At 41.8% G+C, this 134,779-nt stretch overlaps 7 protein-coding genes across 8 annotated transcripts in view; 4 read left to right on the top strand and 3 right to left on the bottom strand.

Moving 5' to 3' along the window:
- Window positions 1-3,624: 3,624 nt before the first annotated feature.
- si:dkey-13p1.4 (transmembrane protein 151B) lies at window positions 3,625-11,320 on the top strand. The gene is made up of 2 exons (XM_060933027.1): window positions 3,625-3,729; window positions 9,764-11,320. The coding sequence occupies exons 1-2, from the start codon at window positions 3,625-3,627 to the stop codon at window positions 11,318-11,320; spliced, it is 1,662 nt and encodes a 553-aa protein (XP_060789010.1).
- A 10,688-nt stretch (window positions 11,321-22,008) lies between these two features.
- Window positions 22,009-49,912, top strand: heatr4 (HEAT repeat containing 4). Its single transcript, XM_060932804.1, has 15 exons — window positions 22,009-22,751; window positions 23,605-23,792; window positions 24,036-24,194; window positions 24,344-24,550; window positions 26,114-26,263; window positions 27,220-27,396; window positions 34,756-34,925; window positions 36,274-36,378; window positions 36,482-36,600; window positions 36,709-36,889; window positions 37,042-37,111; window positions 45,936-46,125; window positions 46,360-46,438; window positions 46,569-46,716; window positions 49,887-49,912. Exons 1-15 carry the CDS (start codon window positions 22,009-22,011, stop codon window positions 49,910-49,912), a joined length of 2,712 nt encoding a protein of 903 aa, XP_060788787.1.
- Window positions 49,913-50,264: 352 nt separating this feature from the next.
- haus2 (HAUS augmin like complex subunit 2) lies at window positions 50,265-57,413 on the bottom strand. Its single transcript, XM_060933026.1, has 7 exons — window positions 57,201-57,413; window positions 56,992-57,109; window positions 56,282-56,377; window positions 56,107-56,176; window positions 54,247-54,379; window positions 54,006-54,114; window positions 50,265-50,458 (listed from the first exon to the last, which is right to left on the bottom strand). The coding sequence occupies exons 2-7, from the start codon at window positions 57,076-57,078 to the stop codon at window positions 50,354-50,356; spliced, it is 600 nt and encodes a 199-aa protein (XP_060789009.1). The 5' UTR covers window positions 57,079-57,109; window positions 57,201-57,413; the 3' UTR covers window positions 50,265-50,353.
- A 2,921-nt stretch (window positions 57,414-60,334) lies between these two features.
- Window positions 60,335-80,093, top strand: adprs (ADP-ribosylserine hydrolase). The gene is made up of 6 exons (XM_060934045.1): window positions 60,335-60,672; window positions 73,542-73,638; window positions 73,744-73,951; window positions 78,921-79,108; window positions 79,249-79,349; window positions 79,506-80,093. Exons 1-6 carry the CDS (start codon window positions 60,486-60,488, stop codon window positions 79,871-79,873), a joined length of 1,149 nt encoding a protein of 382 aa, XP_060790028.1. The 5' UTR covers window positions 60,335-60,485; the 3' UTR covers window positions 79,874-80,093.
- Window positions 80,094-90,487: 10,394 nt separating this feature from the next.
- On the top strand, window positions 90,488-94,559 carry cinp (cyclin dependent kinase 2 interacting protein). Of its 2 annotated transcripts, none has more exons than XM_060933025.1 (5): window positions 90,488-90,609; window positions 92,319-92,478; window positions 92,562-92,694; window positions 93,097-93,226; window positions 93,754-94,559. In XM_060933025.1, the coding sequence occupies exons 1-5, from the start codon at window positions 90,603-90,605 to the stop codon at window positions 93,954-93,956; spliced, it is 633 nt and encodes a 210-aa protein (XP_060789008.1). In that variant the 5' UTR covers window positions 90,488-90,602; the 3' UTR covers window positions 93,957-94,559. The 2 variants fall into 2 exon arrangements, with proteins under 2 accessions (XP_060789008.1, XP_060789007.1); XM_060933024.1 differs by having other exon boundaries at window positions 92,559-92,694.
- A 4,895-nt stretch (window positions 94,560-99,454) lies between these two features.
- znf839 (zinc finger protein 839) lies at window positions 99,455-119,858 on the bottom strand. Its single transcript, XM_060934044.1, has 7 exons — window positions 118,761-119,858; window positions 113,161-114,078; window positions 112,809-112,997; window positions 111,216-111,308; window positions 110,686-110,832; window positions 108,770-108,886; window positions 99,455-100,890 (listed from the first exon to the last, which is right to left on the bottom strand). The coding sequence occupies exons 1-7, from the start codon at window positions 119,634-119,636 to the stop codon at window positions 100,216-100,218; spliced, it is 3,015 nt and encodes a 1,004-aa protein (XP_060790027.1). The 5' UTR covers window positions 119,637-119,858; the 3' UTR covers window positions 99,455-100,215.
- Window positions 119,859-128,946: 9,088 nt separating this feature from the next.
- Window positions 128,947-134,779, bottom strand: part of vsx2 (visual system homeobox 2) — an 11,093-nt gene continuing 5,260 nt past the window's right edge. Inside the window, exons 4-5 of the mRNA XM_060933023.1 lie at window positions 133,674-133,854; window positions 128,947-129,414 (exon numbers count right to left, since the gene is read on the bottom strand). Of these exons, the coding sequence (XP_060789006.1) occupies window positions 129,107-129,414; window positions 133,674-133,854 (489 nt within the window). The 3' untranslated portion in view covers window positions 128,947-129,106. The remainder of the gene's footprint in view (window positions 129,415-133,673; window positions 133,855-134,779) is intronic.

Below are 134,779 nucleotides of genomic sequence, written 5' to 3'. Positions count from 1 at the left end.
ATCACCGCAACTCTGACCAGGATAAAGCAGTTACCTAAGATGAATGAATGAATGAATGAATGAATGAATGAATGTTAAAACTTTTTACTGCTAATGCATTTATCTCATATTATGTTTTGCAAGCATAAATAATTAGCTACCACATGTTACCTTAATGATTGGTGGAAGGAGGTTAATTTGTGCAGATGAATATGAATTTGTGTATGTTTGTCTTGATGACTGAATGACTTAATTTTAGAAATAGCACATACTTTTATGCTTTGTAACTTCAGTCATGTAAAACATAGACGATATAATTATTTTAGCAGATAATATATCACTAATAATAATTATCATCATTAAAATATTATGAGTAGTAATTAAACATAATATTACTGTTATATAACATATCTGGGAAATGCTAAATACTATCAGGTCCATTTGAATGTTCTTTGATATTTTTAATTATAACGATATTATCAAAAATTGATTATAACCATAATATACCACATACAGTGCCCTCCATGATCACTGGCACCCCTTGTAAAGATTAGGAAAAAGGGTTCGAAAAAAATCCACCTTTTGTTGAAGTAGCTTCATCTTACACTGAAATAATGTGAAAAATCCAACCTTAGTACCCTTCGTACCCCCAAGAAATTTAGAATTTGTCATTTTTAATGTGTGTATACTATAATTTATAATTTGAAAATTAAATAAATACATTAAAAAAACAAACCGATTATTTTAGACAATAAAACAACAACAACCATCATAACACCAACACAGGTGAACTGATTCAGCCAATGGGTGCAGCACAGATTCAACTTTTGACTTTTCATTCACATCCTCTTAGCCAGATCAACACACATTGTTACCTCTGCCAACTTTGTTGAAGGAGGTTATATTTTCGTCTCCATTTGTTTGTTTGCTTGTTCCTAACATAACTCAAAAAGTGGTGAACGGATTTTGATGAAATTTTAGAGAAAGGTGAGCCATGGGCCAAGGAACAATTAATTAGATTTTGACGCAAATCTGGATATGTATGTGGATGCAGAATTTTTCTGTCTGTTCCCAACATAACTCAAAAAGTAGTGAATGAATTTTGATGTAATTTGGTGTACAGCTTTAGTATTACTGTATCCTAGGTTCAAGTGATTTGATTTTGATGTTGATAATATGTGGCTTGGCAGAGGTATGCACTCTATCAAGTGTTCTTCTTGTTTTGTTATAAAGATATCCAATGGTAAGTTCATGATTTTTTTCCCTTTATTGCCAATTATAACTTTAATGCATTTGGCAGTTGAGGCACAAATTCTGACTCCATATAGTTATCTCTATGCAATGCTCATTCATATAACATTAGGTCTATGTGACAGATACTGTAGATTCATTAGCCGAGGTGTTGGTAACTGGCAGCATGAGTCTGATCTCAGAATCTGAGTCTGAAATGTGTACAAACTTGTGTGTCTGTTGGTTGTTGCTTGTGTGAAAGCCCTGGCCATGGCTTAATTGTGTGAAATTTTATATTCAGAGGTGTGTTTATATAGGCTGGCTTGTGAACCTTACATCTACATCCTGTGAGTCGAATATCTCACCTTGTGTTTACTGTGTGCATGTCTGTACATGTGTCGGTGGTGTTTCAATAGAAATTAGAAGGGCATTCTGAGAGCGCAGACCTTCAACAAGGCCAAATGCTGCAAAGTTAACGAAAATGAAGCTAAATTCATCGAGCCACTCTGTGAATTGGATCCGCTCCAAAACTGAAGGGATGCTTCCTTGGCCCATGCTACACCTTTCCACCAAGTTTCAGGAAAATTGGGCTGGTCATTTTTGTGTAATCCTGCTTAGAGTCAGCAAAAAGACGGAAAGCATAACCTCCTTGGTGGAGGTTATTAAACTGTAGAGTCTGTGACATTAATTGGAAACCCTAAATTTCAGAGCACCCTCAATGAAAAGTCAAATAACCCCATAGCGCCGGCAAAGAAAAATCTCTAACGCTGCCTCTCATAATTTATGAGATATAAAGGTATATTTATGAAATACATTGTCATCATTAGGTATCCGGTGGTTTTAGCCCCCTGGTGGTTTGGCCCCCAGTGTATTAGCCCCATCTTCAACTGTTTTAGCACCATCTTCATGTGGTTTAGCCTCATGTTTAAATGCGAATAAAGCTGATCAAACATGTATATGATTGATCATTCTAGATTTAAAGAGAACAGAGTTTTTTTTATAGGAAAGTTTGAACTTGAAGTTTTTGACTGGATTTTTCATTTGACTTATGTAAACTAACGTAACGTAGGTGAAGAAACTCTGACTAGCTAGCTGAATGAAATCAGGGGTTTGCATGTAGCTCAACAGAGCAGTTTCAAAGGACATTCTAAAGATGTGATCGTCATTCTAAGAAATTTTATGGTTCTTCTTCATTCGGCTGCTCCCGTTAGGGTTGCATATTTGATTTGGGATAGGTTTTACACCAGATGCCCTTCCTGACACACCCCTCCCTAACCTATCCGGGCTTGGGACCAGCACTAAGTAGACACTGGCTTGTGCAACCCCAGTGGCTGGGTATTTTACGTAATCTGCTGTCTGTTGTTGCCCAAATGAGGATGGGTTCCCTTTTGAGTCTGGTTCCTCTCGAGGTTTCTTCCTCATGTCATCTGAGGGAGTTTTTCCTTGCCACCGTCACCACAGGCTTGCTCACTGGGGATAGATTAGGGATAAAATTAGCTCATGTTTTAAGTCCTTCAAATTCTGTAAAGCTGCTTTGCGACAATGTTTATTGTTAAAAGCGCTATACAAATAAACTTGACTTGACTTGACTTAATCTGCATATCTTTGGACTGTGGGGGAAACTGGAGCGCCCGGAGGAAACCCACGCAGACACAGGGAGAACATGCAAACTCCACACAGAAAAGCCCCCATCGGCCGCTGGGCTCAAACCCAGAACCTTATGAGGCGACAGTGCTAACCACTGCACCACCGTGCCACCCAACACATTCTGGTTAGCTGGTAATAATTACCACTTGAAGAACGTAAGATGTTCAGCATGTTAGCGGTCATTGTAAAATGGCCACCAATTAATATATGGCTGTGGGCGATATAATTTCTGATCTTTAACTCTAAAAACTGATAAATTACTGTTATGGTGTCTTCAAAGGCAAAAGTATTATCACACTTAGTTCAATTCAATGATGGGGTGAAAACACCTAAAAATGGGGCTAATACACTGGGGCTAAACCATCAGGGGGCTAAACCACCATAAACCCATCATTATTACGACATACTATGGATAGAATTATTATTTTTTTTATTATTGGGGTGATATCAGTTTGTCTCTACTCGTATGTTCAGTTATTTAACATCTGCATTAGGTTTTTTTTGTCTTCGTTTCCATTCAGATGATAAACAGCTGTAAGTGAAAGTGAATGAAATCCTGAAGTGCCTCAGGCAAGAGTGCCCCTCCTCCTCTCCCCCCTCCCGCTCTAACCGAATGGGATCTCCCACAGTGGGATCTCCGCGTGCCTTGGCTCATTTCCCGCCATTCCCGCCCTGTGCTGCTCAGCAGTGCACGCGGAGCCCATTTCCCCTGAGGAAAGCAGGGTCTCAGAGGTCCAGCAAGCGAGCTGACTGAAATGTCAGGTCAGGATGGTGTCAACAGACGTGGAAGCTGATAGGAGTGCGGAGGACACAGCGCTGAACAGGCCCAATGATGATGCGGAAACACCGGCCAGCCTCGATACCATAGAGGAGGTGAGATAAGATGAGCCGCACGCGCCATTCATTCTTTTCAGATTTACTTAATTAACGTGCAGTTCACAGGGTTTGTTTTAATTGTCTTGTTTCTACAGGACGCAGCTTCACAGCAATGTTGAGAACAATTTTAAGTTATTGACTATGACTTGTACTGAAGGCTGTCTTCTCTGTGATAATATATGCCAGCATTATTGATTGTCATTGATGCTGAGACCTATTTTAGTCCTTTGCAGCACTCTGTGTCACATAAGATCTAACTGCAGGCCTTAATTAATAAAGCTCTTAAAATCTCTTAATAAGGAAATTTAAAAAAATGTCCACAAGGTTCACAAAAAAACATTATTTCATATGCATGCTGACAATCCAAGATAACTTACAAGGAAGACAGGATCACTCTGAAAATCTACACTTTAAACCAGGGCTCCTGCACAGATCTGGTAAGTCCATTCACATTTACACATGGTGCATTTGCAGACGCCCTTATCCAGAGCGGCTTGCAGAAGTGATGTGTATTCTTCATGAAAACACATCCTCATGCGAGTACAATAGGCCAGGGTCCAAGAACATCATCAAACTAAATCCTGTTACAGAGAAGCAGCAGGTGAGATTTCTCTTCTTTTCTTTTTTTGTTAAAAGAGTGTATAGTGTAAAATCATGAAAATGAAAAATATTTTGAAATAAGCATGAATATCCTGTTGTCGAAGGAATATAGATCCAAAACACTAAGATTGTAAATCTGTTGTCTTTACTCATTCCTATATTCTCTCCAGTACTGCTGACTCTGTAATGCATATCATATTTCATGTTTTCTCTTTCATTACACAGCTAATGACCTTTACAATCAGCAGGAAACTGAATATATAAAGGACAAACACTTGAAATGGTCTGCAGTTTTTTTTCTTTTTGATAAAGAAAAGGGCCAGAACCCTGTACAGGATCTGACAGTGATACACATGCTCCAGATGTTTACACCAACATTACTGGAACATATAATATACAATGCATGGCCACATTGTATACAATCTCTCACTTCCCTTTTTATATGGCATGCACCAGAAGTGTGTGTACCTGCATTCCAGACTGATTAATTCACAGGGTATCCATCATTGCAAATCTTTTTGAGAATGTTAAAAATGAGATTATTTGGCGGTTTACAAATAGTAACGCTAAATGTGGTAATGCTGGTGTTATTCTGAAAGTTGGATAGGATCACTTCCAAATTGTGGTTTGTTTAGAATTTTCTAAGAAAATCTATCAAAAAGGTTTTTGTTAGGTCAAAATGATTGCTGAATATGGATGTGAGCATTTTAGATTAGACAAATAACTGGAGCATTCGGCTGGACCCATTGCTGTAACACAAGCCTAACCTGATTTATTAGTGATACCTTAATGGAGTTTGTGTTTTTGGATGCATGAAGAAGACAAAGTTATACATTAGATGTTTCATCATACTTACGTACATCTTACACTGAAGTTTTTGTCAAAACTGTATATTTTAGCAGCTATGTGATGATATCATATCTCATAACCACTCAGCCATGGACAAGGGAAGTACAGTGCATTGCAAAAGTATTCACTTCCCTTGGCTTTTTACCTATTTTGGTACATTACAACCTGTAATTTAAATGTTTTTTAATCTGAATTTTATGTAATGAATCTGTACAAAATAGTCTAAGTTGGTGAAGTGAAATGAGAAAAAAATATTTAAAAAAAAATTTTAAATAAAAAACTGAAAATTGGCGTGTGCATATGTATTCACCCCCTTTGCTATGAAGCCCCTAAAAAGCTCTGGTGCAACCAATTACCTTCAGAAGTCACATAATTAGTGAAATAAAGTCCATCTGTGTGCAATCTAAGTGTCACACGATCTGTCAGTATATATACACCTTTTCTGAAAAGCCCCAGAGACTGCAACACCACTAAGCAAGATGCACTACTAAACCAAACAACACACAGCAAAATCCCCCAGTGTTGAATTAACACCCAGAGTGTTGATTTAACACCTCTACTGTGTTTATATATGTCCAATTGGACACAAATTAACTCCGAAAGTGTTAATTCAACACTGAGGAATTTGCTGTGCACCATGAAGACTAAGAAGCTCTCCAAATAAGTCAGGGACAAAGTTGTTGAGAAGTACAAGTCAGGGTTGGGTTATAAAAAAATATCCAAATCTTTGATGATCCCCCCGGAGCACCATCAAATCCATCATCATCAAATGGAAAGAACATGGTACCACAACAAACCTGCCAAGAGAGGGGCTGCCCACCACAACTCATGGACCGGGCAAGGAGGGCATTAATCAGAGAGGCAGCACAGAGACCAAAGGTAACCCTGAAAGAGCTGCAGAGTTCCACAGCAGAGACTGGAATATCTGTTCATAGGACCACAATAAGTTGTATACTCCACAGAGCAGGGCTTTATGGAAGAGTGGCCAGAAAAAAAGTCATTGCTTAAGAAAACATGTTTGGAGTTTGCCCAACAGCATGTGGCAGACTCCCCAAACACATGGAAGAAGATTCTCTGGTCAAATGAGACAAAAATTGAACTTTTTGGCATCATGGGAAATGCCATGTGTGGCGCAAACCCAACACCCTGAGAACACCATTTCTACAGTGAAGCATGGTGGTGGCAGCATCATGCTGTGGGGGTATTTTTCATCTGTAGGGACAGGAAAGCTGGTCAGGACTGAAGGAAATGGATGGCCCTAAATACAGGGCAATTCTGGAGGAAAACCTGTTTGAGTCGGCCAGAGGTTTGAGACTGGGACGAAGGTTCACGTTTCAGCAGGACAATGACCCGAAACATACTGCTAAAGCTACACTGGAGTGGTTTAAAGGGAAACATTTAAATGTGTTGGAATGGCCTAATAAAAGCCCAGACCTCAATCCAATTGAGAATCTGTGGTCAGACTTGAAGATTGCTGTTCACCAGCGGAACCCATACAACTTGAAGGAGCTGGAGCAGTTTTGTCTTGAGGAATAGGCAAAAATCCCAGTGGCTAGATGTGGCAAGCTCATAGAGACTTATCCAAAGCGACTTGCAGCTATAATTGCCATAAAAGCTGGCTCTACAAAGTACTGACATTAGGGGGGTAAATAGTTATGCATGTTGAAGTTTTCTGTTATTTTGTCCTATTTGTTTGCTTCACAATAAAAAAAATCACATCTTCAAAGTTGTAGGCATGTTCTGTAAATGAAATGATGCAAACCCTCAAACAATCCATTTTAATTCCAGGTCGTGAGGCAACAAAACCCGAAAAATGCCGGGGGGGGGGGGGGGGGGGGGGGGGGATACTTTTGCAAGGCACTGTAAAGTACTATTGTCCACACTGACCATGTGACTTGCCTGTTTGCATACATGATAAAGTGTTCTGTTTCATGTAGGATCTTCATTACTGATGGCTCCTTTTCTGCTTCCTTAAAAGCTTGTTAGCTTTTATAAATATGAAAAGATGTGCATGTTTCATGACATTGCTCCACTGCTCAACCTGACAAGAAGATATTGAATTGATCAGTTAGGAGTGACAAGCTTTTCATGTGGTCAGAATTGATTTTTGCACAAAGACAAATATGTAACTGTTACCTTAGCGGCAATATACTTTGTTTAACTTCTTCTGAATATATTTATTAAGCTGTCGTTTTGAAACACTGAATGACCGCTTCTACGTACCAATATTCTTCTAGTCTGTTTCTTAAAAATATTTTACCTCCTGAGACCCAGTGTTAAGGAAATTCCCAGGACCCCCTTATGATCACAACACATATTTAATGTAAAGAACAATATGGGAAATATGTACCAACATATTAATTTATTTAAGCTATTATAGTATTTTATTTGTGAATGTTCCATTCATTCAGATGTAGGTTTGAAACCTTGTTAATCATAGTAACATAATTTCTTGGGTTTGTCAAAACTGCTGTTAAACTGTTTATCCAGGTTTTTAGTTATTGAGTTTCAGATGAACCACTTTAATTTCAAGTGTTCAGGCTTCCAGTTATGACAATTAAATGATAACTATATCGACACTGATACCAGATGGTTAATATCAACTATTAATATCTCCATCAACATCATATGATTTTAGAAAAAAAATCAATACAGTCAGTGGTACCCTGGGTATACCTCATGGGCCCCTGGGAGTCCCCACTTTGAGAACCATGGATCTATCCATCCATCCATTATCCGTAACTGCTTATCCTGTGCAGGGTCGCAGGCAAGCTGGAGCCTATCCCAGCTGACTATGGGCGAAAGGCGGGGTACACCCTGGACAAGTCGCCAGATCATCACAGGGCTGACACATAGAGACAAGCAACCATTCACACTCACATTCACACCTACGGTCAATTTAGAGTCACCAATTAGCCTAACCTGCATGTCTTTGGACTGTGGGGGAAACCAGAGCACCCGGAGGAAACCCACACAGACACAGGGAGAACATGCAAACTCCACACAGAAAGGTCCCCGTTGGCTGCTGGGCTTGAACCCAGAACCTTCTTGCTGTGAGAGGACAGTGCTAACCACTGCACCACCATGGACCTAGAGAATTTCAATAACGTTGACAGATGGCTATACAAATTTTCTCTCCTGTCAAGTCCCCCTTACTCACCAATGCATTTCTTGAGGAAAGTAGATGTTTTATAGGCTGTGCATACTCTGCATTATATTTTGAATCAAACTGCATGTATTGTGGTCACATAACAGCACATATGAGCAGTTAGTGTCCCCTAAAGGCCAATTTATGCTGACAACCCAGTCCTCACAGACGGTGTCGCAGATAGTGTCTGCGTAGCCCCCCCACCATCGCAGACGCTCTGCGCGCACCTCCCAAAAATTGTGACCACCGCAGAAGCCTCGCAGACAGCGTCGCAGACAAGAGGGCTCTGATTGGTCCACTCTACATCCGCTGCACACGCACTTCCGCTTCCCTACTTTCCCGGTTTGTTTTGTTTTCACGACCGGCATTTTTAAAAACACGAGCGAAGATGGCGCACGCCTATACTCCCCGCTCAACAATAAATTACAACTGTCTGCAAAAAGCTATCTGCAAAAGCCTTGTCACAAGAGCATTCAGAGGCTTTAACTATCACTGCTTGACAATAGTATTGCCTGCACGTAGCTTTGGAAAGGTGTAGGTTGGAGCAACGCTGAGAAAGGAGAAGAAGGGAGCATGGCCAAGCATGTCACATCACTACACCAAAAAAAAATACCGGAAGCTGGTTACATGTCATCTGTAGCTGCAAATTGCTAGTTTTAGCATTTCGTTCTTTTTTTTTTGATAACAATGCTTACAATACTGAAGATTAACTGATAACCTAACAAGTTATTAGCTGTAACTAAGCTCTTTATAAAATTTAAATAAAATGTTATGCATACATATGCCCTGTGGTGAACAGCAGTGGAGATACTTATTAAGTTCTTGTATACTGAAGTAGCCCTGATAAACAACACTTTGTTTCACTTTATTAATAAAAGCCCTGGTCATGTTTTGCAAGTGAAGACATTCACAGGTTTTTTTTTATCTGTTTCGCAAGCACAGACAAGGGAATTTAAGATACATCAGAGAACGATGTTTTGTTGGTCTCCTCCAAAGTAAGACAATATAGGCTATAAAGGTTCATGCAGAATTACTAAATAGGTTAAAAGGAAACATAAGAAACAATGAAATTTGTTTTTGTTGATGTTAAAGCTGCAGACACCACATAATCAAACAGACATTTAAATCATCTGAATTAATAGCCATCTCAAATCTGTTGGTGATTCCCAATACTACTGTCATTTGTCCCAAGCCTAGCATTGAGGGGCATGCAAGCCTCATGTCAAACAGAGCCTGGCCTTGTTCATGCTTTTTAGCTCAATGGAGTCAAATCCCTGGAGGGTCTATAATAATCTAGTTCTGCCTTGTGAGTTTCCTAAGAGATCAATTCCATCCTTGTCTTGCAACCTTTTTCAGTTCACAACACTTGAGCCCGATTTAGGTGGCTTAAGGCATCTTTTGTATCCTCTCTCTTTTTATCTTCTGTTTCTGCAGCAAAGGCCAGTGAAACAGTCCCTGAGCGCATCTGTACGTCGTGAGACACACTGGCGCTGTCTCCTCCTCTCCTTGCTAATGTACAGCTGCCTGGGTGCTATGGCCTGGTGCCAGTTCACTCGTGTCACCAAGCTGACCTTTGATTCATCCAGTTCCTCATCCATGACCGCCTCTCTAAACTCACTACGAGGTGGAGGGGGGCACTCCATGATATATCATGATAGCCCCTGTTCTGATGGCTATTTCTACATCCCACTTGCCTTTCTACTAATGCTCTACGCGGTCTACCTGATGGAGTGCTGGCACTGCCGTGCCCGCAGTGAGCTGCAGTACAAGGCAAATGTAGACAGTGTCTATGAAAGGGTGCTACGTATGCGTCAGGCTCGGCCATGTGTGTGGTGGAAAGCCATTGGCTATCATTTTGTACGGAGGACACGGCAAGTCACACGCTATCGGAATGGAGATGCCTACACCACTACACAGGTCTACCATGAACGGGTCAACACACACGTGGTGGAAGGCGAGTTTGACTACAGCCGTTGCGGAATGAAGGACATCTCACGGGACCTACGTGGTCTGGAGAGCCATCCAGCTACAAGGTTGCGCTTCACCAAGTGCTTCAGTTTTGCAGGACCAGGACCCGAGAATGTCTATCTCAACCAACGGTCCAGGTTCTTCTCAGAGATTGAGGGCTTGGATGACTACATTGAAGCACGAGAAGGCATGCAGCTGAAAAATGTTGATTTCAGAGAACACCTTATAGCCTATGTGGATCCTGACCAGCTACCCTGGTACTCTTCTCAGGTTGCCTTTTGGCTGGCTGCCGTCCTCATGCTATCCTGGCCATTGCGGGTTTGGATAGAGTATCGGACAGCCTACGTACACTACCAGGTAGAAAAGCTCTTTGGGCTGGAGTACAACAGCAACAGCCCATCTTCAGATGAGCTTCCATCAACAAGAAATAGTCATTGTGATATCCCAAGAGGGGAAACGATAGACAGTACAGAGCTGGAATGGCACATTCGCTCGAACCACCAGCTTATCCCCAGCTACTCTGAAGCCATGTTGATGAACTTGGGGAACTCTAGGCCAGAACAAGGTGACACCAGGGCATCAAACTGCTTCCTTTTAGATGACTCACTAACCCAGAGCTATGGCACTATGGTACAAGACTGTGATCATTGCTGCCAGCTTGAAGGAACGCGTCAGGCCACCATCAGCTCCAGCTGTTCCTCCATCTTCTCCAGGCACACTTTTCATTCATGTGTGTCTCAGGACACCTCCCGCTTTTCACTGTGCAGAATGTATGGATCTAGGCGCACAGTGGGACTGTGGAGGAGCCGTAGCAGCACACTGACTGAACGCTGCTGCCTGGACGAGCAGTGCTGCAGGTCATACTCTAGCCAACTAACACTTAATAATAGCCCCCCCAACTACCAGGATGCCCGCTTCTTCCCTGTCCTCATTGTGCACAGGTCCGAGGGATGTGGAGATCCTTCTGAAGCGAGGAGATACTATGTCCGTAGAAGTTCCCTCTGTTTGGAGACTTCCCTTTAGAACTGTATGCATTCTGACTTTACTGATCAAATATTGTGAGCTGAAAGAATGACTTTGATGACTTTTTTAATGACTTTCAGAATTATTGCCTTAGTGGGCAATTACTGAAAGTAATAATAATACAAGTCCTTGATGTGAATGAAAAAGACTAAAAGCCTCAAAATCTTTTAAATATACAGTAAGTGTGTCGCAAATAAAGAAATATTTGCATCACAAATCATGTACATTGGAATTGCTTGGAAAAGGACTTCATACTTGTTACTGGTACATCATCTACAGTGGAAAATTATAAAATTTGAAGTTTATAAAATCATCAAAGAATAACTGAATATTTAAAGAAAATGTTATACATTTACCAGATACCTCAAAAGTTCAGTTTTCAAACGCATTTCACTTTCAGGTAAAAGGTTTTAATCTGGCCATCATTTAACTTCCATAAACTTTTTGTGTTTGCTGTGCAGAAAAAAAATAGTCAGTTAATTATTGATGAAAGGAAATATTGGATGGACAGTCAAAAAAGAAAAAAGGCAATTCCATTAGTAAAGCACCAATCTAAAAGGTCCTGGCCTTAACTGAAGCCAAAATGCAGGACATTGTATTGATTATTTTAATTTATATTGTTTTGATTTTAGTGAAATATATGTCCAAGATAAAAATGTAATATCCTGAAATCTCTTGTTTCTTACATTAAATGAATATAATGTTTCATTTTAAAACATCATAAGAAATTAAGTACTTTGAACAAAAACTGTGCGAAAAGTGTACTGACGATAGTCGTCATCTCAAGCTGTGTATACGAGAGTGAGAGAGTGAAATTATATGACCAAGTGCATTGTGCTTTTTGCCAACTGTGTTGTTCAACCTCGACATGTTCTTAACTTTCTTCTCGCTGTGGAAGCAGGTGCAGGTTCATTCACACATTTCTCACAAACACCAGAAAGCATCGTTGATTGGATTTACTTGACACATGATCCACATTTCTACCAATTCAATAGAGTTGCGGGCGGGGCGTAGAGACAGCTTACAGAAGTGTTGGTTGGTTGTACTCGATGAGTCATCCACAACAAACAATCCAATAACACTGTGGCTGGGATACTGGGCCAGACTACAGAATTGTGTGTGGGTTTTTTGTTATCATGGTTGCATGAGATATGTGCATACATAACAAAACAAAACAAAAAAAACTTTTATCAACAAGGAAACAAGTGCTGATTCCAATAATTGGAAAAAATGCTGAATATCGGCTCTGAATATTGGTCGGGTCGATAATTGATTGACCCCTAGCACAGCAAATTTTAATATGAATGTGTAATGTGCAAAATGAAAAAGAAATTACATTTTCATGTGGGTGACAATTAAAAAATATCACTGACAACATTTATTTTCAAAGTAAGGTTCAAAGCAATATTTCAAATAATTCAAACTGCATTGTCTTTAAAAAAACACGTTAGACTTTCTTTAAAATTGTGTATATATCATCATAAAATATACCATCAACATCAGTAATAAAGCAGTATATGCATCTTATAACCAAGTAATCCAAGCACAGGAAAAAAATAATATATCCAATATGTCTTCAAAACCAAAATAACAGATGCATGGAAAAAGTTGCAGTAAGTTACCCATTCGTTGTGGTAAACTAAAAAAATTTGCTCCAAGATATATGTCTTTCTTTGTTATTGTTAACACGTCCAATGTAGTACCATATAGGGCTAAAACCAAGAATGACATTAAATTAAAATGAAGCCATAGCTTGAAAATCTACATTATAACAATGGAACCTATTGATGGAACCTTGAGTGCCCTAGATGTGTTGTGGGTAATAGGTGGCAACTACAACTGATTTATTGTGATCTGATGACTAAAAATATCACAATGCATCCATCCATTCATTATCTGTAGCCATTTATCCTGTTCTACAGGGTCGCAGGCAAGCTGGAGCCTATCCCAGCTGACTATGGGCGAGAGGCGGGGTACACCCTGGACAAGTCGCCAGGTTATTGTAGGGCTGACACATAGACACAGACAACCATTCACACTCACATTCACACCTACGGTCAATTTAGAGCCACCGATTAGCCTAACCTGCATGTCTTTGGACTGTGGGGGAAATCGGAGCACCCGGAGGAAACCCACATAGACACGGGGAGAACATGCAAACTCCACACAGAAAGGCCCTCGCTGGTCACGGGGCTCGAATCCAGGACCTTCTTGCTGTGAGGCGACAGTGCTAACCACTACACCACCGTCCCGCCCCATTACTTATAATATATTAGTTAATTATTTATAATGAAACTCAGGGTTGTGTTGGTTTTTTTTAAACTTTTGTCATCGATGTGTTTGTCTATTTTGACTTTGGTTTATTATTTTCCTCCTACATTTGGCTGTGATGATTGACTGTATATTTTCCTGCTCAACAATCTGTATATTCACTGTTATAGGTTTGACTGGTAGACATCAAATACTTGTATATACAGTGTAAAGGTATATAAAGGTAGGCATTTTGCTGCATTCAGTTCACGGTTGCACCTTGTAATTTCAACCTGCAACCAGAAAAAGCCAAAGAAAACAGTCCCTCGGCTTGAAATTGCAACTTGTCAACTTGGGGTAGTCTTCTCAACCACGAGTTCCTTCCCAGTTTATGGAGTGACGTCAAATCAGTGCGGCCGTGCAAAGCATCAGAAGTAAACAAAGTAGCACTTCTTGCCTTAAAATGTGTTATATATACAATTATTTGCTTTAGATCAACATACAGACATACACAGTTATACAGTTCACTGTTTGAGAATGTAAATATGCATCACTAATCACAGTTAGCTGGCTAGTTTGTTGCTAACAAAAGATGAACATAGAGGTGTCCAAGTTATTTTTCCAATTAGTATGTCAATCGCCCAAAAACTGAAAATAATGTCATGCTATCCTGCGAATTACCCCATATAAGGTAAGTCGATTGCAGATCTACCTGAGCTGAACCTCTGTCGTAACTGCATTATACACTTGCTGGCCACTTTATTAGGAACACCCATCCACCTGCTGTTTTATGCAGTCACCTAATCAGCCAATCCCTTGACAGCAGCACAATGCACAAAATCATGCAGATACAAATCAAAAGCTTGAGTTAATGTTCCCTTCAAACATCAGAATGGGAAAAATCATGATCTCTGTGACTTTCACTGTGGCATAGGTGTTGGTGCCAGATGGACTGGTTTGAGTATTTCAGAAACTGCTGATCTCCTGGGGTTTTCACACACAACAGTCTCTTGAGTTTATACAGAATGGTGTGAAAAACAAAAAACACTGAGTGTGCGACAGTTCTGTGTGTAGAAACGCCTTGTTGATAAGAGAGGACAGAGGAAAATGGCCAGATTGGTTTGAGCTGCCAGGAAGGATATAGTAACTCATAGCAACTCTTTACAACCGTGGTGAGCAGAAAAGCATCTCAGCATGCAACAGCAGAAGACCACATTAGAATCCGCTCCTGCCAGCCAAGAACAGGAAACTTAGAATCAAGAATGAGTTCCTATTAAAGTGGCTGGTGAGTGTATAGCATTGTTTTTTCTAACAGTGAATCCAATCTTTGCTGTCTCCACTACTTCTACATTGAATTTCTCATTAATGTGACATTGAAAATGATGAGTGAGAAAAGATGCTCTTGTTCTTGTTTTTAGGAGCTAACAATAAAATCTGACAATTATACTGTATGAGATCATTGAAATGTTTTTCTCCATTAAATGCCACTGTAGCTGTGCTAGCAAAATCTCCTTGTGACACATCAAAGCAGAAGAAAATGAACTTCTCGTGGGAATAACAAGCATCATCCAGCGACTCAGCACCAGAATCACTTAGGGCATTACAAATATCTCAGTGTAAACAGTGAATACTGAACTGAAACATTTGTTGTGATTCAGGGTAAAGATTTTCTTTAATGGTGGGGAGGGCAATGTTTGTTTACTGCAACTAAAACGATCTGATTCACTGTTAAATCATCAGTAATGAAAACACGGAAACATCAGATTAAAATTATGTATAGGCATAATTTTTGATAGCTCAAAGACATTAAATTAGGAATCACATTGAGTCGCTTAATCACATAGGATCATAAAGTCTGATATTTTAGATTAACGCCGGGTATGGAGCTGTTCAATGAGGCGTTAAGGAATGTTCCAGAAAGCAGCCACAGTATTAGCTGTATTAACTACGTAAGCTTCAGCTTTAAGTCACACATGGGGATATGATCACATTATTGGATCATAAATGTATTGATGGGAAGCATAATACTGTGTCATATGTGGATACAGCGGGGCTTGAAAGTTTGTGAACCCTTTAGAATTTTCTATATTTCTGCATAAAAATGACCTAAAACATCATCAGATTTTCACACAAATCCTAAAAGTAGATAAAGAGAACCCAGTTAAACAAATGAGACAAAAATATTATACTTGGTCATTTATTTATTAAGGAAAACGATCCAATATTACATATCTGTGAGTGGCAAAAGTATGTGAACCTTTGCTTTCAGTATCTGGTGTGACCCCCTTGTGCAGCAATAACTGCAACTAAACGTTTCCGGTAACTGTTGATCAGTCCTGCACACCGGCCTGGAGGAATTTTAGCCCGTTCCTCCGTACAGAGCAGCTTCAACTCTGGGATGTTGGTGGGTTTCCTCACATGAACTGCTCACTTCAGGTCCTTCCACAACATTTTGATTGGATTAAGGTCAGGACTTTGACTTGGCCATTCCAAAACATTAACTTTATTCTTCTTTAACCATTCTTTGGTAGAACGACTTGTGTGCTTAGGGTCGTTGTCTTGCTGCATGACCCACCTTCTCTTGAGATTCAGTTCATGGACAGATGTCCTGACGTTTTCCTTTAGAATTCACTGGTATAATTCCAGAGATGCCTACCCCAAATTTTGAATTTCAGTATTCTTGAAAACATTTTTCAGTATTTTGGAAAGACTTTCAGTAACATTAATTTATGCGCATTTCCATTATAAAGAGGTCTATATACCAATATGTTTAACATTTAAATTATTAAAAAGTACTGTTTTGTGTGAATTGAATAAACAAAACACTAGCAGCCATCTCAATTGAATTTCCACTCAACAAATTTCTAGAGCATACAATATATCACATTTTTCTAAATACAATAGTGTTCCCTGTTTGCAGACATTACGGTTGACTACCAATCATTGGTATTGAATGTAACTCCTCAAAAGTATTATATTATATTGCCTGGCAAAATGTTCTACCTGTTGAGCGTTTCATTTCCACTATTGAGAAGCAGCACCATGTGTGTGTGATGTTGAGTGAAAATAGCGTGAACAAATGTGCGGTATCTGCACATGTCACACACAGCATGTGTGGTTGTCGTAAAAATAAATAGCCGTGAATTGTGCATGGATTGAAAAAGTCGCTTGGACATTTAAAAACAACTCACTGGAATTTTTTAAAACTTTATAATAATTCCGTACAGAATAACACTGTTTGCCGTAACATTGTATTTATGTAACGTTTCCATGCAAAATACGGCCAATCCGTACTAGTAGGCATCTCTGTAATTCAGAATTCATTGTTCCATCAATGATGTCAAGCTGTCCTGGCCCAGATGCAGCAAAATAGGCCCAAACCATGATACTACCACCACCATGTTTCACAGATGGGATAAGGTTCTTATGCTGGAATGCAGTGTTTTCCTTTCTCCAAACATAACGCTTCTCATTTAAACCAAAAAGTTCTATTGTGGTCTCATCCGTCCACAAAACATTTTTCCAATAGCCTTCTGGCTTGTCCATGTGATCTTTAGCAAACTGCAGATGAGCAGCTAGTGTTGCCACCTGTCCCGGTTTTTCCTGATTGTCCCGGATTTTCATGGTCTGTCCCGGAAAAAAAAAAAAAAATCCGGGACACTGAATGTCCCGGTTTTTTGTACATAATGGGCAAAATGTGTATTTCAACTTGCGAGCCAGCTGAGAACCAGTTTGCTTTTCCGAGCTCGCCGTGCTAGGCGGAGCCACGTCATTACGTCGCTGAATACGTCACTTACGTCGCTGTATACGTCAGTTACGGCGCTACGTTTGCATAAACCTTGGCGCGAATATCAAAGCAAAAACACGGAAGAAGCAGCAGCAACAACAACAGTAATAATGATGATGATGGCTGACTTCGCGTTTGTACAGCTGCTGCTTCTCGTCGCTTAAAAATGGCGATCTTTCGCGGTCTTGTTATTGTTGTTGGTCTTAACAACTCCGCCCCCCGCTGACGTAAGTGGTTCTTTCCTCTGGCCCAGCAGAGAGTTGGTGCTAGCCTGGAACTGGTTTTTCTGGCCCCAGAGCCAGTTCTTTGTCAGTGGAAACAGAAAACCCGGTTCCAAACTAAGCACTGGCCCCGAACCAGCCCTGGAACTGATTTGGTGGAAAAGGGGCAATGGAGGATGCTTGGACTGATAAAAGAAACAGACTCTCTGTTGCAATGGTGAAGGCTGAGCTTCAAGTCAGGCTAAACTTTCAAGACTTTCAAGTTCAAGACATTCATTGAAAATCAGCCAGGACTCATAGCAGCAGCAAAGAAAAACACCAAATATAAATGGAAGATTAGGTAAGGTTTTGGTGAATTAAATGAAATCCAAATAGTCTTATCTGCCTAGTCCTGTATGTACTGTATGTGCCCAGTTATATGTCCTCCTATGTATTTGTTTAGCCAAGAGCAGCAGAGGCACAGGCAAGCACAAGCAAAGCACATACCACACTCTAAGCAATCAGGTAAGCTGTTTGACACTACACCTTACATTCAGGTATTCTCAGATACAATGAAAAATTAGATTATTTTTATTCCACATAAGCAAACAAACAATTTAATTATGTATTCCCCTTTTACCTGTGCCCACTACTGCCCCCCAGGTGTCCACAACCAAAAAGTGTTGGAAATAAACCAAAATAATGAAGACCTGCTATATTATGTAAAGCAATTAACTAAACAAATAACTAGCAAAAGCGTCATTTTTACTAATTAGAGCAATACAATTTCAGCGTAGAAGGGCGATTTTTGTCTTGGGTTAGATGTGTGAAGGGCGCCGTTGCTTACAAGCAAAAAGGTCGATTGGATGGTCGAAATGTCCAGGATTTTTGTCAGACACAGGTGGCAACCCTATGAGCAGCAATGTTCTTTTTGGAGAGCAGTAGCTTTCTCCTTGCAGCCCTGTCATGCACACCATTGTTGTTCAGTGTTCTCCTGATGGTGGACTCATGAACATTAACATTAGCCTATGTGAGAGAGGCCTTCAGTTGCTTAGAAGTTACCCTGGGGTCCTTTGTGACCTCGCTGACTATTACACGCCTTGCTCTTGGAGTGATCTTTGTTGGTTATTCACTCCTGGGGAGGGTAACAATGGTCTTGAATTTCCTCCATTTGTACACAAGCTGTCTGACTGTGGATTGGTGGAGTCCAAACTCTTTACAGATGGTTTTGTAACCTTTTCCAGCCTGATGAGCCTCAACAACGCTTTTTCTGAGGTCCTCAGAAATCTCCTTTGTTCGTGCCATGATACACTTCCACAAACATGTGTTGTGAAGATCAGACTTTGATAGATCCCTGTTCTTTAAATAAAACAGGGTGCCCACTCTCACCTGATTGTCATCCCATTGATTGAAAACACCTGACTCTAATTTCACCTTCAAATTAACTGCTAATCCTAGAGGTTCACATACTTTTGCCACTCACAGATATGTAATATTGGATCATTTTCCTCAATAAATAAATGACCAAGTATAATATTTTTGTCTCATTTGTTTAACTGGGTTCTCTTTATCTACTTTTAGGACTTGTGTGAAAATCTGATGATGTTTTAGGTCATATTTATTTATGCAGAAATATAGAAAAATCTAAAGGGTTCACAGACTTTCAAGCACCACTGTATGTGCTTTAGTCAGGCTCCGAGGTCGCGTTCAGACTGGTTCAAACCCAAATACTGTAATATCTGAGCAGTGGTGATGTCCTGGTGCTAAGGACTCGGTTTTAGGCGTGGAACTCTGTGCGTGCGTTTTGTCGCCATGGGAACTATTGTCTGAACAAGTATAAATCAGTGAATGAGCCTGCTTTAGCATGAGCCAACTTTAGCCGTAGGGGAAAATAATAATTATCTACCAGCATGGTAAAGGTGACCCTCTGAACTAGTGAGTAATTATTTTGTTTTATAATGGCCCTGCGACCTTTTTTGTGTTTAACATTAGGCTAATCTGAAGCATGGTCTAGTAGCTTTGAACATACTGCAGCATCCTGACTGAAACTTGAACTACTCTTTACTTCCTGTATACAGGAAATTTGCCTGAGTAAATTTTAAAAAGAGAAAATTCTACTCTACGCCAGATAACATTTGGTCCCCTCTCTGAAAAAAGTAAAAGTTACTCATTTGATTTTGCTGTTTTTCCAGAGTCAATTCTCCTCAATTCAGTGTTAATATTTTACTCTTTGTGTTGGTATTTGACTCTATTCAGTGTGTCTTGACATTAACTCTTGTACTATTTTACTCAGTTCAGAGCCACAATCAACTCTGTTACTGTGTTCCACTCTGTAATTTCGCTCCCACTCAAACTCCAAATTTTACTCTCTAAACTCAAAGTAGAGCAAAATTAACTATTTTTGAGGAAAACACTTGTAACTCTGGAAAATTGCTCGGTCATTTTTTCCTGTGTATAATTAAGTAAACTACTGGCATGAAATATTGACAGGTAGAAGTTATATTTCGTATGGGTTTAATGGTGGGTTTCTTTTTTTTTTTCTTTTTGCAAATTTAGGTATTATTACACAATTCTCAACATTTGCAGGATGAAAATGTCATTAAAAACAAATGCTTGATATTTCTGTGTATTAGTACACTACCGTTCAAAAGTTTGGGGTCACCCAGACAATTTTGTGTTTTCCATGAAAAGTCACACTTTTATTTACCACCATAAGTTGTAAAATGAATAGAAAATATAGTCAAGACATTTTTCTGGCCATTTTGAGCATTTAATCGACCCCACAAATGTGATGCTCCAGAAACTCAATCTGCTCAAAGGAAGGTCAGTTTTATAGCTTCTCTAAAGAGCTCAACTGTTTTCAGCTGTGCTAACATGATTGTACAAGGGTTTTCTAATCATCCATTAGCCTTCTGAGGCAATGAGCAAACACATTGTACCATTAAAACACCGGAGTGAGAGTTGCTGGAAATGGGCCTCTATACACCTATGGAGATATTGCACCAAAAACCAGACATTTGCAGCTAGAATAGTCATTTACCACATTAGCAATGTATAGAGTGGATTTCTGATTGGTTTAAAGTGAGCTTCATTGAAAAGAACAGTGCTTTTCTTTCAAAAATAAGGAAATTTCAAAGTGACCCCAAACTTTTGAACGGTAGTGTATAGGTAATCGTATGGGGCAGAGTAAAATTAAGGATTAATTTCACGAGTGATTTCGAAGTTTTGAAAATTCGCAACTCGGGCAATTTCAGAACTTTTATCATGAGTGAAATTGATCCTTAATTTTACAAGGAACCATATGATTACTTGTTTATAATATCTCATCTCATCTCATTATCTCTAGCCGCTTTATCCTGTTCTACAGGGTCGCAGGCAAGCTGGAGCCTATCCCAGCTGACTACGGGCGAAAGGCGGGGTACACCCTGGACAAGTCGCCAGGTCATCACAGGGCTGACACATAGACACAGACAACCATTCACACTCACATTCACACCTACGGTCAATTTAGAGTCACCAGTTAACCTAACCTGCATGTCTTTGGACTGTGGAGGAAACCGGAGCACCCGGAGGAAACCCACGCGGACACGGGGAGAACATGCAAACTCCACACAGAAAGGCCCTCGCCGGCCACGGGTCTCGAACCCGGACCTTCTTGCTGTGAGGTGACAGCGTTAACCACTACACCACTGTGCCGCCTGTTTATAATATATAGGAGCAAATTCATACTTCGGAAGCCATTCAAGTTCACAACATTTGTCATTCACGTTTTCCGAACCAATCAGTGCACAAGACTATCTTGCACGTTTGAATCAGTTTCTAAAGCGTCTTTCGTCATGACACAGCGACACAACACGAGAACCGCATTTCCACAGAATATCTTCTTCTTGTTTCATCAGGCTTTTGGACTTGTTTGGCTTTTTACCCATTCCAACGAACTAGCCAATAGCATTTCAGAAATACGGCCCCGTGTTAAGAAAAAAAGCCTTCCTTGATTAACCAATCAGAATTGAGTAATTTGGCCCTATGTATTATAAAGGACTAAATTAACTGGCCAAACCTCAATTTCAGTATGTTCTTTGTCCATTTGTTATTGAAATGCCATCGAAATATCTTCTGATTCTTTTCTGACAAAGATACATGATTCTTTGAAACAGGAAAATGAATTTACTTCTTTTGTAGTACTCATCAAATGTAGAAAAAAAACATTTGCCCTTACCGAGACAACTGCAGAACGAGAGGAGTAAAATGTAAAAATGATAAACATAGCAAATCAGTGTCAGGGGCTTAAAGTGTAAAATGTGTAATGTTAGAAGAAGCGGGATAAGGGGAATAAAGGGAATATATATGTAAGCATATCAAAGAAATGTCAGCATCTTCAACTTAGCTTATGTGAGCTTTTTAATCAGTAACTCTTGATTTGTGCTTGGTATCTAGCCTTTGCATCCCCCATGGATTTACAGGAGCCGTTAAAAGGCATGGACCAGTGTCTCTCTCGCAGAAAAGAGCAGTTATACAGGCGGCTCCTGACTAATGCCTCTGAGGGTTTAACTTTCTCTCAAGATGTCATGTGGGAGATGGGACCTGATAACATTCCATACAGCAAAGCTGACTTCAGCTGGCTTTTCTGTGCTACCGGCCCATTGGCACCAAGCACCAGACCTAAGAACAGAAAGCATGGCGGAACGAAAGCATTGCCACACCATGTTCGACTCCAAGGATCTGTGACTCCTCCTTTACCAGCCTTGCCACCACTGCAAACTGTATATCACCATTCACTGACCACTAATGAGTCTTTTATTACAGTGCCTGGCCACCAGGATGGAACACTGGACTTAGTTAAGAGGACAGGGTTGAGAAGAGTCTTAAATGTATATGGTATAATTCCCTACCAGTTCCCTACCATATTAGAGGAGGGCAGGACAAGCAAGGGAGATGAGTCTGTGCTGAAGAAGCTGACCAAGAATACTGCTCAGTGGATTGTTAGTCAGCAGATTCCTAGAGATTATCAGTATAAAGCAAGGCTGCAATCACTGCTGAAAGATCGGTATGGGTCAGCCAGGGCCCCCGATCTCATAACTGATGAGTCCAAGGTTAAGGAGGATTTCTGTAGCTTCTACAGGGTGTCCAAATCCAGCACAGAACTCAGAGCACTGCAGAGCAGCAAACCCGAGACGCCCCTACCTGTTTATAGGCAAGTGTCAACATTGTTGTTGTATTATTTTATGTCAGGAAAAAAAGGAAAAAACATTTTGAAACATACTGTTATAGGAAAATAATCCATGATGGGCTGGAGTGATTATGGCCAAACATGAAGCATTACCGCCCTGAAGTAGATTATTTTCCTGTCACAGCACATCCTGAACTGTTTGAGTCCTCTTATATGATACCAGTTTTTGGTTTACCAACAATTTATAGTTTATTGTCACTTAGTAGATTTAATATTTAAATAAGAAACAGTTTAGCATTATTAAGTAACACTACCAGTCCTTATGAGCCAATATACAGCATGTATTGTACATTATATTGTCAAAAGTATGTGGACAGCTGACCATCACAACCATATGTGGGTCTTCCCCAAACTGTTGATATAAAGTTGGAACCACACAACTGTCTAGAATGCATTTGCATTTGTTTGCTGTATTATTAAGATTTCTGTTCACTGGAACTAAGCAGACTAAACATGTTCCAGCATGACAATGCCCCTGTGCACAGAGCAAGCTCCATAAAGACATAGCTTGCCAAGGTTGGAGTGGAAGAACTTGAGTAGCCTGCACAGAATCCTGAACTCAACTGCACTGAAGTGGCGACACTTGCACTCTCGTCACTAAATGCACATGATTCCACTCAGCCATGCTCCAAGCTCTAATAGAAAACCTGCCCATAAGAGTGGAGGCTATTATAGCAGCAAAACGGGAACAACTCAATATTAATGCCCATGGTTTTGGATTGGGATGGTTAAAGCTCAAGTGTCCACATACTTTTGGCCTTATAGTGTATATCTTGTGTGAAATAGAAAAATTTAATTCATTAAACTCTTCTAACAGGATACAAGGTTATAATGTCTCACCAGTTTGCATAGATGAACAACGAGGGATCAATAGCATGGCAAATGATGTGGCCATAAATCATACGGACACACCAAAGCTGCATTGTCTTCAGGGCAGCCTGAACCCACGTACTGGAAAATATGTTTATCACAGTCAGAACAACTTTGAACTGGAACGTTACACAGGTATTACACAGACATGGCTGCCTAATAAATGTAAATACAAGTCTGTGAATTATAGGTACAGAAAAACTAACATTTTACTCTAGTGGTGACAGTGCACTGAATACTTTACTGTGCTGTGCTGATGGTGTGCAGGACAACAGAGCAGTGGTATAGAAAAACCTTTAGAGTTCATAAACCTTCAGTCTAGGATAAAAGTCAGGGTACAAGTCACATGGAAAGACTGAGTGTTTAATTGACCTTTAGGGATAGCCAAACAAGTGCATCAATCAGGCAGAAAGAATCAAGACCGCATCATCATGGACAACAACTCAGAGTACCAAAAGAACCTCCAGGACATGTTTCCATGTGGCCCAGAAAAGTGGACGGGTTTACCATCAGCTGGATTGCTAAGTGTGACTGAAGGTTGGTGTTTTTGTGTGGGCATTCACAGTACAGTTTTGTTAGCGTTTGTATGAAAAGAACATGAAAAACTAGAAGTATATTATTGTGGATGTAGTGTATGCCTTTAGTAGGCCTTTGCTTACCTGCCTTTTTTTTTTTTTTTGCCTTAGCAGAAATGGGTAGACTAGAGAAAGGAGTACGGCGATGGGTGAGTTTGCCCACCAAAGCTGACTGTGCTACAGAGCTGGGGCTCAGACCTCCTGATTACAACAGACAAGACACAAAAGTGTCCAAACAACCAACACATTACAGCCCCATGCCGGGGCTTTCTTCTCTCCGCTATGCAGTGGAGGGGTGGAGGAATGCCTGGAAGATCAGTGAGTTCCTATACTTGCTTGCATTTATGGTGTTCAGCAAATCAGCACTGTATATTCAGTCATTCCTTACTAAAAGCTCAGCATGGTTCACATTAACATTTGATTAATATATATCCAGTGTGGCATGGAGGTGCAGTGTAGAAGTGACCAAAAAAAAAAAAAATCACATTTCTGAGACATTTCTACAATACACAATGTGTCTAACAATATGTAGTTTTACAAACGATTTCCTATCAGTAAGGAAGTGTTTAAAAATAGATAATGATCATTTATTTAATATACACAATTTTTTTTACTTTAAAGACTCTTTATTTACAAAAACAAATAAATATTTCACACTGAAAAGGAGAAAAATAAATAAAATTGAACATTTTAACATCCAATCAGCTGCTTTCAATCAGTTTGTAATTATGAAAAAATATATAAAAAGATGGGTGGTGTAGTGGTTAGCGCTGTCGCCTCACAGCAAGAAGGTCCTGGGTTCGAGCCCCGGGGCCGGCGAGGGCCTTTCTGTGCGGAGTTTGCATGTTCTCCCCGTGTCCGCGTGGGTTTCCTCCGGGTGCTCCGGTTTCCCCCACAGTCCAAAGACATGCAGGTTAGGTTAACTGGTGACTTTAAATTGACCGTAGGTGTGAATGTGAGTGTGAATGGTTGTCTGTGTCTATGTGTCAGCCCTGTGATGACCTGGCGACTTGTCCAGGGTGTACCCCGCCTTTCGCCCGTAGTCAGCTGGGATAGGCTCCAGCTTGCCTGCGACCCTGTAGAAGGATAAAGCGGCTAGAGATAATGAGACGAGATGAGATATATAAAAAGATATAACAATATCCATCCATTATCTGTAACCGCTTATCCTGTGCAGGGTCGCAGGCAAGCTGGAGCCTATCCCAGCTGACTACGGGCGAGAGGTGGGGTACACCCTGGATAAGTCGCCAGGTCATCACAGAGCTGACACACAGAGACAAACGATTCACACTCACATTCACATGTACGGTCAATTTAGAACCACCGGTTAGCCTAACCTGCATGTCTTTGGACTGTGGGGGAAACTGGAGCACCCGGAGGAAACCCACGCAGACAACATGCAAACTCCACGCAGAAAGGCTCTCGTCGGCTGCTGGGCTCAAACCCAGAACCTTCTTGCTGTGAGGTGACAGCGCTAACCACTACACCACCATGCCGCTCTATAACAATACCCATTTTTCAGAAAAGTGTATTGTGACATAATTTAACACAATATCAATGCTATTATATCATATTGCAATATGATACATATTGAAACATTATAACATTGCTTCTTCACAGCTGTCCTTTCACCTTCTAAAAACATGCCGGTATGTGGATTCACTGGTAGGAATTAAATTATCTCTAGCTGTAAATGAGTATGTGCATATGATTATTTCTGCCTCGTGCTTCTTGTTCTTGGGATAGGCTCCCGATCCACAATGACTAAAAACAAGCGACATGTTTACCTAAGATAAACAATGTCCAGTATTCAGTGTCTTTGCTGAGACATCTGCTGCTGAATCATTTTGGAGTGAAATTTACACACTGTCTTTCTTCCAGAAACTAGCTGGCTGAATGTGACTATTGAAGGTTTGAAGAAGGATCTCACTGACCTGCACTGCCAAGTGAGAATGGCAGCTATTGCTGCTTGTGCATCAGGAGCAGTTAATAGACCAGAAGTGGGTCCAGATGCAGATCAAACAGGACTGGGTAATAAATGTGACCATGGTTGGTCAACTTAACAGACAATACTAAATTACCTCTATCCAAATACCTTTAAAGGGCATATCACGGGTAAATTCAGGAGCAAGCTCAATGTAATTCTCCTATTTTATATTAAACTTTGGTCAAATATCTGTAACATTCTGCATTCTCTGCTATTTTTTTACCTTGCGCAATACCAGAAAAATTCAGTTGAAATCAAGCCATTTGAGGCGAATTGGTCCGCCTCTGAAAAAACTTGGCATTTGGATTTCCCGGGAAACACTGATTTTCATGACATCATCTGCAGGATGCCTCCCTCTGAATCCTACGTCAGCGCTGGTTTGTTTATGAGAAAACGACCTGGTGGTTTTCTGCAAATTTCTTCAACGTTATCACGTAATTATTAAAATGGTTAACAGATGTATCGTAGGAGGGTGTAGCAACACCAATCATGATGGGATTAGTACTCATCGTTTCCCAAAAGACTGGACAGTGAGAGAGAAATGGGAGCGCTTGGTCTACACAGGCTGTGCACTGAAACCGTGCAAAGCTTGCGCAGCCTGCTGGCGCTTCCGCAGGTGACGTCACGAATCTGGCTCCAGACTCCCTTGGGATTTTTCCAGACGCGTTTTGTTATTTTATTTTTTTCTGCTGTAGACAGATGGCCTTATGCAAAATTACCCTTCTGGATGAGTGTGTAAAGAGACATACTTTCATATAAAAAAAAACGAAATTGGTCCAGAATATGCCCTTTAAAATTATTTAGCCTCTGTAGTCATTGGTCAAAATTCATATGAAAGAGTTATTTAAGAAATGTGTGTATATACATTGTGAATATAATACAGCCTATAAATATTTTAGACCTCAATTCAGTTTTCTTAAAAAAATTTTTTAGACAAATTCAACCAGTCAGTTTCTCTGTACACCAAATAACATAGCATCATTATTTGTTCCTCTGTTAGCTGAGTATGGTCAGAGCTATGAGGTAGAAGCAGTGCCTCCAGAACTGCAGCCCCTGCTTCTCATTGCCCTCAATGACCCAGTGAAGAGAGTTCAGCTGGCAGCCGCTGTGTGCCAGTATGCCATTGGTACACCCAATGCCCATGCACGGGATATACTGCGAAAAGCATTACAACATGGTAAGAGGAGCTGGGCCATATGACTAGAATATATAATACTGATAATATTAAATTATGTCTCAAGACAATTTTATGAGATATTCTGAGAATCTGATAGTGTTAATAAATCTTACAGAACATTTAAAAATAAAAATCCCCCTTTTCAGTGTTAAATAATTTATTTAAAAGCATAATTGAACACACTGTTTTGCTGCTAGTTTGTTAACAAACTTGTATATCAAGATGCAGCTCATGGATCATAAAAATGTTTTCAATTATTGTGATTTTTTTTGTCATATCAATCAGATACTCTAAATAACCATGGCACAGTACTACAACCCCGATTCCAAAAAAGTTGGGACAAAGTACAAATTGTAAATAAAAACGGAACGCAATAATTTACAAATCTCAAAAACTGATATTGTATTCACAATAGAACATAGACAACATATCAAATGTCGAAAGTGAGACATTTTTAAATTTCATGCCAAATATTGGCTCATTTGAAATTTCATGACAGCAACACATCTCAAAAAAGTTGGGACAGGGGCAATAAGAGGCTGGAAAAGTTAAAGGTGTTAGGGTTTTGCTGGGATTCGAACCTGGTTCGTTGGTGTGATAATCCAGCAAACCCCCACTAGGCCACCAGGGGGATGACTCAAATGCAGAGGCGTGAGGCGGAAGTAGAAAAATAATCAAAAGGTTTATTTAAACTATATACACTATATACAGGGCAAAACAAAAGACAAAAAAAAACCAAAGAGTATAATCCAAAAGAAAAGCAAAGTGCAAAAATTCAAAAGCTAAGAAGATCAAAAAACACAGTACAAAGGAAACTGGAGATAAACATAACAGCACAAAGACTCCGTGACAAGAGGACTGAACTCAGGGGTATAAATAGACAAACTAATTAAGGACACAGGTGAAGATAATTAGGCAATTAACACAAACTCCAAACACAGGAACAGTGGCGGCCTCTAGAGGCCAAAATGAACACGACATGAAAAGGAAATAACAGCGGCCTCTAGAGGCCAAAACAGTCCTAGTCCTAACAGGACCCCCCCCTCTAGGAGCGTCTCCTGACGTTCCCAGGGCGATCCGGATGGGCCGAATGGAAGTCCCGACATAGTTCTTTATCAAGGACATCCCGAGCAGGAACCCAGCAGCGCTCCTCAGGACCATAGCCCTCCCAGTCCACCAGATATTGCAACCCGCCGCGGACCCAGCGGGAGTCAAGCAGGCGATTCACAGTGAACACAGTCTGCCCCTGGAAGATGCGGGGGGGTGGGGGGTTCCTAGGGGCAGGGGCATACGTAGACGTCAGTACGGGCCGTAACAGGGAAACATGGAAAGTGGGGTTGATCCTCAGAGTCCGGGGCAACTGGAGCCGGTAGGAGACAGGGTTCACCCTGCGCACCACCTTGAAGGGGCCAATGTAGCGAGGAGCAAGCTTGCGGTTCTCCACCCGCAGTGGAAGGTCCTTAGTGGACAGCCAAACACGCTGCCCAGGGCGGAAAGCGTGTGCAGGTCTTCTATGGCGGTTGGCCTGAGTCTGGTTGGTTCTGGAGGTCTGTATGAGGGTCTTCCTGACCTTGCTCCAGGTCTTGCGACACCGTCTCACATATTGGTTGACCGAGGGCACCCCCGCGTCCTCCTCCTGGTCCGGGAACAGAGGTGGCTGGAACCCGAATTGGCACTGGAATGGCGACAGCTTGGTGGCCGATGACTGCAGGGTGTTGTGGGCGTACTCCGCCCATGGCAGCCAGGTGCTCCACGATGTCGGGTTATCCATAGCCAGGCCTCGCAGGGTGGTTTCCAGGTCCTGGTTGAGCCTCTCCGTCTGACCATTGGACTGTGGGTGAAACCCAGAGGAGAGGCTGGCAGTGGCTCCGATGACCTTGCAGAACCCGTGCCACACTCGGGAGGAGAACTGGGGCCCTCGGTCTGAGACGATGTCCTGTGGAAGACCAAAGACTCGGAAGACATGATTAAACAAAAGTTTCGCAGTTTCAAGAGCAGAGGGGAGTTTGCACAGTGGTATGAAGCGGCAGGCCTTGGAGAATCTGTCAACTAAGACCAAAATGACCGTGTTACCTTGTGACTCAGGGAGACCCGTGATAAAGTCGACTGCCACGTGGGACCAGGGACGCCGGGGAATGGTCAGAGGATGCAGGAGACCCTGGGGACGCTGTCGTGGGTTCTTGGTTCTGGTGCAAACCTCACAGGACAGGACAAATGACCTTACTTCCTTCTCCATGTTAGGCCACCAGAAGTGTCTTTTCAGGAAGTCCAGGGTCCTCCGAGCTCCCGGGTGGGCGGTGAGAGGGGAAGAGTGACCCCACTGGAGAACCTTGGCCCGGGCTTGATGTGGGACGTACAAGAGGCCTGGTGGCCCCGTCCCAGGACCGGGGTCCTGGCGTTGGGCTCGTCGGACAGCCTCCTCAATACCCCAGCGGACAGGGGCCACAATCCGGGACACAGGGATAATAGGCCCGACTTCATTCTCCCTGTTAGTGGCAGAGAACAGTCTGGACAGTGCGTCAGGTTTGGTGTTCTTGGAGCCGGGGCGGTATGAGAGGGTGAAGTCAAACCGACTGAAAAACAGGGCCCACCTAGCCTGTCGAGGGTTCAGTCTCTTGGCTTGCTGGAGGTACTCCAGGTTCTTGTGGTCAGTCCAAACCAGGAATGGATGTTGTGCTCCCTCCAGCCAGTGCCTCCACTCCTCAAGGGCCAGTTTGACCGCTAGCAGTTCTCGATCCCCCACATCGTACCGGGACTCAGCAGGACTCAGGCGGTGGGAGAAGTAAGCGCAGGGGTGCAGCTTTCCTTCCGAACGTTGAGAGAGCACCGCGCCGACACCACTGTCCGAGGCGTCCACCTCCACGATGAATGGTTGGGAGGTGTCCGGGAGAACCAGAATGGGTGCCGTGCAGAAGCGGTCCTTGAGGTCTTTGAACGCCTTTTCTGCCTGAGGAGACCAGCCATAAGATCCACCTGTCCCTTTGGTGAGGTCTGACATGGGTGCTGCCACAGAACTGAAGTTCCTGATGAACTTGCGGTAGAAGTTAGCGAATCCTAAGAACCGCTGAACCTCCTTAACGGACTTGGGAGTAGGCCAATCCCGGACGGCCAGGGTCTTGGCAGGGTCCATTTGGAGTTGGCCTGTCCGTACAATAAATCCCAGAAAGGAGACCTCGGGAACATGAAATTCGCATTTCTGGGCCTTGGCGAACAGATTGTTCTGTAGCAGCCTCTGGAGAACCTGGCGGACATGGTGGCGGTGCTCCTGCACAGTCTTGGAAAAGATAAGGATGTCGTCGAGGTAGACAAAAACGTATAGGTTAATCATGTCCCTTAAGACGTCGTTGATTAGGGCCTGAAAAACAGCTGGTGCGTTGGTGAGTCCGAAGGGCATCACCTGGTATTCGTAGTGCCCAGACGGGGTGTTAAAGGCAGTCTTCCACTCGTCTCCCTGTCGGATACGGATGAGGTGGTATGCGTTCCGTAGGTCCAACTTGGTGAAGACGGTGGCGCCTTGGAGCAGGTCGAAAGCTGTGGACATCAGCGGAAGGGGATATCGGTTGCGCACAGTGATCTTATTCAGGCCCCTGTAATCAATACATGGTCGGAGCCCCCCATCCTTCTTGCCGACAAAGAAGAAGCCGGCTCCAGCAGGTGAAGTGGAGGGTCGAATAAACCCAGAGACCAGGGCATCTTTGAGGTATTCCTCCATGGCCTTGCGTTCTGGCTGAGAGAGTGAAAACAGTCTGCCACGAGGAGGGGTAGTCCCAGGGAGCAAGTCGATGGCACAGTCGTAGGCCCGGTGCGGAGGAAGAACGGCGGCCCTGCTCTTGCTGAATACCTCCTTGAGATCCCAGTACTCTGTGGGAACTTGAGATAACTCGGTGAGATCAGGGGGCTCGGCAGGAGACACAGGAGAGCTAGAGAGCAGACAAGAGGCATGGCACACAGGGCCCCATTCCACAACCTGGCTTGTTACCCAGTCTATGCGAGGGTTGTGGCGGGTAAGCCAAGGAAGGCCTAGAATCACTGGGAACTCTGGTGAAGGAATCAGGTGCAGGGATATTTCTTCCTTGTGACCTTGAGACTGGAGGAAAACTGGAGAAGTAACTTGGGTGACTCTTCCATCACCTAACGCTTGGCCATCGAGGGCAGACACAGACAGTGGGACTTCAAGAGGTGCAGTCGGAATATTGATGCTTTGGGCGAAGTGAATATCCATAAAGTTCCCAGCCGCCCCTGAGTCTATCAAAGCTTGACAAGAGTGGACAGACTCACCCCAGGAGATGGAGACCGGGATGTAGATTCCTTGGCCAGGGAGTCCGGGAGAGAGGGTAGGCCCCGTCACAACCCTCCCTCGGCTGGACGGGGCGGTCCTTTTCCCAAGAGTTCGGGACATGATGCTCGGAAGTGACCAGGTTTGCCACAGTAGATGCAGCACTTGTCCCTCCTTCTGCGCTCCCTCTCAGATGCGGAGAGGCGAGTACGACCCACTTGCATGGGTTCTGGACAGTCACTGAAGGAGGTAGACGGTCTCCAGGTAGAGGTAGGGAGGCTGGGGGGGCTCAAGGCTTGGTGGCGTTCTCTCATCCTGTTGTCCAGACGAATAGCATGTGAGATGAGGGTTTCGAGGTCACTTGGGCATCCAATAGAGGCCAGACCGTCCTTGATGGGGTCAGACAGACCATGGTGGAAGGCTGACACCAGGGCAGTCTCGTTCCATCCACTTACTGCTGCGAGTGTTCGGAACGAGATGGCGTAATCTGCGACGCTTCCTCCTTGCCGGATGGACATGAGCTTTCGGGCTGCGTCGGTACTGATGTCTGCCTGATCGAAGACCCGAAGCATCTCTTCAGAAAACAGCTGGAAATCAAAGCACTCAGGTCCCTGTCTTTGCCAGATAGCAGTAGCCCAGGCTCGCGCCTTACCAGCTAATAAGGTGATCACAAAGGCAATCTTGCGGCGATCCGTAGTGTAGGTGGTAGGCTGAAGCTCAAAGGTGAGTTGACACTGGGTAAGGAACTCTCGGCACTCACTGTGCTTGCCGTCATACCTCTGTGGTGCAGGAAGGCTGGGTTCGCGAGGTGAAGAAGGCAGCATTGCAGGAGGCACTGGAGCAGGAGTGGGAGCTGGATCAGGAGCAGGAACTGGATCAGGAGCAGGAGATGCAGGCAGAGATGTCAGCTGTGCCAGGGTTTTCCCAATTTGCTGAAGCAGTTCCTCGTGGCGAGCGAGGGCCTCACGTTGGCTGGTGAGCGTACGTCCATGAGCGTCCATGGTCGCTCCGAAGCGTGTCAAAGCTGCCATAATTCCCTGAAGGTTGGCTGGGTAGACAGTTGAAGCAGCCTCTGCTGAGTCGGTCATGACGGAGTCTTTCTGTTAGGGTTTTGCTGGGATTCGAACCTGGTTCGTTGGTGTGATAATCCAGCAAACCCCCACTAGGCCACCAGGGGGATGACTCAAATGCAGAGGCGTGAGGCGGAAGTAGAAAAATAATCAAAAGGTTTATTTAAACTATATACACTATATACAGGGCAAAACAAAAGACAAAAAAAAACCAAAGAGTATAATCCAAAAGAAAAGCAAAGTGCAAAAATTCAAAAGCTAAGAAGATCAAAAAACACAGTACAAAGGAAACTGGAGATAAACATAACAGCACAAAGACTCCGTGACAAGAGGACTGAACTCAGGGGTATAAATAGACAAACTAATTAAGGACACAGGTGAAGATAATTAGGCAATTAACACAAACTCCAAACACAGGAACAGTGGCGGCCTCTAGAGGCCAAAATGAACACGACATGAAAAGGAAATAACAGCGGCCTCTAGAGGCCAAAACAGTCCTAGTCCTAACAAAAGGTACAAAAAAGGAACAGCTGGAGGACCAAATTGCAACTCATTAGGTCAATTGGCAATAGGTCATTAACATGACTGGGTATAAAAAGAGCATCTTGGCATGGCAGCGGCTCTCAGAAGTAAAGATGGGAAGAGGATCACCAATCCCCCTAATTCTGCGCCGACAAATAGTGGAGCAATATCAGAAAGGAGTTCGACAGTGTAAAATTGCAAAGAGTTTGAACATATCATCATCTACAGTGCATAATATCAAAAGATTCAGAGAATCTGGAAGAATCTCTGTGCGTAAGGGTCAAGGCCGGAAAACCATACTGGGTGCCCGTGATCTTCGGGCCCTTAGACGGCACTGCATCACATACAGGCATGCTTCTGTATTGGAAATCACAAAATGGGCTCAGGAATATTTCCAGAGAACATTATCTGTGAACACAATTCACCGTGCCATCCGCCATTCCCAGCTAAAACTCTATAGTTCAAAGAAGAAGCCGTATCTAAACATGATCCAGAAGCGCAGACGTCTTCTCTGGACCAAGGCTCATTTAAAATGGACTGTGGCAAAGTGGAAAACTGTTCTGTGGTCAGACGAATCAAAATTTGAAGTTCTTTATGGAAATCAGGGACGCCGTGTCATTCGGACTAAAGAGGAGAAGGACGACCCGAGTTGTTATCAGCGCTCAGTTCAGAAGCCTGCATCTCTGATGGTGTGGGGTTGCATTAGTGCGTGTGGCATGGGCAGCTTACACATCTGGAAAGACACTATCAATGCTGAAAGGTATATCCAGGTTCTAGAGCAACATATGCTCCCATCCAGACGACGTCTCTTTCAGGGAAGACCTTGCATTTTCCAACATGACAATGCCAAACCACATACTGCATCAATTGCAGCATCATGGCTGCGTAGAAGAAGGGTCCGGGTACTGAACTGGCCAGCCTGCAGTCCAGATCCAGACCCATAGAAAACATTTGGCGCATCATGAAACAGAAGATACGACAAAAAAGAGCTAAGACAGTTGAGCAACTAGAATCCTACATTAGACAAGAATGGGTTAACATTCCTATCCCTAAACTTGAGCAACTTGTCTCCTCAGTCCCCAGATGTTTACAGACTGTTGTAAAGAGAAAAGGGGATGTCTCACAGTTGGTAAACATGGCCTTGTCCCAACTTTTTTGAGATGTGTTGTTGTCATGAAATTTAAAATCACCTAATTTTTCTCTTTAAATGATACATTTTCTCAGTTTAAACATTTGATATGTCATCTATGTTCTATTCTGAATAAAATATGGAATTTTGAAACTTCCACATCATTGCATTCCGTTTTTATTTACAATTTGTATTTTGTCCCAACTTTTTTGGAATCGGGGTTGTAGTATTGAGAATGGAGTGATTAAAAAAAAAAACACTTTAAATTGACATGCTACAACATATTTACATACAGTATAATATAACAAACCAGACATGTTCCCATGTGTGCCTTTTCAGTTGGGTCCATTTTCTTGTTTCAGATTCTTCAGGAACCGGAGTAGATGGCTGGGTTGCAGCTCAGTGTTTAGCGATAGAAGGGGAGGCCACTCAAACTGTAATAGAAAGATTACTCTCCCAGCTCTTTCTCAGCAATGCTCCATCAGACCGAGAACAAGCTGCCACCCTATTAGTCAGCATTAGTAACAAGACAGTAAGTGATTTTTGTGTGATCTTTTCAGGTATACATTAGATATTAAAAAAAAGTCTATACACCCCTGTTAAAATTGCAGGTTTTTGAGATGCAAAAAAAGAAACCAAGATAAATCCAACTAATATAAATGTCAGATTTTTTCCCACCTTGAATGTGATATAGCAATCAACAAAATTCAAGTGAAACGCAAATAGAAACATTTTAAGGAATGAATAAGAATAGAACTACAATAACCTGGTTGCACAAGTGGGCACATCCCTTATAAAGCAATTTATGTTTGCAATACAGCATTCAGTCTTTTGGGGTAAAAGTCTACCAACTAATCCCATCTTAATTTGGTGAAGTTATTCCACTCTTCCTTGCAAAAGAAAAAAAAAAGAAGTTCTGGGCTCAAAATGAACCATTCCTTTGTTTACTTGGATTTGTGCTCTGTGTTGTTATCATGCTGGAAGATGAAATCTTTCTCCATGTTCAGCTGTATAACAGGCCTGCAGGTTCTGTGCCAATATAAATTGGTATCTGGAGCTATCCATGATAACCTCTATTTTGATTAGAGCCCCAGTCGCAGCTGAAAAGAAGGAGCATGATAGTGTGATGCTGCCACCACCATGCTGCACTATGGATATGGTGTTCCTTGGTTGATAAGCTGTCTTATTTTTACACCATATACATATCTTTTAGAATTATGTTAAAAAGTTCTACCTTGGTGTCATCAGAACATAACACATTTTGAAATGTGGTTTGGAGTGATTTAGGCAGGCTTGTTTTGGTTTTTTCCCCCCTCGAAAATGAGTTTCAGTCTAAACACCCTACGCCATGATAATGTCAAGAAAATCCTACAGAAACACTGATCTTTATTAATCAGAATCACTTCATTAATGACAGGTGTATGATAATTAACATAAATTGGATATAATAGGTTAATTCTAAGCAGTCGCATGCCCCATTATAAAAGTGTGTGCAAACTTGTGCAACCAGATTTTTTTTTTGTTCCTAAAACATTTCTCATTGTTTTTCATGTGAATTTTGTTGATTGCTATATCATATTGAAGGTGTAAAAGAGATCTGAAATGATTTACCCTGATTTCATATTTTTTATATCACAAAATCTTGCAATTTTAACAGGGTTATATATATATATATATATATATATATATATATATATATATTCACTAATGTGTACCTTTTATTTTGTGAATGTATTCTTATTAGCACAGGGTTTTTGTCCATTTTCATTTTTTAATCCCAGTCTTGTTCTGTCTACTTTCTTCCAAATTTACTACATAATTTTTAGATGTCAATTTTACTTGAAATTCTAACCAAAATGACATAAACTGCTTCTTTTCAGATTCTAGTGCGTTCATTGCTGGGAGAGGAGCTGAACTGTGCTGACTGGAGAAATCGAGTTCTGGCCTGCAACACTATCTCAGAGCTTAAATGCCCAATCAACAAAGTATTATCTAACTCACACCAAACGTGCTGAACTTGAATGTTTCATAAATACTGTGCACTAAACTAAGATTTAAAAATTATTTCTGGCTGTTGGTTTTATATAGGATCTGATCAACAAACTGCTGTACTTGATGTGGAATGACTGGAATGGTTTAGTGCGTCAGGCAGCAGCACAGGCTCTGGGCAAACTGGGCTTAGGCAGTGACGTACACAATGAGCTGAGGTACTGGAACTATGTTAAAGATAAGAACATGCACAGCCACAGATTTACTGTATTCCCACCATGCTTGATGTTTCATTTGTTTTAAAATAAAATGTATTCTCTTGGTAGTGTCAAACTACATGAGGGTCCAACACATTGGCGAGTGGAGGCATTGGTACTTATTGGTCAGCTGAAGATAATGACAGCTAAGCTGTTGCCCAGTTTCTTGCACTGCCTGAATGATGAATTTGTTGTTATACGCAAACAGGCCTGTTCAACTGCTGCCTCTCTTTTGATCAAAGACCAGATGGTGAGGCCATGACGCTTGTCATTCCCTACTGGGCAGCATAATATGTCGAGATGGATAGGCACATACTAAAGAAAGCTGGATAAATCAGAGAATATTCTGGGAAAAGTATAAATGTTTTACAATTTAACAGTTTTTTTTTTCTTTTACCTCAGATCCAGAATAAATTGTTTCAGTTAATGCAGAATGACTCATCATGTCATGTGAAGGTGGCAGCAATAAATGGTAAGCTTGATTCAGGCAGCACAGATCTCACTTCACACTGAAGTCTACATGTGATACAGATTGTGATAAGTTATTTTCCTAAGACATTATATATATATACATACATACAGTAGGGCAAAAAAGTATTTAGTCAGTCATCAGTTGTGCAAGTTCTCTCACTTAAAAAGATGAGAGAGGCCTGTAATTTTCATCATAGGTATATGTAGCGCGGACAATGCGTGGGTGGAGCACAGAGGACGGCAGGACAACGTTTGGAGGTAGTAACAATGTATTTTTATTAATAAACTTTTCAGTTTAAGAGAGTTCGCAGCACACAGACACACTCTCAGCCTCCACTCCCGGGTCGCGCTCCCTCTGCTCTCTCTCAGCCTCTTAAAATAGGGCGCGGTTTACTGGGAAAACACACACAAAACACAGGTTAATTACCGTCAGGTGTAGCGAATCTGCCACTCACCTTCCCCGGCTCCACCCTCCTGTCACAGACCGATGCTTGACCACGCCCCCGCTGCCACATACCCCCACCGCCCGACTCAGGCCGGGCGCCCGTCCGGCCCGCAGCCGACTCCCCCCCCCCTTGACGGGAGAGGAAGTCCGCCACGACCATCTGCGCCCCCGGCCTGTGGACCACCTTGAAGTTGAAGGGTTGGAGTGCCAGATACCAACGGGTGATCCGCGCGTTGGCATCCTTCATGCGGTGGAGCCACTGGAGGGGCGCGTGGTCCGAACAGAGGGTGAAAGAGCGCCCCAGCAGGTAGTAACGGAGGGCGAGGACCGCCCACTTGATCGCCAGGCACTCCTTCTCAATGGTGCTGTAGCGCCCCTCACGCACTGACAGCTTGCGGCTGATGTATAGGACTGGGCGGTCCTCCCCCTCCACCTGCTGGGACAAAACGGCCCCCAGCCCTCTGTCCGACGCATCCGTCTGCAACAAAAAAGGGAGAGAGAAGTCAGGGGAGTGTAAGAGTGGCCCCCCACACAGTGCAGCCTTTACCTCAGAGAAGGCCCGCTGGCACTGCTCCGTCCACTGGACCGGATCTGGCGCCCCCTTTTTAGTGAGGTCAGTCAGCGGGCTGGTGACGTCCGAATAATTAGGTACAAACCTACGATAGTAGCCAGCCAGCCCCAGGAACTGTCTCACCCCCTTTTTGGTCTTGGGCCTCGGGCAGGCCGCAATCGCTGCAGTCTTATTAATTTGGGGACGCACCTGCCCGTTGCCCAAGTGGAAGCCCAGATACCGTACTTCCACCCGCCCAATCGCACACTTCTTCGGGTTGGCAGTGAGCCCCGCCCGCCTCAGCGACCTAAGGACGGCCCTCAGGTGTTGCAGGTGCCGCTGCCAGTCATTGCTATAAATGATGATGTCGTCTAGGTACGCGGCCGCATAGGTGGCGTGCGGCCGGAGGACTCGGTCCATCAGCCGCTGAAACGTAGCGGGCGCCCCAAACAGCCCAAACGGAAGTGTGACGAACTGGTGTAAGCCGAACGGTGTGGAAAAGGCCGTTTTCTCTCGGGATAATGGAGTCAAGGGGATCTGCCAATATCCCTTCGTCAAATCCAGTGTCGAGTAAAAGCGAGCCGTGCCTAGTCGATCGAGCAGCTCATCAATACGAGGCATTGGGTATGCGTCGAATTTAGACACCGCGTTGACTTTTCTATAGTCCACACAGAACCGGACCGACCCGTCGGCCTTGGGAACCAAGACCACTGGGCTGCTCCAGTCACTGTGGGACTCCTCGACGATGCCCATTTCGAGCATGGCCTGAAGTTCTTCCCGAACCACCTTTTTTTTGTGTTCGGGTAGTCTATAAGGGCGGCTACGCACTACCACCCCCGGGGGCGTCTCTATGTGGTGTTCTATGAGGTTCGTGCGACCGGGCAGGGGCGAGAACACATCCGAAAACTCGGCCTGCAACTGGGCGACCTCCGCGAGTTGGGTCGGGGAGAGGTGGTCTCCACAGGGGACCGGAGAGGTACGTGATGCCAATGACCCTTTGGGGACCTCCGGCCCCAGCTCCGCCTTCTCCGGAACTACCGACACCAACGCCACGGGGACCTCCTCATTCCAGAGTTTCAGCAGATTGAGGTGGTAGATCTGTAGCGCCCCCTCCCTGTCCGTTCGCCTAACCTCGTAGTCGACGTCCCCGACTCGCCGTGTGACCTCAAAGGGTCCTTGCCACTTGGCGATTAATTTGGAGCTCGACGTGGGCAACAGGACGAGTACCTTCTCTCCCGGAGTGAACTCTCTAAGGCGCGTGCCCTTGTTGTACAGGCGGACTTGCCGTTCCTGGGCCTGCCGCAAATTCTCCTGAGTTAGGTGGGTGAGCGTGTGGAGTTTTGCGCGCAGCTCCATAACGTACTGAATTTCGCTTTTGCTCTGTGAAGGTCCCTCCTCCCAATTTTCCCGCAGTACATCTAAGATGCCGCGCGGCTTACGCCCGTATAATAATTCAAACGGGGAAAACCCCGTGGAGGCTTGGGGGACCTCTCGCACTGCAAACAACAAGGGTTCGAGCCACTTATCCCAGTTACGTGCGTCCTCACTTACGAATTTTTTAATAATATTCTTGAGGGTGCGATTGAACCGTTCAACTAAACCGTCCGTCTGTGGGTGATAAACGCTGGTGCGGATCGGCTTAATCCCTAGTAGCCCATACAGTTCGCTCAGTGTTCGTGACATAAACGAGGTGCCTTGGTCAGTCAGAATCTCTTTCGGGATTCCAACCCGGGAGATGACGTGGAAGAGGGCCTCTGCAATACTGCGTGCTGAGATATTGCGAAGAGGCACCGCTTCCGGGTATCGCGTTGCATAGTCCACCAGGACTAATATAAAGCGGTACCCTCGTGTTGACCGATCTAATGGCCCAACGAGATCCATCCCAATTCTTTCGAACGGGGTCTCGATTAATGGTAGGGGGCGCAAGGGCGCTTTTGGAATGGCCGCTGGATTTACTAACTGGCATTCGCGGCACGCCGTACACCACTTACGGACGTCGCCGCGAATCCCCGGCCAATAGAATCGGGCCATTATCCGGGCGAGTGTCTTATCCTGCCCGAGGTGTCCAGCCATGGGATTAAAGTGGGCCGCCTGGAATACCAATTCCCGGCGGCTCTTTGGAATTAATAACTGGGTGACTCGCTCTTTCGTCTGAGTGTCCTGCGTCACTCGATATAATCTATCCTTCAAAATGGAAAAATAGGGGAAGGACGGGGTGGCGTTCGGCTGGAGCGTTTGACCATCGATTACTCTCACTTGGTCAAACGCGTGTCGCAGAGTCTCGTCTCGCGATTGTTCCAGTGGGAAATCCACGAGGGATTCCCCAATAGAAAGAGGAGGGGCCGGCGGCTCCTCCCCCTGTCGCGGAGATGACGTAGACGGCTCTGCGACCGCCGCTCCAGCCAAAGCGACACCGGGACCCTCCCCCGTCAACCGGCAGGACCCACTCTTTACTAGGTGTGCCATTAAACCCCGAAATCCCGGCCAATCGGTCCCCAAGATCAAAGAGTGGGTAAGGCGAGGATTAACCGCCGCCTTCACTATAGATTTTTCCCCTCTAAAATATATGTGGACTGACACCAACGGGTAGCTGTGAATATCCCCGTGCACACACAACACCTTCACCCCTTGTGCTCCCCCCAATGCCTCGTCTTGCACCAGGCTTTGGCGGATCGAGGTCTGATTGCAGCCCGAATCCACCAACGCCTGATATGTAGCCCCTTGTACACTTACCGGTATGCGATACGCTCCGGCCCGATCGAGGGCAGCCTCTGGCGCGTTGGGGATCCGCACCACCGCCCCCACCTCCATCGCTGCACATTGTTGCTGCAGGTGGCCCGGTTCCCCGCAGCGCCAGCAAACCGGCCCGGGCCTCCCCTCTGCAACTGTGTTCTGGGGCTCACTCACCTGAGGGGGGGGAGAGACAGACACAGAAGGGAGAAACGGGAGGGCACCACGGGTGCGGCGGGCCGGCTGGGGTGGGGCCGGCCCCCGCCTCCGTGGTGGGGGAACGGGGCGAGGACGGGACACGGGAGGAGGGGGGGAAGACAGAGAGGGGGGGGGGGAAGACAGAGAGAGAGAAGAGGAGACAGAAGACGATGTCCTCCGTTGTCCTGCCGCCGGTACAGCCGCCAGATGATCCTCCGCCAGTCCTACGGCCTGATCCAGCGACGCCGGGCGGTGGCACTGGACCCACTCTGCGGTTCCGGCTGGTAAGCGGGCAACGAACTGTTCCAGCGCCACCTGGTCGATGATTCCCTCGGCGTCGCGATCTTCGGCCCTCAGCCACCGCCAGCAGGCGTCCCGGAGCTGCTGGCCAAACGCGAACGGGCTGCCGGCTTCCTCCATCCGCAGCGCGCGGAAGCGCTGGCGCTGCTGCTCCGGCGTGCGCCCTACGCGCTGGAGGACGGCCCGGCGAAGGTCAGCGTAGGCCAGCCGGCGGTCGGCGGGGAGCTGTAATGCGGCCAGCTGCGCCTCTCCAGTCAGGAGGGGGAGGAGGCGCGCCGCGCGCTGCTCCATCGGCCACCCCGAGGCTTCGGCGACCTGCTCGAACAAGGTGATGAACGCCTCGGGGTCGTCCTGCGGGCCCATCTTGGTCACAGTGAGGGGAGACGGGCCCGCGGCCGGGGCGCTGGTGGACCCCGCCGACGCGAGGAGCCGCCGGAACGCCTCTCGATCTTCCTGTTGAGCCAGCACCAGGGCTTCGAAGCGGCGCTCCTGCTCCTTTCGGAGCGTGACGAGTGCCTGGTGCTGGCTCTGCTGAGCCGTGGCGAGGGCGTGGACCAAGTCCGCGAACGGGGAGGATTCCATGGAGCTGTAGCACTGGTGCTCCACCTTTTCCCGGGTTTCGGCACCACTGTAGCGCGGACAATGCGTGGGTGGAGCACAGAGGACGGCAGGACAACGTTTGGAGGTAGTAACAATGTATTTTTATTAATAAACTTTTCAGTTTAAGAGAGTTCGCAGCACACAGACACACTCTCAGCCTCCACTCCCGGGTCGCGCTCCCTCTGCTCTCTCTCAGCCTCTTAAAATAGGGCGCGGTTTACTGGGAAAACACACACAAAACACAGGTTAATTACCGTCAGGTGTAGCGAATCTGCCACTCACCTTCCCCGGCTCCACCCTCCTGTCACAGACCGATGCTTGACCACGCCCCCGCTGCCACAGTATACCTCAACTATGAGAGACAAAATGAGAAAATAAAAATCCAGAAAATCACATGGTCTGATTTTTAAAGAATTTATTTGCAAATTATGGTGGAAAATAAGTATTTGGTCAATAACAAAAGTTCATCTCAATACTTTGTTATATACCCTTTGTTGGCAATGACAGAGGTCAAACGTTTTCTGTAAGTCTTCACAAGGTTTTCACACACTGTTGCTGGTATTTTGGCCCATTCCTCCATGCAGATCTCCTCTAGAGCAGTGATGTTTTGGGGCTGTCGCTGGGCAACACGGACTTTCAACTCCCTCCAAAGATTTTCTATGGGGTTGAGATCTGGAGACTGGCTAGGCCACTCCAGGACCTTGAAATGCTTCTTACGAAGTCACTCCTTTGTTGCCCGGGCGGTGTGTTTGGGATCATTGTCATGCTGAAAGACCCAGCCACATTTCATCTTCAATGCCCTTGCTGATAGAAGGAGGTTTTCACTCAAAATCTCACGATACATGGCCCCATTCATTCTTTCTTTTACACGGATCAGTCATCCTGGTCCCTTTGCAGAAGAACAGCCCCAAAGCATGATGTTTCCACCCCCATGCTTCACAGTAGGTATGGTGTTCTTTGGATGCAACTCAGCATTCTTTTTCCTCCAAACACGACAAGTTGAGTTTTTACCAAAAAGTTCTATTTTGGTTTCATCTGACCATATGACATTCTCCCAATCCTCTTCTGGATCATCCAAATGTTGTCTAGCAAACTTCAGACGGGCCTGGACATGTACTGGCTTAAGCAGGGGGACACGTCTGGCACTGCAGGATTTGAGTCCCTGGCGGCGTAGTGTGTTACTGATGGTAGCCTTTGTTACTTTGGTCCCAGCTCTCTGCAGGTCATTCACTAGGTCCCCCTGTGTGGTTCTGGGATTTTTGCTCACCGTTCTCGTGATCATTTTGACTCCACGGGGTGAGATCTTGCGTGGAGCCCCAGATCGAGGGAGATTATCAGTGGTCTTGTATGTCTTCCATTTTCTATTAATTGCTCCCACAGTTGATTTCTTCACACCAAGCTGCTTACCTATTGCAGATTCAGTCTTCCCAGCCTGGTGCAGGTCTACAGTTTTGTTTCTGGTGTCCTTTGACAGCTCTTTGGTCTTGGCCATAGTGGAGTTTGGAGTGTGACTGTTTGAGGTTGTGGACAGGTGTCTTTTATACTGATAACGAGTTCAAACAGGTGCCATTAATACAGGTAATGAGTGGAGGACAGAGGAGCCTCTTAAAGAAGTTGTTACAGGTCTGTGAGAGCCAGAAATCTTGCTTGTTTGTAGGTGACCAAATACTTATTTTACCGAGGAATTTACCAATTAATTCATTAAAAATCCTACAATGTGATTTCCTGGATTCTTTCCCCCCATTCTGTCTCTCATAGTTGAAGTGTACCTATGATGAAAATTACAGGCCTCTCTCATCTTTTTAAGTGGGAGAACTTGCACAATTGGTGGCTGACTAAATACTTTTTTGCCCCACTGTGTGTGTGTGTGTGTATATATATATATATATATATATATATATATATATATATATATATATATATATACAAACTTATTACTTAAAACCTTGTTCCAACCATTTTAAAATGTTGCTGATAATAAATAAAGGTAGTAATGACAATTAGCTTCACTAGTGCATCTCAAACAGTTAGAATATCATGAAAAAGTTCTTTTTTTATAATTTAATTAAAAAAGGTAAACTTTCATATATTCTATATTCATTACGTAAAGTAAAAAATTTCAAGCCTTCTTTTTGTTTTCATTTTGATGATTATGGCTTATAGCTCATGAAAATCAGAAATCCAGTATCTTAAATGATTAGAATATTTCCTAAGATTAATCAAAAAAGGATTTACAATACAGAAATGTCCAACTTCTGAAAAGTATGTTCATTTATACACTCAATACTTGGTTCGGGCTCCTTTACTATGAATTACTGCATCAGTGCAGTGTGGCACGGCATGGAGGTGATCAGCCTGTGGCACTGCTGTGGTGTTATTGAAGCCCAGGTTGCTTTGATTGAGGCCGTCAGCTCGTCTGTATTTTTGGGTCGGCTGTTTCTCATCTTCTTCTTGACAATACCCCATAGATTCTCTCTGGGGTTCAGGTCAGGCAAGTTGGCTGGCCAATCAAGCACAGTAATATCATGGTCAGCAAACCATTTGGTAATAGTTTTGGCACTGTGAGCAGGTGCTAAGTCCTGCTGGAAAAGAAAATTGGCATCTCTATAAAGCTTGTCAGCAGATGGAAGCATGAAGTGCTCTAAAATCTCCTGGTAGACAGCTGGGTTGACTTTGGACTTGATAAAACACAGTGGACCAACACCAGCAGATGGCATGGCACCCCAAATCATCACAGACTGTGGAGACTGGACTTCAAACGCTTAGGATTCTGTATTTCTCTTCTCTTCCTCCAGACTCTAGGACCTTGATTTCCAAATGAAATGCAAAGTTTACTTTCATCTGAAAAGAGGACTTTGGACCACTGAGCAACAGTCCAGTTCTTTCACTCCTTAGACCAGGCAAGACGCTTCTGACATCATCTCTGATTCAGGAATGGCTTGATATTAGGAATGCGACAGTTGTAGTCCCTTTCCTGAAGACGTTGGTGCGTGGTGGCTCTTGATGCACTGACACCAGCCTCAGTCCACTCCTTGTGAAGCTCTCTCAAGTTCTTGAATTGACTTTTCTTGACAATCCTCTCAAGGCTGCGGTCATCCCTTTTGCTTGTGCACCTTTTCCAGCCAGCCTTTTCAGCAATGACCCTTTGTGGCTTACCCTCCTTGTGGAGGGTGTCGATGATCATCTTCTGGACAACTGTCAAGTCAGCAGTCTTCCCCATGATTGTGGTTGCGTGTACTGAACTCGACTGAGAGATATATGGTACTTATACTGTTTTGCTCAAACTCAAAGTGAAATATTCTCATATTCTGAGATGTTTTTAATTTTTTGCGCTGTAGGTCATACTTATCAAAATTAAAATAGAAAAATGCTTGAAACATTTAATTTGTGTAATGAGTCTAGAATATATTACATTTTCACTTTCTTAAATAACTGATGGAAAATATTGAACTTTTTCACTATCTTCTAATTGTTTGAGATGCGCTAGCACACAAATAGGTTCAATCTAACTGCACCACACTTATTTCTACTGTGCATTACTGAGTATACTCTTTAAGTCCTTACGCATTGCTCACACCATCAGCAATTTTTCACCTCTACATTGGTTGCTTATGCTGGTTCTCGTGGTTTCATTGGTAGTGCCAGACTAGTGTGGTATTCATACATGCAAGCTACAGAATATATAAAACCGCCCATTTGATCACAGATCAGGAGTCTTCCTACTGAAAATAAAAATCTGGAGGGAAATGCTTGTATATAAAATGCATGTGTGTAGTGCATCACTGTCTACTAATGTCCACATAACCCTAAAACTTTGTTTTGCTTCAACACTATAGGTTTGATGCACCAAAGACCTTTAAGCCAGTATTTTGTGGCGAACAATCACTTTGTCTACTGTTGCCAGAAATTGGCAGCTCTTATTGAAAATGAATTACATCCTACCTGTTTGCACATTGTATTACTGTCGGTGTGAACACAATAGTTCTTGAATATTTTATGCAGCTTTGGGAAGGATCGGTTGGCTGACGCCTACGCTCCAGGGGCTCTTACTGTGGGCACTACAACATGAGAAGGAGCCCATTGTGCGCATTGCTGCCTGTGAGGCCCTGAAGATGTTGGGTGTGAAAGGTCCTGAGCTACAGGGGTTTCTGGAGGAACGCTTTGTCATGGAAACCAATGCTCAAGTTCATAGGTCTGAACTGCAAATTAGTTGCAGAACATCAAGCAGGATATGACTCGTATGGAATTCTTACAATAATGTAACAAAAAAGTAACCAAAATATAAGCTATACCCTAGCAGACGTACCACGTCGAGCATATTGGAGTAAAACAGATTTATAAAGTATATGCTTATGTTTATAAATGTATATACATTTGTTACAACACATACACTGGTGATATGAACATTTATTTTTTTCTTACAAAGGCACATTGAGGATCTGATGAAACACCTTGGCTACAGCCTAGCCAGGGACAAGGACATGGGCCACATGATAACAGAGCAAGTAAGTGTGCTGCATATCAGTTTATTAGGTCTAACACTTGTGCTCATTCTTACTATACAAGAAGGCTTCTTGTGCCTAGGGATAAAGATTTGAGCTTAGTCCATGTTTCTCTTGCTCTGTTGGCATGTAGGTACAAAAGCTTTGCACAAAGAGTAATATCACAGAGAAACTGCTGCTACTAGAGGACATGAAACGGCAAACGAAGATGAAGATGCCAAGAAAAGAGAGCCAGCCAGAACCTGCGGTCATATCTGCACTACTGCAAGAAAGATTCAGAGGTTGGAAGACTCTAAAAGTCTTCATTTCATCATTCCTGTCCGATATACACAGTGTGTGTGTATATATATATATACACACACACACACTGGCCACTTTATTAGGAACACTAATACATCTGCTGTTTTATGCAGTTCTCTAATCAGCCAATCATTTGACAGCAGCACAATGCATAAAATCATCTCATCTCATTATCTCTAGCCGCTTTATCCTGTTCTACAGGGTCACAGGCAAGCTGGAGCCTATCCCAGCTGACTATGGGCGAAAGGCGGGGTACACCCTGGACAAGTCGCCAGGTCATCACAGGGCTGACACATAGACACAGACAACCATTCACACTCACATTCACACCTACGGTCAATTTAGAGTCACCAGTTAACCTAACCTGCATGTCTTTGGACTGTGGGGGAAACCGGAGCACCCGGAGGAAACCCACGCGGACACGGGGAGAACATGCAAACTTCGCACAGAAAGGCCCTCGCCGGCCACGGGGCTCGAACCCGGACCTTCTTGCTGTGAGGCGACAGTGCTAACCACTACATCACCGTGCCGCCCCGCATAAAATCATGCAGGTACAAATCAAGAGCTTCAGTGAATGTTCCCTTCAAACATCAGAATGGGAAAAATTGTGATCTCTATGACTTTCAGTGTGGCATGGGTGTTGGTGCCAGATGGACTGGTTTGAGCATTTCAGAAACTGCTGATCTCCTGGGGTTTTCACACACAACTATCTCTAGTTTACATAGAATTGTGCAAAAACAAAAAACATTGAGTGAGTGACAGTTCTGTGGGTGGAAACGTCTTGCTGATAAGAGAGGTCAGAGGAAAATGGCCAGATTGCTTCGGGCTGCCAGGAAGGATATAGCAACTCTTTACAACCGTGGTGAGCAGAAAAGCATCTCAGCATACAACAACAGAAGACCACATTGGGTTCCACTCCTGCCAGCCAAGAACAGGACTAAGATTCCTGTTCTTGGCTGCAGGAGTGGAACGCAATGTGGTCTTCTGCTGTTGCATGCTGGAACAAGTCAATCAGGAACAAGTTTGTATTAAAGTGGCCAGTGTGTGTGTGTATATACAGTGGATATAAAAAGTGTACACACCCTGTTAAAATGATAGGTTTTTCTGATGTAAAAAGAAAAAAAATGAGACCACGATAAATAATTTAAAAACTTTTCCCACCTTTAATGTGACCTATAACCTGTACAGTTCAATTGTAAAATAAACAAATCTGTTAGGGGGAAAAACATCTCATCTCATTATCTGTAGCTGCTTTATCCTGTTCTACAGGGTCGCAGGCAAGCTGGAGCCTATCCCAGCTGACTACGGGCAAAAGGCGGGGTACACCCTGGACAAGTCGCTAGGTCATCACAGGGCTGACACATAGACACAGACAACCATTCACACTCACATTCACACCTACGGTCAATTTAGAGTCCCCTGTTTCAGCTGAAGAAAAACAACCCCAAAACATGATGCTGCCACCACCATGCTTCACCGTGGGTATGGTGTTCTTTTGGTGATGCGCAGTGTTGTTTTTACGCCAAACATACCTTTTGGAATTGTGGCCAAAAAGTTCAACCTTGGTTTCATCAGACCATAACACATTTTCCCACATGCTTTTGAGAGAGTTGATGTATTTTTTTTGCAAAATTTAGCCAGGCCTGGAGGTTTTTGTCACTGGTAATGTCACTGTTGTCCCATATTTTCTCCACTTCTTGATGACTGTCTTCACTGTGCTCCATGGTATATCTAATGCCGTGGAAATGTTTTTGTACCCTTCTCCTGACTGATACCTTTCAACAATGAGATCCCTTTGCTGCTTTGTAAGCTCTCCGTGAACCCTGGCTTTTGCTGGAGGATGGAACGGAGTAAATGTCTGAACTTTATTTGGGGTTAATCAGAGTCATTTTAATTGATGGCAGGTGTGAACCCAAAAAGACTGAATGCTGTAATTAAATCAAAAGGTGTTTCAACAAAGTATTAGTTTAAGGGTGTGCACACTTATGCAACCAGCTTATTGTACATTTTATGTTTTTCCCCCGAACAAATTTGTTTGTTTCTCAATTGAATTGTACAGGTTATAGGTCACATTAAAGGTGGGAAAAGTTAAATTATTTATCGTGGTCTCTTTTTTTTTTTTTTACATCAGAAAAACCTAGCATTTTAACGGGGTGTGTACACTATATCCGCTGTGTGTGTGTCTGTGTAATATATATATATATATATATATATATATGTATTAGTGCATCTCCAAAAATTAGAATATTGTGGAAAAAGTTAAATATTTTGAATCATTTAAGTGAAAATTTAATATATTCTAGACTCATTCCATGTAAACTAAAATGTTCCAAGCCTTTTTCTATTTTAATTTTGATGGTGTTGTTCCACTGTGTTTTATCAAGTCCAAAGTCAACACAGCCGTCTACCAGGAGATTTTAGAGCACTTCATTGCTTTTTTTCTGCTGACAAGCTTTATGGAGATGCCGATTTCCTTTTCCAGCAGGACTTAGCATCTGCCTACAGTGCCAAAACTACTACCAAATGGGTTGCTGACCATAATATTACTGTGCTTGACTGGCCAGCTAACTCGCCTGACCTGAACCCCATACAGAATCTATGGGGTATTGTCAAAAGGAAGATGAGAAACACCTGACCCAAAAATACAGGCGCGCTGAAGTCCGCCATCAAAGCAACCTGGGCTTCAATTACACCTTAGCAATGCCACAGGCTGATCGCCTCCATGCCATATCGATGCAGTAATTTGTGGTAAAGGAGCCCCAACCAAGTATCGAGTGTTTAAATGAACATACTTTTCAGAAGTTGGACATTTTCTGTATTGTAATTCCTTTTGTTGATTGATTTTAGGAAATATTCTTGGCATTTGAGATACTGGATTTCCGATTTTCATGAGCTATAAGCCGTAATCATCAAAATTAAAACAAAAGCTTGAAAAATATTTCACTTTACATGTAATGAATATAGAATAAATGAAAGTTTACCTTTTTGAATTCAATAATGAAAAACTTTTTCATGATATTCTACTTTTTGGAGATGCATGTGCATTTTATACTATATAATAAAATTTTACACACGTCAAAAATTTGGACACACTCATAGTAATGTGTCTAAAATTTTTGACTGGTGCTGTACATGTATATTTATATTGCAGACACACACTCATCACTGAAGAACTGATCAGCAAATGGTCCAGACAATCAGGTATTACAGCAGTTTACAAGATGGCATAATTACTACCATAATTATATACCGGTACTATTCATGGTTTAGCCCAAAACAAGCCCATCTTTGTAATACAAGTATTTATTTATGCATCAAGTAAAAAAAGTAAAGCATTCATACATAACACATAAAATATTTACAGACTGTGTATATTGGTTTTTTTTCCTATTCTACTCCAATGCCTGTCTTAAGACTTCAGTAAACACTTTATACCAGATGTTCCATTCACATTCAAGAAGAACCACAAGCCAACAGTGGTCATACGTTTCATACTGAAGAGTATGATAGATTGTAAATAAAGCAACAATTTTTGAATTAGTTTTAATGTGAAAATACAATGACAACTCATTTCACACGTCATACATTTATTGGACGGACCCTGCCGTTTACCATTTCTCAGCCAGACATTTTATCCTTTGGCTTGCAACTCCGCTGAAGTACTTGCTTCGTCAGGCTCTCCACCTCTGTGACTTGAGCCAGGAGCTGAGTCATGCCACTATTCTGATTAAGAGATAAAAACAGATCCATTTACATAAAATTCTGGTAACGATATTGTCATCTGAAGACAGTTAAGACGAAAGCCTACTGAAGAGTGAGTTGTTTAACTACAGAGTATACCAAATGTCTTCATAAACACTTTATTTTAGCAAAATCTCATCTCGTATCATCTCTAGCCGCTTTATCCTGTTCTACAGGGTCGCAGGCAAGCTGGAGCCTATCCCAGCTGACTACGGGCGAAAGGCGGGGTACACCCTGGACAAGTCACCAAGTCATCACAGGGCTGACACATAGACACAGACAACCATTCACACTCACATTCACACCTACGGTCAATTTAGAGTCACCAGTTAACCTAACCTGCATGTCTTTGGACTGTGGGGGAAACCGGAGCACCCGGAGGAAACCCACGCGGACACGGGGAGAACATGCAAACTCCGCACAGAAAGGCCCTCGCCGGCCACGGGGCTCGAACCCGGACCTTCTTGCTGTGAGACGACAGCGCTAACCACTACACCACCGTGCCGCCCGCTATTTTAGCAAAATATAATTTTTAATTACAGAATATCCTCTATGCGCTTGCCATTTATTTGTAAAACACATGGAGTCGTCTCTCCCACTCATGATAAATTTGTCTTAACATGTCTGGTGTTATGCATGCAATTGGATTTAGTAGAGGTTACTTTAAATGACCTTTGTGCTGTAGCCATAAGAATGATTTCAATACATTCTTCTGTCAAAGGTTTAAAGGCTATCTGAAAAAATGTACATAATATAAACCAAGTATGAAACATCTGGGGAGACATTTTGCTATAAAGTGTTAATTTCCCCTACATATGGAGACTTTTGGGACACCCTGTATATGTCTGGAGTTTCCTGGAGGACAACATCCTGACAGAGGATTGTGTTCCTCTTCTAACACACCAAATTCAGTCAATGAAGCCTTACTAATAAGCTGATCAGGTGTGTTAAATGAAACTGAATACGAAATGCTGTGCTATGGACTTCTAGGTATGAAGTCTTATCTAAACACATTTAAATTTTGATTCTTGCAACACATTTCAAGTTAGGATGGTAAAGCATTTACCACTTTGTAATGTTGCGATTCCTTCTCACAACACTTAAAAGATGTTTCGAGACTGAAGACACTGAGCGATGAAGCATTTCAGGTGTTTTTTTGTCCCATTCTTACTGCAAACAGATCTTAAAGGAATACTCCAGAGTGAAATGCTTTTTAGGTCTATTTTCGCATTATTGGGAGTGCATACATTGTGTATAAGAGTAAATACAACGCCAGGTGACCTTACCTGAAGTCGGTCTTCCTCAGACGCCATTTTCATGAGACAGTCCGTAAAAGTCGAGTGCCGAGCCCATCCCGCTGGAAATGCACAATTGTGGCATGTTGTGCATTTCCAGCTCTGCACTCGACTTTTACGAACTGTCCCATGAAAATGGCGTCTGAGGAAGACCGACTTCAGGTAAGGTCACCTGGCGTTGTATTTACTCTTATACACACACTGTCCGTGCACATGCAGAGCCAGGGACACCTCGTTTTGTTTGTAGGAACCCTCTATTCACTTCCACAGAACTGTCATGTTGTTTTGAGCTTTGCAATGGTTTTAAAACTAGCATTTTGTATCGGCAAAAAAGACATGCCTCGGGCACTGCCGTGTTAGCGCTTTCCGGTTGAAATCACAAAAAACTAATTTTCTCAAAACACATCCGATTAATGTGATTGTGGTAGCAACTTAACGTATGCACTCCCAATAATGCGAAAATAGACCTAAAAAGCATTTCACTCCGGAGTATTCCTTTAAGGTGTGCAACACTACGAGGTCACGTTGTCATATTTTTGTTTCAAAATTCACCACACATTCTCTATTGGGGACAGAGAGGACATGCACCCTCTTCTTCCGCAGCTATGCCTTTGTAAATGTGTGCAGAATATGGTTTTGCATCATCCTGTTGAAATATCCCTGGAAAAGATGTCATCTGGAAGGGAGCATATGTTGCTCCAAAATCTCAATGTACTTTTCTGCATTAATGCTGCCATCACAGAAATGCAAGTTACCTTTGCCAAGGGCACTGACAACCTCATACCATGACAGACCCCCCCTGCCTTTTTTTGACTTGTTGCTGGTAACAAAGATCTGAAATACTGATTCATCTAACAATACACATTTCCACTATGTGAAGGAACCAGTTAACATACAACTTCCTTTTTGCACAGTTAACTGGTATTTGTTGATGTAGCTATTGTAGTGCTTGACAAAGGTTTACCAAAGTCATTCCAAGCCCATGTGGTTATATCAGCTATAGATGAATGACTGTTCTTGATGCAGTGCCGTCTGAGGGATCGGCAATTGGCGATCACAGGTGTTCAGCTTAAACCTAGGTCACAACCGGACGTACGATTTTTTGGCCGTGCGATTTTTGGCGTTTCCCAAATCGCTGCGGTTTTTTTGTTCGTGGAGAAAGACGCACATTGGCCATAAAAGTTTGTCTTGCAACCTGAAAAAAAATGTAAGCGCCCGTAGAGTGAGTTTGACATGACAAAGAACCTCTGCGGCCAGTCTACGGCTCGAAAATCAGCACGTCACGCGCGCCCTCCGTGCATTTCTTGCGTTTTTTGCACGTAGACCGGCCGTAGGAGCACGTACAGCCGGTTGTGACCTAGGCTTATGGCTTTTGTGCACCAAAATTCCTCCAGATTCCTTGAATCATTTAATGATATTATGCACCGTAGAGGTTGAAATATCCAAATCCCTTTGTATCTTTCTTTGAGGAACTTTTAACATTTCAATAATTCTCACACATCTGTTGACTAACTGGAGATCCTCGGCCCATCTTTGCTCCCCACAGATGAGGCCTTTCCTGGATACTGATTTTGTATCAAATCATGATTACAATCACCTGTTGGCATCACCTGTTTCAAATCACATCACTATTTAACTGTTTTACCTCATTACTAGCCCTAAATTGCCCCGTTCCAACATTTTTTTGTAATCTATTGCAGGCCTTAAACAGAGGAATGGATGTATATTAACAAATGAAATGAAGTTAACCAGAAAAACATGAAATATCTTGGGTTCATACTGTCTGCAATGAAATACGTCAAATTAGAAATCACTGCTTTCTTTTTATATTTTCCATACCGTCCCAACTTTTTCTGATTTGGGGTTTTATTTCCTCCTTGTCTGAATAGCATAAAAACATTTTGGTGTTAAATTTTCAGCTCAGTTCTGTTTCAGCAAATGTACAGTAAACGGTCTCATCCCTGACTTGAAAATAATACTTAAATCAAAAAATTCCATACTGAAAATGTTTAATAAAAATTGCATTTTCATCTTAATCTTCTACTCTACAAGGCAGTAAACCAAACTTTATCAACGTTAATTTTATTTATGCAGCCTAAAAACATATGCCTGCACTCTAACCTATACAATGATGCAACATTTTATATACAGTTGTGACTTACAACGTATACATGTGAAACAAACAGAATAAGCCATAAGTGATGACATTTTGGTGGTGTATTAATGGCACTTACCAGATTACGCATAGATTCATCAGCTGTTGGAATTGAGTGAACCAGCTTCATTTTCATTTCCAAAGTCTCAATGAACTCAACCACCATTGCCATAAGTGTGACGACGTATCTTTGATAAAACAGAAAACCAGATTTTTGTGACTAGTGTTTGTAGCACTGGGGTAATAGACACTTACTGAAACTTTTATAATTAGGATCAGAATTTCATATAAACCCAGCACACTCAGTGAAGTTCTCTTACCCATGAAGATCAGCCTGTATAGGCAGGTTCTGCTGGCAAAGAGGTTTCATAAGCCTTTGCCGCAAACTTGTCTGTTCTCTCAGCACTTCCTGAAGATGAGACGTAAACTGCTGCAAGGATGCGAATCTCTGACCTGTTTAAAAAAAAAAAAACCTTGTTTTACCACCCTAATACAGAATGAATTAATGTAAAACAGCACTTAATTTCAAAATTTGAAGTGGAACAGTGATATCAACTGATCTCTAGTTGCTATGGGACGTTAGCTGCTCTTAGAAAACTTTAAACCTTTGCTCCATTTCACATAAGGAAACAGTTTAGTTGCTACCAAAAGTGGAGGAGTTTAAAGTGCATATCACGGGTAAATTCAGGAGCAAGATCAATGTAATTCTCCTATTTTATAGGAAACTTTGATCAAATACCTGTCACATTTTGCGCAATTTTTTTTTTACCTTGCACAATACCAGAAAAATTCAGTTGAAATCAAGCCATTTGAGGCGAATTGGTCTACCTCTGAAAAAACCTGGCATTTGGATTTCCCGGGAAACACTGATTTTCGTGACGTCACGTGCGGGACGCCTCCCTCTGAATCCTACGTCAGCGCTGGTTTGTTTATGAGAAAACGACCTGGTGGTTTTCTGCAAATTTCTTCAACGTGATCACGTAATTATTAAAATGGTTAACAGATGTATCGTAGGAGGGTGTAGCAACACCAATCTTGATGGGATTAATACTCGTCGTTTTCCAAAAGACCGGACAAACGAGAGAGAAATGGGAGCGCTTTGCGCGAGGCACCCGGAAGCCAAGCACCAAAGCAGAGCTGAGAAAAAGACCAAGAAAATCAGCAATTCACAAGTTGACTCTTGTCAGAGTAAGAAATTATTCTGACATCTCATTATATTATTCATCCAAAGGTGAAGTAACACTCCGCTCAGGTGACAATTCCATATTTCAATGCAAAAATCGCTAGCTGCTAAACTTGGTCTACACAGGCTGTGCACTGAAACCATGCAAGCTCTCTCAGCCTGCTGGCACTTCCGTAGGTAATGTCACAAATCTGGATCCAGACTCCCTTGGGATTTTTCCAGACGTGTTTTGTTATTTTATTTTTTTCTGCTGTAGACAGATGGCCTTGTACAAAATTACCCTTCTGAATGAGTGTGTAAAGGGACATACTTTCATATTAAAAAAAAACTACATTGGTCCAGGAAATGCACTTTAAGTATCTCAGGGTTTGGTTCACAAGTGAGGGTAGGGGGGAGCGGGCGTTGGACAGATGGATCGGGACAGCGTCAGCAGTGATGCGGACGTTAAACCAGTCTGTTGTGGTAAAGAGAGAGCTGAGCCAAAAGGCAAAGCTCTTAATGTACTGGTCCATCTACGTTTCCCACTCTCACCTATGGTCATGAGCTATGGGTAGTGACTGAAAGAATGAGATCATGGATACAAGCAGTAGAAATGAGTTTTCTCCACAGGGTGGCTGGGCTCTCACTTAGAGACAGGGTGAGAAGCTTGGTCATTCGGGAGAGACTCAGAGTAGAACCGCTGCTCCTCCACACCGAAAGGAGTCAGATGAGGTGGTTCGGGCACCTTGTTAGGATGCCCCTGGACGCCTCCCAAGGGAGGTTTTCTGGGCATGCCCCACCGGGAGAAGACCCCAGGGCAGACCCAGGACACGCTGGAGAGATTACATCTCTCAGCTGGCCTGGGAATGCTTTGGTATTCCCCTGGAAGAGCTGGTGGAGGTGGCCAGGGAGAGGGAAGTCTAGGCTGCTCTGCTTAGGTTGCTACCCCCGCGACCTGGATCCAGATAAGTGGTAGAAGATGGATGGATGGATGGATGGATTGATTATTATTACTTACTTAGATAATAACAATGAGTAACATCTGCACAGTTTTTCTCAAGTCTTAGAAGCTCCAAGTCCAAGTTCACCTGAAATACATTCATCAACATGTCATCCTTGTGGTACAAGTAATTTCAGGAGTATGAACATATACAGTATACTGAAATAAGATGCAATATATCATGCTTTCCAACCTGGTCAATCTCTTGTTTGATTTTATTCAGTTGCTCAAGTTCAAGCAGATGAGAGGAAAATATCTCTGGCCGGCGTGGTACATCATCAAGCTCTGTCTGTAGACGATAAGGAGATGTGTTCAAATCTCTCTTTTTAAACTGGCTCACATGAGAGTACATGTGTACACTACCGTTCAAAAGTTTGGGGTCACCCAGACAATTTTGTGTTTTCCATGAAAAGTCACACTTTTATTTACCACCATAAGTTGTAAAATGAATAGAAAATATAGTCGAGATATTTTTCTGGCCATTTTGAGCATTTAATCGACCCCACAAATGTGATGCTCCAGAAACTCAATCTGCTCAAAGGAAGGTCAGTTTTATAGCTTCTCTAAAGAGCTCAACTGTTTTCAGCTGTGCTAACATGATTGTACAAGGGTTTTCTAATCATCCATTAGCCTTCTGAGGCAATGAGCAAACACATTGTACCATTAGAACACTGGAGTGAGAGTTGCTGGAAATGGGCCTCTATACACCTATGGAGATATTGCACCAAAAACCAGACATTTACAGCTAGAATAGTCATTTACCACGTTAGCAATGTATAGAGTGGATTTCTGATTAGTTTAAAGTGATCTTCATTGAAAAGAACAGTGCTTTTCTTTCAAAAATAAGGACATTTCAAAGTGACCCCAAACTTTTGAGCGGTAGTGTAAATGCTATCTGCTCACCTGAGACATTGTGCCTGAGGCAACACATCTCGCCAGGACCTTCACTGCTGGAGTCACTGAGTGAGGATTTAGTTCCCAAGTATCCATGAAGGATAATACAAGACTGATAATATAATGCCTGTAGCAAAGTACCAAAATTATCAAGTCAAATTAACTAGCTTGCTAACATGATACACCAGGAACACAGCGAACATGAGATTTAAATTTACCTTTCCCCCTCTTTAGAACATGCTTTCAGTGCCACCAGACACTGTTTACAGCTTAGGTTACTTTAAAACAACCAACCAAAATAAATAAATTGCTCAGACACAAAACGTCTGTTAGACAAAGTGGAGTTTTGAATGTAGCCGCCTCGGTAGGTGTATTCAAAACGGCCAATCTGCGCAGCACACAGCTCATAATCCCACTGTGCTTCTGCTTCTTTAAGGTTTTATGGCTGTTGGCAAACCAACTTAAAGGTGCATTACCGCCACCGACTGGGCTGGAGTGTGGAACAGGCGATATAAGGGAGGAAAAATAATATCTCATCTCATTATCTCTAGCCGCTTTATTTTGTTCTACAGGGTCGCAGGCAAGCTGGAGCCTATCCCAGCTGACTACGGGCGAAAGGCGGGGTACACCCTGGACAAGTCGCCAGGTCATCACAGGGCTGACACATAGACACAGACAACCATTCACACCTACGGTCAATTTAGAGTCACCAGTTAACCTAACCTGCATGTCTTTGGACTGTGGGGGAAACCAGAGCACCCGGAGGAAACCCACGCAGACAACATGCAAACTCCACACAGAAAGGCCTTCGCTGGTCACGGGGCTCAAACCCGGACCTTCTTGCTGTGAGGCGACAGCGCTAACCACTACACCACCGTGCCACCCTAGGGATAAAGTTATTATGCTGTAAATGAAGTATGAGAGGCAGCACGGTGGTGTAGTGGTTAGTGCTGTCGCCTCACAGCAAGAAGGTCCGGGTTCGAGCCCCGTGGCCGGCGAGGGCCTTTCTGTGCGGAGTTTGCATGTTCTCCCCGTGTCTGTGTGGGTTTCCTCCGGGTGCTCCGGTTTCCCCCACAGTCCAAAGACATGCAGGTTAGGTTAACTGGTGACTCTAAATTGACCGTAGGTGTGAATGTGAGTGTGAATGGTTGTCTGTGTCTATGCGTCAGCCCTGTGATGACCTGGCGACTTGTCCAGGGTGTACCCTGCCTTTCGCCCGTAGTCAGCTGGGATAGGCTCCAGCTTGCCTGCGACCCTGTAGAACAGGATAAAGCGGCTACAGATAATGAGATGAGATGAGACTTATCCTTGTTTACATAATATACTTGATGTGGTTCAGTCATCTTTAGTTGGATCTAACACTGCTTGCGGTGTCAACACTTTTTTCTCAAATGGAACTTTTACTAACCTTCATTTACTGTTTAACATGATTATAATTTATTACATGTAACCTACTATTTTAATTAACATACCTACTTAGTACTGCTGTTATATTTCAAGTAATTTTCTTTGGTTGAATGTAGGTGAGGTCAACACTTGTCAAATAGAACTTTGTGTAATTTTTATGAACTATTTAATATTAATACATTTTATTTGCAAAATTTACATCAATAATTCTGGCATTACTGACACAATGTATATTAAATAATTAAGTTTATAGTTCAGTCATTCTCTTAAGTAGATAATTGTTTACTTGACTGTACATATAGTCCTTTTTTATTCAGTTGTTTTCTCTGGGATCTAAAATTGCTTTTTATTCAGTACATGCTTATTTGATCCCTTTAACTTGATGCAGTGTGATAAATATGCCTATTACAATAGGAGTGTATAATGTGGAATAAAACAATCGGTGCTTTGGATTATATATTGGAATTTTTTCTCATGTATAAGGGTTCATGGGTGTATGTAAGGGAAAAGTACAGATTTTATAAGGGCATGGGTAACTAAAGGTTGACATGTATGTTAAATGCAGACAGGAATTTCACAAGTGTGTGATGAATAAAGCTGTGCTTTCTTTCTTTCTTAAATGATGAATGTCACCAGATTTTGTTTCAAGACACAATATAACATTTGGTATGAGCTTACAAAACAAAAATGATGAACTCTCTATAATGTAATGTAATTCTGTGTCTGGCTAAGTTGTTGTTGTTGTTGTTGTTTTAATACACAAGAACAGAATCCTAAAATCATCCCCCAAATGTGTTTCTTTCTTGATTTAATTTAAATTATACTTAAGATCCTTAAAATTTGTAAAATGGTTAATATGGGACGGCCTTGGGCTGAGGTGCCCTTGAGCGAGCTTCAGATGGGTTAAATGCAGAGAGGAATTTCACAAGTGTGTGATGAATAAAGTAGTTCTTTCTTTCTTTCTTTCTTTCTTTCTTTCTTAAAAGGAGCAAAAGCAGAAAGATTGTACGATATTTTAAAAACATTTTCCCAATGAATTAGATAACTAAGTGTTTTCCCTTGTATGTATTTTGTATTTGTTTTTATAATTTTTTTCTTCCTTGTTGACTTGTTTTTTTCTTTCTATCCATGTATATCTTTAACTACAGCACGTCCTATTTAATTTATTTTCAATTTTGTATTATAAGTTGCTTGTAGGGGCGGCACGGTGGTGTAGTGGTTAGCGCTGTCGCCTCACAGCAAGAAGGTCCGGGTTCGAGCCCCGTGGCCGGCGAGGGCCTTTCTGTGTGGAGTTTGCATGTTCTCCCCGTGTCCGCGTGGGTTTCCTCCGGGTGCTCCGGTTTCCCCCACAGTCCAAAGACATGCAGGTTAGGTTAACTGGTGAAAATAAATAAAAGGAAACAAATATAACAAGGGGTTAGTACAACTGATATGACGATATAAGTGAGGATGAGTTCTCAGCCTGGGCATTGTTAATTTTCTTGAGACATTGTGAAATAAAGATAACTCCTGTTTAAGTACAGGCCATAATGCAGAGCACTTTCTATACAGATTCACATTTCTGTATGTAATATTTTGTAACTATAATGAGATTATTCACTAGAAACTCAATGTTCTTATTTTTCAGCATCACACCCATGTGAATATTTTGGAAGGGAAAGATGGATTTGGAAGTGTGTGTGACGAATCTGCGCAGTTAAATCCACACGCCTCTGGAGACATTTTCCTGCTCCTTCAGCTCCCGTAAATTATGTTGTAAACGGACCTCAGGTTTTGGGTTTTTTTTTCACCCCGCGCCATTATAATACTCAGCAGTAAAGAAATAATTTATAAATGAAGTTACTTTACTACTGTTTTGTACGATTCAAACTTGTAGGACTAAAAACGCATCAGAGTTATTAAAACTCACTAAAATCATTTTAATGCCATGTATATTTGATGTTGTCCGGTAAATAAACAGGTCAAAGAATGACATCATATCTGCGACAGGAAAGTACGACTGAGGACATGACAGCGTTTTATTAATGCATGAAGGCTGCAGTGTGTGTCCGCATTTGAAAAGAGCGGTGTGTGTGTGTGGAGGGATTAACTGAAGGATGTCGGCGGCAGCGCGGTTAGCTGCAGCAGGCGCTCCGGTGTCGCTGCTGTCGCGGTTCCGCGGCGCGCTGGTGGCCGCAGTGCTGGGGGATTGTGTGGGCGGAGAGTTTGAAGGAGCCGCAGATGTTCCACTGGACCGAGTTCTTCAGCATCTCAGTGGACTGGAGGATGAAACCCGGGGTGACGGTGAGGACTCGGTCACACAAGCACCTGTCATGTCCGGTCAAAACAGTTGTGGCCTGTATACGTGGGTTTCACTGGTATTACATTGAATATCTCTGTGTTATTTCAGGCGTAACATTATTTTGACTTTATTCCACATTCTTATGCCAGTTTACAAAACTGAACCAACACGAGCATTTACAGATCCACACACAGTGGTGCTTGGAAGTTTGTGAACCCTTTAGAAACATCACCAGATTTCCACACAAGTCCTGAAAGTTCAAGTTTCAGATTTATTATCCTTTTAAAAAAGGAAATTTGGTGTGCAGCAGGTATTCAGAGAACATGAGGTAAGAAAACATAGACATGGAGCACACAGACACATTCATAAATGAGTGATTCCACGCTTATGGGTACTGAAATGGGGACATGAACTTATTTTTAAAAATTCACCTAAAACCATTTCTTTTTTTTACCATCAGGTCACAAAACATGTAATCTTTATGTTAAAAGATAACTTTAATTTTCTGAGATGTAATAAAAACATATTTATATGCCAAAGTCAGAACGTAACAGAAGTGTTGTGGACATATCTCATCTCATCTCATTATCTCTAGCCGCTTTATCCTTCTACAGGGTCGCAGGCAAGCTGGAGCCTATCCCAGCTGACTACAGGCGAAAGGCGGGGTACACCCTGGACAAGTCGCCAGGTCATCACAGGGCTGACACATAGACACAGACAACCATTCACACTCACATTCACACCTACGGTCAATTTAGAGTCACCAGTTAACCTAACCTGCATGTCTTTGGACTGTGGGGGAAACCGGAGCACCCGGAGGAAACCCACGCGGACACGGGGAGAACATGCAAACTCCACACAGAAAGGCCCTCGCCGGCCCCGGGGCTCGAACCCAGGACCTTCTTGCTGTGAGGTGACAGCGCTAACCACTACACCACCGTGCCGCCCCGTTGTGGACATATATATTCTCAATTTTAACAATGTAGAATTACTTTTTGAAACATAGGAAGGTGATGTTTTAGCAAATATAATTAATAAACATGTGTAGTAGAATAAACATACACATTCTTTCAATAAGATTAACATGGTATATAGCTAGATTGTAATTAATTTGTAACAGACGCGAGATGGACAATCGTAACAGAAGTAATGTAACAGACATCATTTTGGAACTCATAGGCTTGACTTTGGTATATAAATATGTTTTTATTACATCTCAGAAAATTAAAGTTATCTTTTAACATATCATTCATTAAAGATTACATGTTTTGTGACGGCGGCACGGTGGTGTAGTGGTTAGCGCTGTCGCCTCACAGCAAGAAGGTCCTGGGTTCGAGCCCCGGGGCCGGCGAGGGCCTTTCTGTGCGGAGTTTGTATGTTCTCCCCGTGTCCGCGTGGGTTTCCTCCGGGTACTCCGGTTTCCCCCACAGTCCAAAGACATGCAGGTTAGGTTAACTGGTGACTCTAAATTGACCGTAGGTGTGAATGTGAGTGTGAATGGTTGTCTGTGTCTATGTGTCAGCCCTGTGATGACCTGGCGACTTGTCCAGGGTGTACCCTGCCTTTCGCCCATAGTCAGCTGGGATAGGCTCCAGCTTGCCTGCGACCCTGTAGAAGGATAAAGCGGCTACAGATAATGAGATGAGATGAGATGTTTTGTGACCTGATGGTAAAAAAAGAAATGGTTTTAGGTGAATAAGTTCATGTCCCCATTTCAGTACCCATAAGCGTGGAATCACTCAAATATATTTACACACAAACACATTACTCAAACAGATATACCCACCAGCCCACCCAACTCATAACTGTCACTGTTAGTTATTGCCACTAAACAATGACAATAACAGTAACTACAGAAAAAAATAGGGGGAAAAAAATTAGGTGTCCCTTAATCAGGGTTCCTACGCAGTATGGAAAAGTATGGAATTTGATTTTAGTATTTTCCAGGTCTGGAAAAGTATGGAAATTAGGGTATGGAGAAATATTTGTGTTTCCAGACCTTTGCCGCTACATAGTAAAATGAAGCTCAACATTCCGACATTCAGTTGAATTTTGCCAAAGAAATGTGTTGAAATGCGGAGGGAGGGAAACGGGTGTTCTGTTGTACTGGCATGCGCTCCGCCACACCCCCTGAGCCTGCTTGCTTCTTGCAAGACTTTGGACAAGACGCAGGAAAACCCCCTGCTACAAAACGCCTCTTGAACACGCGTGAACACACATCATAGCGCCAGTCAGTGTAAAAATGCCTATGGCTTATTTGGCAGTGTTGCCAGAATTTGCTAGAAAAATAAGGCACATGGACCCTGAAAACAAGCGACCCAAGACAAAAAAAACTGCTAACAAAAATATGAAGGCTGTGTACGCAAACATACATATAAACTGAACAATGCTGTTATTACATTATTATTATTATTATAATTACATTACATTTAGTTGTCGCTTTTATCCAAAGCCACTTACAGTTATTACAGGGTACAACATGGTTACAACCTGGAGCAATGTGGGGTTAAATGCCTTGCTCAAGGGCACTGCAGCCATTACATACTGGTTAGGGTGGCCACGTCTCGGCCATGTCTGCCATCTCTTGGTATGTGGACAAAATGTGATGTACAGTGGAACTAACACAGGGCCTTCATAAAACACAATAGTAAATACAAAAAATGCCATAATGACTGTTTTCAAATTAGAAGCTTCAGTAAACTTCTGTGTGTGCACAACATACAGGGTGTCCCGAAAAAATGTATACACACTTTGAATCATTGTGAAGTAGGTGTTTATTAAAATTCATTTCATTTTCAAGGTGTAATAGAATTTACAGACATCATTTTATTGTTTTATCACTGCCTCTAACTGATGTTTATAGTCTACGCTATGAGACCTGCAACAGTCACTGAAAGTGAATGTCCAAAAATACCAAGAGAATTGAATGTGATTTGCATTGTCAGCAGTGACTGGACCAGAATGGATGTCAGTTTGAGAACAGACGGTGACTAAATAATAAAATGTCTGTAAATTCTATTACTCTTTGAAAATTACATGGATTTTAATAAACACATACAGTACTTTACAGTGATTAAAAGTGTGTACCGTATTTTCCGGACTATACGTCGCTCCGGAGTTTAAGTCGCATCAGCCAAAAAATGCATTATGAAGACGAAAAAAACATATATACGTCGCACCGGACTATAAGTCGCACTTTTTTGAAGGGTTATTCTATCCATAGAATCTGTGATTGTATCTGATAAGCGGCGCGTGGTTACTGCGCGACTGCATTGTTTATTTAATAAACGAACAGCTGGGCAGTGATAACGCGCCCTTTGCCCTGTAAGTAGCCTAGTCTGATTATTTTAAATATCTACTACTATCTTTAATACTATCACTATCGTTATTACTAATGGCCTATATTATTATTATTATTATTATTATAACTAATATTAGTAGCCTATTACTGATGCATTAATCAGTTTGCTTTTAGATTATTTTTACCGGTAGGGCTGATTATCGCCCCATGGCTCTTTCATCTGTGTTATTAAAGCTGTAGTCATCATCGAGGAGAGTCATTCTTCATTTTTGTCGAATTTTATTTCATTAAATCAGAGGTCAAGTAGGCTATAGGTATATCATCTCCAAAGACAACCGTCTAGTGAAAAAAAAACAACAACCGCTTTTAAATACCCTACTTAAATCCTTAAAAAGAGTAATTTAACTCATGTCTTGTGTGATCTGATCTCCAATGGTGAAATAAACCGGATGTGATATGAGTAGTCTGTTATTTTAGAAGATAAATTTAATATATAATTTAATATATAGCCTAATAAAAATAATATTTTATAACATATCACGACATATTACTGTCTGTAACTGTTCGTCACTAAAGCGTTTTCTAAGATCATAATGTCTGATATATATATATTTTTTTACACACACAATAAGCGCGTGTGCGTAAAGTTATAGTAAACCACCCCCCACCTTTTTTTTTTTTGAGTCGCCGGACCCACCCACCTCCTGCGTTCCGGGACCTCCCACTTCACAAATTAAGCACTGCCTGAAATCATTACATAACTTATTTAAATAACTATAGCCCTATCATTAATAATAAAACACAGGTCAGTCAAGTTTATCAAGCTGGCGATTTCACTCCAAATCAGCAAATCCATTGAATTCCTCATCCTCGGTGTCGCTTCTGAACAACTCTGCCTCCAGCGGCAGACGAAGTGCCGTTTCCTCTTCTTCTGCGTGGCTGTCGTCAGACTCAGCATCAGCTCCAGTTATTCCGCGGTGAAAAAAAAAAAACATATATACGTCGCACCGGAGTATAAGTCGCATGGCTAGCCGAACCATGAAAAAAAGTGCGACTTATAGTCCGAAAAATACGGTATACATTTTTTTTCGGGACATCCTGTATGTGCTTGACATCTTCACACACCTGTGTTTTAATGTCTTGAAGTGTGCATCAGATACGTGTGCGTCAGCGTGGCATCCTGTATTTTGTGTAATGTGTATATATATTTGTGACAAAAACAAGGCACTGATACAAATTTTAGGCCAAGCTAAATATGGTATGCATTTTGGTGGTATGTCATAATGTGAGTACCTGTTTGATTTTCAAGTAATTCTTTTAAATATATGAGTAGTTGTTTGTTCGCTGAAGTCTCCAAACCTGAGAATTTGAGTATGGAAAAAGTCTGGAATTTTAAATTTGAAAATGTGTAGGAACCCTGCTTAATGAATTAAGGGTCCTAATAGCCACTAAAATAAAAGAATCTCTGGCACGCCTTGTCCTTACAGCAGGAATTCTAAAACGGCGGCCTGAGGGGAGCAAACTAAATTCCCCAAAAAGTGGGTGGTCGGGGTATTTTAGAATTTGTTGTGCCTTACTCATGACCCGTTTTACATGCACATCTTGCAGCTGAGTAAGATGAACCCCAACCACCTTTGCTGCCACATTAACTAGCTTTGATAACCTGCCCTTACTGGTCAGTGGCAGACCACCATACCACACCATACCACACAACAATACAAAAGGACAAAACAGATTCAATAAAACTTTGATAAAATAAAGTCATCAAGGTCCTACACACATTAAAAGACTTCATCTTCCTTAAAAAGAAAAGCCGCTGTTGGGCCTTTTTACACATAGCATCAGTGTTACTCTCAAATGACAATTTGCTGTCAATAATGGTTCCCAAATATCTGTATTTTGTGACAACATCAACATTTTCGTTTTGAATAACAGTATGTGTAAAAGATTTCTGAGACCTGCGGAAATCAATTATCATATCTTTAGTCTTGGCTACATTAATAGATAAATAAGACTCTTTAAAAGTAGATAAAGAGAACCCAGTTAAACAAACGAGACAAAAATATTATACTTGGTCCTTTATTTATTGAGGAAAATGATCCAATATTACATATCTGTGAGTGGCAAAAGTATGTGAACCTCTAGGATTAGCAGTGAATTTGAAGGTGAAATTAGAGTCAGGTGTTTTCAATCAATGGGATGACAATCAGGTGTGAGTGGGCACCCTGTTTTATTTAAAGAACAGGGATCTATCAAAGTCTGATCTTCACAACACATGTTTGTGGAAGTGTATCATGGCACAAACAAAGGAGATTTCTGAGGACCTCAGAAAAAGTGTTGTTGATGCTCATCAGGCTGGAAAAGGTTACAAAACCATCTCTAAAGAGTTTGGACTCCACCAATCCACAGTCAGACAGATTGTGTACAAATGGAGGAAATTCAAGACCATTGTTCCCCTCCCCAGGAGTGGTCGACCAACAAAGATCTCTCCAAGAGCAAGGCGTGTAATAGTCGGCGAGGTCACAAAGGACCCCAGGGTAACTTCTAAGCAACTGAAGGCCTCTCTCACATTGGTTAATGTTCATGAGTCCACCATCAGGAGAACACTGAACAACAATGGTGTGCATGGCAGGGTTGCAAGGAGAAAGCCACTGCTCTCCAAAAAGAACATTGCTGCTCGTCTGCAGTTTGCTAAAGAGCACATGGACAAGCCAGAAGGCTATTGGAAAAATGTTTTGTGGACGGATGAGACCAAAATATAACTTTTTGGTTTAAATGAGAAGCGTTATGTTTGGAGAAAGGAAAACTCTGCATTCCAGCATAAGAACCTTATCCCATCTGTGAAATGTGGTGGTGGTGGTAGTATCATGGTTTTGGGCCTGTTTTGCTGCATCTGGACCAGGACGGCTTGCCAATATTGATGGAACAATGAATTCAGAATTATACCAGCGAATTCTAAAGGAAAATGTCAGGACATCTGTCCATGAACTGAATCTCAAGAGAAGGTGGGTTATGCAGCAAGACAACAACCCTAAGCACACAAGTTGTTCTACCAAAGAATGGTTAAAGAAGAATAAAGTTCATGTTTTGGAATGGCCAAGTCAAAGTCCTGACCTTAATCCAATCGAAATGTTGTGGAAGGACCTGAAGCGAGCAGTTCATGTGAGGAAACCCACCAACATCCCAGAGTTGAAGCTGTTCTGTACGGAGGAACGGGCTAAAATTCCTCCAAGCCGGTGTGCAGGACTGATCAACAGTTACTAGAAACGTTTAGTTGCAGTTATTGCTGCACAAGGGGGTCACACCAGATACTGAAAGCAAAGGTTCACATACTTTTGCCACTCACAGATATGTAATATTGGATCATTTTCCTCAATAAATAAATGAGCAAGTATCATATTTTCGTCTCATTTGTTTAACTGGTTTCTCTTTATCTACTTTTAGGATTTGTGTGAAAATCTGATGTTTTAAGTTATATTTATTTATGCAGAAATATAGAAAATTCTAAAGGGTTCACAAACTTTCAAGCACCACTGTAAGAATACATATCAAAATAAAATCCGCTTGATTAAAAAAAGTTTACTTAAATCTATGATTAGTTGTAGCACAAAAAAGACAGGAGTCGATAATCCTGCATTTTAAATCCTTGGGTGATTATTCTGTGTTTCTCAGTCTTCATTTTCAGGCTCTTTAATTGACTTCTGGGCCTTAAAGTTGCCATAGGTGACTCCCCCCCCCCCCCCCCCCCCCCCCCCCCCACGTGTAAAATGAACAATGAGTGAATTTGTTTGTTTTGAGCTGCCAGGAAAGATATAGTAACTCAAATAAGCAATGTAAAGTTTGTCTGTAGGAAGCTATCCAGAAATTTGAAGCTTTAAAAAAAAAAAAAGCATGAATCATGGCCTTCCCCATGATTCAGAATCTATCTTTAATTAACCAACAAGATATGGGAAATTTTTCATAAACATACTGCACGTCTGTCATTTGCTGACAAGTCCATGAAACCGAAGGTGGAAGACAGGTTCTGAGCAGTGTCAAGAAATTACCTGGAAACCTTTTTAGACCCATACTGCTTTGTGTAAACTTTCACAAATTACTTTTCATGATTTTTTTTTTTTATTTTGGTGCCTCAAGTGCCATGATCATACTTGCATATTATCCCATTGATTGTACACGCAAACAAATGGGCTAAAATGAACCAACCTGATTTGTGAAAGTCACAGTAAGTTGTCAAAATCAGTTTACATTTTCAACATTAAATCAGATGGAACAATTAACAGGAAATAATAATGAGCCATTACCAATTAATAACATACCACCACAATAAAACCAAAACCGTAATAATACTTATTATACATACATATCTTCTTCTTTCGGCTGTTCCCATTAGGGGTTGCCACAGCGGATCATCATGATCCGCATATTTGATTTGACATAGATTTTTACACCAGCTGCCCTTCCTGATAACTCTCCCCAATCTATTCGGGCTTGGGAATTATGCTATTATATAATTATTATTACAACCCCGATTCCAAAAAAGTTGGGACGAAGTACAAATTGTAAATAAAAACAGAATGCAATAATTTACAAATCTCAAAAACTGATATTGTATTCACAATAGAACATAGACAACATATCAAATGTCGAAAGTGAGACATTTTTAAATTTCATGCCAAATATTGGCTCATTTGAAATTTCATGACAGCAACACATCTCAAAAAAGTTGGAACAGGGGCAATAAGAGGCTGGAAAAGTTAAAGGTACAAAAAAGGAACAGCTGGAGGACCAAATTGCAACTCATTAGGTCGGTTGGCAATAGGTCATTAACATGACTGGGTATAAAAAGAGCATCTTGGAGTGGCAGCGGCTCTCAGAAGTAAAGATGGGAAGAGGATCACCAATCCCCCTAATTCTGCACCGACAAATAGTGGAGCAATATCAGAAAGGAGTTTGACAGTGTAAAATTGCAAAGAGTTTGAACATATCATCTACAGTGCATAATATCATCAAAAGATTCAGAGAACCTGGAAGAATCTCTGTGCGTAAGGGTCAAGGCCGGAAAACCATACTGGGTGCCCGTGATCTTTGGGCCCTTAGACGGCACTGCATCACATACAGGCATGCTTCTGTATTGGAAATCACAAAATGGGCTCAGGAATATTTCCAGAGAACATTATCTGTGAACACAATTCACCGTGCCATCCGCCGTTGCCAGCTAAAACTCTATAGTTCAAAGAAGCCGTATCTAAACATGATCCAGAAGCGCAGATGTCTTCTCTGGGCCAAGGCTCATTTAAAATGGACTGTGGCAAAGTGGAAAACTGTTCTGTGGGCAGAAGAATCAAAATTTGAAGTTCTTTATGGAAATCAGGGACGCCGTGTCATTCGGACTAAAGAGGAGAAGGACGACCCAAGTTGTTATCAGCGCTCAGTTCAGAAGCCTGCATCTCTGATGGTATGGGGTTGCATTAGTGTGTGTGGCATGGACAGCTTACACATCTGGAAAGACACCATCAATGCTGAAAGGTATATCCAGGTTCTAGAGCAACATATGCTCCCATCCAGACGACGTCTCTTTCAGGGAAGACCTTGCATTTTCCAACATGACAATGCCAAACCACATACTGCATCAATTACAGCATCATGGCTGTGTAGAAGAAGGGTCCGGGTACTGAACTGGCCAGCCTGCAATCCAGATCTTTCACCCATAGAAAACATTTGCCGCATCATAAAACGGAAGATACGGCAGAAAAGACCTAAGACAGTTGAGCAACTAGAATCCTACATTAGACAAGAATGGGTTAACATTCCTATCCCTAAACTTGAGCAACTTGTCTCCTCAGCCCCAGACATTTACAGACTGTTGTAAAGAGAAAAGGGGATGTCTCACAGTGGGAAACATGGCCTTGTCCCAACTTTTTTGAGATGTGTTGTTGTCATGAAATTTAAAATCACCTAATTTTTCTCTTTAAATGATACATTTTCTCAGTTTAAACATTTGATATGTCATCTATGTTCTATTCTGAATAAAAAATATGGAATTTTGAAACTTCTACATCATTGCATTCCGTTTTTATTTACAATTTGTACTTTTGTCCCAACTTTTTTGGAATCAGGGTTGTACATATCCTTTACAATATGTACAAAACCATGTACTGTTTATCACTGATGGTTTCCATCTCCTTCTTCATAAGATCTGTGTGTTTTGTGTGAGTCCACAACATGCATTATCACGTTAGATGTAAAAAGAAATTTCCATGTGATTTACTGTTACAGCTTCAAACAGAAATACAACAAAACTGTCTTGTGCAGAGTTGGATTCATATGAGTAAAAAATTTACCTGCAATTTCGTTCTGGCCACAAAGTTGGCAAAAATCAGACACAGTTCTGGAATATAACAGTGACAAGTTTTACTTGGCTTTTCTGTTATACGCTCTATAACTTAAGAGATTGTGGAAGAAGTAGGTCGTGGAGCTACTTGTCACAGCCTACATTTATCATAGTATAGCTATGTCCTCTACAACACAATCTATGCTTCCTTATAGCTATAAATCTAGCTTCAATAATCTACAACTTGTACACTATAATTATCAATATAGGTCACAACTGCAGCAACACAGATGATGTTTAGGGGCAGTTGAACTTGCAAAAATCAGTGACTTGCACTACCAAACAATACATGTACCAAAATAACAGTTGACACCCAATTTGCTCGATATACCTGATAAAGCCAGAATAGATATTGCTGTTCTTTGGCACAGCTCACCAATATCTGTCTGACTAGTTTTCACAAATCAGTCTGGGTCTAAAAAGTTCAGAGGTAATTTCTTGCCACTGCTTAAAATGCATCTTTTCCGCTTTTGGTTTCATGGACTTGTAAGCAAACGACACGTACAATCACTTGTGAAAATTTTTACAAATCATGTTAGTTAATTAGAGATTGGTCTTCCCCATGACTTGAAACCTGTGTTGATTTTCGAGGAATAAGAAAATAAACAGATCAAAGGTAACCTATTAGCAATGATTTTAGGTCATTTCTTTCTATTTTCTGAATTTACAAATCAGCACTATCAAAACAAGCCATTACTCTGTTTTTTTGTCCATCCATGTACAATGTTTTTATAGCTTGTGGAGTTCTGAATAGCTCACTGCAAACTAACTTTACCAAGCTACTCAAGCTAACACTCATTGCAAATGTGGTGAGCAGAAAAGCATCTCAGCATGCACAAAACATCGAACCTTAAAGGAACAGTCCACCATACTTCCATAATGAAATATGCTCTTATCTGAATTGAGACGAGCTGCTCCGTACCTATCCGAGCTTTGCGCGACCTCCCAGTCAGTCAGACGCAGTCAGACGCGCTGTCACTCCTGTTAGCAATGTAGCTAGGCTCAGTATGGCCAATGGTATTTTTTGGGGCTGTAGTTAGATGCGACCAAACTCTTCCACGTTTTTCCTGTTTACATAGGTTTATATGACCAGTGATATGAAACAAGTTCAGTTACACAAATTGAAACGTAGCGATTTTCTATGCTATGGAAAGTCCGCACTATAATGACAGGCGTACTAACACCTTCTGCGCGCTTCGGCAACGCATTGATACGGAGCTCAGATATCAATGCGCTGCCGAAGGTGTTAGTACGCCTGTCATTATAGTGCGGACTTTCCATAGCATAGAAAATCGCTACGTTTCAATTTGTGTAACTGAACTTGTTTCATATCACTGGTCATATAAACCTATGTAAACAGGAAAAACGTGGAAGAGTTTGGTCGCATCTAACTACAGCCCCAAAAAATACCGTTGGCCATACTGAGCCTAGCTACATTGCTAACAGGAGTGACAGCGCGTCTGACTGCATCTGACTGACTGGGAGGTCGCGCAAAGCTCGGAGAGGTACGGAGCAGCTCGTCTCAATTCAGATAAGAGCATATTTCATTATGGAAGTACGGTGGACTGTTCCTTTAAGGTAGATGGGCTACAACAGCAGAAGATCACATCAGGTTCCACTCCTTTCAGCGAAGAACAGGAATCTGAGTCTCTTGTGGGCAAATTAGAGTAGCCAGTTGGCCTGATTCACATGTCTTTGGACTGTGGGAAGAAACTGGAGCACCCGGAGGAAACCCCTGCAGGTACGGGAAGAACATGCAAACTCCCACAAAGTCCCCAGTCGACCAGCAGGTTCAAACCCAAAACCTTGTTGCTGTGAGGTGACGGTGCTCCACGCTGCAGCATCGTGCCACCCATGTGTAGAACATTACAAAAATGCGGGAGTATCGGCACAAGTGTATTATGTGGCTGAGAAAAACCCGTTTGGGAAAACTCCAGTCCAGTGTGGAGTGCTTCTTTGTGTTTACATGGGTGTACCACATGAGGGGGGAAAAAAACCTCAGCAATTCCAACGACTTGGCAAGAAATGTAGTCAAACAAAATCGAACTCTGGTAGTGCTTTTCCAAAGTGGAGAAATTAATTACTGCTGAATAGGATGAACCTGGATGCAGAATTAGCAGTGTTCCTGGACAAATGTAAATGCAGTTTGTCGAAAGTATTGAACTGTTTGAATGGCTGGCTTTCTGTAGTGAATCAAGTAGAAGCATTACATTACATTAATGGCATTTAGCAGGCACTCTTATCCAGAGCAATGTACAACATACCCAGAGCAGCCTAGGGAGTAGTTGGGGGTTAGATGCCTTGCTTAAGCCTTGGTCACAACCGGCCGTACGTGCTCCTACGGCCGGTCTACGTGCAAAAAATGCAAGAAACGCACAGAGGGCGCGCGTGTGACGTGCTGATTTTCGAGCCGTAGACTGGCCGCAGACCGGCCGCAGAGGTTCTTTGTCATGTCAAACAAATTCTACGGGCGCTTACGTTTTTCTCAGGTTGCAAGACAAACTTACGGCCAACATGCGTCTTTCTCCACGAACAAAAAAAACGCAGCGATTTGGGAAACGCCAAAAATCGCACGGCCAAAAAATCGTACGTCCGGTTGTGACCTAGGCTTTAAGGGTACTTCAGCTATTCCTGCTAGTCTAGGGAATTGAACCAGCGACCTTTTGGTCCCAAAGCAGCTTCTCTAACCATTAGGCCATGGCTTCTCCTACATTTTTATCACTTAGACATAACATTAGGTACTTTTATCATCTGCGTTAAAATAACATTAGTAAGGCATTGCCCTTAATAAACAGTCTACCTCATCACTTCAGAGTGATGTCCTTGCAGTTCTTGATATTGCTGGTAACTTGGTAACGCTAACTGAACTCTCTGGCCACCTTAGATTATGGGGCACGTGTTGTGTCCAAGGGCAATAGAGGGAGGTCAGTTCAAGGAGTTTAAAAAAAAAAAACATCATTCTAATGTTGTTGCATTTCTCCTGCTTAACAGCTAGAGACCTAATTTTGACTAATGCACCTTTTTAAAGGTGAATTGCATCTGAAAATGATGTAAAAGTGATCTGATACCGTTTCAGCATTTTAGGCTGGTATGAAACTACAGATTGTTTTAGTAGTACATCCAGAACTAAAACAATATAATAAAACGGTGTGTGTATGTATTTATTTGCTATTCCTCAGGCATATTGCAGTACAGTGATGACACAGCCATGATGCGCTGTGTATCCCAGTCTCTTCTTACCAGGATGGGCTTTGATGAACAAGACATGGCTCGCAGGTACTTTTCAGAGATTTATATTATCAGTGCAACTTAAAGCAGTAGTTTGTGCTTTCCTGTGGCTGCTGTATGTTCATACATGCTTTTACTTCACTTTCAATCCAGTTTCGCAAAAGAGTATAGCCTTGCTCCAGGCCGTGGCTACGGATCAGGAGTCATTCAGGTTCTCCGAAAGCTCGCGTCGCCTCAGCTCAGTGACGTCTTTCAACCAGCACGTGCTCAATTTGGTGGACGTGGCTCATTCGGCAATGGAGGAGCAATGAGAGCTGCCCCCTTTGCCCTTGCCTTCAGAAATGCAGCTGATGTGAGGAGGGTGAGGACCAGGCTTAAATCTTATTTGGTGATCGGTTTCAGACCCATCCTGGTGCCCTGCTGACCATTTTTTGAAGTCAATAAATAGAAATACACAGTTAAATACATATTGAATGTAAAGGAGCTGTTACAATGTGTGGCTTCAGTGTTGTAAGGTTCTGTCTGACATTTTGGTCAAAAATGAGGTCAACACACAAACCATCACTTTACTCTCTCGTGGTTTTCTTTTCTATTTTGCAGTTTTTGGTGTAGCATTTGATAACATTACAAATTTTATCTTCAAAAATACAGAATAAACTTGGTTTGATAAGGTTCTGTCTGCAGTAAACCACCATCCAGGATGAATACGACGTAGGCCTCGCCCAGTCAGTATTAAAACTATACTGCCTTTCAGATTTTTCAAGTGTAGGTCATAAAAAGGATTTTCCCTGACACCCAATTATTTTTGTTTAGTGGACCAAAAGCTACTGAATTCGAATCACAGACTTCCAGTTTTATTAGGTTTTTTAAAATAGAACAATTAATGAATTTATCTCCACGTGGGGGTGGCACGGTGGTGTAGTGGTTAGCACTGTCGCCTCACAGCAAGAAGGTCCGGGTTCGAGCCCCGTGGCCAGCGAAGGCCTTTCTGTGTGGAGTTTGCATGTTCTCCCCGTGTCCGCGTGGGTTTCCTCCGGGTGCTCCGGTTTCCCCCACAGTCCAAAGACATGCAGGTTAGGTTAACTGGTGACTCTAAATTGACCGTAGGTGTGAATGTGAGTGTGAATGGTTGTCTGTGTCTATGTGTCAGCCCTGTGATGACCTGGCGACTTGTCCAGGGTGTACCCCGCCTTTCGCCCGTAGTCAGCTGGGATAGGCTCCAGCTTGCCTGCGACCCTGTAGAAGGATAAAGCGGCTAGAGATAATGAGATGAGATGAGATCTCCACGTGGCCTTAAATTTTCCACAATTTTTTCCTGCTTCACCGTGATCCAATTCAAGATACTACGTCATGCATTACGTGGTGGGAATTCCCTGTTTGCGCAAGGCATTGTAGGATACAAATTTGAAACAGGAGAGAAAAATGGAGGACACGAGTGTGTGAATAAAATGTGAAAGACCGACTACGGTAACAGAAAGCTAGAAGAAAAGACATGTTGCGAAGGAAAGGAAGCGCAGGACCAAACTAATAAATCTCTGCGGTCAGCGAGCACCTCGGTGTGATCAGCTGTTTGTTTAGTGACAGAATGATGTAACTGTCAGTGCACAGTCAAAGGTAAACCTGCGCACACGGACTTTCTCTGTCTGTCTGCCTGACTGCGCGAAGCAAGCAATTTCATGCATGTTATTTGCTCAGGAATCCTCTCAAATTAAGTAACTTCCCAACCACAGAATGGCCTGATATTTTGTGAGATATTACAGAAATAAACATGTATGTTCACACAGGCCCTGTGATGACCTGGCGACTTGTCCAGGGTGTACCCCGCCTCTCGCCCGTAGTCAGCTGGGATAGGCTCCAGCTTGCCTGCGACCCTGTAGAACAGGATAAAGCGGCTAGAGATAATGAGACGAGATGAGATGTTTACACAGTAACCAAATTTCAGAGGGAACTACATTTCACCAGCTTCATGAAATCGAAAGGCCGTCTCGCTTTAACGCTCTAAATGAGTACTCTGACATGAGCAGAGTGGAAGCTTCAGTCACTAACTTTTAGTTGTAGATATTTTCGACATAGGGGTGGCACGGTGGTGTAGTGGTTAGCGCTGTCGCCTCACAGCAAGAAGGTCCTGGGTTTGAGCCCCGTGGCTGGCGAGGGCCTTTCTGTGTGGAGTTTGCATGTTCTCCCCGTGTCCGCGTGGGTTTCCTCCGGGTGCTCCGGTTTCCCCCACAGTCCAAAGACATGCAGGTTAGGTTAACTGGTGACTCTAAATTGACCGTAGGTGTGAATGTGAGTGTGAATGGTTGTCTGTGTCTATGTGTCAGCCCTGTGATGACCTGGCGACTTGTCCAGGGTGTACCCCGCCTCTCGCCCATAGTCAGCTGGGATAGGCTCCAGCTTGCCTGCGACCCTGTAGAAAGATAAAGCAGCTAGAGATAATGAGATGAGATGAGATTTTCGACATATGCTGCATGAGAGTAATTAAAGTAGTGTAGAAGTGTACTCACTGGTTTTACAACGTGTAAACATTCTGGCACAGGAGAAAATCTTGAGCACAGCAGAACATTAGATAATATTCACTAACAGGTCAGAATTTAACTCAATTTTGAGATTGTAAATTTGAAGTAACCTTTGAGTGTAGGCCTTGTTGAGCTGTACATGTAAATTTCACTAATTTAGGGCCTGTTTACACGAGGACGCTGTCGGGTAAAAACGACTAAATATTTTATCGGAAATGCCTTTCGTCTACACGGGGACGGCGTTTCCGAGGCTGAAAAATGGAAAAAATTGAAAACGCCTTCCAGAGTGGATAAGTTAAAAACAGCCCCCGTTGCATATCCGTCTAAACTACCCAATACACGAAACTCTGCTCGGATCTGCTCACGTCGGGTACGCGTTTACGTCATACATATGTCATATACTGTACATGCCAGCCCGGGAAGTAAGAAAGTAAGTAAAAAAGTAAGAGCATGTCTGATTACATCGATCCAACGGACCTTCAAGCTGCTCTGGCAGCTTTAATAAACGTCCAGGAGTCCTTCGAACATCTATACCGAATCTGCACATATACCGTTAATGAACAGAGGCGGGTATAGCATGCTCTTACTTTTTTACTTACTTTCTTACTTACCATAGCCAGAGTAGTCAAAGTTTTCGCAGCGCAGATGTGCAGATCAGACAAGACGGAAGACGTTGCGCATGCGTGCAGACATAACGGAGGTCTTTCACAGCACCACCTAGCCGCCTGGCATGCACATCCAATTGAATTCCACACATTTATGCGTCACCGTATAGATGCAGATTTCCTCCTTGAAAACGATCGTGTAGACGCGGAAAAAAGTGAGAACGAAAACGGACTTTTGCGTTTTTGTTTCAGACCGTCCCCGTGTAAAGTGGGCCTTAGAGTTTTGCTAGCTGGAATGTCAGAACTTTGGTGTTCCTGTCTCCATTAATTGCTCTCACATATAAACACTGGTGCATCGTTACTGTTTTTGTTTATAGCTAGTCTACTTGCACATTAAAATAAATAAATAAAATTAAAAAATTGACGTCTCCATGCTTCTCCTCTTGTTCTTCTCAACTTTACGCCAGTGAATTGGCCCTGACCTATTTGGACTTGTATGCAGGGTTTTTTTTTGTTGTTGTTTGTTGTTGTTTGTTTATTGACTTCATTCAGGTTATTAGGGTTTTGCATTGGTTCTTGTTTTAATGTAACGTAGACAAGGTCACATTGCCTGCCTGGTTGTATGGGCCTATAACCTGTCATTATCAAATTCTGATTAAGATTAAATCGCTGGCTGTGAAGTTTATATGATTTTCAATTTTGTCTTTGATGTACAGTACCAGTCAAAAGTTTGGACACACCTACTCGTCTGTAGGTTTTTCTGTATTTTGATTATTTTCTACATTGTAGAACAATACTGAAGGTATCAAAACTATGAAATAACATCTATGGAATTATGTGGTAAACAAAAAAAAGTGTAGAAAAAAAGAACAAAATATGTTTGATATTTTAGATTCTTCAGCGTAGCCACCATTTACCTTGATGACGCTTTGCACACTACTGGCATTATCTTAACCAGCTTCATGAGGTAGTCACCTGGAATGCTTTTCAATTAACAGGCGTGCCTCGTCAAAAGTTAATTAATGCAATTTCTTGCCGCCTTAATGCGTTTGAGATCAAATAGTAAATAATAAAAATACAGTAAATAGCCCTATTCCACAACTGTAGTAATCCATATTATGTCACGAACTGCTGAACTAAGTAAAGAGAAACGACATCCATCATTACTTTCAGACATGAAGTGTCTTAATTAACAAAAATAAAGAAGAACCATTGAATCAGAAAGTGTGTCCAAACTTTTGATTGGTACTGTATGTCTTTTACCCCTTTTCCACCAAATCAGTTCCAGGGCTGGTTCGGAGCCAGTGCTGGTGCTGGTTCACAACTCGTTCAACTTGCGAGCCAGCTGAGAACCAGTTTGCTTTTCCATCGCTCGCGGTGCTAAGCGGAGCCACGTCATTACGTCGCTGTATACGTCAGTTATGTCGCTGTATACATCATTACGTCGCTGTATACATCAGTTACGTCGCTGTATACGGAAGTTACGGCGCTACGTTTACATAAACCTTGGCGCAAATATCAAAGCAAAAACAACACGGAAGAAGCAGCAGCGGCAACAATAATAATAATAATGGATGACTTCGCGTTTGTACAGCTGCTGCTTCTTGTCACTTAAAAATGGCAATCTTTCGTGGTCTTGTTATTGTTGTTGGTTTTAACAACTCCACTGACGTAAGCGGTTCTTTCCTCTGGCCCAGCAGAGAGTTGGTGCTAGCCTGGAACCGGTTTTTCTGGCCCCAGAGCCAGTTCTTTGTCAGTGGAAACAGAAAACCCGGTTCCAAACTAAGCACTGGCCCCGAACCAGCCCTGGAACTGCTTTGGTGGAAAAGGGGCATTTGAGAGCTAGTCGCCATTGATGTGTTTCTCACACCGCTGATGTTGATTTGCACACTTGCACCGTGTGTTGTTGGGTAATGGGGCAGCACTCAATAGACAGTGTTGTTTAATGGGGCAGAAAGGCTTGATGCACAGACTTGGTGCATGATTTCAAGAGTGATGCTGTCCCTGGCAAGTTCCTACCTTCAGTAAGTACCTGTGTTGCCTTTGCTGGAGCCCACTACTGGGTGATTACAAAGTTTTGTTCAGAAATGCCATTACTGAGCTGTAGCTTTCTGTAATAATGATCTACGGTGATTGTATATTCAGGTTTGAAACTGATTCTGTACCAGACTTCCCCTGTCTGTTTCTTCTCTTTTTGTGTCATTGGCAGTACGCAAGGTTCGGGGCAATGCTCACCCACTCCTGTTCTCTGGGATATAATGGCGCTGTGCTACAGGCCCTCGCTGTTCACTTGTCACTTCAAGGTGATCTGGCCTTACCACAAAACTTCATCAGTAAACTCATCTCTGAAATGGAAGAAGTTGAGAAAGACGAGGCAGCCCGCAGTGATGCCAAAGAGTGAGTCATCAATTCATTGGTGTGGCAGAGTTTTTATCAAAATAATCTTTGCTGGAGAATCTACATGAAGTGAATTAGTCACTGATGTGTTTTGTGTTATGGTTCTATTAAAAAAATGCACCAACTGGTTTGTTTTATAGGCTTAATTTGGCTGAATTTCCATATTGTGCACGTTTGCACAGAGTCAAGGAGCTCATGGAGAAGAAAAGCGTAAGCATTGAGGAGGTCATATCAGAACTCGGTTAGTGGGGGTTTATTTTGCAAGGTTAATTTCTTATTTGCATCCTCATTTGCATCACTGTTAGAGCGATATCTGCTGTATCTAATGGAACACAACGTGTAGTTTATGCAGTGTATGTTTATGTTTAGTGATGTTGCTAAATGTTTCTGTGCACAGGGAACGGCATTGCAGCCCTCGAGTCTGTGCCCACAGCCATCTTCTGTGTGCTGCACTGTTTAGAGCCTCGAGAAGGCCTGCCAGAGCATTACGGTGGCCTGGAGAGAACAATAGCCTACAGCTTAGCCCTGGGAGGCGACACAGACACCATCGCATGCATGGCAGGTGCTATCGCAGGTGCCCATTACGGCTTCGGTGCCATTCCGCAAAGTTGGCTGAAGAGTTGTGAGGGGGCAGCGGAAGCTGAGCATCTGGCTGAGCGTCTCTACAAACTCTACAACATCAGGCAGACAGAGGAAGTCAACGTGACTCCAAGCGACAGCAATCGGCCACATGACAGCCATTCTCGTCTGAAAAATACTGACTGATCCATTACACATTTTGCTACATATATACTATATGCATGTAGTTTGACACACAAGCATACATACATCGCCGAGGAAACACAACCTTTGTTCAGAAGAATCTGTCGTCTTTGTTTTGCAAAAAGATTTACAATAAAAGAAATAAATCAGCCACATATTGTCTATTAAACAGAGTGAAGCCAAAAGATTTTTTTTAAGAATAAAAAATTTTTAAAAAGACAAATTTAAGAATGTTTCGTAATATTTGGTGTCCAAATTCCAGCATGTGTAAATAAAGCATCTGCTCAAATGAACAGCTGCAGTCTTTGTGGTATCCTGAGCTTTTAAAGCTAAAAACTGAACAGAAGACATGAATTTCCAGCCCACCTGGAATACAAGCTGTCTCTACATGACTTTCATTCATTCATAACTTTTCTTTCATAATTCAATTTTGTTTTACTGATAAATTCATGAGTTCCAGCTATAGGCATGTTTAGGGCTTATTATTATTATTTTTTTTATAACAGAACCAACAGGCGGCACGGTGGTGTAGTGGTCAGCGCTGTTGCCTCACAGCAAGAAGGTCCGGGTTTGAGCCCTGTGGCCGGTGAGGGTCTTTCTGTGCGGAGTTTGCATGTTCTCCCCGTGTCCGCGTGGGTTTCCTCCGGGTGCTCCGGTTTCCCCCACAGTCCAAAGACATGCAGGTTAGGTTAACTGGTGACTCTAAATTGACCGTAGGTGTGAGTGTGAATGGTTGTCTGTGTCTCTGTGTGTCACCCTGTGATGATCTGGTGACTTGTCCAGGGTGTACCCCGCCTTTCGCCCGTAGTCAGCTGGGATAGGCTCCAGCTTGCCTGCGACCCTGTAGAACAGGATAAAGCAGCTACAGATAATGAGATGAGATAACAGAACCAAAACATCCACCAAAGTCCCAAGGCGAAAACTACTCTACTGCGCTCAAGTCATTTGTGGTGATTAATGTGTGCGTCCTTCTTCAAAATAAAGTTGAATTACATATCTTACAAATAAAAGGTACTTTACAACAACAACAGAAAAAACATCACTGGCTTCTTATTGAATGAACTTTAGGCTTTTGCTCTGAGCATGTCCACAGGGGAGAGGTGTCACATCAATGACAACACATTGACCTCAATGTGAAAAAATCACATTTTTATGTAGAGATCAGTATGACAACAGCACTAACCCCAACTTCAAACTGGCAACAGCCATAAAACAGGAGTGGAAATTACATAATTTCTGTGGAAGTGTTGTCCAAATTGGGTTTTCTGTCCAAATCGAGTACTAACGTGGTGTCTGTACAATATAACACGGACATAACTTTGTTTTGACACATGAACTCTTTCGTGATCAATTATTATCCAAGTGAATTCTTCGTGAAATCATTTCTCACGGGTTTTTACTCATCTGTGGCTCTTTGATAGATTTAAATGATTCAATAAGTGTTCTGGTTAAACTGTGAGTCTATCAGTCACGGAATGACGATATCTTAATATAATTGCTATGTGATAGGTTTTGATCTTTCTGTACTCAAGGAGGTTGAATTGACAAAGTATGATCAAGGATTGTAAACCCTCTGCCTAAGAGATTCTGCCTTACAGATATGTCTGGGAGCAAAAAGACACAGCTGTCCAGAGTTGTTTCTCAGTTTATTGTAGGACAAACATGAGTATATATTCACATTCAAGAGTGTGTTGTAGTTTTGTGATTGGATGATGATTTAATTGACAAAGCTAAGTTATCTATGTATAACGTAAATGAGTGATGAAGCATTACATCACTGGTTTAGACTACACTACTTTATGAAAGAAGAGAAACATCATGTACCATTACATCACCCATCAGGATCATAGTCTTATGAAAGAAATAAGACATTACTGGTCAACATTAAACAGAGAGCAGAATGTGTGGGCAAAGATGAATCTCAAGGATTTAACGAACCAAAACAAGTAGCAATCAGGACCGCCTGTTCCACTTTCAAGCATGCCAGATAAACATGTCTATCACTATGATTTACATCACTTATATTGTGTCTTTATTGGGAATCCGTTAGAATTTAAAAAAAAGAAAGCAACGTGTGTTCCTGCAGGCTGATTAAAAAAAGGGTTAAAGGTTTCAGCTGTCACATACACAGTGCTATAGAGTATAACACACACACACAGCGAAATGCTAGAAGGTTGAGACCATGACTGTACAAGTCAACAATAAAAAGAAAACTTAGAAATAAATAGAAAGATATTTTAAAAAGACAATAATATATTAAACTTATATAATTGAATAAAGGTTAAAAATAGAGGAAAAAGAATGCAATAAGTGATAGAAAATCACAAAGTGTCTACGTGCGTGCGTGTATGTGTGTATGGGTAGGTTTGGGGGGGGTTACAGACTAATATGCAGGTGACGTATGGGAGGGGCAGCACGGTGGTGTAGTGGTTAGCGCTGTCGCCTCACAGCAAGAAGGTCCAGGTTCGAGCCCCGTGGCCGGCGAGGGCCTTTCTGTGCGGAGTTTGCATGTTCTCCCCGTGTCCGCGTGGGTTTCCTCCGGGTGCTCCGGTTTCCCCCACAGTCCAAAGACATGCAGGTTAGGTTAACTGGTGGCTCTAAATTGACCGTAGGTGTGAATGTGAGTGTGAATGGTTGTCTGTGTCTATGTGTCAGCCCTGTGATGACCTGGCGACTTGTCCAGGATGTACCCCGCCTTTCGCCCGTAGTCAGCTGGGATAGGCTCCTGCGACCCTGTAGAAGGATAAAGCGGCTACAGATAATAAGATGAGATGAGATGAGATCTTTCTGAAAGATACATTTCCTGTGATGAAATCCAGCAGTGATACAGGATCTGTTGTACTATTATAGTGCTGTAGTAAGCAGTCTTACTTATGTTGCTCACTCATCATACCATTTATATAAAATGTTCAGAGAACAATTATGTAATTACTGTAATTCATTCAATTGCTTCTTTAATTTTTTCACAGCTTCATGCATTTCTTTGGCTTTTGTCTTCAGAAATGTGCTAGCTACAGTCTGATGTTTGTTTTTAATCAGTTCTTTGCAATTATTAATTTAATCAGGAAATGTCAGGACCAGCACAATGACTCCTCCTGTGTCTTGCAAAGAAGTGGAAATTTTATCCCAAAAACTGAGGTCAGGGTTCTGTGCATGCCATTCAATTTCTTCATCTCCAACCTTGGCAAACCATGTTTTCATGGACCTTGCTTTGTACACAGCAGCACCGTCATGCTGGAACATGTTCAGGCCCCTCAGTTCCAGTGTAAGGAAATTGCATTCATCATGATCATGATTTCCCTTGTGGCGCGTGATTGGCCTTGGGGTGCATTTGTCTTGGAAACCGCTGTTCAACAAATGCGTGAAGTCCTTGCTATTCATCACTCTCTTTCTAGCCTGCTTCTTGTCAACCTCCAGCAGCTCCTCCACTCTCTCCCAGGTCTTTAGTGATGTTCTTTTATCAAAGAGCACTTGCTTTTGTAGTGCAGCATTTTCCATACAGCAAACATGTGCCATATACAGTAGTTCAAGTGTTGGACATGGCAAAAATCTTGGATGGAATGAAAGTGAGTTATTTGTCATAGCTGCTCATTGCTGCACAATTCTACAGAATACAAAGACATTCTAGACAAGTGTGTGCTTCTTACTTTGTGACAAAAGCTTAGGGAAGACGGGTGTGATGGTCAGGTGTCCACATACTTTTGGTCATGTATAGTGATTTTGTCAATATATAGACTTTTTTTTTTAAATAAACCAATAGAAACCTTGTGGGAAAAATAAATACACCCTATAATTCCATAACATGTAGAACCACTTTTAGCAACAATAATTTGAAGTAAAGGGGCGGCACGGTGGTGTAGTGGTTAGCGCTGTCGCCTCACAGCAAGAAGGTCTGGGTTCAAGCCCCATGGCTGGCGAGGGCCTTTCTGTGCGGAGTTTGCATGTTGTCCACGTGGGTTTCCTCCGGGTGCTCCAGTTTCCCCCACAGTCCAAAGACATGCAGGTTAGATTAACTGGTGACTCTAAATTGACCGTAGGTGTGAATGTGAGTGTGAATGGTTGTCTGTGTCTATGTGTCAGCCCTGTGATGACCTGGCGACTTGTCCAGGGTGTACCCCGCCTTTCGCCCGTAGTCAGCTGGGATAGGCTCCAGCTCGCCTGCGACCTTGTAGAACAGGATAGAGCAGCTACAGATAATGAGATGAGATGAGAATTTGAAGTAAATGTTTTCTTCAGGAGTTCATCAGTCTTTCACGTCATTTTCAAGAAATTTTGGCCCACTCCTCTTTACAGCATTGCTTCAGTTCATTAATGTTTGAGGGGTTTGTTTATGCACAGCTCTTTTAGAATCCTGTCTCAGCATCTTGATGGGATTGAGGTCTGGACTTTTACTTGGCCATTCCAATACCTTGATTTTTTTTCTTCTTTAGCCACTCAGATGTTGATTTGCTGGTGTGCTTTGGATCATTTTCCTATTGCATCACCCAATTTTGGCACAGCTTAAGCTGTTATACAAATAGCCTCACATTGGTCGCAAGAAAGTGTGGAGTTCATTGCTGTCTCAATGCCTGCAAGTTTCCCTGGTCATGTGGCTGCAAAACAAGCCCAAGTCATCACCCCTCCACCACCATACTTGACAGGTGTTTGTGGTGATTTGCTTTGTAACATGGATCATCTCCACCTCTATCTCATCAGGCCAAAGGACATTGTTCTAGAACTTTTGTTGTTTGTTTAGACGCCAAAGGTTGGCGGTTCAATTCCCTGGACCAGCAGGAATGGCTGAAGTGTCCTTGAACAAGGCATCTAACCCCTAACTGCTCCCCGGGCTGCCCTGGGTATGTTGTACGTCACTCTGGATAAGAGTGTCTGCTAAATGTAATGTAATGTAGATGCAATTTTGCATACTTAACTCATGCTGCCATTTTTTCTTTTTTGAGAGAGAGAGAGAGAGAGAGAGAGAGAATTTTTTCTTATTCACCCATCCATGAAATCCATACTTGTTCTTTTCTTGTGTGCTGTCATAAACAAAAACATTTCTGGGATGTGAAAGTGCAACCCCCTTACTATGGACCCAACCATCTTGCCAGGACTGTGCAATATGTCGCATAATATAGCACACATTATTAGTTAATTTGTATAAATATTTTTGTACTTAAAGTTATGGTAGGCAATTTATTTTAGAGGCATTTTGTTATGTTTCTTGAAATTCTCTTTACAGACCAACAGCAGTGAATAAGTCAAATGCTCTGACAATAAAAAGAAAAGAAAATCTGTCACCTTTGGCAGTAGCAGGGCTGTACAAAGCCTGTTCAATCATTTCATGTAGTCCAAATGAAATGATTGGATGGCCCTACCTGCCTGTCTAATTACCTACTGTATGAACATTCTGTCCATGCAATAATTTCACATGACCAAACTCTTCCATAAAACTAGGCAGACATGTTGTAGACATGTTGCTAAGACATATTACCTTCTCCTGAAAGGGAGTGACTGCACACTGACTGCACCCAACTATTCTCACTGACAGGGGAGAGACACCTTATGTGATGGTTTTGTAGCCAACAACAAAATAATGAGAATTTTGGCTGTTTTCCCTGCTCATAAATCCAGCTTATCCTCACCAGATACCAGCTGCTACAACAGAGGGCAGGATGCTCAAACCAGTTCACCATCTTTGTCAGCTGGTAAGTGCAGAAGATTTTGTCCTACTGTTACTACAACCCCAAATCAGAACATTTTTAACCAGTTGGTATGGAAAATGCAAACAAAAAAGCAGTGATTTTTAAATTGACTTTGACTTGTATTTCATTAAGAACCCAAGATATTTCATGTTTTATCTGGTCAACTTCATTTCATTTGTTAATATACATCCATCCCTGGGCGGCACGATGGTGTAGTGGTTAGCGCTGTCGCCTCACAGCAAGAAGGTCCGAGTTCGAGCCCCATGGCCGGCGAGGGCCTTTCTGTGTGGAGTTTGCATGTTCTCCCCATGTCCGCGTGGGTTTCCTCCGGGTGCTCCGGTTTCCCCCACAGTCCAAAGACATGCAGGTTAGGTTAACTGGTGACTCTAAATTGACCGTAGGTGTGAATGTGAGTGTGAATGGTTGTCTGTGTCTATGTGTCAGCCCTGTGATGACCTGGCGACTTGTCCAGGGTGTACCCCGCCTTTCGCCCGTAGTCAGCTGGGATAGGCTCCAGCTTGCCTGCAACCCTGTAGAACAGGATAAAGCGGCTAGAGATAATGAGATGAGATGAGACATCCATTCCTGTGTTTCAGGTCTGCAACACATTCCAAAAAAGCTGGGACGTGGCAATTTAGGGTGAGTAACGAGGTAAAACAAATTATGTGATTTGAAACAGGTGATGGCAACAGGTGATTGTAATCATAATTTGATACAAAACCAGTATCCAGGAAAGACCTCATCTTTGATGAGCAAAGATGGCCCGAGGATCTCCGGTTTGACAACAAATTTGTGAGAAAATGATTAAAATGTTTAAAAACAGGGTTCCTCAAAGAAAGATATGAAGGGATTTGGTCCCAAAGCTGCTTCTCTAATCTTTAGGCCATGGCTTCCCTTTTTCTAGTGGTCAGTAAACAAACTGGCGAAATGACAGGAGCAATTTGTAAAAAAACACGATAATAATAATACTTGAAAAATAAAAAAGATATGCCAAAGTCATCTCGAGCCCATGTGGTTATATCAGCAAACAGATGAATGTCGGTTCTTAATGCAGCGCTCTCTGAGGGATTGGAGATCACAGGTGTTCAGCTTAGGCTTGCGCCCTTGTCCTTTATGCACCGAAATTCCTCCAGATTCCTGGAATCATTTAATATTATACACGGTAGAGGGTGAAATATCTGGTTCAATTCCCTGGACCAGCAGGAATGGTTGAAGTGCCCTTGACCTAAGATGGGTTAAATGCAAAGAAAGAATTTCGCTGTGCTCTAATGTACATGTGACAAATAAAGGCTTAAAATTAATAATAAATTAAAGGTCAGGTTTGTCACCATATTCTGAGAATGTCTCATCCATCCATCTTGGCATATCACTACAGTGACATGGCCACTCTGACAAAGCCGTCAAAGTATCTAGGGAACATTACAGTAGTGGTTTCCCATTGCCTTCTACCGGATTATTATAGAGGTTTTCTCCTCTCAACCATTCACACCTATGGACAATTTAGAGCCACCAATCAGCCTAACCTGCATGTCTTCAGGAGAAACCAGAGCACCTGGAGGAAATCCATGCAGACACAGGGAGAACATGCAAACTCCACACAGAAAGGCCCCTGTCAGCCACTGGGCTCAAACCCAGAACCTTGCTGCTATGAGGCAACAGTGCTAATCACTTGCACTACTGTGCCGCCTCGAGTGTATCTCATACATAGAGGATATTACACAGTTGTGTGAAGATATGACGTTTATCTTCAAGTGGTGAACATATTCGTGAATGTGTGAAAATATTTTTCAACACGAAGAGATAAACTTCATATCTTCACACCACCGTGTAATGTTCTTTATATTATATGGACACATCCACAAAAAATATGCAAGTTAATCAAAAGTATTTTAATTTTGAACAGGTTCGCCATTTTGACAACACGTGTCAAGTCAGCGGGAAAACACTGGGAGTGACATCATCGGAGTGAAATATCGGGAGATATTATATCCACATTCACTGGATATGAGCAATTGCACACTCTGATTGGCTACTCTACTACTAAGCTATCAGCTCATATACGATGAGTAGAGAAAAACAAAATGGCGGAGCGTGTTGCTGAACCAACCGAGGACAAAATAAAAACTCTACTCGAAAACAAAACCCTAAAAAATACAAAAAAGCAAAATATAGAATGAAAGTATTTGATGGTAAGAGTGTATCTTTTTTATTTTTCAAGTATTATTATTATAGCATTTTTCACAAATTGCTACCGTCATTTCGCCGGTTTGTTTACATTCTTCATCTTTAAGCATTAAAATTTGTTGAAATTCTTTTAGACTGGTTCAAAAGCTCAAAGAAGTTTGAAAATTACATAACTGAAATGTCTCATCTCATTATCTGTAGCCGCTTTATCCTGTTCTACAGGGTCACAGGCAAGCTGGAGCCTATCCCAGCTGACTACGGGCGAAAGGCGGGGTACACCCTGGACAAGTCGCCAGGTCATCACAGGGCTGGCACATAGACACAGACAACCATTCACACTCACGGTCAATTAATTAGAGTCACCAGTTAACCTAACCTGCATGTCTTTGGACTGTGGGGGAAACCGGAGCACCCGGAGGAAACCCACGCGGACACGGGGAGAACATGCAAACTCCGCACAGAAAGGCCCTCGCCGCCCACAGGGATCGAACCCAGGACCTTCTTGCTGTGAGGCAACAGCGCTAACCACTACACCACCGTGCCGCCCTAACTGAAATGTCCAAGGAAAAATTAAATAAACGCGTAAAACTATTCTATACCTTGGCAAGACAGCAAGACAGCATTTTGAAAAGAAAAAAAATACTAAAGTCAATTCATGCAGCCATCGATAGGTTTTTAAGAAGTCTGCCTCAGCGGAAATTATTTTGTTGGACGTTTTGTATAAAGTTTTTATTTATCAAATTTGCAAAAAAAAATGCTCTGTTTCTCAAAATCCAGTGACTGTGGATAGAATAAAACAGTTATTCCACTCAATCTCGTCATACATGACTTATAGCCAACTCAGCACTATGCGCCTCATCCGCTATCAGCTTATGTACAACTCGATTTCATGGAATAACTGTTAAATATGTCACTCAGATCCGCGATGTATTTCATACGAAAAACGTGAGTTTTTCAACATGAGAAGATATACTGTACATATATATGTTATTTACCAGCTGGGAGGTCCGTATCGTGAAATACCGTGACTGAGGTCTTGAAAGTACAGGTAGTCGTCGACTTACAACCTATGCGACTTACGACCGATCAACTTTACGACCGTCTGGTTATGACTGGCAAGTGTTTCCCAGCTGAGCTAGCTGAGCGTACAACAGTTTCCGCCCCAGCTCCCGGCAGCGCCTCTCACCGCGTACGACAGTTTCCGCCCCAGCTCCAGGCACATGCGCAGTCTCTCTCACGCTCCCTCGCACACTCCGTCATACAGTTTCCGCCCCAGCTCCTGGTTTATGAAATGAGCAAATGCTCCCACCAGCCCGAGCGCTGCAACAGCTGATGATGATGTAGACGACCCATAGCCAAGCACCAGTGATGCCAGCGGTCACTAAATTTTGTATTTTGCTATGTTTTACATCTGTATTTTGGTATATTTCAAACTAAAATGTTTTCTATTTTTCACACCTGTATTTCGTATTTTTTGTTTTGCACATATTAAACGAATTGTACTGTACGCAGTGTAGTATGCAGTGTTTGACTTAAACCAAATAATGAGCCAAGGTAATGAAATAAGAAAATGTTGATAAAATAAGACTTTAAGATGATTACAATATCATTACACATCACAATATACTTACGTTCATTTAACATAGGCCGACTTACGACCAAATCGGTTTACGACCGGTCAGTCGTAACCAAACGCAGTCGTAAGTCGATGACTACCTGTACTGAGTGAGGCCCTCTGGGCCGAGGTCAGTATTCAAGGCCGAGGTCACGGTATTTCACCATACGGACCGACCTTAAGCTGGTAAATAATATATTAATTTTTTTCTTTACCAAATTCTAACAGAAAACGAGAGCGCCCGAAAGGGAAAACCGAGGCGAGCCGCCATTTTGAATCCTCATTCATGGCTGTAATGCAAATTGCTTCCTCCTCGGTATACAAGTGCACTTCCATGGCAAGAAAAAAATACATTTTGCTGCCTATGTAGTCCCCTATTTATACAAAATTGAGTCATTCAGGATTCAGCCATGTTTTTGCTCGGCTTTAGCAAGTTAGAGGTTTTTAGCTTTCTCCTGAAATGTTTTCTTTTATTTCTTCTTCCTCAGGGTAGTAAAACTCGCTTTCGCTGTGACGACTGTCGTTATCGCTATACATGATGTAAAATTAATGCTATTCTCCCGAGAAATGCGAAAATAAATGCTGCCAAAAATTGCTACGATGTTTGTTGTTGTTGTGAACGAGCGAGTCGCTAGAGGTCCGTATCCGGGGTCCGTAACTGGGGTCTGTATCGTAGGATTCCGGACCGCTTGCGAGCCAATCAGAGCGCACGATTTGATGGAAACCGGACCGCGAAAAAAATTAAACCTTCATATCTTCAAGCCAATGTCTGATTTTCTTTTTATTATATAGACACATTCACAAACAAAAATTACCCAGATTTGTCAAAACAATTCATTGATTTCTTCACAAATGACATATAGAGATTTATATCACGGTTTGGTTCTCCATGTCCCGGATGTCGCTCGTATGAAAAATACAAGTGGTGTATTTCCCAGTAAAACACTCGTGTCTATATAATATAACACTATATCTGAATTTCTGTAAAGCAGCTTTATGACATTGTATTTTATTAAACGAGCTTTATAAAGAAAACTGAATTGATTTATTGATTGGTACATCAGTGGAAAGTTGGGGATTAAATAGCTGTTGGAGTGCGTCTCTTCCAGCAGGTGGCAGTAGCGAGTGTTTCAGCGTTGAATCTACCACAGAGTGAGAAAGACAACCAGCATGCATCATAAACAAGATGTTGAGCGGTTACTGAGAGTTTAATGGTTTATTGTGTTATACTAAAGACAGAGCTCCGTTTGAAATGAACGGTAGGTTGTTGTTTTTTTCAGGAGATTGACTTGCTTTCTGTAACGGAAAGCATTTCTAACTGTCGTTAAATAACTAGTTAACTAATCTGGTAAACACTGAATTCTGATAATGATTTGATTATTAGTGTGGATTTGTACCTGATTGGATGAAATGCCTTGCTGTTGTGTCTAAAAACATCACAACACATTTTTAGTTTTAGTTTGCTTTAATTCTGGCTTTATTTTTCTGTGTAATTATGCTGACGTCACCTGTGGCTTAAAAACACTAGTAATAAAATAAGAACTAGTGAGAAGATAAAGCTTTTTTGTTGTTATTCTTGTTGTTTGTTGGAAATAAAAACTTTTGTGCTTGCTCAAGAATGCAGACATAATAAATGTTTTTATAATGAAACTTGTACAAAGTGGGTGCCAATACTTTTGCACATCACTGTATATCAGGAAACAAGCTGTTACAGATAATGCTTAACATTAATTGTGTAAAGAGTCTGGTCTTTAGATATTCAGTGAGTTCTCGTGTTTTGAGGATGTTAGAATTTCACATTGAAGATTTGTTGGAATATGATTTATTTATTGTATAATCAGGAAAATAGTACTGGTATGAAATGGCATTTTTAGTGTAAAATCTAATGTAAACTTGGTAATAATCAACATGATGGGGTAATTCCTCCTTCCTAATAACTTAAGTCTGTGATGAGGAAAATGGTTTTAAAAACTGTGCTTTGGTGTTTCTGCTCTAGTTAGTGCAATTTTTATGGTTTATAAAAGAAATTGACATGTATGTCATAACACATACATGGACACAGTAGTGTGCAAAATGTTATGCGCATGCAAAGAAATGCTGTAAAGCAAAGATACCATCAAAAAAATAATGAAATTAAACGTTTCTACATAAAAAGTAATAAAATGAAGAGTCAGTACTTACTATGAAAACCCTTTAAAAAAAATCAGTAGTTTTCAGGTATAATTGTGACGTTTTAGAAGGTGAGTTTTAATGATCATCTTAGAGAACCTGTCAGACTGTTGCACTTGCTGCTGCTTCTTTTTGTATGCAAAACTCAGCAGCCTTCACTGTGTCTGAAAAGTGGGATCTTACATAATATGCTGCTTTCTTTACTGCCATACAAACCTTTTTTTTCTGGGGTTTTTTTTGGGGGGCAATATAAAAACTTATACTTGCTCAAGAATGCAGACATAATAAATGTTTATAATGAAACTTGTACAAAGTGGGTGCCAAGACTTTTGCACAGTACTGTATATCAGGAAACAAGCTGTTTCAGGTAATGCGGTGGTCATGAGTGGACAAAAACAGTGAAATAAAGATTAAAACAGTTCAAGAGAATACCTGTTGTAAATGCCATTTATCTTAAAATAAGAAAAATGGTCACTCAGAATTGTCATTTGTACCTATAAGGTTAAATTCAAAGTTGACACACCTGAATACAAATGTCAAAGTGCCATTTTATTTTCGTTCCCTTTGCTTTTTTTTTTTCCCCCTCAAGTAAAGCACACTTATTCTGCCTAGAATTTATTATAATAATGTCCAACATGTTTCGATTAGACTCCCAATTTAACCCCTTTTTAACTCCCTTCTTTGGTCTTTTTTTATGACCGCCTATAAAACCTATTACACTTTCTTATAGTCTCTATTCTAAATAAACAAGGGAATTTGCTCTTGCAAAAATGTCAATTCTGTTTCTTCATGTAATCAGAGGCTACACCCCCTGGAAGAAAAGGCAACTTGACTGGAAGTGCCAGAAAACTGAAGGATAACGCAGCAGACTGGCATAATTTAATCCTAAAATGGGAGCGTCTAAGTGATGAAGGATCCACCATCGCAACCAAAATAGTCAACTTCAGACTGAGTAAAGAGTAAGACTCGCAACAATAAACTGACACTTTTTTTTTTTAAAAGCTTAATACTGTTTTACCCTCATCCATGTTTTCTGAAGCAGATCTGTGAAGGAGCCTGAGGTCATGATGGAGGACCAGAGTTCATCTGCAGCTCCTGCAGAAAGAAGTGCATATCACAGCAACCCAGAACTAGAGGAGGAATGCAGCAAACTACAGAACGTTGTAGACAAACTGGTATGGTTTGAGTAAAAGAAATGTCAGGTTCCATCATAAATGGCAGTTCCAGGCTCTGTGTGTACTGTTTCAAGAGAATGAAATCTGTTTGGGGTTTTTATTTATTTATTTGGGGTGGGGCACCTGAGGTTGTTTGTAAAAGTTGGTGAAAATCCACCAAATTGTTATTTAGGCCCTGATAAATAAAAAAACATAGATGTGAATGGGTTTGTGCATTTTCTCATGACTGTATATATAATTTTGGTTTAAGCACCATTATTGAAATGACTGTAGACATTTTATAGCCTATTGTTCATTTCTAGCCTCGTAGTTAATATGCACATGTAATCTTTCAGAGTCTAGGAACCCTGAAAGCCCTGAAATGTGTACATAAAATCAGTGTTTTGTTTTTTTCCTTCAAAGGCCCACATTCTGTCTAAAATGGAGAAAATGGTGTCTGCTGAGAAGGGGATATGTGAACTGGAGACATTTCAGTATGGAGAGAAAGGAAGACCAACACCACTGTTTCAGACTTGGTCCACATCGCAGTTTGGTAATTAACTAATTTTTCTTTTTCCATTAAGAAAAATTGACCTTTTAGGGAAAAAACACATCATGTGGCACCCTGAAGATAGATTAGGGATAAAATTGTCTCATGTCTTGGGTCATTCAGATTCTGTAAAGCTGCTTTGGGACAATGTCTATTGTTAAAAGCGCTATACAAACAGACTTGACTTGACGGATTCTTTGCTTTGGCTAGCTGGTGAAACCATTAGATTTAATGTAGAACACTTCAAAAAGGATTTCCCTTTTAGAAAATGTTAATTATCCAAAGAATGCTTGATGAACTGATTTTTAAGATTGTATTCAGGAATTACTATATTTTTATAGCAGTGTCTGAACTATGACCCACAAATTAATTGAAAATGATTTCAGTATTAAATCTAGTTTCTGCATTACCTTTAAATTTTAAGAAGCTGTAAAAGTACCTGTTGATCTACACATTATGTCTTATGATTATTATATGGTAGGCACAGTATGTTTGCTTATTTATTTACTCTGTCTGTCTGTCCACTGCAGCTGAAGTGTCTTCTGAGCTTTATGAGGCTTACAAGCAAGAGCTGGCCCTTAAGAGAACCATATTACGGGAAGTGGCCCACACAACTAACCCAGATCTCTGCATGGTGTATCTGTCCTGCTGGCTCTATCAACCCTACATCCAGGACAACACCAAACTGCTCCTGGAGAGCTTACTGATGGAGACGGGCTACAGAACTGTCTAATTGACTTATCTCATTATCTCTAGCTGCTTTATCCTGTTCTACAGGGTCGCAGGCAAGCTGGAGCCTATCCCAGCTGACTACAGGCGAAAGGCGGGGTACACCCTGGACAAGTCGCCAGGTCATCACAGGGCTGACACATAGACACAGACAACCATTCACACTCACATTCACACCTACGGTCAATTTAGAGTCTAATTGACTTATTTTATCTTTTTTTTTTTTTTTCCTCCTAATTTAATGGAGCATGAAACGGGATGGAAGGTGTGCTATAGAATGAGCTCCAAATCTGGTAACAGTACAGTGGTCAATGCAACAGTAGAGTAATAGCTGCTGTTTTTACAGTTTCTTGGTTATGTATAGTATTTTTCTATAATGAAGTGTGGTTTTAGTTAAAAAGCAGAGCAATTAATTCAGGGAAACGTGTGCTTTATCTCCTGCAGAACTAAACATCAAGTGTAATATTTTTACTGAATTCAGTGCACAAGTTTTATAATTTATTTTGGGTTTTCTGAAGTCAACACAGGGTCAAAACTATACATGTACTCAATTAGAGTGGAAATTTCAGCACCACTGAATTAATAAAGTGTTTTTTAACTTGCCAAAGCCTCAGCCTTTTAACTTCCTGTTGCCGATCATGATTGACTACATCTGGTAGCTTCTCTGTGGCAACATAAAAAGGGTTTGTTTGGTAGCACTCATTGGATTCACCAAGACGCAGTATAATAGGAAAGTCCAAGGAGCTCAGTGCAGATCTGAGAAAGAGAATCATAAATTTACACGACTCAGGAACTCTTGGAGCCATTTCTAAACAACTGCAGATTCCAAGATCATCAGTTCAAACAACTGTACATAAGAACGTTATTAGGAGGTGTACTGGGGTTTATGCTGAGGAAGGTCTATGACCAAAAGCGATTTTGCTTTACACTTGCAAACCTCTTATTCCTTTTTTTCGTGATGCATTAAGAAACCACTCTTCTGAAAATTTAAGGTCTGCACAGTATCTAAGTTCCTACTTTTTTGTTGCATTGGGAGGTGTAGGCATTTTGCCAAGCCACTTTGCTGGGAGAACCCATACCGTCACCCTCAGTTGAGAGCAAAGGTTTGGCTGGTTAGGAACAACCCAGGAACCATCAAGGCACAGGCCTGCCATGAACTGGAAGCTGCTGGAACACTGTCGACAGTCAAGCAAGTTTTACATCGCCATGGACTGAGAAAATGTCATCCAACAAAGAAACCTTTGCTCAAAAATTGACACCTTTAAGCTCAAGTAAAGTTTGTAGCTGACTACATGGACAAAGAAAAAGGATTCTGGAGGAATTGACCGCACCAAACGTCGCACCGAACGAAATCGCGTTCTTCTTTTGTGATGCTTTTCCAGGCTTGGAGTGCAGCTTCTTTCAGTTTTTTTTTTTTTTGGGGGGGTATTCCTTTAGTCTCCTCTTCAGGAGATGAAATCCATGCTCAGCTGGGTTAAAATCTAGTGATTGACATGGCCAGTCTAAAACCTTCCATTTTTCCCCTGCTGAAATACTTTGTTGGATTGGTAGTGTCTTTGCAGTCATTGTCTTGCTGCATGATGAAGTTCCTCCAAATTAGACTGGATGCATTTCACTGTAAATTGGCAGACAGGATGTTTCTGTAGATTTTGAATTCATTCTGCTATGACCATCATGTTACATCAATAAAGCTTAGTGAGCCTGTTCCAGTAGCAGCTGTGCAAGCCCAGCCCATGACGCTACCTCCATCGTATTTGATCGATAATTTCATGTGTTTTGGATCATGAACAGACCTTTCCTTTCTTCCTTACTTTGGCCTGTCCATCATTTTGGTAGGGGTTAATCTTGGTTCCAGAACTGTTCTGGCTCATGTCTGTATTTCTTTGTGAATTCCAATCTGGCTTTCTGATTCTTAGTGCTGCATCTTTTGCTGTGGCCTCTATATTTCTGTTTTTGAAGTCTTTTTTAAACACTAGATTGTGATGCCTTCATGCCTGCCCTTTGGAGGTTGTTGATGTCATCACTGACTGTTGTTTTGAGGGGTTTTATTTACAGCTCTCACAAGGTTTCTGTCATTAAAAGCTGTTGTTTTCCTTGGCTGACTTGTTTGATGTCTGGTTGTTAGAACACCAATGGTTTCTTTCTAGTTCATTACATTCCAAATTGTTGACTTGGCCACACTCAATGCTTGTACACTAGCTCTGATCAATTTTCCCTTTTCTTAGCTTCAAAATAGCTTGCTTTTCTCCCATAGACAGCTCTCTGTTCAGAAGAAGAAACCTTTGTCACGTGCATACTCCAAGCACAGTGCAATTCATCCTCTGCATTTAACCCATCTGAAGCCGTGAACACACGTGTGCACACACACCCAGAGCAGTGGGCAGCCACACTAGAGCGCCCGGGGAGCAGTCAGGGGTTAAGTACCTTGCTCAAGGGCACTTCAGCCCAAGGCCGCCCCAACCTAACTGCATGTCTTTGAACTATGGGGGAAACTGGAGCACCCGGAGGAAACCCACGCAGAGACGGGGAGAACATGCAAACTCCGCACAGAAAGGCCCTCGCCAGCCAATGGGTTCGAACCCAGAACCTTCTATGTTCATGTTGGTTTATCCTTTTTAAAAACAAATGCAGTCTTCACAGGCAAAATCCAGGGCTCAATCCAACAGTAGACATTCAGCACTCTAAATTGTTGAAATGATCAATCTAGCAGGACACATCTGGGCAACAAAAACATGGCGTCATTTGTTCCAATATTTTTGATCACTTGAAAAATGGGTGAAAAGTGAAAATCCGATCTATCGTCTCATACAACTTTTTATCTCAAGCCCAAATGTCTGACCAAAGAAAGAAAGACACAAAAATGCAATGTTGGAAGATAATTTGCATACAATAGGGCATGAGGAAGGTTGGCTTGAGGAAGCAAATCATATTTTCGCACAGATTTATTGTATAGACTGTCCTCTGTAAAAGTTATCATGTTATACCTAGTTTCTGTGAATAGTTGAGTGAAATTATTAAAAGTCTGACAATTTTTAATCAAATGTTGTAGTTTTATCTATTTACAGGACTTCGGACAGAAGTTTCAGCGTGTGCAAAAAAACAACCAGAATTACAGGTGCTGGTCATATAATTAGAATATCATGAAAAAGTTTATTTATTTTAGTAATTCCATTCAAAAAGTGAAACTTGTATATTATATTCATTCATTACACACAGACTGATATATTTCAAGTGTTTATTTCTTTTAATTTTGATGATTATAACTGACAACTAATGAAAATCCCAAATTCAGTATCTCAGGAAATTAGAATATTGTGAAAAGGTTCAATATTGAAGACACCTGATGTCACACTCTAATCAGCTAATTAACTCAAAACCCCTACAAAGGTCTTTAAATGGTCTCTCAGTCTCGTTCTGTAGGCGACACAATCATGAGGAAGACTGCTGACTTACAGTTGTCCAAAAGACGACCACTGACACCTTGCACAAGAAGGGCAAGACAAAAGGTCATTGCTAAAGAGGCTGGCTGTTCACAGAGCTCTGTGTCCAAGCACATTAATAGAGAGGCGAAGGGAAGGAAAAGACGTGGTAGAAAAAAAGTGTACAAGCAATAGGGATAACCGCACCCTGGAGAGGATTGTGAAACAAAACCCATTCAAAAACGTGGGGGAGATTCATAAAGAGTGGACTGCAACTGGAGTCAGTGCTTCAAGAACCACCACGCACAGACGTACGCAAGACATGGGTTTCAGCTGTCGCATTCCTTGTGTCAAGCCACTCTTGAACAAGAGACAGCGTCAGAAGCGTCTCGCCTGGGCTAAAGACAAAAAGGACTGGACTGCTGCTGAGTGGTCCAAACTCATGTTCTCTGATGAAAGTAAATTTTGCATTTCCTTTGGAAATCAAGGTCCCAGAGTCTGGAGGAAGAGAGGAGAGGCACAGAATCCACATTGCTTGAGGTCCAGTGTAAAGTTTCCACAGTCAGTGATGGTTTGGGGTGCCATGTCATCTGCTGGTGTTGGTCCACTGTGTTTTCTAAGGTCCAAGGTCAATGCAGCCGTAAGCCAGGAAGTTTTAGAGCACTTCATGCTTCCTGCTGCTGACCAACTTTATGGAGATGCAGATTTCATTTTCCAACAGGACTTGGCACCTGCACACAGTGCCAAAGCTACCAGTACCTGGTTTAAGGACCATGGTATCCCTGTTCTTAATTGGCCAGCAAACTCGCCTGACCTTAACCCCATAGAAAATCTATGGGGTATTGTGAAGAGGAAGATGCGATACACCAGACCCAACAATGCAGAAGAGCTGAAGGTCACTATCAGAGCAACCTGGGCTCTCATAACACCTGAACAGTGCCACAGACTGATCGACTCCATGCCACGCCGCATTGCTGCAGAATTCAGGCAAAAGGAGCCCCAACTAAGTATTGAGTGCTGTACATGCTCATACTTTTCAGTTGGCCAACATTTCTAAAAATCCTTTTTTTGTATTGGTCTTAAGTAATATTCTAATTTTCTGAGATACTGAATTTGGGATTTTCATTAGTTGTCAGTTATAATCATCAAAATTAAAAGAAATAAACACTTGAAATATATCAGTCTGTGTGGAATGAATGAATATAATATACAAGTTTCACTTTTTGAATGGAATTACTGAAATAAATCAACTTTTTCATGATATTCTAATTATATGACCAGCACCTGTATACATTTCAAGCGTGTTAATGGAAAACCCATTTGTGCTTTTCTCCAAAATAATTCTAGCTGTCACGGTTAGGTCCAAAACATGTTTTGGGAAGTAGTCGGTCAAGGAAATGCATCATTAAATCAGTTAGAAAGCTGCTGATTTCTGAAACAGTTTCCACTGTGTTGGTGTTTGATAAATAAATCCATTTTGATTCAATATACATCTGAAAAAGGGAGTCAGAATGACTTTAGATGAGCTACAAATGTATATTTTGTTTTTAACCTTTTGTAATAAATTGTCCTGTTCTTTATAGTAATGATCTCCATTATAAGAATTTCAGAATACATGACAGGCCTAAAGTGTGGGAGTAATAAATGTGTTAACAGGAAACATTCACTTTTCAAGGAATAAGTCAGTGTGTACTGGCATAGAGCAAAGACAGTTGGCTTGTGGCCTGCAGCAATAGTGTACAACTGATTTATAATATTTTTTTTAAACCACACTGTGCAGAGGAATTAAAATATTGTGGCCTTTATAGGACTCTACATCATCAGGGTGTTAAGATATGAGGCATAAACTAAAATCATTACAAGCTGTAAATCAAACCGTAAGATTTTAGATAACAAACCTATGAAATATTTTAAGGTATTTAACTGGTTTGTTTTCTCCGTCACACTGGGGACAGAAAAAAGAAGCGCAGAGAGCCTGCTTATGTGACTTCACTACTGTTCGAGTGGGACATCAGGTCACTTCCTGGTGAATGTCCCAAAAACAGGTGTCATTTTTAGTAGATTGGTCAGGTATATAATACAATTCCCAATCACAAATATTGGTTTAATGTCATCTGTTTATGTATTCTCTTTGTATTACAAATGCTGAGATGTTTGAAAAAAACACAGTATGTCCAAAGATTATATAAAAAGTAATAAAATAGTGCTTTTTAAACAACTATTGAACTGGACAAACTACTATTTAACATGTAACAACGAAACAAGAGCTAACCTGGGATTTTGTACACTTAAGACATGTTTATCCACGCGTTAACTTTTTGTCCCATTCTAGGCATTTTATACAGAGTTTAAATAATTCATTTGTTTTTCCTCTCAAAAAAAAAAAAAAAGGACTAAATGTGCATTTTGATGTTCATAAATCCTCCTTAAACGATTTAAAACCAAAAACGCATACCAAGAGCAATTCCTCATTGCTTTAAGCAATTTTCTATTTAAATTCAGCATTAGGTATTTCACACTACCATACTGTACATTTTTTCCATAGTATACAAGGTTACCAAGTTCAAGTTCTGCCATGGCCATAGTCCATGAAGACACAATGATGGCAACGAAACGTGAAGGTATAAGGTCTGTGACCAAATGCCTACTTTTTTTTTTTTTAAACCAAAGACAACCAAAACAATGCAAAGTCTGGAACCATAATACTTTTTTTTTTGTTTTGTTTTTTTACAAAATGTACAAAAATCTGCAATAAAAAGTTTCTTGGGGAAGAACACCACGCTGATAAGAGTCATCTTGAAATGGCTGACAAATTTCAGAAAGGTTTCAGATGCTGGAGCTTACTCAAGTCTTTCTCTCAGTTTCAATGCCTAAGAGAGCATGGACAGTCTCTAAAGGAACTCCTTCTGGAGCCTCGATGTGCACTGTGCTGCCATCGGGTCCATTCACAATCACTATTCCCTTGGAAGCAAGTTCCTGAGCGCTCTGTCGGACGAGGCCCTCTGCTGTTTGGATAAAAACTGGTGTCTCTTCCTGAGTCTCAACAGACTGCATCACCACTTCACTGACAACAGGTTCTCCTAAAGCTTCTGCCTCGTCCACACTTTCTGTTTCTGGAGGGTTACAGTTTTCGTCTTTTGGCGCGATTTCCTTAGACGTTGTTTCTGAGCTCAGCACTTGTTCCAGCTGTTTCACCTGATCTGCAATGTCCATGCTCCCACTGCTGTTGAGAACTTCTGAAAGCTCTCGGTCAGGGTCTTCTTGAGGTTTGCTAGCTTCAGGATCGAGAAGACATTCTCCTGTGTCCATGGCTGCTTCTTCTGTCCTTATCACAGGGTCTGCATCAGTGTTCGTTAGGTTCTCTAGACGAGTCAGGATCACCTGTGGCTCCCGGAGCAGCATGGAGTCCTCATTAACCTCATGCCTCTGAATCCCGTTCTGATTAACCACAGACGAGTTGTTCTCTCCACAGCAGTTTTCCATTTTGAACCTCTTTGCTGGAGGCAACATCCTGGTATTCTATAAATCACAACAACAATCTGTGAGATTTCAGACAGAATGGAAACGAAGACGAATAACTTAATATATTCGGTATACATTTTGATATTTTCAAAGGGAAGACAGAAAACTACAGCAGAAATTCAATTCATTGGTTTAGGAATTCAGGGATGGACAAAGCAGCGGTCCAGGAACCCAGGATGAGCAGATTACATGTCTGGCCTCGCAGTTTTTAAATTAATAGTTATTCAGTGGAGAAACATTCAACAGACCAATAAAATAAGATTCATCAGCTTTTTTCCAGTTAATTAAAGAAAAAGAAAGAACGCACCCTATTCTCTTGACTTCTGCAAGCATTTTTTCAACTTCATTTGTGTTTAAATTAGTGCTGTCAAGCGATTAAAATATTTAATCGCGATTAATGTCGCGACTGTCATAGTTAACTCGCGATTAATCGCAATTTAATCGCACATTTTTGTCACATGAAAAACTATTATAATTCTCTTATCGGCATAAAAAAGTGAATGGGCTTGTTTGTACAAATGTTTTTTTTTTTTATTGCAGAGCATAACACGTCTTGTCACAGCCACTGACATCCATAACTTCCATATTAGATGAGAAAACCAAGGGATGAAAAATAAAGTGCATATCACTGTGAAAATAAAAAAATGTTTTATTTTACTCTTCATTAGTTTCTTTTGAAGGGAAGTATTTGCCATAAAAGAAGAAAAAAACATAAAAATAAAAACATTCATCATACGTTCAAAAACGTTCATCATAGTGTGGCACTGTATTCTCTAATTCTCACTGCTTCTAACTCTACACCTACCCGGTGGAGATGAGCTGGGAAACTGAAGACTGAAGGAACAGTATTGAAAAGTATTTTTCCAGTCTCACCTGTGAAAGGTAATCCCATGTGATCTCGTTTGGACGGTAAACCTGTTGGTACAGTTAAACGCAGCACATGAATGAGGCATCTTTATTCTCGGCTACTGTCTAGACGCTATACCAGAGACGGTTGAAGAATCTCCACTTTGCCCCATCCAATATGGCGGCGAGGATGTTTATATGTCTATGCTTTTCTCCATCACTCACACGTACTCTTATTGAAGCAGCGCGCGACAAGCCTCAACAGGAACTACGGGTGACTCGCAGGGCCAAATTAGAATTTGCGTTAACAGCAGTATTTTTTTAAATCGCGATAAATTGAGATCGCGTTAACGCGTTATTATCGCGTTAACTTTGACAGCACTAGTTTAAATATAACACACTCCGTGTATACATTTCTTGGTTGCATGAAAATTTGGTGGTGTAACTGTCACCATATACTAATTTGAGTCCCATTGTCTGCTAAAGTACAGACTACATAAAAATAAAAAGCACTGTCTGCAGGGCTGGAGCTTGCCTTTCCTGACAATGGGTGCGATTGATCAGAATTAGTGGGACAGTAGGGGCTCTTTTTACATATGCAACTTTCTGTCCCAAGACTAAGGTAAACGTGTGCGGCGGGGCAAGTCGAGGATCAGACCTTTAGGGGAGCTCAGCCCCCAAGCCAAATATCATGCATACATACAGTGCCTTGGAATCAATACATTAATAATACAAGAATACTTAATGAATTCCTCTTAGTAACATGAATTCCGCTTAGTAACATGAGTTTTACACCACTAAATATTTAAGAAAATGAATCATGGAATATGCTGTCAGTGGCACGGTGGTGTACTGGTTAGCACTGTCGCCTCAGCAAGAAGGTTCTGGGTTTGAGCCCAGCGCCAATGGAGGCCTTTCTGTGTGGAGTTTGCATGTTCTCCCCGTGTCCGCGTGGGTTTCCTCCGGGTGCTCCGGTTTCCCCCACAGTCCAAAGACATGCAGGTTAGGTTAACTGGTGACTCTAAATTGACCGTAGGTGTGAATGGTTGTTTGTCTCTGGTGGAGTTTACATTAGACCGTATCAGCGGATCATCAGATTAATGTTTTTAAAAACGATTAGCGTGCACACAGCAACGCCAATACACGATTCGCGTGCACACAGCAAAGCCAATACACGGATACGCTAATCACATGACTAATTCGGCACGTAAGTTGAGAAATGTGTCAGTGTGGCTCATCGCTTCCTCCTCAGCGGCTGCGCTCCAAATCACTCCGCCCTGAACAGCGAGTGCCCTCTGGAGGGTGCGCACTCCGGCCCTGCGCAGCTCACAGAGCGCGCGAGTGAAGCGCACGAGCAGTGATTCGGGACTGAGCCGCTGTGCGCAAGTCACTTACCACTTGCAAGTGGAAGGATGGCAAGCCTAAAGACCATCATAACTACACAATGGGCAGTATTTGCATCAGTATTTTCATACTTTTATACTCTTTAATGAAAGGTGATACAAGGCGGAAGTCCGCGCCGTTTTTCAGCAGTCGCGTCACATGACCAACGCCAGCGAATCAGGAAGGTGGATGTCACAGTGACGTTGTCCAATGACGACGCCAGCTAGAGCTCAGCACAGCGTATCCGCGTATTCTCAATGTTTACACAGCACCGGACCAGACACGATCTGGATTGAATACGTGGACCCTGGCGGATTCCCGTTTCCCGGCGTTTCAATGTAAACGGACAATGCATCCGCGAAGAAAACGAGACAGATACGGTCTAATGTAAACTTGGCCTCTGTATCAGTCCTGCAATGATCTGGCAACTTGTCCAGGGTGTACCCCACCTCTCGCCCATAGTCAGCTGGGATAGACTCCAGCTTACCTGCGATCCTGCACAGGATAAACGGTTATGGATAATGGATGGATGGAATGAATATGCTGTTTCCAAACATTCAACCTTTTTCACTTCTGCCAACTTCAGTGCAATTTGATACACATTACAATGTTACTTTCAAAAGCAACCTAATTTGTTGGATGGCCTATTGTAGTATCTGAGAATAATTCAGAATGAATAATCAGATTTCAATATAATCCACCTGTATTTGGGTGGACCCTTTAGTGAGGTCATGAAACCTGAGGCAAAGACTCAATCATGATGGCCAGAATTTTCCAAAGTTCTACCAGCTTTGTTGGAAGGTTCTTTTGTGTGCCAAACTGATCCTGTGGGTACTGAGACAGCTTTAACTGTTTAGTCCTTGTCCCCTAAATCAAAAGAACAATCTCTCTCCCTCTCTCGGTTCTTCTCTTCCCCCTTGTCCTGTGAATTTAAACATTTAACCGATATGGTTAACTAGGAAAAAGTATTTTAATGAATATGCTCTGTTTAGAATGCCCACCGACATATTTTATAAGTGAGCTTCTGGAAAGCATACACAGCATCCATGAAGTGCACGCAAAATTATTTTTGTGATTTATTTATTTGGCTAACCGGTTATCGTTTTTCCACTTAACTTCATTATCTACCCATTTGCTCACCTGGTTCTTCCTGCTCTTATACAATCTCTGTCCTCTCTCTCCATCCTCCTCGCTCCCTCTTTGCACCGACAATCACACAGAAAAATTATTCAACTAGAAAATAAATAATCTGATGATAAATAAGGAAAATAAACAGAGTATTTGTGACGCAAGTTAATATAAGAGGGGGTTGGGGGGTATCCACATTTGAGAACAGTATAACACACCGCTGAGCGATGTGACATCATTGTAGAGCCCACCACAACGAATGTGGGCAAAACAGAAGCTACTTTGGCACTATGACTATGGTCTTGACTTTGACTACGTGTCTGTGAAGATTCTCAGTCATCCAGGTCATAGTAAACTATGGGTGGTAAAAGACAGCAACTGGACTTGCTTGAAGATTCTTGAAGACGTCTTCAAGACTTTGACTACGTGTCCACTTTTACCTGGTTCTTTTTGCACTCTCTCTCTTACACACACACACACACATACACTCTCTCTCTCTCTCCATCCTGCTCCCTCTCCTTCTCCCCCTCTCGATCCTCCTGTCTCAATCTTTGTGCAGTCATGCAAAAGCTAAACGTAACAGCCAAACAAAATTTAATACCCAATAAAGAGCATAAATTGATCCATATAAATTTATATCAATATTCTAACTGAAAATCGGGCTGCTGCTGGCCATCGACATGTCATTTTGACTTCCTTTCACCTTGATCTGGCTGGTTTTCTTAAAAAAAAAAAAAAAAAAGCACATTTCCAATAAGGGGCGGCACGGTGGTGTAGTGGTTAGCGCTGTCGCCTCACAGCAAGAAGGTCCGGGTTCGAGCCCCGGGGCCGGCGAGGGCCTTTCTGTGTGGAGTTTGCATGTTTTCCCCGTGTCCGCGTGGGTTTCCTCCGGGTGCTCCGGTTTCCCCCACAGTCCAAAGACATGCAGGTTAGGTTAACTGGTGACTCTAAATTGACCGTAGGTGTGAATGTGAGTGTGAATGGTTGTCTGTGTCTATGTGTCAGCCCTGTGATGACCTGGCGACTTGTCCAGGGTGTACCCCGCCTTTCGCCCGTAGTCAGCCGGGATAGGCTCCAGCTTGCCTGCGACCCTGTAGAACAGGATAAAGCGGCTAGAGATAATGAGATGAGACATTTCCAATAAGTCAGAGTTTCTCTCAGTACTTCAATTCACTGTCCCAGTTCAATCAGAAGAGGAAACTTTCACTCCCTAAAATAATAAAGAACATCAGTTTGCTCCTTGGCTAGCAACTAGCAATATGCTAGCAGATTAAAACCTCAGGAAGCTAACATTAGCTAATAATCTCTAGTGAACTAGCCTACATCAGCTAACATTTTTGACACTAGAAAACATCCATCCACAAGCAGACACTTATTAAACCGTGGCAATGACCCTGCGTTATCAAAATACTCTACACTTTGGTTTGCTCACGTTTCAGGTAACGTGTTTTAAATCTGCACCACTGACTTGTGTCATGAAATTACCTCTTCGTCTTCTTTCTGCCGTGAACAACGCAAGTCTTATTTATTATTTATGAGCCTCACAGTTGAAGCATCCAACACCGCTGTGTGAGCGCACCGTGACGTCATGACATCCTGAACACTGGACATTCAAACCTGTCTGCGTTTGAACCTGTACCATCTCCAATAGACAAGTTGGCAAAATATAACATTAGGAGACGATGTCAGAAAATAATAATAAAAAATGCATTATTACTACTACAATTACTTGTGCTATTTTAGGGGTGCGAAGATGAAATTTAGGGGTGCTTGAGCACCCTCAAAAAGGGTCTAAACTAGTCAATGGTTTGCGCACATATTCTAAAAAAATGTGTGGTGGTTTTTGCAACCCAAATGCTGGGTTGAGGCTGTTGGGTCATTTTAAATCATTCTGCGATTTTTTTTCTGTAACCAGCTGCTGGATTGTTTTCAGCACAGCAGTTTTTAGAGCGCTGCTGAAGTACGCCATTTCTAGAAGCTTTCCTTATTCAGTCGTAGTTTAGGCAAGACAGTTTGTTTGGTGGGAAATTAAATCTCATATCCACTAAATGAAAGTCAGTGAATTAGATGAACAACATATGTACATCTGTTTGTGTGTGTTTTCTTTATTGACTGCAAACAAACACATAGGCCATAGCCATCACTGCATGTGCCAAGCAGAAACAACTAACTGTGGACGCCAGGTAAAGGAACACAGATTTAGAACATATTAATTGTAGCAACATCAGACTGTCAAATTCACCTTGCGACATTTCATTCCTGCAAACTTCTTTACCACCTCATCCAAATCGATGCCTGCAACTAACTCTTTCCATAAAAAGTAACGCAAGCTGTGAGAGGCACTGCTTGGCCATGGTGGCACGCAAGTAAGTATTTAACAGTTTGAGGCGACTGAGGCTACGTTCACACTGCAGGCTGAAGTGACTCAAATCCGATCTTTTCGCCCATATGTGACCTGTATCCGATCTTTTATTGACAGTATGAACAACACAGATCCGATTTTTTCAAATCCGACCCAGGCCGTTTGGATATGTGGTCCTAATTCCGATTCCTATCCGCTCTTTTCATATGCGACTTCAATCTGAACCGCCAGGTCGCATTCATCCGACTTACACGTCATCAACAAGCCACAAACGTCACTATTCTGTGCTGAAGTAGGTGGCGGGTCTCTCAAAAAAAGTTACAACAACATGGCGCATAATCACGGGCGCAGATAGAGGGGGGGACTCGTCCCACCCAGATTTAAATTCACCTCGTTCGGTCCCCCCCACTTATAGGGAGGAAAAAACGTCTATGCTGTCTTTCTTTGCATAAGGCAAACCTCACGGAAAAATCAAAAGACTAATTACCATTCGGTTTATTGAGGTGCACAGCAGTGTATACATAGTTGCAACAATTCACATAAAACAAAACAAAGACTGATATTCGGTTGGTTGAGCTGCGCAGACTGCACAGGTTGCGAGCTCGAGCTTGGTTGCTATGGTTACTAACAACAAGTTTGACAGGCATATCGGGGTTGGGGTTGGTTTGCTGGCAGCTTTGTCCCCCCCAGTTTTTTGTCCCCCCCAGTTCAAAAAATGTATCTGCGCCCCTGCGCATGACATCAATGCGAGGGACGCTTCGGGCTGCGAAGGTTCTGAATCTTCTCAATGGAAGGACGCAGAGGTTCGGGAGCTGATTTCCATTTGGGGGGATGCAGCTATTCAAGCTAGATTGGATGGGTCATACCGCAACCGGGCGGTTTTACTTCCGTAAACACTGGCCATGCTCACTGTGTGTGACGTCGTCGTATCCTGCAATGCGCATGCGGAACACTTTTAGGTCGCTTTTCGTTCATACTGAGGATCACATACAAGTCGCATATATTTGTTAATGTGAACGACCTCACAAAAAAAAAAATCGGATTTCACAAAAAAATCGGAATTGAGCATTAAGCCTTGCAGTGTGAACGTAGCGAGAATGAACTCTCTGCCTGTGCGGTACTAACAGGAATTGTGAGATATATTTTGTACAAGATAGCCGGATTTGGGAACGCTTAATCCAGGTCATTGGCTATAAGGAAGGCTCAAACCTGGTGAGTGGAGAGCTCGTTCATCTCCAGACTGTACATTTCTCGAAAGGAGCAGTATTCATCAGGAACATCGGAAACAAACATCATTACTGTAATCTCCTGCCAACTCGTGTACACTTCGGACCCACTCCAGCCTGTCTGACCACCTGTAAAAAGACCCTTTACTGTACGAGTTAATTAGTTTGCAGGCAAGGATAAGGATTATGGTTACAAAGTAGTCCCTGCCCACATGATTCATTTTTTTTCTATGGAAACGTCCCTATTCACTGCACATTGCTAGTCTTTAGTAATGTTTCTAACTGGCTAGATAGCATTTCAATTTTAGTGGTGAATTACATCAGCTACCACTGTTCGGACAGTTAAAAAAAAAAAAAAAAGGCCTAGCTACCGTAGTAATCAATACATCAGACAAAACTGTTTTCACCCTTTTTTTTTTAAATAAATAAAAAGTGCACCATGCTAAAGGGAAAAAAGAAAAACGACATGCACACTAACCATAGCAATGCTCTTACCAGTCTTAACGAGTATCAGAAAGCTATCGACTCGCTTGTTATCGAGATTAGATCATAAATAATAAAGCTTAAATAAAGATATTTGTTGTTATATTGCAGTGTTTGAATGTTGACAATGAAAAATAGTTTCGATTTGAGATTTTGTAAATCTCCTGATACCAACATGGCGTGTTTGTTTTTTCTGCTCGTCTCTCAAGTTTGCAACCTGATTGGTCATGGGGTCCACATTCCCACAGACTTGCATGTAAAATTTGCCCTAGCAGCCAAGAACAACAATCCAAGCGTGAAAGCACTGAAAGAAAGGAAAAAAAAAAAAAAATTGTGCATATGCAGCAGCTGTACCAATAATGTTTTGATGTGACAAAAAAAAAAAAAAAAAGTAGCTCCATCTTCAATGTCAAATGTCATGTATAAGAAAGTAAAACCAGATGTTCACCTCAATATTCCGTGCACTCTTTGGAGCTTGATTTCTTGTCGTACCCTGTTGTCCATTAGACGAGTTCAGGGGTGTTAATTCACAAGACGGGTCAGTAATACCCAGCGATTTTAAGACCTTTAGAGAGAGGCACAGAAGTCAGTCGGATTTAGCAAGTAACAAGTTCCACTGCACAAGTCAGCTTTTAACAGCATTTTCCCTATTTTAGCATTTTTATTTATAAAGCACATTTTAAAAAAACACCACAGTTGCCCAAAGTGCTGCACATACACAGGAATAATATTCAGACTAAAAATATAAACAGGGCACAATAAATTTAAACAAGAGTGCTCTGAGAGCACAATATCCCGCGCTCCAGTATACCGCAAACGAAATTGCAATACGTGTATTACTGTCGTATAACAAAGTCTTTTGCCAAATTTCATGAAATTCCTCCAAAAACTTGAGAGGAGTTGTAAGAAACGGATGCCGTGTGCTCCAGACCAAAGACGAAAAGGACCATCCAGACTGTTACCAGCAACAAGTCCGAAAGCCAGGGTCTGTCATGGTATGAGGTTGTGTCAGTGCCCTTGACAAAGGTAACTTGCACTTCTGTGACAGCAGCATAAACGCAGAAAAGTACACTGAGATTTTGGAGCAACATATGCTGCCTTCAAAACGACATCTTTTCCAGGGATATTTCAACAAGACAATGCAAAACCACATTCTGCACACATTACAAAGGCATGGCTGCGGAAGAAGAGGGTGTCTGTCCCCAATAGAGAACTTGTGGCGAATTTTGAAATGAAAAATATATGACGACGATGCTGTACTGTTGCATATCTTAAGACCTGTTTGCAGGAAGAATGGGACAAAACAACACCTGAAATGTTTCATCACTTGGTGTCTTCGGTCACTAAACATCTATTAAGTGTTATGAGAAAGAACGTCAACATTACAAAGTGATAAATGCTTTACTGTTCCAATTTTTTTTAAAATTAATTAAAATTTTTGCAAGAATCAAAACTGAAACCAGTATTTATTTTGGGAAAAAAAAAAAAAGTGTCTGTTATTTACCAGCTGGGAGGTCTGTATCGTGAAATACCGTGACCGAGGTCTTGAAAGTACCGAGCGAGGCCCTCTGGGCCGAGGTCAGTATTCAAGGCCGAGGTCACGGTATTTCACCATACAGACCGAACTTAAGCTGTTAAATGATATTTATTTTTTTCTTTACCAAATTCTAACAGAAAACGAGAGCGCCCGAAAGGGAAAACTGAGCTGAGCCGCCATTTTGAATCCTCATTCACGGCTGTAATGCAAATTGTTTCCTCCTCGGTATACAAGTGCACTTCCATGGCAGGGGAAAAAAAAAAAAAAAAAAAACTACATTTTACCACCTATGTGCCACCTATTTATACAAAATTGAGTCATTCAGGATTCAGCCACGTTTTTGCTCGGCGTTAGCAAGTTAGAGGTTTTTTAGCTTTCTCCTGAAATATTTTCTTTTATTTTGTTTTCCTCAGGGTAGTAAAACTCGCTTTCGCTGTGAAGACGGTCGTCATCGCTGTCCATGATGTAAAATTAATGCTATTCTCCTGAGAAATGCGAAAATAAATGTTGACCAAAAAATTGCTACTATGTTTGTTGTTGTGAACGAGCGAGTCGCCAGAGGTCCGTAACTGGGGTCCATATCGTAGGATACGGACCCGCTCGCCAGCCAATCAGAGCGCAGGATTTGATGGAAACCAGACTGCTAAATAAATAAATAAATAAATAAATAAAGTGCTGTTGTATTGTTTTGAGTGCAATAATTTACAAATCATTGTTTTCAGTTTTGATTTCAATTTCAACATACCATCCCAACTTTTTCCGATTTGGGGTTGTATAATCTTTCATAGCACTAAATGAAAATTAGTGTTTTATAACAGGTTACTTACCTCCATGTTGGTGACCTCTATAGCTGCTCGAGAAGCTGGTGAAATACTAAAGTGCTCCTGTGCCACCTTCCTCACCTGGCTGTGGAGCTGCTCAAATTCATGATATACACTGGGAAACTGCTGCTTGGACAAATGGCCATTTTCTACCTTCAGGTAAAGAAAATGAGGTACTGTGTGTTTAACACTATTCTCACATTTCCTATTTTGCTTCAAACTGAAGCCAACTGCAACTTGTTTCAACTGTACAAAATGTTCTTGAATCTTATAACTAAATACTGTTGGTCATCATAGTTATTGCCTGATTGAAAAGCACCGTACTGTATATAAACTTGCAGAAAATATGAAACGCCAAATGATGGAACGTAAAAACTAAGATTGTTACGCTATAATTACTAGATCAACTACAACAGCAGCTTGAATGCTATATTTTGACATAGCCGGGAACATGCACAGAACACCAACACATTTACGAACTACTCAGAGTTAAACGATTGTATCCCTGGAGTAAATCTACATACAACATCGATTACCTTCGTTAGCACAAATTCCCAAACAGTCATGACCTTAGCCAGGCGAGGAAGAACAATCTCCATCAGGTCCTCATCATCATACTGCTGTATAAACTGGAGAGAGTCATTGTAAACAATCAGTGCTCAGTTTTTCTAATTGTAACTTGTCCTCAGGCGTTTGGAACCTCACCTGTTCATTCTAACTAACTGACATTTATCACCATCCAAAGAATTATTTACAAGCTTTAACAATAGCGTTGAACCCGTTAACTACCGAATGAGTAAACCTACAGTCGTCAAATTTAAATGAAGTGTTGTGGTTGTATTATAGGAGCACGACAGGGTGTTTCAAAACATTTGCTATCATTGGAGATGTAAATATCCCAGAAACTACATAGTCTAGGCAAATGAAACTGAAAAGGCTTAATGTTGAGCAATATAAGATTTATTCCTCAAAATTTGAATGAGAAATTCAAAAGCTATGTGGATTCCATGAACAATTTCACAAACTTTCACTATGCGCGCTGCCTGAGATACAGGCAGCCTTCGTCTTTGAACTTTTTGTGCCGTGTCCAAATCTGCATTGCAGTTGGTGCATTTTTAGAGAATTTTCTCATAAATGCACGCTGTACAGTCTTGTTTGAGTGTACTCAAACACACAAAACACCTTTTCTTTTCCAGTGAATGGCATTTCTATACCTAAAAAGATAAACATTAAAAGGAACAGTCCACCGTACTTCCATAATGAAATATGCTCTTATCTGAATTGAGACGAGCTGCTCCGTACCTATCCGAGCTTTGCGCGACCTCCCAGTCAGTCAGACGCAGTCAGACGCGCTGTCACTCCTGTTAGCAATGTAGCTAGGCTCAGTATGGCCAATGGTATTTTTTGGGGCTGTAGTTAGATGCGACCAAACTCTTCCGCGTTTTTCCTGTTTACATAGGTTTATATGACCAGTGATATGAAACAAGTTCAGTTACACAAATTGAAACGTAGCGATTTTCTATGCTATGGAAAGTCCGCACTATAATGACAGGCGTACTAACACCTTCTGCGCGCTTCGACAGTGCACTGATATCTGAGCTCCGTATCAATGCGCTGCCGAAGCGCGCAGAAGGTGTTAGTACGCCTGTCATTATAGTGCGGACTTTCCATAGCATAGAAAATCGCTACGTTTCAATTTGTGTAACTGAACTTGTTTCATATCACTGGTCATATAAACCTATGTAAACAGGAAAAACGCGGAAGAGTTTGGTCGCATCTAACTACAGCCCCAAAAAAATAGCATTGGCCATGCTGAGCCTAGCTACATTGCTAACAGGAGTGACAGCGCGTCTGACTGCGTCTGACTGACTGGGAGGTCGCGCAAAGCTCGGAGAGGTACGGAGCAGCTCGTCTCAATTCAGATAAGAGCATATTTCATTATGGAAGTACGGTGGACTGTTCCTTTAAACATAAAATTTTGACCCGTTTCCACACATGCTGTTAAAATTTGAGGTCAATTGAATGAGAACTGGCAAAGTTATTAGATTGTGAAACGATACCAAATTTTTTCAAACACCCTGTACAATGACTTGGGATGTTTCGTATGATTCCAGTTTAGTGAGCACTACCTCTACAAGTCGATTTCTCCGTCTCTGTGCCTGCTGCTCCAAAGTTAGTGCTGTCTGGTGTTTCGGTGGCCGACCCGGTCTACCTCTCTTTGGTTTCCGTCCAAGCCTTTTGGGAAGGCTAGATTTGCCGGACCCCTTCGGTCTTCCAGGCCGCCGTGGTACGATCTGTCTTGTAGAATCTGCTTGCACCTGTTTACATTTTAACAGAAACGGTCATGAATTTGCTGTGTCTATTGCAGTGCTAAGTCTCCGAGGCTCTCTTGTAAACAAAAAGTTATTTAGCAAATCTAAAAGAAACCAAATGTTTCAATTCCCCGATTCGTATGCGTGTGTAAAGAAGTGACATCTTAACTTTTTGAGTCATGGCTTCCTTCACAGGACTTGTTTTAGCCGCTTCAGTCTGCGTTTGCTCTTCTGAGGGTCTGGAGTCTCCTTTCACGACTGGAGTTGACGTCTGACTTTTGTCATGAGTAGGATTCAGTTTATAGTGTCTGTTTAAACCTGCAATGCCTATGTAGGACTTCTCACACACATCACATTTAAAAGCTTTGCTACGGAGGGACAAACCATCAACATCTGTCTTCTTCTTGCCCTCATTGCCCTCTTCGTCTTCCACACTGATCTCCGAGTAGTCGTCAGAATCTGACTGATGGCTCTCTGCCAAGTCCTCAGTTTTGATAAACTTGTAGTCCTTTACCTTATGCTTTGGTGGCCGAGACACTCTGCCAGAGCGCGTCTGGATTTTCAGAGGCTTTTTCTGGCGGTTCTTCGCTTTGGGTTTTTCTTTTTCAACGGCCGGAACGGATACTTTCGTGACTACTGTTGTGGTCTTAGTGGGCAGAGTTAATACCTTGGTGGTTGTGGATGAAACGCTAGTGGAAGGGGTTAAAATCAAGGTGGGATGGATGGAGACTGTGGCTGGCTTGACTGCAGGACTCTTTACGACAGTAGTAGAGTTAGAGGAAGAGGCAGGAGCTTGGACTTTCTGCACAATCGGAACTGAAATGTTGCTCACTACAGGAGCTGGTTTCTGAAGGAGAAGTTGAATGGGAGGTTCTCCTGGATTCTGTAAGAAATATTGCTGCTGGCCAGGCACAGGTGTGATGTGGATAATCTGAGGAGTACTGACTGTGCCTACAGTGGATACTTTCACCACAGACTGTCTTACTGGGAGGTTTTGCGGCTGGAGGATGGTGATAGGAGCAGGCTGGCGTTGCTTGATTTCCTGTTGCGGTGGAGCCTGCACTTGAATGTGGATGGGTTCAGCTAGCTGGAGAATTTAAAAAAAAAATTACAATTAATAACCTCAAACTATAACCAAAGTGCACTGATACAGAATTATGCATTTTAAAGCTAAAGCATATAAGATATCCATCCATCCATCCTCTACTGCTTATCTGGGTTGTGGGGGTAGCAGCCTAAGCAGAGCAGCCCAGACTTCCCTCTGGTACACTAGCGCCTCCGCCTTTGGCTGCCACCCGATCCATAGTGCACTGGACCCTTATGGCACCTCCCGCGGGTGGTGGGTCCACAGGAGAGTGGTTCCGTGTTGCTCATTCGGGCTGGGCCCGGGCGGGCCCCATGGACATAGGCCCGGCCACCAGGCATTCGCCGACAAGCCCCTCCCCCAGGCCTGGCTACAGGGTGGGGCCCCGGTATCCCTGGTCCAGGCGAGGGTACTCGGATACCTGTTTTTCCTTTCATAAGGGTAATTTTGAACCGCTCTTTGTCTGACCTCTCATCTAGGACCTGTTTGCCTTGGGAGACCCTACCAGGGGCAAATGCCCTGACAACATAGCTCCTAGAACCCCTCAGGCACTCAAACCCCTCCACCACGTTAAGGTGGTGATTCAAGGAGGGGCATACAAGTTTTGTTTTGGTTTTTTTTGGGTGAAAATTAATTGAAAACATGATCAGCGGAGTCATTTACAGTCAGCACTGTGTCAGGGAGTGTCAGTTCAAAATTGGTGGAGCAAGCATTTTCCCTTTAACCACAACTCATATTTTAGCTTGCTAGCTAACATTAGAAGATTTGCAATTAATTTTTAATACACAGCATGCATTATGCAGACTGGGACACAACCTTCTGTGAATTCCATCAGACTTCGTGCACTCGCGGTCATGAGAATAATCTGAACAGTGGAGGAAAAAAAACGCAACACAAGTCACAGTCTGAAATGTTGTTTCACACACAGCTCACAGCAGCATTTTACTAACAGATAAACAAGTTACTTCCAACACCTTACATGCACAAGGATTCAATGAAGGAGGACTAAATAACGAGCTTTGACCAGACATTCAAGCCGATTATTTATACATAACAATCTGGAAGGTGTTTTGCCATGCAGCCAAGGAGCTTCTTCCAGTCACATTAATGTACTTACCTACGACTTGACTCTTAATTGAGAAATGCATCGACCTGATTTTTGATGACCTGACCACATGACGTATATGTATCACTACAGGGAACCCGATCGTAAGTGCAAGTCAACGTATCTCAAACACTTGACCGCCAGTTAGCGAAATTTGTATATTTACATAAGAAAGACGGGTTTTTATACAGCACTTAATTTTAATTTGCTTTTTAAAACTGTACTGCCTTTCAGATTTTTCAAGTGTAGGTCGTCAAAAGAATTTTCCCTGGCACCCAGTTATTTTTGTTTAGTGGACCGAAAGCTACTGAATTCGAATCAAAGACTTCCAATTTTATTCATTTAAAAAATAAATAAATAAAGATAACAATTAATGAATTTAGGGCCATGTGGCCTTAAATTCTCCACTATTTTTTCCTGCTTCACCATGACCCAATTCAAGATACTACATCATGCATCACGTGGTGGGCTTTCCCCGTTCATGCAAGGGATGCAAATTTGAAACAGGACAGGAAAATGGAGGACACGAGTGTGCAAATGAAACGCGAAAGACCGACTACAGTAACTGAAAGTGAGAAGAAGACGTGTTCTGTTGCGAAGGAAAGGAAATGCAGGACCAAACTAATAAATATCGGCGGTCAGCGAGCACCTCGGTGTGATCAGCTGTTCAGAGGCGATTCTAGAGTCTGTTGTGGCCCCAAGCAAAAATTTCCAGGGGACCCTTCTGACCAGTGTTCATCACCAATATGTTATAAATAATCTGACACCAACGAAAAATGTATGAAACTAAAAAGTTTTTTAAATTCCAAATGTGAAAATACAAATGGTAAAGAACAATAAAAAAAGCCCTCAGGCCCCGACTCTCTGGGGGCCCCTGGGCCAGGGGGCCCCAAGCAGTTGCCTGCCTTGCCTGTTCACAAGCTGCGCATCTGCAGCTGTTCATTTAACAACAGAATGATGTAACTGTCAGTGCACGGTCAAAGGTAAACCTGTAGATGGCAGGAATGCAACACTGTGGATGCCAGCTGCCATAAAACCCAAAAGAAGATGATGATAAACCTGCGCATGCGCACACGGACTTCCTCTGTCTGCCTGACTGCGCAAATCAAGCGATTTCATGCACATTATTTGCTAGGGAATCCCCTCAAATTAAATAACTTCCCAGTCACAGAATGGCTTGGGGTTTTTTCTGTAATATCTGGGGGAAAAAAAATAAAAAAATCACAATGACCAGATTTCAGAGGGAACTAAATTTCGAAAGGCCGTCTACTTTTAAAAAGTAACGTGGGAATATTTACCAACCCATTTGACGGAAAATCTTCACAAGAGTTTCATATAAAACTAGTTACACCAGTTGTATTAGTTCACTAGCTTATTGGACAATTTCTCTCATGTAAGGATGACAGATAGATGTAAGTGCAGAAAGAGTTTTACTGAAAAACATGCTAGCACACAGATCCAAAACGCAGACAAAGGCAGAGTGATTGAGTGAGGCACAGACAGGATATCAGAGGTAATAGAATACTCACAATCCTAAAAGACAAACAGGGTCACAAAACGCAAGGCTTTCACAAAGTCTGTGTTACTGAGAGTCCTGATATGTATGCGCTGCGATTGTGCTCTAATCAGGAACAGGTGCTTGGTAATTAGTCCTAATGGCATGCACGCATTTTACAATCTGCGACTGTGCACCGAGCTCCAACGCGCGTGGACGTGAAATATGAAACAGTTGTATCAAGTTTGATATTTGATCGCAACTATATAGCAATGATGTAAAGTGAAAGCACTGGTTCACTACTGAACACCAGACACCCAGCAGAGTCACACCATAATAAAATGTCACGGTGCTGTTTCTGGTGCATGACATGTGGTGTCAAAGAAAGTTATAAATATGTATTCCTAACTGCGATGCACAGCTTATTACTGGTATCACAAGACAGTGCAGCAATTTATTGATGCACAATAGTTTACATTACACAACTCAACAGTTCATATGCTATAATTATTATTATTCTATTCAGGTTGATTTTGTGCCCTTGCAAACCTTTTGCTCACACACTCTTCAGGAGCTCCGCTTTTAGCCAGCGCATAAATACCTATATTATATCTAGACTTTGATCTGGATAACTAAACCCTATCATATATCTTACTGAGCAAGCATACATATAGAAAAGTAATAAGCATAAAGAAAAAACATTATTTCTGCAACCATGTCTCTGATGTTTTGGGTTTTTTTCTTCTAAAAATACAATATATGATAACATTTGATGTAATACAAGTTTGGCAGTGAAGGCTTTGAGCCCGGCTTCCTTTCAAGCTAGGTTAGGGAAGGAACGTACTTCATTATAGTGTACACGTGGGGCAGCATGGTGGCTCAGTGGGTAATATTACCTGCTCACAGCTCAAGTTACTGTCTGTGTAGATTCCACTGGGTTCACCGGTTACCTCACAAAAACATGGTAGTAGGTGGAACCAGGGCTTTGAACCAGAATTTTTTTCTTATTGGTTCGTTCCGAACAGAAACGGAATTTTAACGTTTCCGGTTTTGGGTTCCACCATTAAATAGACGTTCCCGAACCGGTTAGAACAAAAAAATTTTCGTTCCCGGAACGGTTAATTACGTTCCCTGTCAGCTGTTTAACAAATGGCTATAAAATTATGTCTCTGTCTCATCCAGCTTAAGCCAAATGTAGGCTAATTCTATTACAGCCTTCATTAAATAAGACAAGAAATAATTCAAAACAATTATTATTTCAGATGTTGGCGATTTGGATTCTCAGTATGTCTTCCCATCTACACAAACAGAAAAAGTGCCAAAAATGAAAGAGAATTCGTTTAGTGTGTTACCAAAGGCTAGTCAGGCCCTATGCATTGATAGGCTAACAGAGGTTAACGTCATTTAATGTTCGCGAGCCTCTCATTAACGTGGACAAATATATTGATATCGTGTTTGAAATTGACGTTTTCGAATAACGACAGACTGCAATATTTACCTCTTATTTAAGATGTGGAGACGTGATAGTAGTCCACCCTCCCGCTCTCTCCATTCAGTCAGCGAACGTCACACAGGAAGTGAACCCCAGCGGGTCATAGAAACTTGCGCAGGAGAAGAATGACTTTTTATTTGTAGGCTACGGAAACTTTGAGGAATGAAATAAAAACCGGTATTAACCGGTTACCATTATTTTTAATAAGCGTTTCTGTTCCGGAACATAAAAAATAATAAAGTTTCTGGTTTCGTTTCTGTTCCATGTGAAATAGAAAAAGTTCCCGGTTTTCGTTTTCGTTCCTTGAACCGGTTCAAAGCCCTGGGTGGAACGCAATGGACTGGTGTCCTGTTCATGGCGTGTACCCTGAACAGGCTCTAGATTCACCATGACCAGAATAAATGAATAAATGTAAATGAATGAATGGATGGATGGATGAATGAACGAACATGTGTGTGATCAGAGTCATCAAAGTGGATCCCTTGAGAGGTTAACGCACTTGGCCACAGGGCACTATTGGGTTCCCTCCTTACTCCTGGACCCTTGATTGCAATGGATGCTTTCTAGTTGTGCAGGCTTTACAGAAACCTTACCTTTTGCTGAATGGGTTGCGCGCCGTTTTGTGATTGATGCAGTGCCACCTGTTTGGCGGCACTCTGCAGTTGCTGTGATGCGTTCTGCACTATAGTAAACGGCTGTGGCTGTAATGTGGTGGTCAGCTGTCCTGAGATGACGTTTCCTGCCTCCAGGGTTATATATGATGGAGTCTGAGCTGGGACGTTCCTCTGCAGGATTTTCGGGGTCGTGGAGTGGGAGCGGGTCACCTCAGTCTGGGCGCGCACCTGCGACTTGTTAACGTGATCTATAACCTGTTGCACGTCCACACTGGACATGACCGTGGGTTTGGCGCTCTGGGCAGGTTTCGGTGCCGGTGCCTGGTTCTGCTCGATCAGTCGAGTCGCTTCGTTTCCAGTGACCTGCACGAGCTGCTGTTTGGACAGCTGCTCCAGTAACATCTGCTGTTCCTCCACAGAAAGCCCAGAGCTCTCCACGAAACTCCCATCAGGCTGCACGTAAATGATGGTGGTCGCAGGCCCAAGAGCATTGAGAAAATCACTGCTGATTGTCGTACACTCTGTGGTCACAGTGTCCTCTGCGTTATCAGACGCTTGCACGTATGACGTGAGAACTTCGCCGCCCAAAATTTGGCCGATCACTTCTGAAGATCCGTCAGTAGCTTTGGCATCAGCACTTGATCCGCTGTGTATGGTAACTAACTGTGACAGGCCTTGCTCACTGCCCCCTTCACCACTCACCACTGCTTTAACGCTGCCATCTCCATTTTCACTCTCCATCTGAGAGCTAGTGGTGGCCAATACGGTCACTTGGGATCCGCTCACACTTACAGGACTGACTTCTGTCAAAGCGGTGCCGTTTGTATGATTGCTCTCATCTTCGTTGTCCGCCATTTTGATTATGGAAGCAGCCTGGACAATCCGTCTCAACGCGTTCACGTAAAAGCTCTCGAGTGGACAACAACAAGCCACAGCCGGTTATAGTTTACTCGTTAAAGTTTGCACAAGTCAGAGATTTGACCAAAATGCGTTCGCTTGCGAATTAAATAATCCTGTATGGCTCTGTAACGGTAGCTAGGCGATAGACTCTCGCATCCATGCTACAATGGCGAGGGGGAGGGCACTGGATAACAACAAATGGCGTCATTTCCGTTTCCGGAATCTTGAACGTGGCATTACTCGCCACCTGTGTTTTCACATTCTCGTTTTATTGAATTTGCACGACACAGCTGGACATAATTCCCAGTGATGGCTCAATACTGAATAACTGAGTTCTGTATAAACTCAACAGGTATATATTTATATAAAATTTGCTGAGTTTATATAAAATTCATTTTAACTGGACATCGTAGTTAGTTCGGTTAATATAGAGAGCTATTGTTATACCAAGTTATGTTCAGCAGATGGCAGTATACGAACATGAATATTTTGGTCTGGGGTTTCTTTCTCCAAAACCGTTTAGAATGTGTTTTGAATCAAATGGGGTTTGTTTGTTTGTTTTGAACATTTAATATGCATCTTTTACGAGGCAAGTTTTCGATTAAACCTACACTACATGCACATTTTTTGGTAAACAGTGGTCTGGGGTTTCTTTCTCCAAAACTCTTGCAATGTGTTTTGAATCAAATGGGGTTTGTTTGTTTGTTTGTTTGTTTTTGTTTGTTTGTTTTTGTTTGTTTTGAACATTTAATATGCATCCTTTACGAGGCAAGTTTTAGATCAAACCTACACTGCATGCACATTTCTTGGTAAACAGTGGTCTGGGGTTTCTTTCTCCAAAACCGTTTTACAATGTGTTTTGAATCAAATGGAGTTTGTTTGTTTGTTTGTTTGATTGTTTGTTTTGAACATTTTAATATGCATCTTTTACGAGGCAAGTTTTAGATCAAACCTACACTACGTGCACATTTCTTGGTAAACAGTGGTCTGGGGTTTCTTTCTCCAAAACCGTTTTACAATGTGTTTTGAATCAAATGGGGTTTGTTTGTTTTTGTTTGTTTTGAACATTTAATATGCATCTTTTACGAGGCAAGTTTTAGATTAAACCTACACTACATGCACATTTCTTGGTAAACAGTGGTCTGGGGTTTCTTTCTCCAAAGCTGTTTTGCAATGTGTTTTGAACCAATTGGGGTTTGTTTGTTTGTTTGTTTGGTAGATTTAATATGCATCTTTTACAAGGCAAGTTTTAGATTAAACCTACACTACATGCACATTTCTTGGTGAAGGAAACAATGCATTCTGTGGCCAAAAGTATGACACCCATATGTGGTTCTTCCCCAAACTGTTGCCACAGAGTTGGAAGCACACAGTTGACTTGTATGAATGACTTGTATTGTGTAGCGTTAAGATTTTCCTTCAGTGGAATTAATAGGCTTAGCCCCAAACCTGTTAAAGCATGACGATGCCACTGTGCACAAAGTCGGGTCAATGATGACATGGTTTGCCAAGTTTGGTGTGGAAAAAAAACCTCAAGTAGTGTGCACTGAGCTCTGACATAAACCATACTGAACAGATGTAGGATAAACTGGAACGCCAAGAGCATCCTGGACTTTCTCGCCCAACATCAGTGCTCCACCTCACTAATGCTGTTTTGGCAGAACTTCCCACATCCACATTCCAAAATCTAGTGGAAAGCCTTTCCAAAAGAGTGTAGGCTGTTATACGGTAGCAGTGGGAGAAGGTGTTTGGGGTCATCTTTGGAATAGGATGATCAACAGGCACATACTGTATGGGTGTGATGGTCAGGTGTCCACATACTTTTGGTATTGTAGGTTCTAAAAATGGGCCTTTAAGGGTACCACCTCAAAGAATGATACAGTTTAGTATCCTTCTTCTCTGAGAGTGTACAGGAAATATAGACAGTTTTTTTTCTAACCTAACAATAATATTTTAAAAGTCTGGCTTTATTTACTTTTTTTTGTTCCTCATTATAAAAACTGTGTGCAACATGACCATCATCAAATCAGATCACTCAATTCACCCTGCACTAAAAAAAATAGGTTTAATCTAAATTTGGCATGTTTTTTCAATCTCAGTCTTAATAATTTTTGCTTTGACAAATATATTGTCACTGGTAGTGCATGTAGTGGTCAGCATTAGAGCCTTTGCAGGATTAGGAGTAAAGTTGGTTTTCCCCGATCCAGCTGATGATGGAGTCAGCATTCACAGAAAAGCTTCCGCTTAAGGGCATATGAAGCCGATTTGCTAGTGGTTGTTATTGAGTGTATCCATATGCTATATTGTAGTCATTAGATTCAGCCCCACAGATATAGGTAACCTTGTTGAGGGTGCCAAATCTTACAGTCCATTTAAGACAGCAGATCTGCTCAAGAGCAATTCCAGTGTTATGGACGTGACACTTGAACTCAAAATGGCAACAAATGACCCAGTGCATGTTTTATTGTCTCCCAGTATTTAAACAGGTGTTGCATATTTTAAGGCTGTACCATACTGGAGAAGTGATAGAACAAGAACAATTCCCATAGTACATCTAGGGCATGCCAGAAAATGCCAATAAAAGATGCGTTATGGATGTGACAGAAAAAGTATCACTTTTCTTGGGTGACTGTACATTTTTATCAAACTCTGTGAAATTGTAAACCTAATGTCGAAATGGAGATATCCGTTTGATAGAGGGGTCCAAGGTGAATATTAAAAAAATCTTTGTTTAAAATATTTTGTATTTCATGCAGAGTTTTGGAAGGAAAAGTCAGCGTTATGGATGTGACAAAATTCCGTTATGGATGTGACGCGTCTGAAATAGACATGGCATATGTTTAGAAAATCGGCAATTTAACCACCATAACCCTTTGAAAAACTCTCTAAATATCAGCTAAAACTATCAAAGTTCTTAAATAATATTTAGGATGGCTATTGTTTTGTGGATTTTAGCATACATTTCTGTGGCTTGTGGCAATAAAATAGAATTGTACATGATCAAAGTTGATTTTAGCTTGGGGTTTACATTATAAGAAAGAAAGACTGACAGTGACATATTAGGTGATCAAAATATTTATTTATGTATGTATTTATTTATTTGTTTATTGATTTAGTTTGTTTAGTTTGAAATTTGGGATCTCCTGTGAGGTTGACATTTACATGGAATTGCCCTCAAGGAAGAAGCCACCAAGGTGTTTGGACAACTAGTGAAAGCAGTACTGGGAACCATGGTTTTGCCAGCTATCACAGCACTGGCAAAAAGATTCATCTGCACTTCAAACATTTTCCAGAAATGCGTCAGCACTTCTGGGTGCAGACACCACTCCTGTGGATGTACATCCTGTTGCAATTGTGTGTCCACTGCAGATGAGCAAGTGAGTTGCTGATTATCTCTTTCCAACTGGGCAGTAACATCAACCAGACTCCTTCTGATAGGGATGCTGTACATCTCCATTAATCCAATGATTGGGTTCCTTCACTTAGACAGGACATTTTTATGTCAGTGGCTGATAATCCACTTCTGAAATGCCCATAGCTTCACAAGCCTAGGTCATGGCTGGACTGGCCATCTGGCATACTGGGCACTTTTCCAGTGAGGCAGTGTATCTTTGGGGCTGACAGATTAGGGTTGTTTTTTTGTTTTTTTTTGTCTCATAGAGCTGATAGAACGGCCCACTAGTTGGTTTCCCGACTGGCACTGGGGCTGGCCAAATAGCCAATTCTCATCTTACAAAACACCTCTCCCTTGAGGCTCTGTGTTAAGATCTGCAACTGACAGTGTGTCAAAACATGGATAAGCCAAAGCGAAAAGGAGCCACCAAGAAATTGTGAGTGAAAAAAAGACAGAGGCTAGAAGTTGAGACTAGAAGGTAGAGGGTGAGCACAAGCTAATATGGCTCAACAGGGAGTGTGTCATGATGTTTAAGGTGATAATGATGATGACTATAACCAAATCATAGAACGCTTGTGCATTTAAATTAGGCTACTGTCAAGTGCATAATCCCAGTGCAGAAACGTCAACATTAAGTTATACTAGCTATTTGTGCACACTGGTAACTTGGCTAACAGCTAGTTAGCTAGCTAGCACGCCATGTTTTGCCTGGTGCATTAAAAATATCTTGTAAACGTTGCTGTAATGCTTTGCTTTATGAAGGAGGAACATTGTTAGCCAACGTTATTATTTTACTAACCATGATTAGGCCATCATTTACAGTCAACTAGAAGTTGATATTGATTTATTCATTTATTATTCATACTGGATGACCAGTCTACTTACTACACAGGTTTGTAGTGATATTGGGGAATGTACAGAAGGGGCACATATTTAAAAAGAGTACAAAAAGATGGGCAGTTTCTGGTGGTGGGCCAGTTATGGTGGGCCTGCATAGTCCAAATGGTTTGGACTATGAAGTTGGACTGTGAAGTTGGAATTTTCGAGTTCCCAGTTGAAAATTTAAACAGGAATACCCCCTGAAGTCAGATTTCCAACTTGGAAAGTTGGAAGACCTTCACCATTCCTGACATCAAATTCCAACATGTCTGCTCTGTGCATCAACAGTAAGTGAAAGCTGTAGTATATATACTGTTTATTAGCACTTCTGTCTTGTATCCCATTAAATGAGTTGTTCGCACAGTATTGTCCAACTTCTATCTGTGGACATGTTGCTACGGTGTTTGTATTTGCAAAATACCACAACTGGTATTACTAACATTGGCTACAATGGCTAATAGCACAACAAAGGTTTTCCTGGAGGTGTCCATCTTGGTTTTCTGACTTCTTGTATGGTAAGGTGGTCAAAACAGGTGCGACATTATTCCTAGCTCTGCCTTCAGACTTCCGAGGTAAATGGAACACAGCAAAAATGCCAGGGCTGATTTTTGGTCCCAGTCCAATCCCGACCTAAGGGAATCATCACTGTGATTGCCGTCATCAGTCCTAGCATCCTCAACAGAGACCAGTACTGCGCATGGTAAGATCTGAATAGCAAGCATAATAATATCCACGTGGGGTGATGAGTGGCTAGCATTCTCTGTAAACCTCAGTGAATCGAGCTGCATGGTCAGCTTTGCTGTTAGGAAGCTCTGAGTTCACTATATGGCTAAGCACAATAATGCAGGCAAGGAGGGTGCATGGGTCCCTGCTCTTTGATGGACCCAGAGGACCCAGTCATTGAGAGAATCACCAGTTTATCTGCCATCCTAGTAGCTCAAGTGCAGGAACTGCAGTTTGTATTCCTGTGAAAGAACCAACTGATGTACTCGCCATGAGTGATATTTTCGACATTGCTAGCTTCGACCTTTCTGAAGAACGCTCCATTAAGTGCAAATACAATCTCATATATCAGCACATGGCTTGGAAGACCTCAACACAAGGTATCCAGGTTTTTCCTGGTAGTTAGGAGGGGTGACATAGTACGAACTGTAAAGACTGAAAGTAGCAGTTGCAGTATTCCAAATAAAGAAAATATCTATAAGACCTCTACAAAGCACTACCCACATACCTGCCTGATTTAATTGAACTTTTATTGTCGAAGTCTTATTAAGTCACAAGTCTAGTTATACCAGATAACACTGTAGATTGCTGGACCCAGGATAGTAAGCAATTTAGCCAAACCACAATGTTTTTAAGGTTCACCAAAAGCATAATGACAGAAAGGCGACCAATTAGCTGCATTTCATTTAAGCCGAAAATGAAAATAGAGCAGTGCTGGAGCTTTATTAAGCTTTTAACAAAGGTTATGTGGCATTGCAGGTTTTGATTACAAACTGTAAATTCCCCATTTATCAGGTCTAATTGAAGAATTTTTGGAAATAGTTAAATTTTCTTTTTAAATCATGAAAAGCAGGCTAATTCCCAATTCAAAAATTAGGCAGTGTGCAAATAAAAGCTTGCCGAAGGATAAATAATATAGTCATTGCATCAACACATTGCAGGGAGAAATAAGAGTTTAGCAGGGGATGATGTCAGAAACATCTCTGTAAGAAAAACAGTATGAAATAATGATGCTTTTGTACCACAGAGGTGCAGGTATTAGTGTTGGCACAGCATTGCATTACAGTAGCTAACACACAAGTTGTGTTTGAAGAAAATAGTGTAATTTTTGTTCAAAACAGTAAGCGATGGAGTAGTTTCCAAACCTGTATCATTGTACATCATATATAATCAGCTGAAAATGGGATATAGTTTGTTACTTTATACGCTCAGCTTTATCACTACAGATGGCAACTAATTAATTACATGGGCACTAAGTAAATTAAATTAGGAATGAATTAACAGTGTGTATCAATAATCTGTTGACAGCCTTCAATAATAAGGGCAGGATAGGATCAGCTGCCCAGGTGTGTGTGTGTGTGTGTGTGTGAGAGAGAGAGAGAGAGAGAGAGAGACCACAATGAATAGACTACTCCACTTAACAGACATTTCCAGTTCAACTAATAGAAGTATTTTACTGAGGAATAAAGATTTACATATTTACAAGGTTACATGAGGAATAAAACACATGAAGGATAAAATAATTTATCATCATAAGATCTAGAGTGAGCATGAGCACTGGTGCATGTGTTTTAGACCGAGAGCACCATATCCAATGCTGCGTTCATGCTCTCTCCATATGCCTGCCATGCACTGGTCCTGCTTTTTAATCTAACTAGATTGAGACCTCAGGAATGTGGCAGATTATAGTCACGGACACACACAGTCACTCAGACAATATATAGAGGAAAAGGGCACATCGGGCCTAACAGGTTGTGGCACCGAAAATGTCAAGTGGAACATAACTCCCATAAAACAGCGCTGCATGTGTTTATCAAATGTTATTTATCATACATACAGCTGAATTAAATTGAAATCCAAGAACATAAACAATTAAAAATACTACTCAGGGTAAACGAGCTATTATTTTTTTGCATGCTGTTTTTCATGATTAGCATATTGTTCATATCATTTGTAGTTGATTACCAGTGTGAAGCTCAGGTGGAAGCAGTCCCCATCTGATTGGAATATTTTCCTCATAGTGTTTCTATATGTTTTTGGGTTTCAAAATTACATTTGGATTCTTTAAAAACTTCATGAAGATTTGAGCTTTTATCATTGTTCCCATATAAAAGGCATACAGTGGTGCTTGAAAGTTTGTGAACCCTTTAGAATTTTCTATATTTCTGCATAAATAAATATGACCTAAAACAACATCAAATTTTCACATAAGTCCTGAAAGTAGATAAAGAGAACCCAGTTAAACAAATGAGACGAAAATATTATACTTGGTCACTTATTTATTGAGGAAAATGATCTAATATGACATCTGTGAGTGACAAAAGTATGTGAACCTCTAGGATTAGCAGTTAATTTGAAGGTGAAATTAGAGTCAGGTGTTTTCAATCAATGGGATGACAATCAGGTGTGAGTGGGCACCCTGTTTTATTTAAAGAACAGGGATCTATCAAAGTCTGATCTTCACAACACATGTTTGTGAAAGTGTATCATGGCACGAACAAAGGAGATTTCTGAGGACCTCAGAAAAAGCGTTACTGATGCTCATCAGGCTGGAAAAGGTTACAAAACCATCTCTAAAGAGTTTGGACTCCACCAATCCACAGTCAGACAGCTTGTGTACAAATGGAGGAAATTCAAGACCATTGTTCCCCTCCCCAGGAGTGGTCAACCAACAAAGATCACTCCAAGAGCAAGGCGTGTAATAGTCGGCGAGGTCACAAAGGACCCCAGGGTAACTTCTAAACAACTGAAGGCCTCTCTCACATTGGCTTATGTTAATGTTCATGAGTCCACCATCAGGAGAACACTGAACAACAATGGTGTGCATGGCAGAGTTGCAAGGAGAAAGCCACTGCTCTCCAAAAAGAACATTGCTGCTCGTCTGCAGTTTGCTAAAGATCATATGGACAAGCCAGAAGGCTATTGGAAAAATGTTTTGTGGATGGATGAGACCAAAATAGAACTTTTTGGTTTAAATGAGAAGCGTTATGTTTGGAGAAAGAAAAACACTGCATTCCAGCATAAGACCCTTATCCCATCTGTGAAACATGGTGGTGGTAGTATCATGGTTTGGGCCTGTTTTGCTGCATCTGGGCCAGAACAGCTTGCCATCACTGATGGAACAATGAATTCTGAATTATACCAGCGAATTCTAAAGGAAAATGTCAGGACATCTGTCCATGAACTGAATCTCAAGAGAAGGTGGGTCATGCAGCAAGACAACGACCCTAAGCACACAAGTCGTTCTACCAAAGAATGGTTAAAGAAGAATAAAGTTAATGTTTTGGAATGGCCAAGTCAAAGTCCTGGCCTTAATCCAATCGAAATGTTGTGGAAGGACCTGAAGCAAGGAGTCCATGTGAGGAAACCCACCAACATCCCAGAGTTGAAGCTGTTCTGTACGGAGGAACGGGCTAAAATTCCTCCAAGCCGGTGTGCAGGACTGATCAACAGTTACCGGAAACGTTTAGCTGCAGTTATTGCTGCACAAGGGGGTCACACCAGATACTGAAAGCAAAGGTTCATGTACTTTTGCCACTCACAGATATGTAATATTGGATCATTTTCCTCTATAAATAAATGACCAAGTATAATATTTTTTGTCTCATTTGTTTAACTGGGTTCTCTTTATCTACTTTTAGGACTTGTGTGAAAATCTGATGTTGTTTTAGGTCATATTTATGCAGAAATAGAGAAAGTTCTAAAGGGTTCACAAACTTTCAAGCACCACTGTAGGTCAACATTTCAGATGTTTTTTTTAATAATCTGATCAACATTTTACTCAGAACATAACCACACATTATAAGACTACAGTACATTAAAGTGTATTTCAAACAATACTGTAGCAAGCTATCTTTATTTACAATATGTACAGCATTACATTCTAATACAACTTATGAACCAACCACCAAGTGCTTTTAAAAAGAAACATAGTGTACAGACTTTAAGAGAAATGTTGGACTGTTTAAAATGGTTCTTTTTAAAGTATCAATAATAATTAAAAAGGAAAAAAAGTATTATGTTTAATAAATTTGAAGAAAATGTCATCAGTTTTCTATGTGGTTTGAGTCCTTGGGAGCCCACCATTAATACCACCAAACATGACCAGATTGTGGCTACAGCTGTTTCTTGTATTAGCATATATATATAGAGAGAGACCCAAATGACACTTAGTGGTAAGTACAGCTTATAAAATAAAAACAAACTTTAGCATGTCATGCTTTCTGTATTTTCCAACCAACATGTGAACTTATCAATTAAAATAGCTGAAGCTCTAAGTGAGAATAAGAAAATAGCACTAGCTAGGTAAGAGGAGATCCACTGTTTGCCTGTGGTTTCTGAGGAAATACAGAAGAGATAATCAGGATTTGTTTAAAGGAAAGCTACAGAAAGACACAATGCTGTTTGATCAAAGGTTATAAGTGCATATCTAAGAGCTCTCTTTCTCTTCTTGGGAGTCTGAGTGTTCCACACTGGACTTCTCCTCCATTTCTCCCTGTGTTTTATGCTCGAGTCTCTTGCTAGACACTGTCCCCAGCACTTTGGCACTGTGCTCCTGTGCTTTGGCCCTGAGAGCAGCAATGCTGTTTTCCCTCAGTTCCTCTTTAGACATGGGTGATTCGCTCCTCCTCTCCTCTGTATCAGTATCGTCAATGTTGCCATTGTTTGGATGCTGTGGGATGTCTGGTTTCCGGCTCGATGTACCGGACACTGCCTCCAGTGATTTTTTGTGCATCCCTGCAAAGAACGATGAGGGATTCGGATTTAGAGAAGTGCCTGGGGATTGGAAAGACATTTGAACTGGTAAACGACAAGTGACTAAGGATTAGAACTGGTAAACTACTAGTGACTTAATGACTGGAGTTGGAGTACTTCTGAGTAATAGGGTCTAACTCCCATGTTTAGTTGTGGTGTCTTCTTTTTGTCCTGCGTTTTACATGTTTCTGGTCAGTCAGTGAAAGTTCCTGGCTCTTGCATGTATTTATGCTTGAATCATATTCTAACTTTTGATAAGCACCTACCAAATAAATAAATGTAACTGTAATCTGTTGGACTTATTGAGCTGATATGAATATTTTCTGATTGTCTTGGAGTAATTGTATTACTATTATAGTGTTAATGTGTCTCTCCTGCACTGTAGATGATTGGATGGCAATCTTTGTATTGAAAAGAGTGGGAATATATAACCAATGATGATGGAAATAGTTATAACAGCACGCGTGAGTCTCTTGATACGCATCACAAAACCCATATTCAATCACAATTTTTGTTCCCTGTTGAAAAATACTGCTGGTCGTCTCCAAATAGTGTCTCTTTTTGAACTGTTAAACATGTAGTCAACTTATATATATATATATATATATATATATATATATAATTATAATGTATACTGTGATGTTGCAGTATTTGTGTACAGTACCCTCCATGATTATTGGCGCTCCTTGTAAAGATTAGTAAAAGGGTTAGAAATAATCCACCTTTTGGTGAAGTAGCTTCATCTCGCACTGAAATAATGAAAAAAAAATCCAACCTTTAATTGAAAAAATGTATTTAGAGAAAAACAAATCCCTCATCAAGAAATAATTATTTTCAACAAAAACACTCATGCCACTATCATTGGTACCTCTGGAAATTATAGTGAACACTATGTAACTGAAGCATGTTTCTCATTTAAATTGTACATTTTTGAGTTGATTGGAGTGTGTAGGAACTTTCAAGCTGTAATTCATGACTTCCTGATTAACTGGGGAACAAATATGAGGTGACACAGAGGCCAAATTCCCTTAGTCATCCATCAACATGGGAAAGATAAGAGAACGCACAAACCAAATGAGAGAGAAGTGCGTTGACCGTCATAGGTCAGGGAATAATTATAAAAAATAGCTATTCGCCTGAAAACGTCCATTTCTGCTGTTAGGGCAATAATAATAAAAACGTGGACACCAACTGGAACTGTTACAAACTTGCCTGGAAGAGGACCCACGTTTATTTTGCCCCCACATACAGTACAGTGAGGAGGATGATAAGAAAGGCAAAAAAAATCCCAAGGATCACTGTTGGTGAGTTACAAGAAAAAGTAAAATCTTAGGGTTTTCAAGTCTCCAAAACCACCATCAGATTATTTGGAAGGTTTGCCAGAAAAAAATCCTTTTCTGTCAGTTAACCACAAACATAAGCGCCTGAAGTTTGCGAAACGCTACTATAACTTTGACTGGAACCGTGTTCTATGGTCTGATGGAACAAAAATGGAGCTTTTTGGCAACACTCACTCAAGGTGGGTTTGGTGTAAAAAGAAGGATGGCTATAATGAAAAGAACTTGATCCCAACTGTAAAATATGGTGGAAGTTGTGTGATGTTTTGGGGCTGTTTTTCCTTCAAAGGCCCTGAAAACCTTGTTAGGGTACATGGCATCATGGACTCCTGAAAACTTGTGAGGTGAGCTGAAGTGTACAAGAGAGGGCTGAGGACACTGGATGATCCGGAGAGATTGTGTATAGAGGAATGGTTGCAGATGCCCTGCTCTGTATCTCCAACCTTATAAAACGTTACAGGAGAAGACTCAGTGCTGTATAAAGGGAGGCTGTACAAAGTGTTAACTGCAGGGTGCCAATAAGTGGGGTATACACGTGTTTTTCCCCATCTCATTATCTCTAGCCGCTTTATCCTGTTCTACAGGGTCGCAGGCAAGCTGGAGCCTATCCCAGCTGACTACGGGCGAAAGGCGGGGTACACCCTGGACAAGTCGCCAGGTCATCACAGGGCTGACACATAGACACAGACAACCATTCACACCTACGGTCAATTTAGAGTCACCAGTTAGCCTAACCTGTATGTCTTTGGACTGTGTGGGGAAACCGGAGCACCCGGAGGAAACCCACGCGGACACGGGGAGAACATGCAAACTCCACACAGAAAGGCCCTCGCCGGCCACGGGGCTCAAACCCGGACCTTCTTGCTGTGAGGCGACAGCGCTAACCACTACACCACCGTGCAGCCATCACATGTGTTTTTGTTGAAAATAATGATTTCTTGATGAGGGATTTGTTTTTCTCTCAATAAATGTATTTCAATTAAAGGTCAGATTTTTCTCATTTTCTCACTGTGAGATGAAGCGACTTCACTAAAAGGTGATTTTTTTTTTCCCCTAATGCTTTTTTACCAATCTTTACAACTGGTGCCAATAATCATGGAGGACACTGTATGTCTTTAGGCGCAGCAAAGCTTTCTGAAAAACAGAGAAATAAAACTAACAGCCCAGGGGTGCTGTGTACAGGTGTTAAAGTAGGACATTGCTTTGAATATTTTAAATATTTGAGCATTATGCAAAGTTCAGCAGTTCTGCCATCAAACTGCAAAGAGAAAACTAGTGGTTCCATCTTACTCTAAACTGTTTTTTTTTTAAACAAAAACCTGAATACTTCCTCACTGTGGCAATACAAACAAACAAACAAACAAACAAACACCTAACTTTCTTTTTCTGTATACATACTAGTGAAAAAAGAAAAGTGTGTGTTTTGACATGAAGTGAATGATTGAGTGTGGACCTTCGAACTTTAAGCCAATTGAGTTAAAAAAAAAATCTGCAGTAGAAAATGTTACATGAGTAAGCCTTAAAGGGGCCAGTTCACCCTTCCCAGAATCCAGTTCATTGTTTATATTTACATGCAGGTCACTGCACTTTGAAAGCACATAACCATTACTCAGTTCGCTCTTTCTGCAGCCAAACCTCAGCAAATTCACTGTTAGTGAGCTCTTTAAAACCCATCTTGAACTTTTTCTTCATCTATGTGTCATATGTGGAAGCTCTGAAAAAAAACCACCAACAACCTTATCTTTTCTTTCCTTTGTGGCCACCCACGAGACAGCCGAGGCTGGTTCTGTTCCATTACAACGTCATATCCATCTGAAAACGGAATGGACTGTTTGACAGAATTTACAAACTCGATACTTTGACAAAAGATCTTCAATTTCATGTTGCAGTTTTAGATCTATGGCCTAGGATGTCACTGAATTGTTGTGGATTGGTTTTGGAATATTGCTAGCATTGAATATGGCAACTCAACTACTTGGTGCAGAGGATCCTGGGAAGGGTGAACCGGCCCCCTAACTATTAACCTGAGGCTTGGCGGATTTTATTTGTATGAAGGGTATGATGTTGAGAAGAATTTGAGTGCAGTGGTCTTTATTTAGAGAGCTTCAAGTTCGGCACTTTAGCAGTTACTGTACATACACAAAGCATATTAGCATAGAAGCTGGTTTTCCATGTGCACAGAATCCCGTATAAAAAAAGATTAGTTGTTTGTTCATTAAAAACCCCATCCAGTGGTTATTTATTGTGTGTTAGGGTCAAAGAACGATGTAAACTACTAAATTTGAACAAACTACAAATGAGTTCCATCCAGGGTGTATTACTGCCTTCTGCCCAGTGTTCCTGGGATAGACTCTGGATCCACTGCAACCCTGACCAGGAAAAGTGATTACTGAAGATGATAGAATGAATGAAAGTGACAACAAAAGAGCAATTTCTTATCATTTTCTCCGTTGCAATTATAGTCTCCAAAACCAAATATCACTTAAAGAATCAAGCCTAGTAATACACACAGAAATGCTTTGTGCAAAAAAAATTCTTACTAGTGAAAAAAATATTTCAAGATGTGTCTCCAGATCAGAAGCATCCATGTCTCAAAAAAAAAAAACCACTTCTGAAACATAAATATCTCCGTTTATAACACTGTTGAGCCTTGCAGAATTTTAATACAATTTCCTCAGTTTTCTTTCAGTTTAGTCTTAGCCAATTTCCACCTGTACGCAGGATACTTAATCCGCATGGGAAGAGAGGAAGGCCATCTTTCCCAACCAGAGGGCAGGGCCAATTATGCAGTCTTGGCAATGACATCATCAGGATTCAAACTCTTAATCTCCTGGTGATAGCTCTCTCTCTCTCTTTATTTACTTACTTCCATATTTACATTTTTAACATGGATTATTTATGTACCTAGTAGCCAGGGGGCACAGGAATCCATAATTCCATCCTTGGCAGACTTCAGTATAGACTCTGGAAGAGGAATGGAGTGACGCACCATGGCCCCATACAGCCCATATTCAGCCATCACGCTGCTGCGGCCCCAGCACTTCTCCCTCTTTCTCCATTTGGCTCGACGATTCTGGAACCAAACCTGTGGATGGGTTAGATGTGTGAACCCACAGTGAAGACCAATTGGATGGATGGATGGATGGATGGATGGATGGATGGATGGATTTAATCTAAGACAACCACATTCTCCTATAATCAAGATCGAAGAGGCTACTATAGAAAATGAAAACATTACTGATGGTGAAAAATCCTTTATGATTTTCTGAAATACTGATTTTTTTTTTCCTGAACACAGCCATACTGGGCCGGCCAAGTGACAAGCCCTCATGCATGTTCAGATTTCTGGAAATGACAAGATGGCCATAGGTCCCTAAAATAATGCTAATGCAGATGTTCATGCATGGTGGAGACTCCTACTCTGGTGGCAACGCTGAGCAGGTTCTCCACCTCGCGTGCTCTTAAGCCAGTATCTCACTGTGCTGTGACAGCTTGCACCAAATTGTGAACGTCATTCGCGAGAGAGTTTCAAAAGTGTCTTGAAACATTCGTGGGGCTTCTCAATTTCCTCGCATGAGTCGCAAAGTGTCGCTCCTTCGTCGCTGAAATTTTGAACATGTTCAAAAAATTCGTGTGACAAAATTTCTCTCAAAATAGCCACAAATGCATCGCTGGTGTCGCAAAGCCGTCGTGAACCCTTCTCAAGTCAGTTTCCGTGAGACAGGAAGTGCTAGAGTATGGGTAGTATCTCACTGGGATGCGACAGCCTGCGACTATAGTTGGAGACACAATTGCGATAAAATATGCAAATTTTCACTTGGAATCACACTGAATTGATATACGCATATTTTATCGCAATTGTTGTGTCTCCAACTAGTTGCGGGCTGTCGCAGCCCACTGAGATATACACTCGCACTTCCTGTCCAGGCGCGGTTTTAAGGAGTGGCAAAAGGTGGCAGTTGCCACTGTAAAAATATGTCTTGCCACCCCAGTTGCCCCCCTATTTTAAA

This window comes from Neoarius graeffei, chromosome 11 (genome assembly GCF_027579695.1).
Source record: "Neoarius graeffei isolate fNeoGra1 chromosome 11, fNeoGra1.pri, whole genome shotgun sequence".
Taxonomy (NCBI): Eukaryota; Metazoa; Chordata; class Actinopteri; order Siluriformes; family Ariidae; genus Neoarius; species Neoarius graeffei.
The sequence above is the reverse complement of the archived record's forward strand: the minus strand, read 5'-3'. Positions and strand labels throughout refer to the sequence as shown.

Excerpts from the sequence above, each read along its gene's own strand:
- si:dkey-13p1.4 (XM_060933027.1), top strand. The coding sequence starts at position 3,625 with ATGGTGTCAACAGACGTGGAAGCTGATAGGAGTGCGGAGGACACAGCG. Across the intron at positions 3,730-9,763 it reads GCCTCGATACCATAGAGGAG|CAAAGGCCAGTGAAACAGTC; the intron begins GTGAGATAAGAT and ends CTGTTTCTGCAG.
- heatr4 (XM_060932804.1), top strand. The coding sequence starts at position 22,009 with ATGGATTTACAGGAGCCGTTAAAAGGCATGGACCAGTGTCTCTCTCGC. Across the intron at positions 36,601-36,708 it reads GACGTACACAATGAGCTGAG|TGTCAAACTACATGAGGGTC; the intron begins GTACTGGAACTA and ends TTCTCTTGGTAG. Across the intron at positions 46,439-46,568 it reads GCCACATGATAACAGAGCAA|GTACAAAAGCTTTGCACAAA; the intron begins GTAAGTGTGCTG and ends GTTGGCATGTAG.
- haus2 (XM_060933026.1), bottom strand. The coding sequence starts at position 57,078 with ATGGATACTTGGGAACTAAATCCTCACTCAGTGACTCCAGCAGTGAAG. Across the intron at positions 54,380-56,106 it reads TACTCATTGTTATTATCTAA|GTCAGAGATTCGCATCCTTG; the intron begins GTAAGTAATAAT and ends TTTTTTAAACAG. Across the intron at positions 50,459-54,005 it reads ATGAATCTATGCGTAATCTG|AATAGTGGCATGACTCAGCT; the intron begins GTAAGTGCCATT and ends TCTCTTAATCAG.
- adprs (XM_060934045.1), top strand. The coding sequence starts at position 60,486 with ATGTCGGCGGCAGCGCGGTTAGCTGCAGCAGGCGCTCCGGTGTCGCTG. Across the intron at positions 60,673-73,541 it reads GGATGAAACCCGGGGTGACG|GCATATTGCAGTACAGTGAT; the intron begins GTGAGGACTCGG and ends GCTATTCCTCAG. Across the intron at positions 79,350-79,505 it reads GGAGGTCATATCAGAACTCG|GGAACGGCATTGCAGCCCTC; the intron begins GTTAGTGGGGGT and ends TTCTGTGCACAG.
- cinp (XM_060933024.1), top strand. Across the intron at positions 92,479-92,558 it reads AACTTCAGACTGAGTAAAGA|CAGATCTGTGAAGGAGCCTG; the intron begins GTAAGACTCGCA and ends TGTTTTCTGAAG. Across the intron at positions 93,227-93,753 it reads TTGGTCCACATCGCAGTTTG|CTGAAGTGTCTTCTGAGCTT; the intron begins GTAATTAACTAA and ends TGTCCACTGCAG.
- znf839 (XM_060934044.1), bottom strand. The coding sequence starts at position 119,636 with ATGGCGGACAACGAAGATGAGAGCAATCATACAAACGGCACCGCTTTG. Across the intron at positions 111,309-112,808 it reads GGAGAAATCGACTTGTAGAG|TTTATACAGCAGTATGATGA; the intron begins GTAGTGCTCACT and ends GACTCTCTCCAG. Across the intron at positions 100,891-108,769 it reads AGAGTGCACGGAATATTGAG|AATACCAGGATGTTGCCTCC; the intron begins GTGAACATCTGG and ends TGTGATTTATAG.